The following is a 144,179-nucleotide window of genomic DNA, read 5'->3' on the forward strand; positions in this document are numbered from 1 at the left end:
CATTACACCTTCTTTTAAAAAATGTTTTAACAGTTTAAAACTACAGCGATCACAACTTACATCACATGAGATTCTTACATTATGGCACCAAAGTGAAATTACAGCTTAACTTTTTTAATTCAGTGACTACAATACACAAAAATTAATAAGTAATAATTTGAGTTAATAGCTTAAACCTTCAGAAGGTAAAATAACCAAAGCATGATTTGCAGACTTATAGGAGGCATTATCTTATGATGTGAGTAGCAATTTTACTTATAATTTTTCAGCTTCTTAATAATGCACTAATATCACAATTTTTATGTAAATAAATCATTCGTATTTTTAATTTAAATAATTTTTCCAGTAAAATATTATCTGTTAATGCATTAAAGTAACTGTCTTAAAATGCCTAACAAATGTAAATAGTATACAAAAGGTTATTATCTAGGTAGCTCATCACATAAAAATAATTATAAAATTTTGGGTCTTTTTAAGACTACTTAAATTGTCTTGAAAAGCTGTTCTTACAGCCAAAGAACTTCAAAATATACATAACCATATTTATGTATTATATAAATGTAATTTTACATTATCTACATGTCTAGCAATAGCATTTGGCAGCATCTAGCTCATTAACTTGAAAAATCTGCCAATATTATTGTTATTATTATTTGTACTTGAAAGGTTGCTTCAAGCTCAGCTCTTTTACCAATTAGGCATTGACTAAAAGCTAGCTGTAATTAATTTTTAATACACGTTTATATTCTTGATGTATAAGAAGAAAGAAAGTGACTGAAGAATTTGCTTTGTACATATAAACCTCTCAGTCTTTTTTTATGTAACTATTCGTAAAATCTACAACGAAAGATACCTATCTAAACATGTTTTGTTAGTTGTTAATAGCGTTATTTAAGTTCGGCATTTTCTTGTATACTTGTACACTTCGATGGACGAGAACATTATTGTATAGGGACTATCGATGAGTTGATGCACGAAGTCTGCGTGAATGAGAACCATCTGTAACAATGAACCATCTGTCACATGGAATTCAGTGAGGTCCATAATGACGTCCATAGGTACATATTTTTAGTATTAAGCATATCTTGCTCAAATTTCAAGAATATTTGCCAACCAAGGTGTGTTTTTTTAGGGTTTTATCTTGTAAATTTTAATTTAAAAAAATACTACATTTCAGTGAATTTTACGACTAACGAAGTTGCTCTAAGTTGTTGGTCGTAACTCTCTTCAGCACACACAGCTGTGCATTCACAAAGACTTCGTGCATGGTACAACGTATTATGACGGAACTGCTCACAAACACACGCAATGTTGGCGACACTGCTCATCCGCGTGGCTGTCCCCTCCCTTCGGCAAACCGTCTCTCGCTGGTAACTATTTCATTATGAACTTGTCATAGGTAGAGACCGGAAAAAATTCTCTTAGATGATTTTGCTATTGGCTCACTGTTAACTGGACGACTGTACGTCAAAGAAGTATCACATAACAGGCAAACAGTTGAGAAGACACAACAACTCAGCAGCAAATGAACTGGCGTTATTTGCCCGGGTGTAAGAGGACTGTGTAGTCTACCTTGAAGATAATCGAAACCGTAAAAAAAAATTTTAGTCTCTTAGTCATGTGTGTTTTTCAAAATCCAAAACCTTTGGAATTAAATCAGCTGTTTCGATGAACTTCATGGTAGACTACACAGTCCTCTGTATTCTCGGACAAATTAACGCCAGTTCATTGGCTGCTGACTTGTCTCAACTAGCTTGCCTATCATTCGATACTTCTTTCGTTGAAGGTTTCTCATTGGCCTAGATTCGTCCAGAATAACAGTGAGCCTATAGCAAAAGCAGCTAAAAGGTACACTTATTTGAATTTTAGCCTATCGCGAAATGAATCCGCGATTTTTTCCGGTCTCTAGCAATAATAACCAAAACAGGAAACAGCTTCACAAAAAAATGTAAAATCATCAATTAAAAATTTTAGTACTCAATCCATTTTGATGTAGAACTGTAGTTTGTAAAAAAAAAATTACGACCAAAAAAAAGGTCTTGCATTTGTGTCTACAAGTACTATCAACTGTAGATATGTTTATAGGAGTACCACAACTAGATAATTGTCATAGGCCTACTTGTGCTACGAATAAATTTAGTACCAACAGCTAAATATTTTAGCACCATGGCACGTAAGGAACAATTTTGTTAACAGAGAGTGAAAATTTCCTGAAGCACCAGTCAAAAAAAAAAATTTCAACATATTTTTGACGAAGTATACAAGACTAGACACTCGGCTTAGAGAGAGAGACCGCTGGCGATAGGATACATGATGGTGGGGGGAAACACAGAGCTACCGGGACGAAGTTAGGCATGTCATAAACGATATCTGGTGTAGACCGATTCTTGTCTTATGCGCATTAGCTCATCATTGGCTTGAAATTTGCCAACATAACTTTTGACTTAAGCTGACACACACAAATTCATGTGCGTTTGTTTTGTTCAACGGTACACCAACAAACACATCTTAGTTTAAATATAAAGAAGAAGTGTAAAGTACTAATTTGACACAGAACATATTTAAATGCACTTTTAAAGACATGTCGAACACTTAACAGCATTGAACCTTAGAACGCAGGAAGTGATTCGAGATTTTATAACCCTCTACGACGCTCCAAATGCTGTCCGCAATAGCTAGATCCATGATTATTTCGCGGATTCATCGGGTAGCAAAGTAGACTTTAATAACATATACATCTGCTTGACGTTGATGATTAGTAGGGCCACGTTCTCGCGAAAAGATTCCGAGACTAGCTGAAAGTTGAAACACTGTGGTCATCATCTGTGTTTCGTGATTGGGTGATTTTATTTTAGGTACATGACGATTGTTACAACACCAATCACAGTAACACAGTGCGTCCTGAGCGGCTCGGTCAAACAAGGCAACGACTTCTCTCGCAGACGGCAGCCAATCACAAGGAAGGAAGGAACCACCTTATTACAGGGTAATAAGTAGAGACCCGGAAATTTCGCGGATTCATTTAGTCGCAAGCTAGAATGCAAACCTCCACACTGTCGCACTGTGTTCATGATTGGCCCGCAGTTATTTGGACACGCCCCTCTACGACCGTGAGCCAACGATGTCCAGCTAGGAGAGAAGTAAGCGAATCAGGTAGTGCCAAATAACAAGGATAAAAATGTTCTCGCTAAGAAATCAACCAGTGGGAAAGTAAACATGGGTCGAGCGCACCTTATAACTTTGAATTCTATCCTGAGGTCAGAAGAATGCGCCAAATTTCCGGGTCTCTAGTAATAAGTAGAGACCCGTGAATTTCGCGGATTCATTTCGTGTTATGCTAAAATTCAAATAATTATACCTTAGTGCTGCTTCTGTCATTGTTTCTCTGTTAATCTGGAGGACTGAGGGCCAATTAGAGACCCTCACTCATAGAAGTGTCGAATCACAGGCCACCCAGTCGAGACGACTCACAAGTCAACAGCCAATGAACAGTTGGCATTTGCCCGAGTGTGTAGAGGATATTGGAGTCTATCCTGGGGGGTCATTGAATCCGCGAAATTCACGGGTCTCTAGTAACAAGTGTTCAGATCTTTTCGCGAGACGAGCATGCCCCTACCAATGAGCACTTGTAGTGAGGGAGGGGAATGAACCCGCGAAAGCCGCTCAGTCGTCCTTCTTGCGCCTCAGCTTGCCCTCCGTCTGGATGGTGCGCGACACCTGCTCCACGCAGCTCGCGACCGACGGCGCGCTGCCGTCGCCGCTGTAGTCGGCCCCGGCCACCCGCGACAGGGTCAGGATGTAGGAGCACGCGATGCGCAGCACCGACAGCTTGGACAGCTTCTGGTTGTGCGAGTAGGCGGGCACGGCGCGCCGCAGCGTGTCGAAGGCCGCGCTGATGGTGTGCACGCGCGTGCGCTCGCGCGCGTTCGCCTCGATGCGGCGCTCGCGCGTCATGTTCTTGTAGTTGCGCTGCTGCTGCTGCTGCTGCTGCGAGGAGGAGCAGGAGGAGGTGGACGGCTCCTCCAGCAGCGACTCCACGCTGAACTTGGGCCGCGAGTCGCCGCCCCCCGCCGCCGCCGCCGCCGCCAGCGAGGCGCTGGTGCAGGTCTCCGCCGGGCCGGGCCTCGGCCGCGCGTGCGCGAAGGCCGGCTGCGGCCGCGCCGGGAAGACGGCCGGCGGCGGCGCGGGCTCCAGGCGGATGCGGTCCCCCAGGTCGTCGGGGAACCGCCGCCGCGGCCTCCTCGAAGGGCACTCCCTCGCCGCCGCCGGCCGCAGCACCAGCGACAGCGGCTCGTCTTGCTGCGGGAAGGCGGGGACGCGGTCCGTGTAGGGCGGCGGCGGCGGGGGCGGCGAGGGCGGCGGCACCGGGTTGCTCCACGGCCGGAAGGGGCTGAGGCTGGCGGCGCGCGGGTTGGACGGCGGCGTGTCGGAGGCGGTGGAGTAGTCGGACAGCGGCGGCACGGGCACCCGCGCGTCCAGGTGCCTCCTGCGCTTCTTGTGCGGCGAGGTCTCCCCGGGCAACCGGCGCGGCTCCGCGGACTTGCGCTTGTTCTTGGCCGAGGCGCAGGAGGCGGGCGCCTTGGCCTCGACGCTGTCGTCGCTGGTGTCGGTGTGCGCGTGAGGGTCGTCCTCCGCCTCCAGGTCCTCGTCGTCGCCGCCCGAGCAGAAGCCTGCGTCCCGCTCCAGCGTCGACGTCTTCGAGTCTGCAACAACCAGCCCGGCGCCATCAGCCTCCAGCCTCCAGCCTCCACTGAGACACAGGTCTAGGCTACAGTGCATACATGTTTTCGGAGGCCCGAAGGCCAACGCACCCTCCTTCCGCCCCTCCCAAATGTGCGCCCTTTAAGGGTGGATTGGGAGTGTGCTTGCAGATCTGTATAGTCCAGAGCCCCGCCTTACTGAAACTACCAGATCCAGAAAACATGCCCCCTCCACCACTACAGCACCCGCTGGGCTAGAAGAGTGGCTTCACAGGAACCTGGAGGCTGAGATCCCCAGGTGGAGCTACGTCCGGGTAAGGGTTCAAGTCAGCTGCTTCCACAACCCAGACAGTGCATACAGTTACAAGGTATCGGAAACAAAACTTCAGTTCCAGCAATACAATTAATCATAATTGAGGAGCCTTTACCATTTTAATAATAACCCGCCATAAAAGTTTCACAGTACACACAATATTTGCGAGAATAAAAACTTATTATTGGCGTTAAAATATCAATACAATATTCCATACTCAAATAGAAAACCCCAGGGCGATTAATTAAAAACATTATTGGGAGAAATGGCACATAGCAGAGCAGTCTATTATGTGTTCTATTACCTTAAAACAGCTTAATTTTGTCACTGTATTAACAGATTCTTTGAGTAGAACATATTTTTCACGGGAACAAAGGAGTATTTGAAAGCGTTTGCGCTAAAAACACATTTATACTGATTCGCAACCAAATGTGTTAACATTAATATATATACACGTATTATTTTACGCTAGTGAACAGCATGCAGATAAGAACACATGCATTAATTGACATGGCATATACAGGAATCATCACTATGTCACGGTTGTTCAGACAACAGTATTCTTAAACAACTTCAAGTGATTGTCAGTGTTATTGACAGATGGTAAATGTGTACCTCAGGTTCTATTTTCGAGAACAGTAAAATCTGAGACAAGTTAAACGATACAAACTACAGATATATGAATCTCCCGGCGATATTATATATATATATGTGTGTGTGTGTGTGTGTGTGTGCGCGCGCGTGTGAGTGAGTCCCAGCTACCAAAAAGAACAAAAAAAACAATAAAAAAATTCATCCTCGGTAGCTTGGCCAAGCATCGCAGAATATGTTCTCGCAAATTAGACACACGAAAATTGCTCCAAACATACTTTGTTTATTTTTATTTATTTTTTTATGTTTTTCCACTTCGTCACGATTCTGTGGTGCCGTTTGACGCAACAAAAGAACGAAGCGTAATTCCATCCCACGTAAGCTCAGGAACCGAAAACGGGACTCGGAAGGTACACACAAAAAATAAAGTGAACGAGTCTTTCAGAACTTCGCCAGTGATGTGTAACATATAACCTCAATAACGAGCAAATTCGTGTGTTCTTATGTCGCAAATACTCTTATATACGAAACTCGGACACAATTATAACGTGCGTGATAAATATACGCAAATGGTGTTTTCAAACTTAATTTCTGGACGCGAATTTCCCGTAGTTTCCGCACTCGTCGATAGAATTCGCTGCCAGACTCCGTCGACTATCGAATCATTCTATGTGCAGAGCGAAATTTTTAACAATTTAATGAGACGGCTCCAATAAAAGCTGGAAAAAAAAACTCGAAAAAAATAATACTAAACCTTGGTTTTAGACCTGATTTCGACAAGGAATGTCATTAAAAATCTGCCCGTATTGTTAAAATTCACTAAACAGCTATTGCTATAAAGTTTTCTCTTGGCTTTGTGAACTTTGGTTCGCGTATCCGCAACAGATGGCGTTCCTTGACTCCCGTCGCATTCACGAAATTACTCCCACCAAATGGCATATACCGAGAGCTAAAATGTTACACACCAAAAAATTGCGGAACTGTCCAATTTTTCCGAATTTTCCTCTTCGCGCAGCTCTTCTGGGACTGCGTCTGCCGAATCAGCCAGCGAGGACACCCACGTATGATTTCCTCGCTGGAGCCACAAACATTTCGCGTATTAATTTCACTGCACTGTTTATAGTCATAATCAAACCTGTTCATCAGGATTGTTGATCAATAGAAATACTAAAACCTTTGGCTTTTTTTTAACGTGATTGATAGAGACCTTAAAAATTCGCGGATTCATTTCGTGATATGCTACAATTCAAATAATTATACCTTAGCGCTGCTTCTGCAATTGGTTCACTGTTAATCTGGAGTAATGAGGGACAATTAGAGACCCTCGCTCAAAGAAGTGACGAATTACAGACCACCCAGTCGAGACGACTCACAAGTCAGCAGCCAATGAACAGATGGCATTTGCCCGAGTGTGTAGAGTGTAGTAGAGTCTATCCTGGAGGTCATTGAATCCGCGAATTTTCAGGTCTCTAGTGAATGATTAACAGCGTCTCTCCCTTGTTTGTAACTGGCTCAGGGGGGGGGGTCAAGGGCGTGTCAACACTATTAAACATATTTTTCAGTTTAAATGTATGAAGAACGCCTTCCAGCCTCTCTACAAATGATGATGTCTTGACAGCCTACGGCATGTGATCAGTAGAGACCCGGAAAATTCGCGGGTTCAATGACCTCCAGGATAGACTCCAATATCCTCTACACACTCGAGCAAATGCCAACTGTTCATTGGCTGCTGACTTGTGAGTCGTCTCGACCGAGTGTCTGTGATTCGACACTTCTATGAGTGAGGGTCTCTAATTGGCCCTCAGTCCTCTCCAGATTAACAGTGAACCAATGGCAGAAGCAGCACTAAGGTATAATGATTTGAATTTTAGCATAACACGAAATGAACCAGCGAATTTTCCGGGTCTCTAGTGATCAGGCAGGGGACCCCAGCCGGAGTTGTCGCCGCTGCGAGCTGGGGCGGTGGGAGTGGGGGAGCGAGACAGGTGATTGCCCTCACTCTCGGGGCGGGGTGGGGATGGTCAAGAGAGGGGGGTGGGACGGTGCCATATATGGAGGCGCCGGCGCCACCGCCCGACGACGAGGCAGGGACCCCCGGGTGTCTTACGTAAGGAAAAGCGTATGTAATCGAAGAAGATAGTTCTGTAATTATTATAAATGGTATTAAAGAAACACACAACAGTTTGTTTTAAAATAAATAAATAAATAAATAAAGGATACTGCACAGAATTACTGATGTATCAAACAGAGATAGGACTCCCCAGAATACTAGATTTTTATACGAAGCCAAGAATATATGATTTAATCAAGACTAAACAGGAGGCTAATAACCGTTGGTTATACCCTATATTGGGTTCGGATCTAGGTGGTTGGAAAACACAATCAAAGGCGATAATCAAGGAGGGGGGGGGGGAGGGGGGGGGAGCGGGGCCCGGGTCCCCCTGAAATGGAGAGTCGTTGTGATTCGCTCCCAATCGCCAGCTAGAAGTTGGCTGGCCCACAGTCGTAGATGAATAATGAATAATTATATATTGTACTTTTTTTTTACAAATGTGGTGGGGCTCAAACGCAAATACTATTTTCTTGCAAGTCAATACTTGTCCGTGTTCGTTTGACAACACTACTATAAAAAGAACACTACTATAAAAAGAATTTACTAAACTTTTCCACGATAAATGGTGTTTAGCTACTGCCACAAAAACCACTATATTATTTTCTTATCAAACTTCAATGGCGAAACAAAAGATAATCGTTATATAATTTATATTGTTCTGTAAAGATAATAAAGTAATAATTTAAAAACTTTTTTTAATTTACTTATCAGAAATATCAAGAGCCCTTAACGAATGTGTTATGCAATCTCGATTATACTAAATCTTCCTTAATTTTATGGACTTAAAGATATTATTACACCGTAGGCGAATTTTTTCTAGAATCAGAAATTTCCCTATTTTTTTTCCTAGTGGACATAATTTATTGGTGCTTCAAGTTTACTTTGCTATCCAAAGCTTCCATGAAATAATATTGGTTCTATCTATTATTACCTAAACCGCACCAAAAATAAATAAATAAAACTGAGCCAGATAACCATACCTTGCCCCATTTTGAATATTAGGAAAACAATAATAAACCCAACACCAGTAGATCATGTGGTAAGTACGTTGATGCTGTTTTCTATACTCTTTATGCTTGCAAGATAAAATGTTTAGCAATTAAAAATACAATAATAGGTAAACAAGAAATTGAGTCTTGAAAGTGAATAAGTCCCCGAAAAAAAAGGTTTCCTTTACAGGAAAAGAAAAACCTGGCGTGCCTCATAAAACATTGTTTCAGAATAAGTGAAAGACTTAAAATACTGTAACCAATAAATATGTATCCGACAAATTAGCAGTTTCAGTTATATCTTGGATGGACTGTGCACACCTCTAAATACTTGAGCCAATAAGCCTTTTCTCATTGGCAGCTGACTTGCAAAACGTCGCAACTGGGTAGCTCGTGATTCAATACTTCTTGAACTGAGAGTCTCTCATTATCCCCAGAGTCCTGCAGAAAGACCGTGAGCCAAAGGCAAAATAATCGCATAAATAAGTAACATTTTGAAGTGTAGTCTATCACGAAATGAATACGCGAATTTTTCTGGTCTACCAATAACTATAACGACGATTGCTACGCGATTTATTTCACTCCGAATTTGACTCAAATTTCTCTCTCTCCCTCTCTCTCACATATTTATAGACTAGGAACAATTCGCATGTTCAAGGAAGGTCATTCAGGATAGACTTCACAAGTCATTTGCACATTTTGGCTAATGTCACTTGTTCATTGGATTTTGATTATGAGATGTCTGAACTGGAGTGTCGTGGATTCGTTACTTCTTTGACATTATTTCTCATAGGATCACGGTTCTCCAGATAAACTGTGTCCTAATCGCAGTAGCAACATTAAGGTACAGTCGTTGGACTTCTAACCTATAGCGAAATTAAACCGCACATTTTTCCTGTGTGTGTGTATGTGTAAGAATATTCATAACAATGTAACTTTTTTTGACGTGTTACACGTGACTGGTGATTAGGTAAACACATTACTTCCTTGTTTAAAACTGGCTAACGGTCGTTAAAGAGTATGTCAAGAGGAGAGAACGCAAAATTTCCTTAGGAAAGGGGGGGGGGGGGGGTCAACATTCCCCTCTCGGTTTGCTTTCAAATTCTTTCAGTTTGTCGGTGGGAATGATAGATTTCATATGTGCTTCAAGTCTACTTTGCTAACCAATAAATTCGCGAAATAAATCGTGACATGGAATAGAAACAAACCTCACCTGTTTATTGGCTGTCGTCTTGTAAGGCATCTCAACTGGTTAGTCAGTGATACGAAACTGCATTTGATTAAGAAATTTTCAGTGGCACCAGAGTCCTGCAGTTAGAAACTGTGATCCGATACCTGAACCGTCACGGTAACATACAAGTATTTTAATTCTATCCCATCGGTAGAGACCTGCAAAATTCGCGGATTCATTGACCTCTAGGATAGACTCCACAGTCCTTTAAATACTCGCGGAAATGACACCTGTTCATCGGCTACTGACGCGTGAGACGTCTCAACTAGGTTGTCCGTAATTCGGCACTTTCTTGGTTTAGTGTTTCCCATTGGCTCACAGGTCCCCGGATAAAATGTGGGCCGATCGCAGAAGCGGTACGAAAGTAAAGTTGTTTTGATGCTAGCATATCGCGAAATGAATCCGCGAATTTCGCATGTCTCTACCCATCGGAATTGAAGCAGCGAATTTTTCCGGTCTCTAAGCACGAGGTATCGGACTGCACGAGGTATCGGTCTGTACTTGCTCTGTGGCCTACCATCTTTGAATATATATACTGTATAGAAGTTGCGAGTGGATAGGATTTACTCTACGTTTTTCAGAAGCGTATGATGAGCAGCTTGGGAACTTCACCGCTGCAGTGCGCTGCCGTAACGCCCTGTATCGTCTTAGGTTGTTATTTACACGTTAGAGCGCAGCTCTGTCGCCCGCTGTCATTCCCCGCACCCCCCACCTATCATTCAATGAAGCTCAAGGTCGTTCAACAGGAGGGGGAAGGGGTGTTTGAAGAGTTCGACACTTGTCCGCTAGGGACCACCACAAGTCGATGCTCTAGAGATGGTGGCGATTGCAGCGGTGAATTAACCAACTACCTCAAAACCGTATTAGAAATTTTAACCTGGGCTGGCGACTTCTATACAGTATATATATTCAAAGCTACCATCGACGGGCCCGAATCGTGCGGCTGCTAACCGCCGCACGTGAGGGGGATGAACATGGGAGGGGACGAACAGGGGAGGGGGACAGTTGTGGCACACCGCCTCCTCCCCTTCCTCGAAGCCACGCAGGACCAAACACGACACCTCCCGGCGGCGCGGCACGTCCCGGCGCGGTCACGCCACAGCCGCGCGACCAGTCACGCTCGCTCCGGGGCCGCACGCACGCACTCGCGCCGTCATTAGCGCGCGCGTGTGGCGCCGCCGAGCGGGCGAGCCACGAACCACCGCGGTAGGAGCTTCCCTTAAGGCTCCGTCTCACGCCGTGCTCGTTTTTATTTAATTTTTTATTTATTCACCATTACTAATATTAAAGGACTACTTCTAAGATTTTTTTAACTCGATACCTCCCTTACATTTGTTGTTGTCATAATTTTTTTTTCAGCAGATAATCTCTTAGTGTATATCACGGGTGTAAAATGGCGTGCAAATCTTCGAATTATCATCACTCGCACCACTTTATACAGTACGTGAACATCTGTAAGAAATATTTATGACAACTAAAAATGACAATTAAAAAAAAAATAGCCTTTAAATAATAGTATAGAAGTAGTATAGGAATGTATGTTCTGGCACACGGGTCCGGGGCGTGGATTGAGATTGTCGATCCGCCATCTCTGATTGTGACGTCACGGCGGCCATCTTGTATGAGTGTAACGGGACATAGCGTAACGGGACAAGTTTGACCTTGACCCCGGCGGCCATTTTGGATCCGCCATCTTGGATCCGCCATTTTGGATGACGTAATTGTGTGTTCTCGAAAATTCCGGCGTTGTGTTTTCCGCCATATTGGATGATGACGTCACTGTTGCAATTTCCGTTACGACCGCCATCTTTAACTTTTTTATTTATTATCCGATTTTAATGAAATTTTTTTTAAAAATTATAAAAAAATTAAATAAAAAAATTTTAATACATTATTTATAAAAAATATACATTAACGACACGGAGTTCGGAGTCCTCGGTTCGAACCCGGTGAGGGCAAAAAAATTAAAAATGGCGACCGATCCTTCCTCAATGGTGACTGCAGACAGACTGACTCCCACCACTTTTTTTAAAGCATATATATCGTCACCTAGTATGATGTCATGTACGCCATCTTGAAATTTGGACGCCATCTTGAAAATCTTTATTTATTATCCGATTTTAATGAAAAAAATTCCAAAATTCATCAAAAAATTAATGTATTTGAATTCTGTTTGATTATATCGATGTACGTCCTTGGTTCGATTCCCGGCGAGAGTAAACGGTCGATCCGTCCTCCATGAAGGCTACCTAGACTGATCTACCACCAACAATACCAAGGTATATATCGTCAACTGGTATGACAAAATGTCCGCCATCTTGTCTTCATCCGCTGGAGACAACCATCTTGTTTTCGTCAGCTAGAGTGTGCCGATACCATGTAGTATAATTATCTGGTCACTAAACTTGTGTCCTCAACTGTTGACATTGAACATTGACCTTGAACTTTGACCTTGAACTTTGACCTTGACCTTGAAATTTGATCTTGACCTTGAAATTTGACCTTGACCTTGAAATTTGACCTTGACCTTGAAATTTGACCTTGACCTTGAAATTTGACCTTGACCTTGAAATTTGACCTTGACCTTGAAATTTGACCTTGACCTTGAAATTTGAGTTTGTCCTTGAAATTTTACTTTGTCCTTGTCGACCATCATGGATCCGACATTTTATGTTCAGTACATGCTACCAGGAGCTACCACCTGCTGGAGTACGCCATATTGTGTGTGTGTACTTGTATTATAGAGTACATTTCCATCTGGATAATTTTATTCTAACCCGCTACAGTGCAGTAATCATTTATTACCGAGGTGCCCCCGCCATCATTAAATTCGACCGCCATCTTGAAATCATGTAATAATGAAGCTAGAAAAGCGGGAAAAAATCCAAAATTCATTAAATAAATCACTCATTAACTTACATATCGATTCGATCCGCTCCAGTCCTTGGTTCGATCCTCGATCGATGCAAAACATTTAATTTTATGGAAAAAAATAATAAGTCCAATAAACCATGTTCAACATTCTTAAAGAGACTTTAAATCATCTACTACCATCATCCTATCAGACATCAAGACCACCATATTGGAAATTCGTAATTGTAATGCTAGAGATTCGGGAAAAAGTTCAAAACTCATTAAATAAATTTGTAATCTATATACTGATTGATTAGATCGACTAAGGTCCTTGACACGATCCTGGACGAAGCTAAAATAAATTTAATTAAAATACCAGAAAAGTGTAAGGTTCGAGGAATAAAACACCTAAAAGTCTTTTACAAACATAATATTTATTACACAATTTCTATCCTACTACAGAATCACTTGCGAAAGACAGCAATCTTATAAAAATTTAGCCCTGCATAGACGTACAACGACTACTTCTTAGCTCCAAATGGCTCCAAAAGCTCCAACAGCCTCCAAATGCTTCAAAAGGCTCCAAATGCTCCAAACGGCCTCCAAATGGCTCCAACAGCTCCAACAGCCTCCAAATGCTTGACAGCTCCAAATGTTTCGAGCAACCACCAAATGCTCCAAATGGCTCCAACAGCCTCCAAATGCTTAACACAGCTCTAAATGGCTCCAAATGCTCCAAACGGCCTCCAAATGCTTGACAGCTCCAAATGTCTCCAGCAGCTCCAAATGCTCCAACAGCTCCAAAAAAAGGCTCCAAATGCTCCAACAGCCTCCAAATGCTTAACACAGCTCCAAATGGCTCCAAATGCTTGACAGCTCCAAATGCATAACACAGCTCCAAATGGCTCCAAATGCTCCAAACGGCCTCCAAATGCTTGACAGCTCCAAATGTCTCCAGCAGCTCCAAATGCTCCAACAGCTCCAAAAAAAGGCTCCAAATGCTCCAACAGCCTCCAAATGCTTAACACAGCTCCAAATGGCTCCAAATGCTTGACAGCTCCAAATGCATAACACAGCTCCAAATGGCTCCAAATGCTCCAAACGGCCTCCAAATGCTTGACAGCTCCAAATGTCTCCAGCAGCTCCAAATGCTCCAACAGCTCCAAAAAAAGGCTCCAAAAGCTCCAACAGCCTCCAAATGCTTAACACAGTTCCAAATGGCTTCAAATGCTCCAAACGGCCTCCAAATGCTTGACAGCTCCAAATGTTTCCAGCAGCTCCAAATGCTCCAAATGCTTGACAGCTCCAAATGCTTCAAAAGGCCCAAAATGCTCCAAATGCTCCAAACGGCCTCCAAATGGCTCCAACAGCTCCAACAGCCTCCAAATGCTTGACAGCTCCAAATGTTTCCAGCAGCTCCAAATGCTCCAAATGGCTCCAACAGCCTCCAAATGCTTAACACAGCTCTAAATGGCTCCAACAGCTCCAAAAGACTCCAAATGCTTCAAAAGGCTCCAATTGCTCCAAGAGCTCCATCTTCAATTGGTTCCAACTGATTCCTATTACTTTTATCGAACTTGGCATGATTACTAACATGTCTTTATCAGTATACATTTTGACTGGCAGTGGTAACGTTTTTTACACCTTTAAGTTATAAGTTTTATTTAGAAATCAGATTTCGATAAATGATAGCTTCCATCTGGAAAGAAAATATATTAATTTATCTTCAAGTTTATACACATACATTTAATTTAATCCATTATTGTATGTAGCCAGCTTCCCTCAGTTCTTTGAGTATGAACGATATTTCTTTAATGTTCGAATAGTTTCCTGCACAAAGCGATCCATGTAGTAGTCGTAGCCTGTTAACCAATATGTTAGGATCTTCCCATGAGGTATAATCAATCTCTTCTGCTGCCTTCATCATCCTTGCATGTTTACAATAAATATTATCTCTGGTGTCTATCGTTTTAACACCAACCACAAGGTCACTTTCGTCATCTTGCCAGTGATTATCACAAGCTTGATCAGGATAATTTATTTTATTACGTCGTTTCCATCGTTTTGGTCTCAAACCACCATCACAGTCTTCGCTCTTGCATGCTTTTGGTGCTTCAGTACAGTACTCAATCTTGTCAGCCTCAGATGTGTCACCACAATCTTCAATCATGCCAGCTTCTGATGTGTCACCACAGTCTTCAATCATGTCAGCACCACAAACTTGATCAGGATAATTTATTTTATTACGTCGTTTCCATCGTTTTGGTCTCAGACTGCCATCACAGTCTTCGATCTTGCCTGCTTTAGGTGTTTCAGTACAGTACTCAATCATGTCAGCCTCAGATGTGTCACCACAATCTTCAATCATGCCAGCCTCAGATGATTCATCAAAGTCTTCGACCTTGTAAGCTTTAGGTGGTTCTCCATCTTTCACATTTTCATGGAGACGACTAGATATTGGAGTAAATATATTTTCATTTCTAATGTGGTTACAACTTCCTTCGTTTGTTTTAAATTTTAAATTATTATCTTGATCTAGATCAGTAATTTTAGCATTAGCTTTTTCGCCTTCGTTCCTCTTCCGCGATGTTGTAGCCCAGTCTTCGTTATCTTTATTCATCTTAATTGTACAGGTCTTGTAATGTCTATCCAAGTAATATCTTCTACCAAAGGATTTCTGACACTGACTGCAATGAAATGGTTTTTGTCAAGGACCCAAATTACACTCGCTTCTCTCATGTCGTTTAGCATTCTTTCTCAAGGTAAACACCTTGCTACAGTATCTACAGTGATGACGTTTTGATACAGCATCAAATCCCAAATCAGAATTCATATTAGTTACTGAGACTAATGCCAGATACCAATTGAGTGTTTTAAATTAGATCCAATACTTAAATAGAAATTTTTTCATATTTCATCAGCGAGAATTAATATATCTCATGCAAAAGTACTTTATGCATGTAGTTCTGCTTTTCAACAACAGATGTCGCCACATGTTGCTTGCAGGTAAATAATATTTAGTTCTTTTATGCGGGATGCGGGATGCTCACTAAAGATCGCAAAAGAAGGATGGCTTCGCTAGACTCCAAGGAAAAGGAAGTTCGTCTTGCATGTTGGTGCTCCACAGATGTCTCATGGCATAATATTAATTTGACTGTGTAATGATATTTGTCAATTCCACCTTATAAAAATATTGCAAGTTTTGATTTAGTAGCAGAAATTATCGAATTAAATGTAACTCCAAATAAAATGACATGTCTCATTAGACAAAAAAAAAATCCATGCAGAGAGCGGTTTCTCAGAATAGCCAGAAACACTTGAAGAAACCACAGGAATGATTGCAAGAACACGGGAAAACCCATCAAAATATTGACAAGAATAATCAGGAGCACACGGAGAAAACCATCAAAATATTGACAAGAATAATCGGAAGCACACAGAGAAAACCACCACAAGTTTCTTTGATATCATAAAAATACAGAAAAAAAAAATTTAAAAATAAAAATAAATTAATCAAAAATTTTAAATTACAAAAAAAAAAATTAAAAAAATAAATAAACAGATTCTGCTAGCTTGTGAACTTCTCATTGTTGAGCAAAGATATAGTTCTAGTACAAGCCAGAATTTTATGTATTTTTTTTATTTTATTTTATTTTATTTTTTATTAATTTATTTTTATTTTTAGTATTATTTTTTTCCTGAAATTTTATGATATCAAAGAAAACTTGCGGTGGTTTTCTCCGTGTGCTCCTGATTATTCTTGTCAATATTATGGTGGATTTCTCCGTGTGCTCCCGTTTATTCTTGACAATATTATGGTAGTTTTCTCCGTGTGCTCCTGATTATTCTTGACAATATTTTGATGGTTTTCTCTGGGTGCTTCTGATTATTCCTGACTAGACATCTGATGGTTTTCTCCGAGTGCTTCTGGTTACTGATGAGGAATTGATCTCTGCATGAAGAATTTTTTTTACTTAATGAGTCATGTCATTTTTTATTCAAGGTCGCATTTAATTATTGAAATTCTGCCAATAAATCAGCACTTGTAATATTTTTATCAGGTGGAAATTTAAAAAAAAATATCATTACTCAGTCAAATAATCTCTGAGAAATCTAAGAAGCACTAACAGGATGGACGAACTTCCTTCTCCTTGGAGTCTAGCGAAGCCATCCTTCTTTTGCGATCGTTAGTGAGCATCCCGCATCCCGCATAAAATAACTAAATATTATTTACCTGCAAGCAACATGTGGCGACATCTGTTGTTGAAAAGCAGAACTACATGCATAAAGTACTTTTGCATGAGATATATTAATTCTCGCTGATGAAATATGAAAAAATTTCTATTTAAGTATTGGATCTAATTTAAAACACTCAATTGGTATCTGGCATTAGTCTCAGTAACTAATATGAATTCTGATTTGGGATTTGATGCTGTATCAAAACGTCATCACTGTAGATACTGTAGCAAGGTGTTTACCTTGAGAAAGAATGCTAAACGACATGAGAGAAGCGAGTGTAATTTGGGTCCTTGACAAAAACCATTTCATTGCAGTCAGTGTCAGAAATCCTTTGGTAGAAGATATTACTTGGATAGACATTACAAGACCTGTACAATTAAGATGAATAAAGATAACGAAGACTGGGCTACAACATCGCGGAAGAGGAACGAAGGCGAAAAAGCTAATGCTAAAATTACTGATCTAGATCAAGATAATAATTTAAAATTTAAAACAAACGAAGGAAGTTGTAACCACATTAGAAATGAAAATATATTTACTCCAATATCTAGTCGTCTCCATGAAAATGTGAAAGATGGAGAACCACCTGAAGCTTACAAGGTCGAAGACTTTGATGAATCATCTGAGGCTGGCATGATTGAAGATTGTGGTGACACATCTGAGGCTGACATGATTGAGTACTGTACTGAAACACCTAAAGCAGGCAAGATCGAAGACTGTGATGGCAGTCTGAGACCAAAACGATGGAAACGACGTAATAAAATAAATTATCCTGATCAAGTTTGTGGTGCTGACATGATTGAAGACTGTGGTGACACATCAGAAGCTGGCATGATTGAAGATTGTGGTGACACATCTGAGGCTGACATGATTGAGTACTGTACTGAAGCACCAAAAGCATGCAAGAGCGAAGACTGTGATGGTGGTTTGAGACCAAAACGATGGAAACGGCGTAATAAAATAAATTATCCTGATCAAGCTTGTGATAATCACTGGCAAGATGACGAAAGTGACCTTGTGGTTGGTGTTAAAACGATAAACACCAGAGATAATATTTATTATAAACATGCAAGGATGATGAAGGCAGCAGAAGAGATTGATTATACCTCATGGGAAGATCCTAACATATTGGTTAACAGGCTACGACTACTACATGGATCGCTTTGTGCAGGAAACTATTCGAACATTAAAGAAATATCCTTCATACTCAAAGAACTGAGGGAAGCTGGCTACATACAATAATGGCTTAAATTAAATGTATGTGTATAAACTTGAAGATAAATTAATATATTTTCTTTCCAGATGGAAGCTATCATTTATCGAAATCTGATTTCTAAATAATAAAACTTATAACTTAAAGGTGTAAAAAACGTTACCACTGCCAGTCAAAATGTATACTGATAAAGACATGTTAGTAATCATGCCAAGTTCGATAAAAGTAATAGGAATCAGTTGGAACCAATTGAAGATGGAGCTCTTGGAGCAATTGGAGCCTTTTGAAGCATTTGGAGTCTTTTGGAGCTGTTGGAGCCATTTAGAGCTGTGTTAAGCATTTGGAGGCTGTTGGAGCCATTTGGAGCATTTGGAGCTGCTGGAAACATTTGGAGCTGTCAAGCATTTGGAGGCTGTTGGAGCTGTTGGAGCCATTTGGAGGCCGTTTGGAGCATTTGGAGCATTTGGAGCCTTTTGAAGCATTTGGAGCTGTCAAGCATTTGGAGCATTTGGAGCTGCTGGAAACATTTGGAGCTGTCAAGCATTTGGAGGCCGTTTGGAGCATTTGGAGCCATTTGGAACTGTGTTAAGCATTTGGAGGCTGTTGGAGCTTTTGGAGCCTTTTTTTGGAGCTGTTGGAGCATTTGGAGCTGCTGGAGACATTTGGAGCTGTCAAGCATTTGGAGGCCGTTTGGAGCATTTGGAGCCATTTGGAGCTGTGTTATGCATTTGGAGGCTGTTGGAGCTGTTGGAGCCATTTGGAGGCCGTTTGGAGCATTTGGAGCATTTGGAGCCTTTTGAAGCATTTGGAGCTGTCAAGCATTTGGAGCATTTGGAGCTGCTGGAAACATTTGGAGCTGTCAAGCATTTGGAGGCCTTTTGGAGCATTTGGAGCCATTTCGAACTGTGTTAAGCATTTGGAGGCTGTTGGAGCTTTTGGAGCCATTTGGAGGCCGTTTGGAGCATTTGGAGCTGTCAAGCATTTGGAGGCTGTTGGAGCTGTTAGAGCCATTTGGAGGTCGTTTGGAGCATTTGGAGCATTTGGAGCTGTGTTAAGCATTTGGAGGCTGTCAAGCATTTGGAGCATTTGGAGCTGCTGGAAACATTTGGAGCTGTCAAGCATTTGGAGGCCTTTTGGAGCATTTGGAACCATTTCGAACTGTGTTAAGCATTTGGAGGCTATTGGAGCTTTTGGAGCCATTTGGAGGCCGTTTGGAGCATTTGGAGCCATTTGGAGCTAAGAAGTAGTCGTTGTACGTCTATGCAGGGCTAAATTTTTATAAGATTGCTGTCTTTCGCAAGTGATTCTGTAGTAGGATAGAAATTGTGTAATAAATATTATGTTTGTAAAAGACTTTTAGGTGTTTTATTCCTCGAACCTTACACTTTTCTGGTATTTTAATTAAATTTATTTTAGCTTCGTCCAGGATCGTGTCAAGGACCTTAGTCGATCTAATCAATCAGTATATAGATTACAAATTTATTTAATGAGTTTTGAACTTTTTCCCGAATCTCTAGCATTACAATTACGAATTTCCAATATGGTGGTCTTGATGTCTGATAGGATGATGGTAGTAGATGATTTAAAGTCTCTTTAAGAATGTTGAACATGGTTTATTGGACTTATTATTTTTTTCCATAAAATTAAATGTTTTGCATCGATCGAGGATCGAACCAAGGACTGGAGCGGATCGAATCGATATGTAAGTTAATGAGTGATTTATTTAATGAATTTTGGATTTTTTCCCGCTTTTCTAGCTTCATTATTACATGATTTCAAGATGGCGGTCGAATTTCATGATGGCGGGGGCACCTCGGTAATAAATGATTACTGCACTGTAGCAGGTTAGAATAAAATTATCCAGATGGAAATGTACTCTATAATACAAGTACACACACACAATATGGCGTACTCCAGCAGGTGGTAGCTCCTGGTAGCATGTACTGAACATAAAATGTCGGATCCATGATGGTCGACAAGGACAAAGTAAAATTTCAAGGACAAACTCAAATTTCAAGGTCAAGGTCAAATTTCAAGGTCAAGGTCAAATTTCAAGGTCAAGGTCAAATTTCAAGGTCAAGGTCAAATTTCAAGGTCAAGGTCAAATTTCAAGGTCAAGGTCAAATTTCAAGGTCAAGGTCAAAGTCAAAGTTCAAGGTCAAAGTTCAAGGTCAATGTTCAATGTCAACAGTTGAGGACACAAGTTTAGTGACCAGATAATTATACTACATGGTATCGGCACACTCTAGCTGACGAAAACAAGATGGTTGTCTCCAGCGGATGAAGACAAGATGGCGGACATTTTGTCATACCAGTTGACGATATATACCTTGGTATTGTTGGTGGTAGATCAGTCTAGGTAGCCTTCATGGAGGACGGATCGACCGTTTACTCTCGCCGGGAATCGAACCAAGGACGTACATCGATATAATCAAACAGAATTCAAATACATTAATTTTTTGATGAATTTTGGAATTTTTTTCATTAAAATCGGATAATAAATAAAGATTTTCAAGATGGCGTCCAAATTTCAAGATGGCGTACATGACATCATACTAGGTGACGATATATATGCTTTAAAAAAAGTGGTGGGAGTCAGTCTGTCTGCAGTCACCATTGAGGAAGGATCGGTCGCCATTTTTAATTTTTTTGCCCTCACCGGGTTCGAACCGAGGACTCCGAACTCCGTGTCGTTAATGTATATTTTTTATAAATAATGTATTAAAATTTTATTATTTAATTTTTTTATAATTTTTAAAAAAAATTTCATTAAAATCGGATAATAAATAAAAAAGTTAAAGATGGCGGTCGTAACGGAAATTGCAACAGTGACGTCATCATCCAATATGGCGGAAAACACAACGCCGGAATTTTCGAGAACACACAATTACGTCATCCAAAATGGCGGATCCAAGATGGCGGATCCAAAATGGCCGCCGGGGTCAAGGTCAAACTTGTCCCGTTACGCTATGTCCCGTTACACTCATACAAGATGGCCGCCGTGACGTCACAATCAGAGATGGCGGATGGACAATCTCAATCCACGCCCCGGACCCGTGTGCCAGAACATACATTCCTATACTACTTATAGACAAAAAAATTAAAAAAAAACATGGTGTGTGAGACCGAGCAATAAGCCTCATCCGCCATTTTTTAATTATTCTTTCACTTATATCTTTTCATGGGCAATTCAGTCTAGCTTGGAGAGAAAATAATTCCTCGAAATAATCGTGGCCCATACAATAAGCGAATACCTGCAAAAAGGTTTACGTTATTATTTGGCGTGAGGCTGGAATGCATACCATCGTACACTGGAACTGCGTTCTCATTGGACCATATGTAGTTTTGACGGACGCAAAACCAATAATGAATGACATTACAAAATTCAAATGGCCCAATCACATGCAATCCGGCTGGAAGATAAAAAAAAAGTGGCAGAAGTCAGTTGGACAATACACACGCACTTATTTGTGTAAAAGTGCGTGGAGTTCGTCATCTATCGTGTCGTACACGATAGTAATGTTCTGTGCACGTTCTTTTCTCATTGTAGGAGCTTGGTTTCGCTGTATTTCTCCCGGCGTTTATCCGGCCGAGCTCAAGCTTGGGGGAAATGAATACGGGCTGGTGATGGGCGGAAACTAGTGAGGACTGAGGGGAGGAAGAGAAAGAGAGAAAGAGAGAGAAAGAAAGGAAGCGAGTCTGCAGTGACCGCGCCTACACCTAGTCGTCCTCTGCGCCCGGCTTATCGGCGGGCGAAGGGGTCTAAGGAATAATACGAAGCACGTGCGTGACTATCGCGCCGCGCGGTGTGTTTACACGGACCGCCGCAGCGGAGCGCTAGGACCCTGTTTTCGTGCGGGGGGGGGGGGGGGAGCCGTGGGCGTTAAAAAGAGGGGAGGGGGGGAGCCGTGGGCGTTAAAAAGAGGGGAGGGGTGGAAGCTTGGTGCAGCTATGCGTGAGATCACGGCCGGTGATACGCGCGCATAACGGGACTAGAGAGCGCGCACTGGCGCACTCTTTCCTCACGTATTTAAGGCTCGGGCGCCATTTTGATTTTGGAAGTTATACTTATTTATGGGCGTTGTTGGGAGTGAAATTTTAGCTATCGACTGCTTGCGCGAATGCGCGAACGGAAGTACTTGCGAACGAAAGGTATACTTCTTGATGGACAGAAATCTCGACAAGATGGTGGCTCGGCATGATCCATATCCTTGTATACTGTTTTTGTGACAACTGGATAAAAATAATAAAACTTTATAACCGTAAAGTCTATCCTTTATTACTTTTTGTTATCATTTAGTCATAAAAATAATATTAATTGAAATAAAAAATACGTTAGAATTCTGGTATCCAAATTAAGACAATCCTGTAGTAAAAATAAAAATCAAGCAATATCGCAGCAATCATCATACTGTAGAGACTCGAGAAATTAAAAGTTACATTTATTCGACGCAATGCTGAATGAAATATCTTCGTGATGAAATTTGTACTGTTAAATCTTAAATGTTTGATTCAAAAACAATAAGGTTAAAGTTTAAAGTTTAGGCAGTATTCACACTCTGATTTAAGACGTTTAAGCAAAACCAAATATACAAACATATACCTAGTGTCATACAGACTTGAAAAATTCACGGATTCATTTCGGGAGAGTCTAGAATCCAAATACGTTTGCCTCTTTGCTGCTTCAGTGATTGAGCCACAGTTTTTCTGAAGTATTCTGGGCGAATGAAAAACCTTCAACAAAAGAAGTATCGAATCACGAGCATCCCAGTTAACAGGTGTCACGTGTCAGTAGCCAATGAGCAGATGTGATTCGCCCGAGTACGTTGAGGCTCATGGAGTCTATCCTATAGTTCAATGAAATCGCGAATTTTTCTGTCTCTTGTCTTAATATGTGTTTTAAAAGGTTTCAGGTTAATATTTTAGTAATGCCATAGAAGTATAAGTTGTAACCCATTTTTAATAATTTTTCGTTATTACTTTTATTTAAGGACTATTTCTAAAAAATTAACGCGATACCTCCCTTTCATTGGTAGTTCTGCCACAAATATTTTCAACACATATTCCCTTATGTTCCTGTTTATACGAATAATATTTCAGTATGTTAAAAAAATATCGAATGCAAAGTGGTAATTATATAAAAAAGAACATATTTGAATTCACCTGTAATTAAATGTCAATCACTAACCATATTGAAACATGAGCAAAAAAAAAAAGAGATTTCAAAACCACAACAAAGTACCAGCTGTGTCCGCCATGTCACGCGATGTTGACAGTTCTGTTGACGAATAATCCGTTCAATAAAGGACGCACTGTCTGTACCTATGTACTTGTGTCGAGTTACTAACGTCAAGTTTGACAGTTCTCAAAAAGTGTTGTGTCGTGTTCCCAGCTGTTCGGCTTGCGAAATTACACGTGAAAAAAAAAAAAATTCTGATCGCTCATGAGACTGCAATGATGCATGCCTACGCTAGCGGTTGTTTCCTTGTGATTGGTGATTTCCTTATCTGGCCGGGTCATTCAGGACACTGGATGGCCATGATTGGTGTGTCGGCAGTGGACATGCACCTGGAATAAACCCAGCCAACCACGGAACACAGACGAGACACACGGCTGGTCCGGAAAGTCTGGCCTGGAGTGGGATGACCTCTGACCTGGCAACACTGGTTGTCGAGAGGGTTGTTCGCCAGAGGAGGGGGCGAGGCAGAGAGAGAAAGTGAGCAAGGAAGGGAAGGGAGATTGCAGGACACCGAAACAGCCCCCCCCCCCTCCTCGCTACATCAAGTCTTCACGCGGTGCCCCCGAGTAACCGGCCGTGGTGGGTCGCGCGCTTCCTGGCCGCGCTAATTGGGCCCAGCGTCACGTGACCATTTGCCAACCCGCCACGCGCAAAAACGGCGCAACGCGTAACGCCGCCATCCAGATCATTAGAGGCGATAGAGACGACGAGAATGAAGCATTGACGGACAAATGGGAGGGAAAACGTTAGTTATCCTAGAGTGTCTATAGGTATAAACCCTTGTTATTTTTTTAATTTCTTTTGTATCAAAACTAATACATGCTTGATGTAAGCTTTTGGACATACGCCATTGCTAACAATTGGTTAGCAATGGCTAGAGACCTGTAAAATTCGCGGATTCATTTCGCGATAGGATAGAGTCCAAATACTTTTGACATCATTTTGCTTCAGTGATTGGGCCACAGTTTATCTGAAGGACTCTGGGCCGATGAAAAATCTTTAACAGAAGAATTAGCGAATCACGATCATTCCAGTCAACAGGTGTTACGAGTCGGTAACCAATCAGCAGATGTAATTTGCACGAGTGCATAGATGATCATTGAGTCTATCCTTTAGGTATCCTTTAGGGATTTTAAATCGCGAATTTTACAGGTCTCTAGCCAATGGCGTATGTCCAAAAGCTTACATCAAGTCATGCACTCCCATTGCACAAATCTTTCAAAGATAATAAAACTAATACACTAATAAAAATTTCAATCACGACTTAAATTTTTTTTTATGACAGCAGAGTTTTTAATGAAATCCCACGAGTAACCTGAATCTGGAGATCGGAAAAGATTTTCAGACCTGCTGCGTAGTAAAATCTTGTAGCATTGTCTTGTGTTTCGTGGTTGGCTGAGTATTAATTCAGGTACGTGTCTACTGCCAGCACACCAATCATAGCTATCCAGTAAGGAAGTAAACGCTTCCTGAGTGGCCCGGCCTTGCGCAGACGGCCGCCAATTACAAGGGAATAATCCCTAGCGCAGGCAGACATCACTGCAGTCTAATGAAGTATCGGATGCTCCTACATATATGCATTCGTTGATATAATCCATATTTATATCCACTAACTTGAAACCTCCTATAAACAGATGCACAACACTTAAAAATAATTATCAACGATAATTTACAGGAATAAATCGTTTACAGAATCATTTCTTGTGAAAAACTATCCAAAATGTAATATATAATTCACCAGTACAGCAGGTAATTTTGTTCTTAAAATTATAGACCGTAGGCTAGGAGTTGCGATCTAAGGGGGAAATTATCGATTAGTAAATTTATCACTGAGGCACACAACTAAATAATAACAATTAACAAAAACTCAAAAAAAAATACAGACAATTTATGTTGGCCGAACATAAACATTAGCTAGTAATTTTAATCAGCATTTCTGAGTTTGTAATCAAAATACAGCTACACGGGAGAACCAAACTCAACATTTTACAACATAAGCCACTATAACAATATGTATGAGTAAACCTCCTCTCTGTAGATCCCACTCTTCGTCCAGCGCAAGCAAAGCGGTCCCGGGAGTTGGGATCTACTTAGTGCGCGCGCCGCCATTTTGTTTCCCAATTTATTTATTTTTCCCTACGTACATGCGTCCACTTGACGGGATGACTGGAGCTGTAGACTTTATCTTTATCTGCAGCTCGCGAGTGTCTCCTGGGCGGGATTCACAATCGATACTTCACGTTTATCTGGCGACTATCGCGGGCTGAAGTCGCCAGATGGGAGACCCGAGCGTTCTCTCATTGTTGACATTCCTCGCGCTACACTGGCGCTGCCCCGCGGCTCTCTTGTTCAAACACGCCGGTTCGCGCGCACCCGGAGTCCCAGAGTGCAGCCGCACTCTTCTCCCGGATAAAACCTGCACCCGATTCGAACTCGATGACGTGACAGCACTGCTGTTCATACCAACTGTTATCTACTTATTGGAGTCACGCCACTCTAGGCTGTGTGTGTTTTTTTATCTATGCCGTTTTGGCAGGAAACCTATTGGAAACATAAATAAGAAGAAAAAAGTTTCCTGACTATCCATGAACAAAACGACAAATTTACCTGGAGAATTAAAAAAAAAAGAAGACCTATTCTGCAATTTTCTTAAAGAAATAAAGACAATCCAGCCTCCAACATCACTACAACTATACCAGTTCAAACAGAATCTTGCATACGTCATTTTGTGTATGACTATGCACTAAAACACCGTCTGGGAAATAATGTGTTCGAAGTCTGGGTGATGGCAAACTGGAACATGACATTTCCCATTTCAAAATTCTATGACAGGAATTTCCACAACTTTTCAAGTTTTTAAGTATATTCCCTGGCCAACTTAAACTTCCCTGACTTTCCAGTATGTATACTGTAAATGCAGGGAATGGAAAAATCAGCGGGTTCAATGAACTCCAGGATGGACTCTATGATCCCCAGCATACTTGGACAAACGCCGACTCTTGTTTGGCTGCTGGCTTGTGAGGCGTCTCAGCTGTGTAATTTGTGATTCGATACTTTTTTGACTGAAAGACTCTCATTGGCCTAGAGTCATCCATATTGACAGTGAACCAACAACAGAAGCAGCAAAAATGTATAACTGTTTGAATTTTAGCATATCAAGACAATAAATCCGGTCTTGATATGTGATAGACATTTCATATCTGAAAATAATACAGTCGCGAACAAGCATTATGCGAGCCATAATAGAATTGGACCCAGCCATATTGGGTCAACTAATAATAAACCATAACTTGCTGTTAACTTTTCAAAATTATATTAGAGGCATTACTACCCCCCCCCCCCCCCCCAAGAGAGTGAAAGTCGAACCTCGGACACATTTTCCACCATAAATAACTCGACCTAGCAAACAATCTTAATCAAAAATAATATATATTCAAAATTTAGAGGCATTACCCCCCCCCCCTCTTTTTTTTTTTACCCTGGTGCATTTTCCATCATAACACGACCTTTTGGATCGAAAACACTCCAAATCGAAAAACATTGAATTCTAAAATTTTCGAAATTTAGGCTCTTTAACCCCTCTCTCCCCTTATGGTAACAGTCGACCTCGGGGTAAATTCCCACATACCCAGACCTCATTGATACACAAAAAGCATGGTTATTACACATAGCTCGTAATTAGTGGTTTTTTGACCCTCTGACTCCCCACTACTCTTTTAACACTAAGGTATTATGAAATCAAAATATTTTATTGTCGAGGTTCTTTATATGTATGCAAAATTTCAACACATTCGGACGTCGATAAGTGGTTAAAAATTGAATGAAAATATTTTATTACATAGTCCATACATACATACATGTGAAGCTAATAAAGTCGTGGTGAAAATAATAATTGTAGAACATAACTGAAAACCAGAGAACAATTTATTTCCTAGGGTTGACGGGAAGAGATGGGGTGAAGTGGAAGAGGGAGGAGGGGGGGGGGTATAACGGAAATAGCAGTGCTAAGACATTAACAAGGGAGGGGATTTGGGGGTAAATATACTACCGTTTCCGGGGACGACTGCCGAAAAGTAGGGTGGGGAGGGGGGGGAGAGAAGTCGGCGCCGCGCGCACGCACGCACGCACGCACGCAAGCACGCTAACACAACCGCCTCTCGCCGCTTGGTTGCCAGTGAGGAAGACAAATGACATGGGGGCACCCCTTCAGGAGGGGAAAAAAAAGGGGGGGAGGGAGAAATGGAAGAAACAAAGAGAGATAAAAAACAGTTGAAACGGCCCATTTACTTGCCACGTGTCAGTAGCTACGCTGGTTTGAGGGGGGGGGGGGGCAGGCGTGTGGTTTGTGTAGGGGAAGGGGTTAGGAGGGGGGAGGATGCCAAATGCAGACGAGTCAGACAGACAGTTGGAGAACAGCTGGTGTGTAAAAAGAGTTTTTGGGAGTTGTAGGAGCGGGGAGAAGGATGTGGGGGGGGGGGGGAAATGGGGGACAGACGCGTAAATAGACTTTAATTCCAGAAACAAAACAAATCGCGGCGGCACATCTTTCGTCTGTGTCCCGGCTGGGCTTGTCGGGTAATTGCAGGAGGAGGGGGGGGGGGGTGAGAGAATGGTGGAGAGAGAGAGAGGAGAAAACTCCTACCCCCTTTTACCCCCTCGTTGGTGGTTCGGGGCGGGGTGATGTAGAGATCAGACAACGAGTTGGTCTAATGTGCTCGGTTCAAGGTTGATCACGAGGGGGGTAGGGGGGGGGGGAACGGAAGGGGGTGTGCGTGTCAGCACAGCCGCCGCAACCGTCGACAGATCACAGGAAGTGGGCATCCCGAGACCCTAACACACTGGAACTCGTTTTTTCTCAACGCATCTACACACCTGTCTCGGTTGTAAACGGCGAGAAATTTCTGGGCGTAACGTAAGTTCAGGGCATTTACCTGTCGCTATATATATATATATATATATATATATATATATATATATATATATATATATACACACACACATATACATACATACACACACACAATTAACAGAAAAAATTGGTTCGTATTTTTTAAATGAAATTTCTGTGTTATTGTTGTACTGTTATTTTTTGTAGAATTATATTTATTCGTATAAGGAATGTCTTATCCATCAGATATGTCATTTAAGTGTCGCAGGAGGAAATAAATGCTAAAGATAATTACATATGTTTCAGGCATTACTCTAAATTGTGTGCTGTGCCTTGGCGAGATGAAATTTATAATATTGAAAGATGGGGGAAAAAGTGATACAAAAAAAAAAGTAATTGGATACAATATATCACAGTGGCGTTATATATCGGTTATAGATTTATATACTTATGTATATATGCATCCAAGAGGAGAGTGAGTTTCTACCGAAAAACTTCGGCTGCAGGTGTATCACGTAGAAATAAGTTAAAACCATATATACGGCATATGGTCTAAAGTGCTTCCCAAGACTGTTACACGCCATTGAAATTGCAGCTAAACCGGTAGTGTTTTTAATAATCAACTATTTATGATGAAATACCAAGCGTTTGCGTATTTTCTAACGGAAATAATTTACGATAACAACTTTGTCCCACAAATTTTGGTTACACGGAATAATAAAATGGTTTTTAAAGCCTGAATATTAATCCACGTGTCAAAAGTAACGAAAAAGTCGCCTTATTTTACTATCCTATACACAAACATTTTCGCGAGGAACTAAAATAAAATTTGGAACTAAAACTTTGACACCTGGCAGCTATGCAACACTCACAACAATCAGTTTGAAACAGCTGCCTAAAATCAGGGGCACTGACTGTTACGTGATGTGCACGCAAATGGAGATATTTGGAAGAAAACATTGAACTAATAATTAAACTAAAATGATTGCAAGCGTAACTTAAAATCACATACACGTGAATGCTGAACAAACCATACATGTCATCAAACACCACAAGAGGAAAAAAAAGAAGTTGTCACACCTTTATTTATAAGTAAAGATATTTTCATAAAACAAACCGGGTTAATTAAAGGCTGTTATACTTTAGGTTTATCAAAAGTTCACACAATTTAAGACTTAAAATACTAAGACTGCGTTTTAAAAAGTCACCACGCCTCGTGGCACAGCGGCAAGACATTAACCGTCAGAATAAATAAATAAATAAACGAATTTAAATACATATACATACATAGAATCACAGCATTGACGGGCAATAAGTAATGGTGTTTATGATGAGGCAAGTGGGGGTATTTTATAGGGATCCACTCGGCTTCACTCGGATGCGATCTCCTATGTGGCGCCATTTTGATTTTATAAGTGAATACTTACAAATAACATATGATAGGGTGTAAAGAACAATTTTTATCTAAATAAAATGTAAAAGGTAACTTTCATATTTAATTGGATGAGGATTAATACTAATACTGATAAAAATAGTTTCCGAAATAACTCATTTATTTTCTAACCAATTTTGAAATATAAAAATGATTACTGTGAGTAATCCTTAGAATATAGACACATGCTTTCACGGACTTGTATGTATGCTACAGTTATGTAATACATTGGTTTGATGTATCGGTCATGTGTAAGTCAGTGTAAGACACGTAAGCGCACTAAAATAGCCTTTTTTACGATCTGATTACAAAACACAGAGATGTCGCTTCTAACTCTACATTTCTTCAGGAAGAAATTATCTAAATGATGGTGAAAACCGCATCAAATTCCAATGGGTAGAAGTCCACTGTGTAAAAGAAGTAAGCGAAGAAACAGACAAAGCGACTTTGTTTTACACTACATATTTAAATATGCCTTTTTAGGGTGTTCATTGGTCGATAACAAGGTCACATCATTCGGTTATTCGCACGTGATAAGGTATTCTTCCTCCTTGTTTATAACTGGCTCAGGGACTGCATCAAGAGAACTGTAGTCTAATCATCAACGTGAAGCAAGTATATGTATATGTGTTCTAAGTCTACTTAGCTACCCAATGGATCTGCAAAAAAAAAAAAAAATTATCGTGGATCAATGTGTAGTATTACACGATTTTTGAAAACACACAGAGAAACAAGTTTAACATTAATCGGTTGTCGCTTTTAACCCTCAATTATCATAAATAACGGGTCTCTGCGCTTCTCTTATTTTTCTGTGTGAGCCGGGGTTATTCTTTAAAAATCTCCTGTTGTTGAACTGACCACACAAAATATTCAACTAATTAGCAGTAGTTCATTAACATTCCTGCTACCAATAGTGACGATAGATTACTGAGGCATGAACCTGTCATTCAAATACCGATCAGCGTAACGTAACCTGCGGTTTTGATGCTAACTCAATTACAAAATATCTCCTCCGAGGAAGAATAAAACCGCTTTCATGAAACTATCCGAATACCGCTGGCTTAGCTATATCCAGAGAGAGCTCTTCCGGGTTTCACATGCACTAATTTGCATTCTGGAAATTACCTTTCTGCTATCGTGGTATGTATTTTAAAATTTAATAATCAAAGAATATTCCAGAAGGAAAACTTAAATCAAAAACGTTTTGTTGTGGCATTAAAATGCAAAGGAATCATTTTTTTTTTTTGCTGAAATACAAACAATACCATAGACCTACAGTTCTGATTTCCAGGATAAACTCCACATATTTGTAAATACTTTGTCGGTAGATTTAACACTCAGCCAGTATGAGTAAGCAATTCACCCCCTCTTCAAATTAAAACGCCGATTTTGCAAGTTTGTGGCGACAACAAATGCGTTCAGAATTAAGTAATTCAATTTTTTTTTGTAATGGTGAATTCATTTTTTTTTAATGACAAACGACGTTATAATGACATGGGCACAGTCAAAACTATTGCAACATATAAAGCCAGGTAGTTAAACAGCTACAATTTTATATAGTTTTGAATCTTGCCGACATACGCCTTTATCTACGATCTGTTCTTGTACATTTACAATTACTAGAACCGAGATTATTTCGTCGATTCATTTCACCCGTCTATGTGCAACAAAGCCTTTTAACGCTCATTAGTAGATAACCAAGTAACATAATTACGTGGGCTACAGGTGATTTGGTGAACACTTCTTCAGCTTGTTCATAACTGAATTCAGGTTCGTGAAGAGGCGTGGAAAGAGCACTGTAGACCAATTATAGAAGTGAAGCAAATGCGTATGTGCTTCGAGTCTACTTTGCTACGAGAAGAATCTGCGAAATAATCGTGGCTCTAAAAACGGCTAACTTAACTTCATGACGGAATAAAAGGGTCTCTTCACGCGCGCACAAGATTTTGATAAATTTATGTTCAATAATTTCTTGTACGCAACGCCTACGGCATTAGCACCAGCAGGGGAGGTGTGTGGTGTGAAGAGCATGGAGAGGTGAGGATGACAGGGGTTGCAGCAAGGGCGTGATTAATGGGGATCAGACACCGCCCATCATTCAAGGGTTGAGGGGTTGAGGGGAAGGGTCGTAGTAGAGGGGGGGGGGGTGCAGGGGGATGGAAAACTAGCCCGCTCCATGACAATGGGTCCAGATCACAGACAAAGCTCTGCCTCACCCCTCACCAGACCTAAAACCTGAATTTTGACTCATACTCCAGTCAGGATCGGAGCGAAGGTAGTGTGAGGAGAAAAGAGGATGATGGGAAGGGCGGGAGGGTTGTCTTCTGGGAACAACTAGCAGTCCCTGTCTCTCTTACTCACTCGCGCCTCCAACCGCCCGGAAACAAATCGCGCCTGACAGTTGCCGGCGCCGCCGGCTGAATTCCACCACCTCCCCCTTTCACTCCCCATCTACCACTACCCCCGACAAACACTCCATCCCTCAAGCACACTTCCGTCATCGTCTTGCCACGCACTCTAAGTAACAGATCGCTGGAGAAATGACGGATGAGCGTTACTGCCAACTGTTACCGATTTTTCAGTAACTGTTACTGATTTGGAAGTCTAGTCACGGAACTAACATTAAGATTGATATGGGCCTAAATATTCATAAACGAAAACTTGTAAAAATGACACAATTAACCATGAACTTCAATTAGGCATCAATAATCACTCAATGATAATCGTATTTTCCTTTGAAAAAAAAAATAAACTGAACGTTTATTGCACTGGATCAAGGTGTGGCCACGACAGCAGGTTCTTCCTTGTGATTGGCTGCCGTATGCTGCCTTATTTGGCCATGCCATTCAGAACGAGTTTGCTTCCGCACAGAATTGCTGATTCGTTTTTACCGACCGTAGACATGCACCTGCAAGAAACTCAACCAACCACGAACCACAGACGTTGCTACAGTGTTTTAGCACACGACTAATTTTGAAATCTTATCGTGAATAATATATGCCTCTAATTATAAACATTAAACTTGTTTTTTTAAATGGCAAAGTACTACCTAAATGCTACACTAATTGTGTTAACCAATTACACACTCTTTGGAGCTCTTGTTCAGTTCGCTGCAAAACGAAATAATTGTTTCATTGTTTCGTAAATTTAAATTTTAAAAACTTTTTTTGTATCTGCGCGAGCGCAGCTTGTGTGATGACTACAATCACTGCCCACATCAAATGGCCCGTGAAAAGTTTTCAAGCGACTGCGAAGCTGCAAACGCATTTATTAAAAAATACCATTCACACAATTAAATTTGTGTTTCAGATCACGTCCGAATTTTAAATTAATGCAATCCCTTGAATGGCACACGTCCCTAAAACATTACAACCGCAGCCATCTTGTCATCCGAAAGCTTTAATGTTCCGATTCCTTCAAAGATTTTCGTTTCGTAGGATGTTCCAAATTCTGTTTTGTACTAATTGTTTTCAATGTTTTTTTTAAGGTTTTAGTTGTTTTAGTGACATTTGTATGTGTTCACCAAAAATATATTTGAGGATTTATTTCGAGCAATGTTTGATAGAATATGTAACTGTTATAATTTTGATATATTTGTTAAGTTGAAATAGACTTTAAAAGAAAATAAAAGTTTTATTTTGTAACTGAAACAGTTCAATTATTTTAAGTGCTTCCAATAAACATGTGTGAACAGGTTTAATTCGATAAGTATTTCTTGATCGAGTGGAAAGGGCCTCGGTACGGCAGGAGCGAGTGTGCGACCCGCCGTCTCCGCAGCTCTTGTTTGGGCGTCGTTTATCTGCAGCCAGCGGGCTCCAGATGTGCGGCGACCGCCTGGTGGGGACATGAGGGAGGGTGTGAGGAAGGAATGAGGTGGTGGGGGGAGGTAGGGAGGACAAGGCACGAGCTGCACCCGGGCGGAGTGGGGAGAGGGGGGGAGCACGGAGGGGAGGGAGCGGCGCATGACGGGTGGGAGGGGAAGTCACCAGTCTGGCTGGCGCCGGCGGAACACATGGTCGTGGATAAGCGACCGAAATGCCCCGTCGCTTCCGTCTCTCTCTCTTTCTCTCTCTGCCGCTCCTCCTTCCAACCCTCCCCCACACTCTTGAGGCACAACAGAGAGAGAGATAGATAGAGAGAGTGAGAAAGGCAGGACCGTAGAAAACTTTACGGCGCCCACGGACAAATACGTCGGTGCGGCCCCTACAAAAGATCAGTTTCTATCGGCTCTTTGTCGTCATACCCCTAACACTCCCCTACACGTCAAATTTTCCCACCGGGCAAGTACCCATTTCATGAATATTAACGAAAAATTGTCTTCCTTTCGCTTGAATTTATTTATTTTTTGTTTTTACGCCCCTCCGTTTTTTATTTTCATTCCTTTCCTCTAGTTCTCCCCTCAAACGCGAGTGACTGAGTTACGCCAAAACGCAGGACACCAAGGCGACTTTGTTCGAGAATGTATTGGGAGGGTGAATTAGACGAGAGAGATTAGGTTCACTCGAATGCGGCTAACGGAAATTACAATCTGGAGCCCATTTCGAATTATCAGCGAAGTTTCAGAAACTATCGCAAGAAAACTGTTTGTTTGCTTTCAGAAAAAACAGACGCGCACATTAAAAAAAAGTGTTTGATAACTACTGTGCTTTAAGAAAAAAGTATGGCAAGCAAAGGCTTATATTTATTTTGCAAGTTTGATTTGTAGTTTTTTTTTAAATTTTATTTTTGTTTACGCGTTGCAGTGGAGTAACGCCAAGCTAGTGCTTAATGTATTTGTTCGTCAATGTAATTTTAAATATCACATTATTTTGAGCATAGATACTGAGCGTTATTGAACATAATTATCGTTTCTCTCTCACATGCAATTATTAAGCGTAAAATATTAAATTTTATTCTTAACTTCGTAGATTTAAATCGCACCTTTGATATTAAACTTTGGGAAATTTTTTTAACATTGGTGTGTTTATATATTATTTTAGAATTTTAATCGAGGGTCTGCGTTAATGGGAAACAACTTAATGGACTACTTAAGACATCCAGGACATTGCTATGCCGTTTTCTGTGTGTCGCACAAGGTTTACGCCGGTAAAAGTTGGTATGTCATTTACAGTGCTACCAACTTTCAATCACCCAAATCACTAATCACATTTAACCATACAATTCAACATGTTTTAAACAAACGCTATGGAATTTACTCCTGATACTAGACTCTACAAAATAATAAACGCCACTTCTATACAGCAACCAGCTAATATCACAGGTATGTAAAATACTTCATAATTAAAACACTATTGTAAATATAAGGATTCATATTTACGTGAAGTAACTTCACCAAAGATTTACATTCTTATTACAAGAGTTACATCAGCTGTATTTAGCGCACGAAACGCTGATTGAGACGTCCTTAAGTTTATCTGTTTTCGCAAGAAGTTCATAACACTCTGTGGTTCCGTAACTGGAAGTGTAAATCAGTAACAACTGAAATCCCGTAATACTTCGCAGTACTGCATTTGAGCACGGATGACTATCACTGCGCAAAAATTCAGCGGGGAGGGGAGGAATTCAGTTTTTTTATTGTTTTTTTTTCCTGGACCAAACACCTGACCCAGGGTACGATACAATGAAAACGGCATCTGTAAGGCCACGTCACGGCCACTCGTGATATATGCCAGCGTCGGATCGTTCCCCCAAGCGGCGCCCCAATAATAAAAAGGGAAAGTATTTGGAGTGGAGGGGGGGGGGGGGAGGTTGTAGGGAAGTCGCTTGTTAGTTGCCCCAGGCGCGGAGAACAAGGGACTGCGTCATATTTTCAGGGGGTCCCGGGGAAAAAAGGGACCCTTAACGAGGGTGGAGGAGAACTGACGTGGAAAGATGGTAAGGCGACACCTCAAACCCGCAGGGGGGAAGGGAGGAGGTTGAGAAGGTAGAAAGTGTAAGGGGGGGGGGGGAGACAGCCACAGAGCGCATGTATTGTGGGCTCCAGGACAGAGGCAAGCCTTGTCGGCGGGACCCAGAGGAGGGAAAGCGACAGGAAAGCATGTCTAGACAGAGAAGGTAGGGTAAGTAAAGATGGAAGAGGGGAGAGAGAGAATTCACGCCGAGGTGGAATCCGTGGGCGCCAGATGGTGCGGACTCTTTCCTGTTTCCCCCCAGCCGGCAGGTCCCTAGACGCACCCGGGGTCTGTCTGCAGTACAGTGCATTCCAACTATATTGCGTTACAACTCAACTGTAGGGACCCGAAAAATCCGTGGAAAAAAAATTTTTTTTGCTGCTTCGGTGATTGGGCCACAGTTTATCTGAAGGACTCTGGACTTGATGAAAAACCTCAAACAGAAAAAAAGTATCGAATCACGAGCATCCCAGTTTAACAGGTGTCACGAGTCAGTAGCCAATGACCAGATGATGTAGTTTGCCCAAGTGTACAGAGGATCACGAAGTATGCCCTTCAGGTAATCGAAATCGCAAATTTGTTCTGGTCTCCACGGATTCAGTTACAAATGTCACCTGTTTTGTTTGCTGCTGACTTGTCAGATGTCTCAACTGGGTTATGGGTAGTCTATGATTCGATACTGCTTTGGTTGAGAGTTCCTGCGATCAAAACTGTGAGCGAATAGCAGAACCGGCGCGAAGGGTAGTTCAAGTAATTAAATCTCAGTCTATCGCGAAATGAAACTGCAAATTCTTCCGGATACTACTGAATTTTTTCTAAATTTTTCTTTATCGCGGTGAAGATGTTAAAAAATTTAATTTTTTGTTAGAGGAATGTTTTTTTTTCCAGCGAAAATATTTCGACAGAACCCGTGAGTTTGAACACTAAAACGGCGGTCTGTGTTTTATAATTGGTTGAGTTTTCTTCAGGTGCATGTCTGCAAGCACACGAATCACAGAAATTTTGTGAGGAAGCGAACGCGTCCTGAATGGTCCGGGTAAAAATTAGACAGTTGGCCTCTCTTGCAGATCACCGCTAATCATAAGTAGAGACCCGTGAATTTCGCGGATTCATTTCGTGTTATGCTAAAATTCAAATAATTATACCTTAGTGCTGCTTCTGTTATTGGTTCTCTGTTAATCTGGAGGACTGAGGGCCAATAAGAGACCCTCACTCATAGAAATGTCGAATCACAGGCCACCCAGTCGAGACGACTCACAAGTCAACAGCCATTGAACAGTTGGCATTTGCCCGAGTGTGTAGAGGATATTGGAGTCTATCCTGGAGGTCATTGAATCCGCGATATTCATGGGTCTCTAATCATAAGGAAGAAACCACTTCTGGTGTGGGCATACGTTGTTGCAGTCTACTGAACATTAAGTTTTTTTTTACGCGAAAAATACCTGCCCCTACAAATCTTCCTAGCATACATTTTGAACTAATTTAATAATTATATTTTATTATTGTCTTTAAGGTAGCAAAGTTAAGGCAATACGCCTTTTTTTTTACAATGAACCACATTTTCTGCTATTACATCATACATTGAAATTTTACAGAAATAAGGATAACATTAACACAATAGATAATGAAATAGGTAATAAGAAAGAAAACAGAATTAAAATATATGTTCAAAGATAAGATAACATTTAACCAAAAAGATAATTTATAGGTAATTAAAAATCCGTTGCTAAAAGAAGATGATAATAAGTAGCTGGTACTGCATTAACACCAGTCACACACACATTCATACACAGATTCTAGAAGTAGGTAAGCCGCAAAGTGATCATGGTAAGAAGGTGTTCCAAAGATGTTTTTTCATCCTGTATTTCTGACACTAATTATTAATTTTTTTTAAATAAGTATGATTAAAATTATTTGTAATGCCATGAAATACACAGGTTCAATGAAAAATATGAATTATATAAACAATTTGATATGCAGTTGTTACATACTTGTAATGCTTAACCCGAACTAGTATTTCTTCTTACGGGCAATTCTAGTCCGTTTCTTTGTCCGTTCGTTTCTACTTTTAAAACGTAGTTTTTAGTTTTACTCTTTTCTTGTCCCTTCCCTAATGAATTACACTTCGTGGGCTTGCTTAACTCTTCACCCCTACCCCCACCAAAAAAAATAATTAATTTAATTTTTATGAACCCGGTTAAGCGAATGGCCGGTTAATCGTGTCACGGATAATCGAGGTTCTACTGTATTTCAATTAATGTTCCAACCAAGCATTCATTTTTTAAACCATGGAAAAGAATCGAATATTCAATAGTTGGACTTTATGTTTTATTATGCTTATTTATGTACGCAGTCAATACTGGAAAGCTATTCAGGTAACAGTTTACAAATAATTTTAACTATAGGCGGTACTGGGACAACACAAAGCATAAATACCCAGGTAAGAATCCGAACCCAGTATTACTGCGAACACTATTTTGCAGTTTACAGTTTTTTATGTAAATGTATAAAATTTATAAATATCTGTAAGTTAAAATGAATATTTCTGTACCGTTGACAAAAAAAAACATTTACAGAGTACGCCTGAGCAAATTATTAAGGTGAAGTGTTCTCCCGATCACGTGTAACCCCCAAAGTATTCGACTGTGGGCATTCTTCAAATACTTGATTACATAGTGGCAATACGAATATATCCTGGAGTGAAATATATTCGGGAAAACAGCCCTGGCTCTACTTGCCTCTGAACCAGAAGCAAGCCCCTGTACAGATGTGACTATACAAACATTTAAAAATAAATGCATTCATTTAAAAGAGAAAGAGTTTTTGGAAGAGCAAGTACGGGTGCCAGCAAGTGCTACAATTGATGTTGGGAAGGGAGAGGGAGGGAGATTGTTTACCCTCGACCCCTACCCCAGAAACGCGATATCGTTGCGAGGAAGGTCGAGAAACCTGACGTTTCCTGCCCAGCACCGCCGCAGACGCGATGGAACGTTTTTATTTTCGGGCCCCGCGCGGCCTTTTGTTTGTTGACGCAAGGGCGTAGCGCGGGCGGTTACAAGTGAGAGGTTTTAACATCCCTGAGACTGCTGGCATCCGGATACTCATAACCCTACTCTCCCCTCTTTTTTTTTTCTTCGGTAGCAACGGCTTTTCCTGCACCCCATGTGTCCATGTTTGCTCTACACCCCTCTGTCCCCATACACCGGAAGCTGCGGGTTAGCGATACAAACCACCCCCCCCCCCCCTTCAACCAAACTTCTTCACCGCGATAAACCTCGTTTCTTCTGGCGGGCGAGATCCTTCAAGTAGTTGCCTAATGCACAGGAGAAGAACAGACTAAAATTAGCCGTGTACTGATAATAATTGGTATATTAAGGGGCCCCTACCTGGGCACAGAAATGGTGCGATTTGAAAACGCATTTAAACACCTGAGGGCGGGTGAGTAGTCCTGTTTCCGGATTTATATTTTAAACTGTATTTTAGAAGAGTGTTAATGGCTACAAAATACCAGTTTTCAAAGTAACTTTCAAGGTATTAAACATCCGATACAGATTCTTGTAAACACACAAGGAACCTGCATTACACCTTTAGGTTCATTTCTCCGCCATATTATGTTACGGTTACCACTCAGATCTCATATTTGCCTTATGCACGACGAGAAGACACAACAATTTTTGAGGTAAATTCTAAATAATAAAAACTGTATACCACACGATTTAATCCTCAGTACATGTCAGGACTGATTAAATTAGGACTTGTTTACTTGATAAAACCTTTTATAAACAATTAAATATAATTATATTAAGAATTTATTTAAAATCATGCGCAAAATACACGAAATCATAGAAGCAAAATAATGCCTGTTTAATGCTTGCAATAATAATAATAATAATAATAATAATAATAATAATAATAATAATAATAATAACCCCTCGCGAATGAGCCCAGCTGTTTACGCAGAGTTTTCCTGGACCCAAATTAACTAGTTAAAGCCTAGATTGAACATAGGGGCGTTATCTGTGGCATCAACAGCTGCCATGGGTAAAGTAGCGAACAAGCATTGCCTTGTTGGGATACGACCGTAACCTAACTCGCGGGCCGTATTCCGGAACTTGTCCAAACCGAATCCCAGTTAGTTAACAAATCAGCAAACTTTTTAGTGAATTGTACCCTGCTTGAGGCTATAAACTGATTCCAACGGATGTTGCGCAGCGATCGATACAATTGTTACGGCCAAAACATTAAAGACAGCATCACACAAAAATATAACCGCCTTTCTGATTTTCTCAGGTATTTTTTTAAGTAGCTATTATTTCTTGATATGACCATTAAAGTGTACAAAGTGTATTCCAAGGATAGTTTCGCTACCGTAAAGTTTCATTTGGCACACCAACACGCTTGGTACGTCAACAGGTGATCACAAAAATGACTATATAGGAGTTAATGGCGCCAGACGCGGGTCCGCCATCTGGACGGAAACAACTGTAAAGTGAGCTCTGCGCATGCGCGGAATTTGGGCAACAGATCGGGCAACGGTTAGGACACCAAAATCCGTTCCCAAAAAAAAAAAAAAACCAAGGGACTGGCCGCGTCCTATCGTGCTCTGGGAATACGGCCAGGGTAACAGGTGTAGCATATTCAACGCCACGTGTGTGTTGGAATACCTGCCTCGAAGGAAGTCAGGCTGTGAGCAAACAGCAGCGTGCAAGAGGTGAAGTGGTGTGCTCGGGTGTTCGAGGCGCTCCTTAGGCGGGGTCGGCTCGCCGGCCAGCCCTTAATTGCAATTAACACCCTAGCGGGAGCGACGGGAGGGCGACCAGGTGTAATTGGACAGCGTCCCCCCCCCCCCCCTCACGGTGGCTCTACCGGCCAGTCGCTCGGTAATCACAGTAATTTGGCCGCCCCTCCAGAGGGGCTGGACGAGACCAGATTGGGGGGGGGGGGGGAGAGAGAGAGGCGCAGGTCCCAGCCACCTGGTGAACGCGACGGGCAAAGAGCGCACCGGACACATCCGGACACCGGACACATCCTCACGGCGTCCGCACATGCCTGCGTTACAATTTCCCCAACATCTTCCATTTCCTCGACTGATTTTCACTACAATACTTTCAACAAAATTTTGGAAATCTATGAAAATAAATAAAGAAAACTTCCATCTTCCATCATCTCCACAGCTGGTGTAGTTTAAACAGAACCTTGCACATGCCAGTTTTAAAGTGTGTGTTAATAAGCACTTGTTTTGTTTCCCTGATTCCGTAACTGGGCGTCTAATCAGTAAACAATTACGCAAAACTCCGTAACACTTGGCAGCACAGGCCTCTGTGTCATGTCTGCGGGACACAAAAAAAAATACTGGTTTTTTGCATTGTAGAAACAGTTTGAAAAAAAATTTATGGAAGTGGCTGTGTTTAACGTCGGGAACTCTAGTTCATACTTATAAATCACCATCAAGTGTGGTCAAGCACCGCTTGTGCAAGGTTGTTTTGGGTGTTGCAATGACGTAGAAAATGACTTCAAAAACATCTGACAACTCCTATCTCGATGAAGCAAGGGGGGTAGTCGCCTATAGGGAGCAAGCGTGTGCTAAGTGTAGTGTTGTCTTTCTCGCATGCAGGTAGCTCGGCACTGTTAAGTGTCCCCCCCCCCCCCCGCCTACTCACTGTTCCAAGAACCGGGGGGGCAACTATCCTCTCGAGTGGACGAGAAAGCAGCGTACCCCCCCCCCCCCCCCCATCAAACCACAAGACGACAGAGGCTAATAGGACAGCGATTTGCCCGTGGTGGGCGGCAACCGGAGTTACTCGTCGAATGATTGAGTTGCCGTCTCTAAAAGGGGCGGTCGCCACCAGCGCCGGGCAGCTACATACATGCCCGCTCAGGCGAGCATTACGGTCAGGGCCACCCACAGGGACATTTGAAAGGAAAGAGGGGGAAATAATAAGAATATTAAATATACAAAATTCTAAAAAATGTTCAACAGATGACATTAATTTCTCTTAATTTTAGTTTTACATGTGCATTAAAGTACGATTTTGATAAACAAATATTTAAAAATTTCCTGAGTTAGGAACCTCGAACCAGGTGGTTTAAACTATAAAATTAAGTCTTATCTGTTTTTTTTACGGGGGAGGGAAACAATTGTTTGTTCAGGGAGGAGGGAGGATACACCATTATTTGGTGGTGGGGGGAAGGGACAGATTTTTATGTTTGGCGGCAAACATTTTTTTTTACTTACATTAGGAAATACGTTTTATTTTAACTGCTTTCGCACTGGACATCAGGTAGATTTTACACGTTCCGAAGGACAATGTACAAATTATTATTATTATTATTATTATTATTTCAAAATTCAAACTACCCAATCACATGGGATCCGGCCGGAAGGTAGACTGGGGCAGCAGCCAGTGGACAATAGACACAGACTTGTTCATGTGCGAGTGTGTGGAGTTCATCCTGGTGCTGGGAAAAAAAACCAGAGTTTGAAGGTCTCTGTGCTTTAAATCCAGCTTGTTTGATTGTATTTTTTTTTTTTCCCCAGTTTGCCGTTTCTTCCGCGAGAATGCGTTCACGTTCGGAATCTCCAAGGGTACAGCAGAGTGTGACTGTTGTGCGAAAGAGAAATCACCGAGAGAGACAAAGAGAGACAAAAGAGTCAGACAAAGAGAGAGGCAGAGAGAGAAGGGGGGGAAACGTACAAAGATAGAGAGACAGTCAGAAAGAAACAGACATAGAAACACATAAAAAGAGAGACAAACAGAGAGTTAGACACACAGAGAGACAGAAGAGTCAGACAGAGAGACAGAGACAAAGAGAGACAGTAAGAAAAAACAGAGAACCAGAGACAAAGAGACAGAGAAGCAGAGATAGACTGACACAGAGATAAATAGTGTGTGTATGTGGATAGAGAGAGAGAGAGAGAGAGAGAGAGAGAGAGAGTGGGCAGGAAATTTATTTTTACTTCCCCCCTTTTTTTTAAATGCTACAACGCGAACAGGACCCTCGGCGTGTCTCCAACAATAATCGACTATCACGTCTCGAATCTAACCTTGCCATCAGACCGGGGACTCGATCTGCGTCGCTTCCTGTCTGGCCAGGCTATTTTCGGGGTGAAGGCGCCATGCGGATACGCATCTCTCGCTCTAAAATAGTTTATTCGCGAGAATGCCCTGTCCCTCATCTGGTTACCTAATGCGATGCGGCGCCGGAATAATGACTTGTTTGCCGGCGGGGCTGAAGCGCAGTCATCGCAGCATTCGTAATTACGTCATTCACCACGGCAAGTCCGCTACACCACAGAAAACGAGACGGAGAAAAAGAAAATTAAGCCGTTCGTTGACAGGCGCCTTCGAATGCCACCAGTACAGATCTGCGAAATTCGCGTAATTGTTTTGGAGGTAGGCTGAAATGCATCCAGTGTACCAAACAATGTATTTTTTTAATGAAACATAAATATTCATGTAAAATTACAGATATTTGTAAATTCGTACATTTACATGAAAACTACTGTATCACTATAGGCATGCATATTTAGCGAAAAGATTCCGAGACCTACTGAAAGTTAAAACACTGTACCATCGTCTGTGTTTCGTGATTGGGCGAGTTTCTTTCAGGTACACGTATTTCGTTACAACACCAATCACAGTAATCCAGTGCGGAAGCAAACGCGTCCTGATTGGCTCGGTCAAATACGGAAACGATTTCTCTTACAGACTGACGCCAATCACAAGGCAGAAACCGCTGGTGATGGTATACCTTGTTGCAGTCCAATAGGCGTTCTGATTTTTTCGCGAAAAATGCCTACTCCTATGTCTCACTACAAAATAAAGTGAAATTGTTGAATATTAGATTATCTTTTTCCGTGGGTTTAAAAAAAATGCTTGAATGAAAAATCAATTAAAATATAAAATTATACCAATTTTCGTAAGAAATACTAAGTATTTTCACAAAAAAAACTTATTTCTTAAATGCAAAAAAAACACAGCAATGTGTTGTATAAATTTAACAATATCATTCTTTTAGTATTACCAGGGGCGTGCATATTTAGAAAAAATATACCGAGACTAGCTGAAAGTCAAAACACTGTAGCATCGTCTTTGTTATGTGATTGGGTCAGTTTCTTTCAGGTTATTGTCTACTGTTAGAACACCAATCACAGTGATTCAGTGCGAAAGCAAACGCGTCCTAGGAAGAAACAGCTGCTGCGAGTATTATACCTTGTTGCGGTCTAACAGGCGTTAAGATTTTTTTCACGAAAAATGCCGGCCTTTCAGTATTACGAACTATTACTTGGCAACTGGTTTCCAAAGGAATCTTTTCTAAAAGGACAGAATTTTTTTTTTCTGTGCAGGTAGTTAGTTCTGGCATGCCCATAAAGGACAAGAAGCCATTAAACAGCATTGCAAATTTCAAATGACCCAATCACCTGCAATCCAGCCACAAGGTAAAATGTGCAGTGCCACCAACTTCAGGGCACATCCATCGGTAATCATCATCAACTAACTACTGCTTCCAGCCTGTGGCCGGATCAGCAAAGTATTCAAATATGTACAAATTCAACTCACGTTAAACAAAAGCTATGACGTTTACGCCAGGTACTAGACTTCACAAAATAACACCACTTCTGAACAGCAACGAGAATCCAGTTATCAAGAAATTTAAAATTTCACAGGATGCTTTTCAAACCACTTAATAATAAAAAAAAGTTTGAAAAGTTTCAGAGTTCTTATTCATGTTGAGTACTTTACATAAGATTAACTTTCTTGTTACAAGAGTTTAATGAGCAATATTCATCGTACCAAATGCTGATGTCGAGGCGTCCTTAAGTTTATCTGTTTTCGTAATGAATATATAACACTCCGTAGTTCCGTAAATGGACGTCCACATCAGTAATAACTATTGAAAATCTGTAATTCTTGGCAGTTCTGAATGTAGCAGCAGCCAACGGACGGTAGACACAAACTTGTTTGTGTACAGTCCGTGGACTTCACCCCGTTAAAAAGGAAATTATCCCGAAATTAGCAGGTATCTAGCCATCGGACGCTAGTAGAAAATATAAGTAACCTGTTCCTAACATGGCCCCACCTTAAGTTTAAATTTTTTATTTCACTCACGTGACTAACACACTTATTTTTAAGACTTAAGTGCGCACCCAAGTCTAGTACGCGGAGGTCGCTCGCAAGTGCAAAAGTGTTTCTGGCCAAACGGTGGCCGGTGGATCTTATTGATAATTTTTTTTCTGATTTCCCCGGACACTTAACAATAAGCCACAGCCGATTCATTCTTCGGTTTCCCTGGTCCGCGAGGAAGCCTAACAGTTAGTTCACAGGGATGAGTGAACAGCTCCGAAATTCTCCGAAGATTGTCGATCGTTCGTGTTGCAAGGATTTATGCATTTTTACGGTCACGAGAGTATTTCGAATAACGCTAACTTAATCTTAAAAACACTTATTTTAGTCACGACAAGCTAACCTAAACTATCCTCATAGGAAAAAAAATTAACTGTTATTCATTACAATGAGCGTACCTATCCTAACCCATCCGTTTACTTCGGTTAACATCGGAATTGTTCGGATTGTGAGATTGTGGCTTTTATCCCCGTGAACAGTAGGCTATCCTGGTCCATGTGCGCGCGCCTGTTGTCTCTTTGACGACCTCGTTGTAGAGACGTAGAGACGTAGAGACGTGGAGACGTAGGCCCCTGGACCTGCTGGCTACACCTCGCGTCTGGCGGAGGCGAAGAGAGAGAGAGAGAGAGAGAGAGAGACAGTCACCTCACGCAATTACCGGCCTACGCGCCCGCGTCTGTGCCACACAGACGCCGCCAGTGGCGTAACGCGCCGGCTGATGAAAGTGTCCTGTAATTACAGTCCGTTAACCTCCCCCCCCCCCTTTTTTCAACCTCAAAGTCCTACCGTCCGGTCCAGCAACTGGTGGGTCAGAATAATCCATGATTTAAAATTTACTATTTTGGACATAACGCCATTGCTAGGGACTGGAAAAAAAAATAGCAGGTTCGATGACCTCAAGCTTGAACTTTACGATCCTCTGCATATTTGGGCAAACGTCACTCGTTCATTGGTTGCTTGCTTGCGAGACGTCGCAACTGTGTGGCCTGTGATTGGCTACTGCTCCGGGGTGCGAGAATCTCATCGGGGGTCAGAGTCCTGCGATTAAGCTGTGAGCCAATAGCATAAACAGAATCAAGGTACATATATGTTTGAATTCTAGCGTATCATGAAACGAAACCGAGAATGACAATGACAAATACCTAAAATCTCGTCTGGCCGAAACCAAGTGCGACGCTGGACGTATTAAAAATGCACTCAGTAACAAACAGAGACCGGAAAAATTCGCGGTTTCATTTCACGATAGGCTAAATTTATAATATTTATACTTCCGTGCCGGTTCTGCTATTCGCTCATAGTTTAATCGAGTGACTATGGGCAAATTAGAAACTATTAGCCACAGCAGTGTTAAGGATTACTCAGTAGAGGCGTCTCACAAGCCAGTGAAAGCTTGCTGAAAATGATTGTGGAGTCTATCCTTAGGTCATTTAAAAATCTTTTTCCCCCAGACGTCAGTAATAAAATATCAACCACTTAACTCAGTGAATTGTGACTCTAACACAGAGAGCGATACGAGATTTTACTAAATTCTAACAATTCACCAATCTCGTTTCCCATGACTAGGGGCTTAAATTCACAAATATCTGTAATTTGACATCAATTTTTCTATCCCGTTTATTTAAAAAAAAGTACAGTGTATGGCGCAGATGACGCGCGCGATCTATATTGGGAAGGTTCCGGGTTCGATAATATTATTTTTCACTTCCAAACGAAGGAAAGTGATTAGCAAATAATCCAAAAAAATAGAATTTGAATGTATTCAGTTATACAGTTTGTCCAACAGAATCAACAAATCTGATTCCCTGACATTCCCAGTTCTTTAGTAAGTTTCGCTGACCAAAAACCTGTGATAATTCCACAGAATTTACCGATTTAAATTTGGGCTACTTCCAAACACTGCCCGAGTTACAAAGTACATTTTCAGATTTCTTCAACGTCGCAACACAACTGTTAACGAAGTAACAAAACTACTATAAACTAATCACAGCGTTATGTTCCTGACATCGAAACTCCAAGACACCATCACAGATGGAATTCATTCTGACTTACGTACAAAAAAAAACCCTTGGCACACTAGGACAGAAAAAAAGATTGAATCCAAATGCGTTAGCGATACAAGATGAGCGTCTGTCCAACAGTTTCATTTATTTACATTTTCCTGACTAATCCGATTATTTTTCAGAAATACCGTAATTTTCTGCAACGGCGGACCCTGCTTCGATTTTTGGGAGGAGAAATTTTTGGGGGGCAGAGGAGAGAAGGATGAGTTGATAACCGGAAGGTTTAGGATTGTAGGTACTAATTAAAATTTTGAAAATTACAGTTCTTTAGACTAATTTAACGCATTTCCAACGTCTTGTAGAGTAATTTTATTTTATATTTTCAGTTTTCTTTTTGTTCTGGGGGTTATTGGGGGAAAAAGAGGGGGGGGGGAAGAGGGAAGCCAACACTTACATCGCCTCTCCCATAGGACCGCCACTGATTTCCTGCCAATTCCAGGTTTTATCTTTAGCTGGGCATTTCGTTGAAAGTATATCGATCTGTAAACCCGCCTAGTCAGAGGCGTAGGTATTTATGCGAGATGGGATAAGCCCGCTGGTGCTATAGCGCGGTATCGCCTCTAAGCGCAGGACTGTTAACTAGTGCACAGGGCAACTGTGATTATGTGAGCGGTAAACATAGCGTTATATGGTGTAGGAATGAACACAAAAGCGTAATCGCTTTCCAAAAATCCTTCACCGGGTGTGTCTCATGACTAAAAATGATTCTGAATAACGAAACACGGATATTCTCAAACAGCGCTTTTCTTGAACTTGAAAAGTTTTCAAATCGCGGGAATGTCTACACACCGCATGTGAGCCCCCCCGGAACGTGTTATATATAAATATATTTCACGGGTGTACTGTCATAACAAGCAGTCCGCACCGCGACGAGAAGTGACCAGGCGCCCACCTCGTAGCGCCGTCGCCGGACCGGTTCTTTTTACTCCTACGGTCTGCGGTCTGGCTGGTGACGCGGACAGTCATGTCAAGGTAGAAATGGAGGGGGAGGGGGAGGCGGGAGGCGGTGTCGGGTCGCCGCTGCTGGCGCCAGTTCCCTGGCGGCGGGGTCGCGCAGGTCGCTCTGTCCCCCACTCCTCCTTCCCCCTCCTTTCCACAACCTTCTTTCACCGCCCGTGGCTCCTTCGCGCCCTCTCCCTCCCTCCTCCTCCTCCAGTCCCTTCCCCCCAGGGCCCGGACAGGTGTCCGCGCGAGCAGGTGCGCGCGCACCCTTCTTCTCGTCGAGGAATGCGCGCCCTTTAAAAATAAAAGAAGAAAAAAAATTAACCGCCTGCTTTGAAGCGGCCATCTGACGCGACTTCTTCTCCCCCCCCCCCCCCCCTCAACCATCTGATGCTTCTAGCGAGACACCTGGAGCCAAGAACATGGAAGTAAACAGAGATTTCACTCCCGGGTTAAAAATTTTATGCCTTTATCTTTGATGTTTAATATCTGCGGCATTCGACAGGAGTAAAAATAGTGATTGGAACGGAACCTACCGGGGACATAAAACTCAACTTAAATGTTTGTATCTAAACATAAAAGTTTACCGGGGTCTCCCGATATCTTAAAATTTGAGGCGCTACACATTATTTAATACGTATGCACCCTATCAATAACTGTAAATTCTTCAGACAGGCAAGTGCGAAACACAACTACAGTTCGACGAGTGCGATTTAAATAAACAAGGTCACCAACCTGTCGGTGTAACATTTTTTTTTAAATTCATAACTTCATTTAAAAACATTTTGTAAAATGGTTTCCTCAACACTGAAATGTTTGTACGAGTCTAATTAATTAAATTCAGAAAACTTCGAATGTGAATGACTTTCCGATGTTGGCACAGACGGAATTGTTAAAGTGTACAATGAGCGCAGTTACTGCCTGGAGCATTTCGGGAAAACGGCGCATTCAAAGGGCAGAGTACTGCGCCGGGGGGGGGGGGGGGGGGGAGGCTGTCTGCGCCAACCGTCATGGCGACTGGCTGGTTATCGGGAATTATCAACTCGAGTAGCCCAGATTCCGAACTTCATGCCTGTATACTGACTGTTGCAAAAATATTGACTGTTGATGGCCGCGAAAGTTTTCTGACATGTTTATACCTTAGCATTGGCAAATATGATATCATGGGATGAAGACCAGCAGCGAGTGCTTGAAAAGGCGCAGAACGATTCGCTATAACCAAATTGGTTGGTTATCGGTTAAAACAAACGGAATGCTTCGGTTTGAATAACGAATAGATGACCTAATAGTTAAGAGATTTCACAATACATGTAATGAAGAATTGCCAGAGATATGTAATTCTAACGTCTTGTCAGTGATTTTTTTTTAAATTTAGTAAGTATTTAAAAAGTTCTTTCGAAAAAAGGTAAACAAAAATTGTATTGTAATTACATTAAGAAATTTTAAGAAAAAAAGTTTCCGTTATTTCATATTGTATTTACATTTAAAAACAATATCTATTAATATTGAACATTAACTAAATAAGTGTGTAAAAACCTGTACAGATACGTTTAATCTCATACCTGTTCTTGGAATTCACAAGCACCAGTAACAGGAGGCCAACATTAGCTTACGAATTGCCAACGGACAAACCTTTTACGTTTAAGCATGGATTAGTACATCCTCGGACAAACGAAGTGATAAATAAGATTTTAATCTCAACGATGCATCAATGCATCCGCCATGACAATTTATTTTTACTGGTATGTTCGCAACCAAGATGTTCGATGTTGGGGTCGCATTTTTATTTTATTTAGCAGATTGGGCGCTCGTAACTACACACATACACACACACACACACACACACACACACACACATATATATATATATATATATATATATATATACACACACACACACACACTCTCTCTCTCTCTCCTTCCTTGCAAATGGCGGCCGTGATCAAGAGAAGGAATTTCCTAATTTTGTACGGCCATATCGGGACGCATGCCGATGTTACACGAGCACCTGAAAAAATGCTCACCCAATCACGAATCACAGACGATGCTACAGTGTTCCAAGGAACCTGCCTAGAGTAAGGGATGTGCTTGTGTTTGTGGGGTGGGGTGATAAGTGCGACGCTCGCTGGTGTTTCTAGCGTGGTATCGCCTCTAAGCGCAAGGCTCTGGACTGGCGTGCAGTATTCTCATCGTGCATAGGGCAAACCATGATATTAGAGCGGTAGCCGTAACATCGTATAATAAAGATATAAAGATAAATGTGCAATGCAAGTCTCCTGGGTGCTTTCAAGAATCTGTACCGGGTGTTTCATATCTAAAAAAAATTGTCGCAAAGGCTATCGTATCCACTCTCCTAAAAATACATATTATCTTTGAAAGATTTGTGCAATGGGAGTGCATGACTTGATGTAAGCTTTTGGACATACGTCATTGCTAAGCACATGTATGTCTGTAGAAGAAAACTAAAATTACCCAAAAGACAAAAACACAAATTAAGCAAAAAATTGCTGTTGTCAACAGGATATAAACACCACATATTATTCCATAACAGAAATATGGTCAACGAAAACGGGAACAGAACCAACCACCAAGCCTCAAGGTATCCGTAAGTGCTTTTCGTAAACAGACGCCGCTGTGGTAGCGTGAACAGTTTTCAGATCGCGCGGTATCTTCTGAAGCTCCGTGCACCGTGTGTAGGCGGGGGCCTTAACACGATAAGTAGAGACCTGCAAAATTCGTGGATTCATTCGGCGATAGACTAGAATTCAAACACATATACCTCTTAGATGATTTTGCTATTGGCTTACTGTTCATCGGGACGAATCTATACCAATTATAGACCCTCAAGCAAAGAAGGATCGAATCACAGACAAACCAGCTGAGACGACTTACAAGTCGGCAGCCAATGAACTTGTGTTATTTATCCGAGTGTACAGGGGTATGTGCAGTCTATCCTGAAGGCCATCGTAACCGCGAATTTTGCAGGTCTCTAACGATAAGCTATTCGCGGAAGCGCATAAGCGATAAGCGCCGCGCCGCTGAAGAAGCGTGACGGTGCGGCGCTCCGACACTTATCAGCCAATCGCGAGAGGTCGCGCGCATCAGACCGGCACGACAGCGGTTATTCCGTGTCAAGGACGAGCCACACAGACTCTCGGCACCCTGCGCCCACCGCAGCTTCACGGCCTCCACATCTTGCAATCTCGCGAACACTTCGATACCCGCTTGCAATAAAGCGTCCGTGCTAATGCTGTTGGTTTGACATGGCAAAGGAAGATTCACAAACGCTCTGATCGTGACGTGGGATTGCCCGCGCGTTTGTGACATCTGCCAGTGGGATTACCTCAAGGAAAAATGTTTTTCAAGCATCGTCCTCGCACCTTGGACGAACTGAAGATACGATTTTGGGAGGAAACTGCCGCTATACCCCTCGAAATGTGCCGATAAGCGGTCGAAGTGTTCCGAAATCACTTTCATAAATGCACCACTTTAATGGCCACCATCTACCTGACGTGATCTTGAGAACTTGTTAAAATAAATGGGAATTAATACTGATTCCAATAAAATAAATCTCATTTCTGTAAATTTCTCCTTTTTTTTAATAGCCCTTCAAAACCGATACACACCTTTTGCCCTAGCCTGTATATCGTTGGTGCTTCTAGCGCGGTGTCTCCTCTGACGCGCAGTCTTTTCGTCGTGCGTACTATGGGATTTGAGCAGCAACAAGAATCTGTACCGGTTGTTTAACACGGGATTTTGCCATTTCACTCAGAAAAAATACATCTAAAAAACGAAATACGGAAACAGAGCTAGTACTCTTCCCTCGGCGTATTCTTGAATGCTATTCGCAAAGAGAACCCTCTCAGATTCTTGAGCGGTTTCAAAACGCGTGTTTATTTTTATTTTCATGGGCTATTTTCACCGTGTGTGTGTCCGGGTAGTTGGGGGCCTGAAACACGGTGCCTTCAGCCACGTCTGGAGCAAGGCGTATAGCCTGTTTATTATTTTTAATATACGTATTAGACAGACATATGCAAAACAAAACAATCATTTAACGAGCGCGATTAAAAAAACAGCCCTCCAATCTGACGGTGTAACATTTGTAAATTAGCACCTAAATAAAAAAAATTGTAAAATGTTTATTAAATACTCTAATGTTGTGCGAGTTATAATTACTATATTAATAAAATAAAATTGCAGTTTCTTCTCAAGTCACGTTACTAAAAATTATTTATAATTCTGCTCTGAATGAGAACGACTTTCAAATGTTGGTATAGACTGAATCCTTAGTGTATTGTAGTCCCTATCTAGTGACAGTCCCCCGGTCCGGAGTGTACCTATCTAGTGACAGCTCCTGGTCTGGAGTGTACCTATCTAGTGACAGCCCCTGGTGTGGAGTGTACCTATCTCGTGAAAGCCCCTGGTCTGGAGTGTACCTATCTAGTGACAGCCCCTGGTCTGGAGTGTACCTATCTAGTGACAGCCCCTGGTCTGGAGTGTACCTCTCTAGTGACAGCCCCTGGTCTGGAGTGTACCTCTCTAGTGACAGCCCCTGGTCTGGAGTGTGCCTCTCTAGTGACAGCCCCCGGTCTGGAGAGTACTTCTCTAGTGACCGCCACCTTGTCTGGAGTGTACCTATCTAGTGACAGCCCCTGGTCTGGAGTGTACCTCTCTAGTGACAGCCCCTGGTCTGGAGTAAACCTCTCTAGTGACAGCCCCTGGTATGGAGTGTACCTATCTAGTGACAGCCCCTGGTGTGGAGAGTACCTATCTAGTGACAGCCCCTGGTGTGGAGAGTACCTATCTCGTGAAAGCCCCTGGTCTGGAGTGTACCTATCTAGTGACAGCCCCTGGTCTGGAGTGTGCCTCTCTAGTGACAGCCCCTGGTCTGGAGTGTACCTATCTAGTGACAGCCCCTGGTCTGGAGTGTACCTCACTAGTGACAGCCCCTGGTCTGGAGTGTACCTCTCTAGTGACAGCCCCTGGTCTGGAGTGTACCTATCTAGTGACAGTCCCCTGGTCTGGAGTGTGCCTCTCTAGTGACAGCCCCTGGTCTGGAGTGTACCTATCTAGTGACAGCCCCTGGTCTGGAGTGTGCCTCTCTAGTGACAGCCCCTGGTCTGGAGTGTACCTCTCTAGTGACAGCCCCTGGTCTGGAGTGTACCTCTCTAGTGACAGCCCCTGGTCTGGAGTGTGCCTCTCTAGTGACAGCCCCCGGTCTGGAGAGTACTTCTCTAGTGACCGCCACCTTTCTGGAGTGTACCTATCTAGTGACAGCCCCTGGTCTGGAGTGTACCTCTCTAGTGACAGCCCCTGGTCTGGAGTAAACCTCTCTAGTGACAGCCCCTGGTCTGGAGTGTACCTCACTAGTGACAGCCCCTGGTCTGGAGTGTACCTCTCTAGTGACAGCCCCTGGTCTGGAGTGTACCTATCTAGTGACAGCCCGTGGTCTGGAGTGTGCCTCTCTAGTGACAGCCCCTGGTCCGGAGTGTGCCTCTCTAGTGACAGCCCCTGGTGTGGTGTGTACCTAACCAGTGCAGCCCCTGGTCTGGAGAGTACTTCTCTAGTGACCGCCACCTTGTCTGGAGTGTACCTCTCTAGTGACAGCCCCTGGTCTGGAGTGTGCCTCTCTAGTGACAGCCCCCGGTCTGGAGAGTACTTCTCTAGTGACCGCCACCTTGTCTGGAGTGTACCTATCTAGTGACAGCCCCTGGTCTGGAGTGTGCCTCTCTAGTGACAGCCCCCGGTCTGGAGAGTACTTCTCTAGTGACCGCCACCTTGTCTGGAGTGTACCTATCTAGTGACAGCCCCTGGTCTGGAGTGTACCTATCTAGTGACAGCCCCTGGTCTGGAGTGTACCTCACTAGTGACAGCCCCTGGTCTGGAGTGTACCTCTCTAGTGACAGCCCCTGGTCTGGAGTGTACTTCTCTAGTGACAGCCCCTGGTCTGGAGTGTGCCTCTCTAGTGACAGTCCCCGGTCTGGAGAGTACTTCTCTAGTGACCGCCACCTTGTCTGGAGTGTACCTATCTAGTGACAGCCCCTGGTCTGGAGTGTACCTCACTAGTGACAGCCCCTGGTCTGGAGTGTACCTCTCTAGTGACAGCCCCTGGTCTGGAGTATGCCTCTCTAGTGACAGCCCCTGGTCTGGAGAGTCCTTCTCTAGTGACCGCCACCTTGTCTGGAGTGTACCTCTCTAGTGACAGCCCCTGGTCTGGAGTGTGCCTCTCTAGTGACAGCCCCTGGTGTAGAGTGTACCTATCTAGTGACAGCCCCTGGTGTGGAGTGTACCTATCTCGTGACAGCCCCTGGTCTGGAGTGTACCTCTCTAGTGACAGCCCCTGGTCTGGAGTGTACCTCTCTAGTGACAGCCCCTGGTCTTGAGTGTACCAATATAGTGACAGCCCCTGGTGTGGAGTGTACCTATCTCGTGAAAGCCCCTGGTCTGGAGAGTACCTATCTAGTGACAGCCACTGGTCTGGAGTGTACCTCTCCAGTGACAGCCCCTGGTCCGGAGTGTACCTATCTAGTGACAGTCCCCTGGTGTGGAGTGTACCTATCTAGTGACAGTCCCCTGGTGTGGAGTCTACCTATCTCGTGAAAGCCCCTGGTCTGAAGAGTACCTATCTAGTGATAGCCCCTGGACTGGAGTGTACCTATCTAGTGACAGTCCCCTGGTCTGGAGTGTACCTATATAGTGACAGCCCCCTGGTCTGGAGTGAACCTATCTAGTGACAGCCCCCTGGTCCGGAGTGTGCCTCTCTAGTGACAGCCCCTGGTCCGGAGTGTACCTATATAGTGACAGCCCCTGGTCTGGAGTGTGCCTCTCTAGTGACAGCCCCTGGTGTGGAGTGTACCTATCTAGTGACAGCCCCTGGTCTGGAGTGTGCCTCTCTAGTGACAGCCCCTGGTCTGGAGTGTACCTATCTAGTGACAGTCCCCTGGTCTGGAGTGTACCTATATAGTGACAGCCCCCTGGTCTGGAGTGTACCTATCTAGTGACAGCCCCCTGGTCTGGAGTGTGCCTCTCTAGTGACAGCCCCCTGGTCCGGAGTGTACCTATCTAGTGACAGTCCCCTGGTCCGGAGTGTACCTATATAGTGACAGCCCCCTGGTCTGGAGTGTACCTATCTAGTGACAGCCCCCTGGTCTGTAGTGTGCCTATCTAGTGACAGTCCCTTGGTCTTGAGTGTACCTATATAGTGACAGCCCCCTGGTCTGGAGTGTACCTATCTAGTGTCAGCCCCCTGGTCTGGAGTGTACCTATCTAGTGACAGCCCCTGGTCTGTAGTGTGCCTAACTAGTGACAGTCCCCTGGTCTGGAGTGTACCTATATAGTGACAGCTCCCTGGTCTGGAGTGTACCTATCTAGTGACAGCCCCCTGGTCTGGAGTGTACCTATCTAGTGACAGCCCCTGGTCCGGTGTACCTATCTAGTGACTTTCCCCTGGTCTGGAGTGTACCTATCTAGTGACAGCCCCTGGTCTGGAGTGTACGTCTCTAGTAACGGCCCCTGGTACGGAGTGTACCTATCTAGTGACAGTCCCCTGGTCTGGAGTTTACTTATATAGTGACTGCCCCCTGGTCTGGAGTGTACCTATCTAGTGACACCCCCCTGGTCTGGAGTGTGCCTCTCTTTGACAGCCCCCTTGTCTGGAGTGTGCCTCTCTAGTGACAGCCCCCTGGTCTTGAGTGTACCTATATAGTGACAGGCCCCTGGTCTGGAGTGTACCTATCTAGTGACAGCCCCCTGGTCTGGAGTGTACCTATCTAGTGACAGCCCCCTGGTCTGGAGTGTACCTATCTAGTGACAGCCCCCTGGTCTGGAGTGTACCTATCTAGTGACAGCCCCCTGGTCTGGAGTTTACCTATCTAGTGACAGCCCCCTGGTCTGGAGTGTACCTATCTAGTGACAGCCCCCTGGTCTGGAGTGTACCTATCTTGTGACAGCCCCCTGGTCTGGAGTGTACCTATCTAGTGACAGCCCCCTGGTCTGGAGTGTACCTATATAGTGACAGCCCCCTGGTCTGGAGTGTACCTATATAGTGACAGCCCCCTGGTCTGGAGTGTACCTATATAGTGACAGCCCCCTGGTCTGGAGTGTACCTATATAGAGACAGCCCCCTGGTCTGGAGTGTACCTATCTAGTGACAGCCCCCTGGTCTGGAGTGTACCTATCTAGTGACAGTCCCCTGGTCTGGAGTGTACCTATATAGTGACAGCCCCCTGGTCTGGATTGTACCTATATAGTGACAGCCCCCTGGTCTGGAGTGTACCTATATAGTGACAGCCCCCTGGTCTGGAGTGTACCTATCTAGTGACAGTCCCCTGGTCTGGAGTGTACCTATCTAGTGACAGCCCCCTGGTCTGGAGTGTACCTATATAGTGACAGCCCCCTGGTCACGAGTGTGCCTCTCTAGTGACAGCCCCTGGTCCGGAGTGTGCCTCTCTAGTGACAGCCCCTGGTCCGGAGTGTGCCTCTCTAGTGACAGCCCCTGGTCCGGAGTGTGCCGGACGCATGAGCGGCTTGAACGCGGCCCCCTGGTCCACGAGCAGGCGCCGGGTGTGGCGAGGGTCGAAGGCCGCGCGGCTACACGCTGTAAAGGGGGGGGGAGAGGTCGCGGGGTTATCTGGAACCCGCGTCCAGCCGGCGCGACGGGGTGATAACCCGTGGGGGGGGGGGGGGGGGGAGCTATTTATACCCGCGTAGACGCTATTCCCGTAGGCACCAGAGGTCCGCGTCGTCTGGGGCCGGGGGTTATCGCTCCTCGCGACACGCACCGAGCTATTCATTTGTTTACGTTGCTCCTGCGAGCCGCGACTCTGACACTTACTTCTCTCGGCGGTCGCGTGGACGACGTATGTTCGCGGAGACATTCCCCCATAAGTAGAAACCGGAAAAATTCGAGAATTCATTTCGCGATAGGCTAATATACAAATCGTTATACCTCAGTGCTGCCTCTGATATTGGCTCACAACTCACCTGGATGACTCTGGGCCAATGAGAAACGCCCAACCTAAGCTTTATCGAATCACAGGCTGCTACGTTGGGACGTCTCACAATACAGCAGCCAATGAGTCGGTGACATTTGACCGAGTGTACGTAGAACTATGGAGTTCATCTTGCAGGTCATTGAACCCGCGAATTTTTCCGGTCCCTACCCATAAGATAACATTGAAATACTTAGAACATAAGGCCCCCCGGCTACCCGGGCACACACGCGGTGCGCAGAGCTTCTGGAAAAAACAAAGCGATTTCAAAAACTACTCAAGATATCCGAGCAGAGCCTGTTTACGGAAAGCATTCAAGACTTCGGTGAGGGCTGAAGAGTACCTTTGTTTCCGGATTGGGTTTTTAAAACGGTTTTTTAAGAAGAGTGAAAATAGCTTACAAGGCATGTTTTCAAGAGTGATTTTTAAGCGTAAAACAACCGGTACATTTTCTTGAAAGCTCTTAATGGACATGCATTACACGTTCATCTTCATTTCCCCGCCATACAATTTTTTATGGTCACCGCTCATAATTTCCACAGTTATCCTGTGACGACGAGAAGACTGCGTGCCAGTACAGAGCCTTGCGCTTAGAGGCTATACTGCGCTGGAAATACCAGCTTATCACCAACCAGATGGCGCCCTAATGGCGCACAACATATCATTAAGAGTCTTGACCGTTGAGAAATCTTCAACCAACGAAACAGAAAAAAAATGACAGTACAGGATACATGCCGTGACGTAGTTGGAGTTACTTTATTTTTAACATCACCATCGTCGTTTTATCATTCCTAAAACACTGCGGAAATGAAGCTTGACCACGTCTAATGATGGTCAGTACGAATATAAAATCGCGCGGCGATTTTCGTAAGAAATACTTAGTACTATCACGAAAAACGTATTTCATTTTTGCAAAAATAACTATAGCCATGTATTGTACAAAGGTTACAATATATTTCTTGTAGTATTCCAAACTATTTCTTGACAACTTGTTTCCAAAGGAACCATCTGTAGAAGTACATTTTTTTTTCTGGGTACAAACCCATCTCTAATAACCTCTGTTTCAACACGATGCTTATCCCTAATATTCACGTATCATTCTTTGTGGTTTTGAGGCTTACATTTCTCCTTATTCACTCACACTCTCAAATTTGACCCTTCAAGCCTGGTTTCAAGTATTGAGCCCGGCTCAGAAACCATTTGTCCATACTGGTGTCACTTTTTTTTTTTTACTTGACGGATGGATGGAGTGAACTGGCTCAAATGTAGGACGTTTATAACTGGTTCAGGGTCGTCACGAGCGTGTCAAGAGCACCGTAGTCCAATAAACGTGAAGAAGATGTACGTATTAGTGCTTCAATGCAAATATTTGCTGCCGGATGAACTAGAGAAATTATCGTGACTATAAGTACAGAGTGGCCCTAAGTATAAATCAGGCTAGTAGCGCACACAGGCTTGCTTTTCTGAAGAAATTTGTCTGCACTGTTAGAAATGTTCTCCTTAAATTTACCAAGGACGCTGGTTACAGATTATCCAGTGATCTTCCTTAATCTACGGTTATACTTGTAGGTTTACTCGTAGGTTTACGGGTGTTTGAGTTCTGCTTATTTTTAACGTGAATCAACAATAATAATCTTGTTATATTTTAACAAAGCATCCAAAAACATTTTGAGTCTACAGCGAAAACATTTTCTTTTCTACCGCGCGTGTTTTTTGTTTACCTCGTTCAGTGCGTAACACGGTCTGACTTCGTTTAAGTCCCAGTTATCTGACATTACGACGGACAATTCGTTTATTTCGGATTACTTCTGCGTTGAAATATCCGTAAATTTACTGTAATTTCTATCCGTTTGTTGAAAAACCAGGCAGATTATTACCACGATGTTTTTTTAACACTACTCCTTTTACATGCTTTCACCAATAGCATTATAACAAGATCGCGGCGACCACACATGTCATAGCCGCCACTATTATGAGATAATACTAACAAATATCAAAAGTTGACCCTTACAAATTTAGTAGTACTCGACACAAAACAATCTGTCCAACAGCTTTTCCTGTAAATTAAAGTGTACACGTACTTCTGCAAATATAACATAGGTGTTGAGGATTATCAAAAGAACCATGTTTTCCCCCCCTCCTCCCTATATCCTCTTTGGATGGCCGGTTCCCTGCTGCCGCGGTTGTGAAGGGGGAGGGGGGAAGAAAAAAAAAAGGCGCGACATCTATTTCGCCGAAACGCGTTATGCATGCACGAGGGTCGCTCCACAACAGCGCCGGCGCACCAGATGTCGACGGCCCATTGTCCGACGGGCAGATGCCCTCGCGGCACGCGTCGGGGCGGCGGGCGGCGCGCAGATGTGTGGGGCGAACACCCCGGGGGGGGGGGGTCTCCGAACCACGCGGCGCGCCCGGGCCAGCTGGACAGGAAGGGACCGAGACCGGGCCATCGCAGAGGGCCTCAAGGGTTGTCTACCCCGGAAGTGGCGGCTCTCTACCCCGATCGCCCCACCCCAAAAATATAATAAACATGTTTTCATCTCTCCGCCGCGACCCTGGTTCTGTACAGTCGGGCGGCAGTGCCGAACCCATTGCTGCCAACGTCCACGAACACCCAGCAGTTACGCACGCGCAAAAATCAACAACGCGGTGTAAAGTTTACGCCAAATACTAGACCTCACCAAATAATTAATCCTCACTCAGTTACATAAACGTATAAAAACTCACCCGCTAAACAGTTAAAAAAAACCTATGTTTTTAAAAATCTAAAGGAATTATCAGGAGTTTGAGAACTCGAAAAACATTTTACCTTACTTATTACATTAGCTACGTGAACTGTTTTGAGCGAGATTTGTCGTATGAAACGAACGCTGAAACACACAGCATTTGCATTCGCGTAATTAAGTTTCTCTACTTCCGTAATAAATAAATAATTAAATAACACTCCATGATTTTGTACCAGTAATAATTTACGGAAAATTCGTAATGCTTGGTATTACTGCAAACCAACTATGAATTATATTATATATTTATAACGTTAGAAAAAGGGGGCATGTCGAAAAGTGTGGTTACAGCTTCAAATTTCGCTCAATTCACAGAAATATTAGTAAATGTAGGTCGTGACTCCGTCCAGCCAAGGCGAGATTTTGAGACGTTTCACGCTCAAAAACAACACTGACTTAGGAACTTACACACCTTCGAGATTAGATTACACGGAGATCCCGACTACTTAACTACCAGCTCGGTGCCCGTGAGTATTTGAGTTTCCGAGTAGTACCTAAGGGCCCCGCCTACCCGGGCACACGCATGGTGTGCACAGCTCCAGAAGAAGAAACCAAGCGATTTGAAAACTGCTCACGACATCAAGAGTGGCGTCTGTTTACGAAAAACATTTAATATTGCGCTGAGGTCGGGCGAGTCTTTCTGTGTCCGTATTTAGTTTGAAAGCTTTTTGACGTGACAACGTCTAATAAATCGATGAACGCCGGATGCACGCACGAAAAAGTGTCCCGTAACGCACATTGTCCCGTTTCACTGTGTCCCGTTACGCTCATTGTACGCTTGCGCCGCATCTATCTCTCTTTCACTCGATTGGAACAACCATCGATTTGACTTTTTCGAGGCACATTAAACTTTAAACACTCCCATTCGTTTCCTACTTTTCCTAACATCGTCCTATCCTTAACAGAATAACACAGATTGGAAGAAGTTAAATAGCAAACATGCATAAAAGTTATAGTTAAAATAATCTCTTCGTTAAAGTAATAAACATATTTGAATTAATGAGTGCAAATAAAAGTAAATTTATTAATTAAATTGTAGATTTCATTTCACTCCTTCTTTGTATCCATACAAAATAGTGATAATTCAATAAAAATCATTCAATTTTATTCATAAAAGAATACAATCATTTCATCAATGTTTTGTTATGACGTTGTCACGTTAAACTATCGTCCGTAAACCGACTTTACAGACAACCAATTTTTTTTATAGTTTTTAAACACCCCGTGCGGATTCTTGAAAGCACCCAAGGGCCTCCCTACCAACATCTTTTTCTTCATTTCTTGGCCATCGAATACTATGGTTACCCACTGTGCCATAGTTTCCCTGTGCACGACGTGAAGACTGAGCCCGTGCTTTCAATTTTTTTTTATTATGCAACTGTATGTGGTGATCAACAGCTATTTTTTTAATTAATAGCTTCGCATTAGAAAAAAAAACATTCAAAGATATTTTATTTCCACGTATAATCACGAAATTATACAGGAAATATGATCGTAAGCATTTATAAAACTGACCGAGGATTATTTATCAGGAAATAATTTCAAAATATCGTACAGTAAATTAGCGAAACAATCGTCAAAATTTAAGTTACAGATTGGGTTGATTTGCCCCCCTCCCCCCTTCTCCTCCTCCTCTTATGGAATTAAGAAGCCCCTAAACTGAGGGGCCCCGCTTGCGCTGTGGAACGGTGTTGAAAAACGTAGAAGTCAAAACATTGTTGAAAACTTTCTCTATATTTAAAAGTTTTCTGCTTGGTGCATGCATTCAGGCGAACGTACGGGCAGTATATATATATATATATATATATATATATATATATATATATATATATATATATATAAATTAAAAGCACCCTATCCAGAGGTGACTCGCGAGTCCTGCAGACTTGCGTCCCTCGTGAAGGAGTAAAACATTTCAAATATTTTTTGTCCGCGAAGAGTCTGGGGGGTCGCTGCAGTGCTCAGACTGTTTGCTTAATCAGACAACACTGCGACACAGTGTGCCGCAAACTGTATTGTCATCATAGCTTCTGCGGGCCTCGTGGTCCGGATGCCAGAACCCAGCATCGAACCAAGGGCCCGCGAGGAGTTCCAGGCTGCGGAGCGCCGCCCACTACCTCTTGTTGTGAAATAGAGTTTATGTGTGGATGTCTGTCGAAAGGATGATACTGGGTTACTTATAAGGCTGTGTTAAAATTTGTTTCTCTAGCGGGATCGCGGTAGGGACTCGAACCCATATGCTGCTGTGGGCATTGTGATGAATGCAGGAGGCACTGATTTCGGAAGCAGCGCTCGAGACACGCGGCTATGGGACGGGCCAGCTGTTGTCGCCGCTAACGCACCAGTCTCCGCCGACGAGCAGCCGGTTTGCCCTCCCTCTCCCCCCAGGCCCCCCTCACACGCACCCTCCCTGCCGGCACTCTGGGGGTCACGTGTGAACCCCACACCAGGGGGGGGGGGAGATGGTTTTCAGGGTTAACACTCGAGCCCCCATGGTCCGCGCGGCGAGTCGACAATGCCGTCTGGCGGTCTGATGCAGCCGCGACCGGCCTGTGTGCGCGTCAACCAGGAAGGGAAGGGGGGGGGGGGGGAGATCTAGGGTCACATCGACCCACCCCGCAGCCGAGCGTTACACATCCCCCCCCCCCCCCCAATCCAGCCCAACTCACCCTCGGCACTCAAACAATACAAACCTGAAGGGACTATTACAAAATTTAAAAACAATTTTTATAGAATATTCTAATAAAGTTAAAACTTGCACACAATTTTTATAGAATATTCTAATAAAGTTAAAACTTGCACACAATTTTATACTGCAACTTTTTTTAAAACTTTTTTTTGAGTGATCGTAAAATTTAATCTAAGAGTGACTACACCCGTAGCTCCAAAAAAACTAAACATTTTCTCCTGTATTACATTAAAAAAAGTATTTAAGACATAATAATAAAAGCAAAAGTGTATATCATTCATTGCCTACGAAAATACATACTACCATAAAAATTTGGAATAAAAAAATTTCCAAGCTTTTTTTCCCCCCTAACCTCAAGCGAACCAAAGTTATGGCATCAGTACCTCTTGTTTCTTTACATTATTCAATGGATATTGATCTATCCTTGGAACAAAAAACAACTTTATATTACAAAATAGCCATACTTTTGTATTAAACAAATTACTTAGCACTATAACTGATATGTGATTGTTGGGGGCTGTTAAAAAATTTTTTTTAAAAGAGAGTTTTTGTGCTGTTACGCTTTGAATTATAGAACATACGGGGAGTGACGCGTGTTGGGATTGACAGTGCAGTAATCCGAATCCTTTGCTGCTTACGTAAGTTTTTCCAATACATGGGTTCTAATGTCAAACAAAACACGGGAGAATTTTTGTTTTCAAATAAATCCTGTCTCTCTCTCCTTTTTCGGTGAAAACTCCTGTATCCACCAGAAACATTTCGTACGTAATTATCAATAATTTTTGTCCATGGCTCGTGTGAAAATAGCACGTTATCAAAGACGCGATCTCTCCGTGGACGAAACCAGTCCAGCCCCACCCCCCCCCCCCCTAAAAAAAAAAAACCACGAGTATTGTCAACGTGCCTTACGCTCGCCTGGGATAGTTCCCTATCATCACCGAGCAAGCAGTCTTGAGAAACGCCGCTCCTAAACGGCGGGGGACAACCAAGTTAATGCGTTTTCTCCGAGCTTACGCAACGCTCGTTCATTATGCATTCGTGGCTGGAACGGGCCCGCCTGAATAAACTATGCGTGTATTAAAAAAAAAAGCATAAAGGTACTGTTCCGCCGGCACCTGGAGGTTTAGTTTTGGACGCACAAAGGCACCGCGTTGGCAACCATTATCGCTAATTAGTGCTCGCGGGCTGTAATTTGTGACGATGCGGACTGAAGGGTCCCAATCACGTGTCGTGTCGCCGCGGCGGCCCGTCGAAGCATTCGTGACGTCGAGGTCATGTTGGTTACCAAGCGCCAGGCGGGGTCGGCATGGACGAGACGAGACAGATGGCGTAGAGACCTGCAATATTCGCGGATTCATTTCGTGATATGCTACAGTTCAAATAATTATACCTTAGTGCTGCTTCTGCAATTGGTTCACTGTTAATCTGGAGGACTGAGGGCCAATTAGAGACCCTCACTCATAGAAGTGTCGAATCACAGACACTCGGTCGAGACGACTCACAAGTCAGCAGCCAATGAACAGATGGCATTTGCCCGAGTGTGTAGAGTGTAGTAGAGTCTATCCTGGTTGGCACTGAATCCGCGAATTTTGCAGGTTTCTACGATATGGGATATATATATATATATATATATATATATATATATATATATATATATATATATTTGTTTTACCTCCCATTGGAGACGTGCGGAAACGTACAGTAGGACTGGACTCTAAGGCCGGGTTTATAAATTACGCAAGGAACGTAACGGATGCAAACGCAACGGCAAGTGAATCAGTGACTTTTTTTTTTTGTAATTTATGGAAGCACAATTATTTCGCATACAACATTCATATTAACATTATTCAGTTATTTAACTTTTATAACCACCTTAGTGGCCCATGTTTTCTTAGCCATTTTACATTTTTTTTAAGATTCGTCGTGACGGAAACGGACGTTTTCCGTTTTCGCTAGGCACGATTGTATCCATATTTTAGAACCCGTCCTACATGCTAAATATTTGATGGAAACTCAAGTCATCCAACATGGCTGCGCCAGTGACGTCAAAGCCGTCTTCATTTGACACGACGTACTGAGAGGTGTCGGAAGAGAAAGTACGACAGTGTGACAGTGCGTTTAACAACGCAGCCATGGTTCGCGAGTGGTTGCGCATACGGGCGCGGGTTAGCCTCCACCTGCTACAAGGGGACCCGGAGGCGGAAGTGAGTGAAGTGTCTGGCGGTCGACGAGATAAAAACTAGCGAGAGAGAGAGAGAGGGAAAAGGTAAGGAGGGTGCCTGGAGGGGGGACAGATGAAGAGTGCAACACACAGCGACGAGACGAGACAAGACCCTGTTCCCTCCAGATGGCGCGGCCGTCTGTAGTGGCGACAATTCACGCGGTCGAGACTGGGGAAATTTTGTACTAACGCAACATGCGTTCGCTCATCTGTGGCTACCAGCCGGAGATTGTCTATTCGCGGGGAGAAACCTCCCGGAGGCATTTTGTTTGAGACGTTATACTATTCGAGGGACATGGATATGAACCGAAAGACGCCATATTAGTTCCAAGACTCACACCAAGCAATAAAGTTGTAGCCTTGCAGAATCCTGCCCTACCCAACTTTTCAGAGTGTTTGTAACACAAGTAGTTTCAGCTGGTTATACGGTACAAGTTCACAGTGACCTAGTTTCCTATACTTAAATTTTATCATTCTTAATATTCTTATAATAAATTAATTTTGGTACTTGGTGGTTTTAATCATAAAAAGCCGTGGCTCTCACTTTTGTTTGCTGGGTTATTATTTGTGCTAATGCATTTTTCAGTATTTTCTTAATTTTAGTATGGTTTTTATGCCTGTATTTTACGTTTGGGGTAAATTGAAAGCTATAAGTATGTTTCTAACCAATTTTTTAGACTTTTTTTTTTTTAGTAAGGAGAATTTCTGGTTCGTTCTGTATGTAATTCTAACGATGGGGAAACATGCAGATGTTATATATTTTTAAAGTTAAATATTGAAAATTGGCCTTCGAAAAAGCAGAGATGACAAGTTAAAAAAAATGATTTGAAGACACTATCTATTGGCCGTATTATTACATACTTATGATTTCCAAAAAAAAAAAATTCAATACATAACGCAAATAAATTCACAGGGAGATCAATTTGAAACAACCGGTCACTATTAACTACAAATATTTATTAAATTATATGCATGATGAAACTAAGACAAATTTGTAAAATTATACTATAGAAAATGGTTGGTCTGAAGACTGTTGAACCCAATATGGCGACTTACGATTCCTACCTTTCCCCCTTAATGTACGTTCAGCTATGTTCAAATTATATTATTTATCTGTTAATTTGGTAGGATTTTGGTGGCTGAGTGTGTGGCCATATGGTCCGATGTTTTGCTTATTTATTCGTGGATTGTGATGATAAGCGTCGCATTGTGAGCTGACTTTTGCTAATGAGTGTGTGGATGTGCATCAAATTGTGCTTAGATTTGTGAAGTGTGATACGATATATGCGTATACGTTGTTCGTACTCTCTTGTTTTATCAAAAATTAAGGAAATTTTTAGGACTTTACTTCGTCGTTTTCGCCACTATCAAGAGATAAACAACTGTTTGTAATATCGCAAAATCCCAAGAAAATTACAATGTTTAATAGTTAATGTACAAAAAAAATATTTTGTTTGTTAGTTAAATTCTTATGGATAAGGCCCTTTCGTTCAGCATTAATTGTGGAACACATATCTAATTTTAATCTGATCACTAATTTGATTTACTTAATAAGTTCAAATTAAGACACACCTTATTATTAAAAGGTGAGATAAAATGAAGAAAAACAAATTCCAAATCTAGTCACGCAGCCTGAAAGTTGTCAATTTGTAATGCGTATGCGCAAACCGTCATTTGCTGCGAATTCAGAAACAAAAGAACACTAAAATACTTGCATTCATCCATTACGGAGTTTTTATGATTATTGATGAAATTTAATGTCTTTTAAGGTTCCTTATTCAATTAAAGACGTTTTAAGTATATTAAGGAAGCGAAAGAACTCTGGTATAGGAGTGTAGATTTGTACTTATAAGTTTGCATGTTGACGTGTGTTAATGTTTGTAGATGCTTGGTGTTAACGGATCGATGCCAGTAAATAAAGACCAATAATGCGATAGTAAAGTGCAGTACTTACGACATAAAAAATTCTCGTGATCACTTCAGAGATGTGAGTAAATGCATGACAGTGGTCAGTAAAGTATTTTTTTCTGGTTTCTTTCGACAACACCGCGAGAACTATTATTGCTAGCTCATGCCTTGGCCTTGTAACAAGGACGTGATTTCGTAAGGACACGTCGCTCTACCGAACAGCAACCTACTTATGTCTTGGCAACAATTATATAGTCTTCAAGGTGCAGCCTTCAGATACAATCTGCAAAAGTCGGACATTGCACCATCGTTCATAAATCACTACTCAAAGAGAGACGCCAATCTGACGTAGAATAATGTTGTTCAGCGAACCTGATCACACACGGCAACCAAGAAGACAATTACCTTTGTAATCATAATTCTGAAATTACATAACTTTGAATTTCTTTACAGTAACATCATGCATTTCAAAATACCGTACGAGAAAAACACTACATTAATTGGTTAACAGGAGAACAAAACTTTTTTTTCTTTTAGCTCCAGAATAAAATATAGATATCAAAGGTTTTAATGACTTCTTTGAAGTTAGGCAACGTTCATTCTATATTTACAAAAATGTTCCGGTACAGTTCAATGTGATGAAGTACATGTATAAAAAACTATCAGTTTTTATTTGCGCCAACTTTGAAAATAATATGATAACTATTGCATTGCGACTTCAACACAATATGCATCATTATCGGGTACCGTTTACGTGACTTGCCCTGAATAAAAATCCAGGAATACTGATATACCACTAGCGTGGGAACTCGCCATGTTTACGATGGTTAATTAATTACTATTGGGCCTTCAGAATTACTGAAACGAAAGTAAAAATAAAATAGTTTGACTATTAAAATAAAATAACCTGGCTATTAAAAAAAATCCTACAGTAGTAATATGAAGGGGATAAAACCCAGGGTGAGAAAACCCACAATGTTTTATACTGTTCCTATCCTAACTTCAAGGGAGAGGGGTCGACATTAGGGAGACACCTAAGTGCGTCACAGACCTAATCACGCTGGTTATGCCTTGTTTGGGGATTGGTTATCCACGCACCCCTCTCTCGACGGCGTAAGCACCGCGATAGGGTAGACGTTTTCACGACAGCCAGTAGCGCGGGCTCGCACGGGTTGATTACGACGGGTAGTACAAGTTGCAGGGCTGCCAACCCTTCGGAACAGGGGGGAAGGGGGAACAAAGGATCACGTTACCATGGCAGGCACATATGCGCGCGCACGCGGGTGCAGATGTTACGAGGTCGCCACGTGTGTTACATCCCTCCCCCCTTCCCCTAACCGCGTCTAACCCCCCCCCCATCCTCCCAGCGCGGCAGGTGTCTGGTGTGACCATCATCTGCTCATTTACCCCTCCTATACCACTCCCCCCTCCCGGGCTCAGACACAGCTGGGGCGAACACATGCGTGCCCGGGGAGAGATATCGCGGGGTGAGGGGCGTTGATAATCATATGGCACGAAATGTCATCAACTGAGGAGGCGCAACCAGAAGAGAGGAGGGGAGAAACAGGGCGCCGAGTGTAGATTAGGGACGAACGGTAGGTCTTGGTGGCTCGCGATAAAGCAGGCCGGCGAACGCAAGTCAGCGGAGGGTGGGGTGAAAAGAAGGGATAAGGGATGAAGATAAAGGACTGCACTCACCCTTCCTGACTGCGAATCGTGCCCACAGATGTGTCTATCATACTATTATATCTCATCTGCAGTTATGTACAGTCTCGAAAAAAAAACCGCTCACGTCGAAGGTCACCGGTTACTACCCCTCATTATTTTAATGAAATAATTTTTCGGCGCGACAGGATTTGTGGAGGTTGTAGTACTGCATTTAGTTTTTGGGTTTTTGTCAGTGTCCATAAACAAACCAAATGGTTTGCTTTTAAAGTGAAATTTGAGAAACGGTTACCACTCAAACTACTTTGGAGAACTGTGAGAAAAGTTACACGAGAGACTAAAACGACTCTGAGAACGAACAACTGTGCAATCTAGGAACAATTATTCACGTGTCACTGTATAACATCATATTAAAAAAAATCATGGAGTTAAGAAGTAAGGTATTTGGTATGTGCAATCTTTTCTATGTTAATACTTGAATTCAAAATGAGATCGACCATCCCTCCACTAGGGATCCCAGGAGGCTGCAAAGTTTAACTCTAATTTCTTGCAGATATGTTGCAACTATGTTTGCTGAGCAATATTATTTACTTTGACGATTCTTCCTAGCGAGTTCCTTTGCATTATTAAAAAAAACTTACAGCATATTAGCCTTCATACGCTACGATTTGTTTTGCTATATAATTGCTAACCAGCTGTTTTCTACTCCATAGACTAATACCTTTGTAATAAAAATACCAGCTCGACAAAGGTAGATTTTCAACCACACAAAATAAAATAAAAATTACAGATCAAATGGTAGAGACATCACAGTGACTTTGCCGACAACTCTGAAGCGCAGTGCGCTGTGCGCAATGACGGCACATCACTTCATCATTTTTTTTTTCTCTCCCGCTCTCTTTCTCTCCGTTCCTCTGTCCTTGACTGCCGCGCGAACGGAAGCAACACCTGTCCCCAGCTGCTCGTGCGGCAAATAACTGCAGTGCGCGCCGACAGCTGTCCCCGATGTGTCCGCGAGCATCCAGGAGGTGGTGGAACACATGACAGATGGATGAGGGACAGCGGGGGTTTCTTGGGAGCTGGTGTCGCGGGAGGTGATGGGGAATTTATTTACTCAAAATCTCCAGGAGACGGCATTCTGCGACATAACTAAGTCACTTTTTAACCACACCATCGCCGTATCGAAAGAATAAAAACATTGCGGAAATGATGCTTGAATTAGAATGTCCGTCGTCAAACCAGTCGTGGGCGGAGTTAAGGCGATCCGCCTTTTCTTACACTTAACTTCACTTTGTGCTATAACAACAAGCATTGAAATTTTATAAATATAAGTATAACACAAACCTGATATATAGGGGCATGCAAATTTCGCGAAAAGATTTCGAGACTAGATGAAAGTTAAAACACTAACGCATCGCCTGTGTTTCGTGATTGGGCAAGTTTCTCCCAACTACGTATCGACTGTAATAACATCAATCACAATGATTAAGTGTGGAAGTAAATGCGTCCTGAGTGGCTCGGTCAGATAAGGCAACGACTTCTCTCGCAGACGACCGCCAAACACGAAGAAGAAACCACAGGTGCGGGTATACTTTGTTGCAGTCTAATAAGTGCTCAGATTTTTTCGCTAAAAATGCCTGACCCTAGTTATACTTATTTAGACGCGTTATGAAAAATTATGAGAGTGTATTTGTACGATGCACGCGCATCATGCAACGAAATTTTCACAGGAAGATGGAGGACCGGGGCGTATGAACATAAACCAATATATCGTCACTTCCATAAAAAAAATAGAGGACATAACAAACGCGCAGAAGTGCCAAATGAAACTTTATTATATCGAAACAACCTTGGAGAAAACAACAAAGCTGTACTCGCGCATGCGCTTTATGGAAATCGGTTTGAGCAACTCTTTGATTGTGACTTTGAACCTACACTACTACGCTCACAGTTGGTACTATCTTTGAATATATATACTGTATAGAAGTCGCGAGTGGATAGGATTCACTCTACGTTTTTCAGGAGCGTATGATAAGCAGCTTGGGAATTTCACCGCTGCAGGGCGCTGCCGTTAACGCCCTGTATCGTCTTAGGTTGTTATTTACACGTCAGAGCGCAGCACTGTCGCCCGCTGTCATTCCCCGCACCCCCCACCCAACATTCACTGCAGCTCAAGGTCGTTGAACGGGAGGGGGAAGGGGTGTTTGAAGAGTTCGACACTTGTCCGCTAGGGACCACCACAAGTCGATGCCCTAGAGATGGTGGCGATTGCGGCGGTGAATTAACCAACTACCTCAAAACCGTATTAGAAATTTTAACCTGGGCTGGCGACTTCTATACAGTATATATAATATCAAAGGTACTATTGAAACTTGCAGCTGGGACACGCGACAAGGAACCCGCGAGTGTGGCCGACGGCGCCCCCCCCGGGCCGGTGACGTCACGGCGACGGCGAGGTACACTCTCCCGCCAACGCGCCGCGCCACTTCGGCAGCCGTGCGACTCCCCTCCCCTCTCTGAGTGCTCGCCGCCTCGCCATGTACGGCGGAGAGGCGTCCGCGACATGCAGTTTCACTCAAGTCTCTTTTCCTGCGCACTGCGTCACGCAAAAAACATCTCAGTTTCGAAAGTATTCCAAGACAGAAAAAGAAAACTGTGTTATGTGCTGTTACCTAGCCGTATCCCTAGTGCGTGATAGGACACGGCCAGCCCCTTGCTTTTTTGGGAACGGATTTTGGTTTCCAGGCGTTGCCGATCTGTTGCCCAAATTCCGCGCATGCGCAGAGCTCACTATTTCGTTGTTTCCGTCCAGATGGCGGACCCGCGTCTGGCGCCATTAACTCGTGTACAGTCACTTCTTTTGTGATCACCGGTTGACGTACCAAGCGTGTTGGTGTGCCAAATGAAACTTTACGGTAGCGAAACTATCCTTGGAATACACTTTGTACACTTTAATGGTCATATCAAAAAATAATAGCTACTTAAAAAAGTACTTGAGAAAATTAGAAAGGCGGTTCAATTTTTGTGCGCTGCTATCTCTAATAGTTTGGCCGTAACAATTGTATCGGTGGCTGCGAAACATCCGGTAGAATGCGCTGGAACCAGTTTCTAGCCTCGCGCAGGGCACCGTTTGTTGAAACAGTTGCCGATTTGTTTCCTCACCGGGATTCAGTTCTGACACGTCCTGGAACATGGTTCGCAAATCAAGTTACACTTGTATCCAAACAGGGATGTGCTTATTCGCTACCTTACCCGAACGTCTTGGAATACCGTCCTAAGACGTGATTCGTTATCTGCTTCCGGCTACCGACGCTCTTTTTGAAGAATAATTATGTAATGCCCTTGATTATTGTGATCGCTGTTCATCAGATACATTAGCTAGCCGCTCATGAATCAAATTTAAACGATGAGCACGTTCTTCCTCTGATTCGTTCAAAAAAATCGCTCGGGAAAATGATTAAGCCGATGAGCACATACGTCCTCTGTTTCACTGGCCAGTCGCCTGCGAATTAAACTAACTCGATGATTACGATGTTCAACATCTGCATTTGTTAAACTATACACGTATCATGGTAAAGCGATGGTCTCGATCTTCTTGACATTCGTTTCTTAATTTATTTAACACATAAATTCTCACACCTCACAATCTATTAGCTCCCGTGTACTTTCATTCGTAACTTTTATTATTTGTTTCTATCTTTTTTAAAATGTTTCTGTCTTTAATCTTCGATTTCTACTAGCCGTCGATTCCCCATTCGATAAAACAATTATAAAAACAATAAAACAATTAATAATTACATAATAAACAATAAGTTCCTAATTACAATAAACGAAAAAATAAGAATTAATTTAGTGTATAAAATACTTTTTTTAGTGAACTTTGTATATTTAGAAGTCAGTTTTTTTAAAAGTTATTAATTTTACTGGTTTACTATTAAAACATATTTTATTAAATGTTAATGGGCGTTACTATTTTAAAATTTTAAAATAACCAAGCCCCACATATTAATTTTTATAGAATTTTTGCTAAATGGTACGGCATTAATGTATGTCCAAGATATTTATTAAGTCTGAAACAACCGAGAAAAATAAATTTGGTTATTATGCAGGGGATTTCAACTATCATACGAATGCGGTCATAAATACGTTCCCAACAATTTACAAATAATTTTATCGGAACCCAATATTTCTGCGAGTACTATTTCATAGTAATACAGGTTTTTTTTTTCACGTAAATGTACAGATTCACAACTATCTGCAAATTTACATGAATATTTTTGTTACATCTACAAAAAAAAATTAGTGTAATCCTTCTACCTGTGAAGTTTCGATTCCAACGCAGATATTTATTAGTATTTAAATCCTCTGACAGCCGCTGTTCGCGACACCACGCGCACAGATGTCGCCGGCGCCATTGTTCCGGAACTGCAAATGAGATCGGACACTGTCCACATCTCAGGCAGGTGTGGCGATAAGACAGGTCTCGTTATCTGCGACTGACGGCCGTCCATTGGAAAAAGAGTTGGTGGGGAGGGGAAGTGTGTCGCTGACCAATCAGCCGGCTGTACCAGCTCGCTGAAGAGGCAAGATTGCGATTACGCGAATATAAAATAAATAAAATAAAAAAATTCCGTTTGCGAAACATGCGCCATGATGGCGAATGCAAACTAAACTGAAACACCACAGCTTTGCAGTACAGCGAGATTTACTTGAGACCTGCAAACTAGTAGTTATTATATGGCGAGAGCACTATGAATAGGGGCATGCAGATTTCACGAAAATATTTCGAGACTAGATTAAAGTTAAAACACTATAGCATCGTCCGTGTGTCGTGATTGGGTTACTTTCTCCCAGGTACATATCGATTGCAACAACACTAATAACTAGAGACCTGCAAAATTCGCGGATTCATTTCGTGATATGCTACAATTCAAATAATTATACCTTAGCGCTGCTTCTGCAATTGGTTCACTATTAATCTGGAGTAATGAGGGCCAATTAGAGACCCTCACTCATAGAAGTGTCGAATCACAGACACTCGGTCGAGACGACTCACAAGTCAGCAGCCAATGAACAGATGGCATTTGCCCGAGTGTGTAGAGTGTAGTAGAGTCTATCCTGGAAGTCAATGAATCCGCGAATATTGCAGGTCTCTACCAATAACATTAATTCAATGCGTAAGCAAACGCGTCCTGAGTGTCTCGGTCAAATAAGGCAATGACTTCTCTCGCAGACGACCGCCAATCACAAGGAAGAAATCACAGGTGCGAGTATACATTGTTGCATTATAATAAGTGTTCAGATCTTTTCGCGAAAAATGCCTTCCCCTAACTATGAACCATAAAATGCCATCTCATTGGACCAAGTGTAGTTTCGACATGCCCCGGGGAATAAAAGAAACGAATAACAACATTAAATGATTGCAACGACTCAATCCTACGCAATCCGGTAGGAAGGTAAAACTGTGGCGGCAGCCAGTGAACAACAAACAGACTTATTTGTGTAAAAGATTGTGAAGTTCATCCCGGTACCAGAAAATAACTAAAAATTTGAGGGGTTTCTAATAATGATTTCTAATAAAATAACTAACTTCGCTAAGTAAAATAGGCGAGTCATCTTCCAGAGCAGAAGACGATATTCCTCTGACAGAATTTTCTTTAACAGCAATACGCAAGGCGACAGTGAACCGTTTTGAGAAAATGTCTTTCAAAAAGGCGTTCAATGTTACTATTACCCAATGACGGCTATCAGCCTCACCAATCCCTGAAGTATGATACTAGCGAAATGCTGTTCACGCAACCAAGATGAACGTAATGCGGATTTCATGTGCTTCAAAGGAATATACGCAGCACTCCTAACCTCTAATCATCCACCATGTTATTGAATTTATAAAAATGTGTGGCGATGGTTGAAATGGTGTAAAAAAGTTGGTTGTCTGTTAAGTCGGTTTACGGACGATAGTTTAACGTGACGTTATAACAAAACATTTATGAAATGATTGCATTCTTTTATGAATAAAATTCAATTAATTTTATTTTAATAATAAAATAATAAATACTTGAAATTATACCAGTAATCAGCTTTTTAAAATGCAAGATTAATTAACCTTTATTGCCGACATTGTTGTTGTAATAAGCAACGAAAACCACATTAACCTTTCACTTCACTTTATAAACAGTCGACGAAGAATCAGTTCACGTGTAGACGTAAGTTGCGTGCTGCCGCTGTCTTTCTTCTCCTCGGACGCATAGGCCAATCGACTGGAAGAGAGATAGATGCGGCGCAAGCGTACAATGAGCGTAACGTGACACAGCGTAACGGAACAATGTTTGTAACGGGACACAGAGTAACTGAACAATGTGCGTAACGGGACACTTTTTCGTGCGTGCAGCCGGCGTTCATCGATGTATTAGTAGAGACCGGAAAAATTCGCGGGTTCATTTCGTGATATGCTAAAATTCAAATAATTATACCATTGTGCTGCTTCTGCTATTGGTTCACTGTTACTATGTAGGACTCTTGGCCAATTAGAGACAATCAATCAAAGAAGTATCCAATCACAAGTTACCCACTTGTGACGCCTCAAAATTCAGCACCCAATGAACGGGCGCCGTTTGCCCAAGTAGGCAGAGGATTGTGTAATCTATCCTGGAGGTCATTGAACTCGCGAATTTTTCCAGTCTCTATGTATTAGACGTCACGTCAAAAAGTAATTGAAAATATATTGCCGTACGTTTTGAGGACAGGGAATTCGGCAACTGTGGTAAACTATGGACGGGTGCTCCATTGCGCAGGGGAAGGTGAGAGTACCGGCGGGCCCGGGCGCCCGCCCACGCACCGCGCTGACACGCACGCACACACGCGCGTCGGGGTGCGTCACCACTCGCCGCGAGGTGTCGGCGACAGGTCGCTCCGTGTGCGCGTGTCCGTGAGTCACCGCCCACGGGGAGGGACGCAGCTCACACACCCAGAGTCAGACGCCTCTTCGGGTGTATTCTTTTATTTATTCTTCCCCGGTGAGCAACGCGAAGCCCTCGGTGGGAGCAACTTCATGAACGGAAATGTGTAAAACACGGTGCTGACATCTGTGGCGGACGGCGCGAACAAAAGTTCATAAAACCGAAGGGAAACTTTATAGTACTAACTGTTTAATGAATTTTAACAGGATGAGCAGTAGTTTGATTAAATTCTTTGTCGAATTTCAGGTTCTAATATGGTGTGTTAGTATTTTTCGGTTTTACCGATAGGCCTTTTTCATTATATGGTTTAAAATTTCGCTCTGCGAATCGAATGTTTCGATAGTCGACGTAGCTGCTCCGGCAGCGAATTCTAGCGGCTGGTGCGGACACTACGAGTGATTCGCGTCATTAAAGGTATTTTAAATCTGAATTTGCCTATTATTTTTATTTGAAGAGTTCTACGTTAAATTTCGTGTCCAATTTTTGTATTATAACTGTATTTTTGACATGAGACATGGATCTGCTCATTATCGAAGTTAGATGTTACATATCGCTGGCGAGTACTGGAAAACTGGCTCACGTGTGTTTTTTTAGACCCGTTTTACGATGACGCGGAATAGTAATGCTCTGTCTCAAAACGCCATGTTAATTTTTTTTCAAGTTATTGCTATTATAATAGCTATTTCTTTAATTATTAACTCGATACCCTGCCTTATAATGGTCACACGGAGTTATGAAGACGGAAATGTTGGGAGTTGTCTAACTAAACCGTACGCTTCCGTGACCACATGAGAGCCATCGTACACTTTTTTTTTCCCTTCCCGTGATATAAGTAAGTATCCGTTTACGTGGTGCGTGCTCGCTTCCTTCTCATAGTATAGCGAGCTTTACTGCTGTAAAAGAAAATGGCAAGTAAGGTTAGGTGTTTTGCATGAATACAATTATCGCCAAAAAAATTCGTAATTCATTTTCGAAGGCGCGTTAAGTATGTTATAGTATGCAGCGAAATGCGCGCGCACAATGTAACGGAAAATTTAAAGGTTGAAGTCCAGTGCGCATGCGTTATTCTGGTATAATCACAAGCCGAAGTCGTCAAGATGGCGGACCCGCGTGTTAAACATGCACACGGATATAATATTCGCATTCGTATGGGTGTGCCAAAAATACTTATAATTAATTACCAAGCAAAACAGTGTTAAAACAAACATGTTGGTTTTGTCAAAAATTAGGAGCGCTGCGCTTTCTTTTGATTTATTTTCAGTTCAAAAGTTACATTGATTGTTATTGTCTTGATATGTTAGTGCATTAACAAAACATTTTCTAACGCGTGGGCATAACGCATTTTCCCCCTGGAGAAAGGTTTTTGCACGTCTAAGGGATCGTTCACGTTTTATCGGCGACATTAAAAATACTATGGAACCCGACCGCGAAGTTGAAAGGGCGGATCGGCGAACTTCGGCTGTGTTCGGGACTGATCGGGGGTCTGTGGAACGCAGTCTTCCCCACCGCTCACCGCAAGAAAGCGAGGATAAAGACGAAAAAGAAGAGGAAAAACGCAATCCTCCAAAGCTCTTGCGTCGCGGCAGAGGTAATTCCTACCGTGGGCCGCGCGCATGTGAGTGTGTGTATAAGTCAGAGAGCCTCGTTACTTGCGGAGAAAAAAAATTCAACTGTGTACTTAACATATGGCCAAGGTAAGTTGTTTTTAAAAAAGTGGGGGTTGCACTTTTTAATTAGGGCTACCTAAAGAACTGACATAACTTTGAAATAAACGAAGTCACTTCTTGGCGCATGAATCACGTGGAAATAAAATCAATCCTATATATTTTAACGTGAATACGGACTACGTACACTTAGTGCCACAAATCTATATGTGTAGATTCGTAAAGTCAGAACGCACATGAATTTTACTTGATTAGTTATAGGTTTAAAATGTAATAAATTTGTATCTGCGAAAATCGCTTTACCACTTTAAAACTGGAATACATATCATATCGCACTTAAACTGCGGTATTACCGTGATAACGACATTGCGAAAATCAAATAACACAATAACATTAAATTTAAAAAAAAGAAAAATATATGCCAGCAGCCAATGAGCAATAAACACTGACTTATTTGTGTGAAAGTGAGTCTTATCAACGCAGAAACGCTATACTAAATCTAAAATGCACTACAAAAAAAATGAAATAATGAAATCGGGCTTACCTCCATCAGTGGCCACAAAAAAAAGTATTCAGTTGAATAACAGTACAATAATATGCAGATTCAGACATTTTAAATTTTCAATCAACAAGTATATTTAGAAATGAGCATAAGTAAATAGACGAACTTGATAACGTATGAATATTTTTTGTTAACTTCTAGAAAAAAAATTGGAAACGGCAATCGTTACCACGGTGCTTCTTCCAGAAAAATTCTCCATACCTTCCCCACAAAAAAAACTCACTGTAAATTCTAAAGGGTGGTCATGTGTATGTATGCTGGATGCTAGGGCGAAAAACCTATAGGATTCGCTAGGGAGGATAGGGGGAAGGCAGTCCAAGGACACTAGTCTCATATGCATGCAATAAGCGGGCATTTGTATACAAATATTAAATCAGTTTTCCTTACAAAATAGTTTTGGTGATATTACCGTTTCTTAAATTCCAAGGGAGGGAGCGGGGGCCTGGATTTATTTTCGAGAATGTTAATAGAATTCATAGGAAACCTTACAAGTAATTCGATACACGCAGATCACGTTTTTGCAGTTATGGCTACGATAAAGTTTACGTTTCAATAATGGATACTGAAAAGGTTGTACATTCAATAAAAGGGAGGGGTTCCAAAAAGTATATACATATATCAACACTCCCCAGGGCATCCCTCCGGGAACTACGCCCTTGCTTGCATATACAGGGTCGTTACCACAACGTCGAACGTACAATAACGCCGAGCACCATAACGCCGAGTGCCAAATTGACCGCACCGCCGACAGCTAGAAAACTGCTGTGTACCACAACGCCGAAATACAGTAACGCCGAAAAATGTTGCTGCGGGGAAGGGGGGGGGGGGGCACAGGAGCAAAATGAAAAACAACTGAATGAATTTGTGTGCTAACCTTACCTAACCTAACCTTTGTGGCAGTCCTGCAATGGCATTTTTCGGCGTTAATGTATTTCGGCCGTTGTGGTACACAGCAGTTTTCTAGCTGTCGGCGTTGTGGTCTATTTGGCATTTGGGCGTTATGGTTTTTCGGCGTTATTGTACGTTCGGCGTTGCGGTATTTGGGCGTTGTGGTGCGTCCCCGCATGTCCACGCCGACGCGACACGTGTCCAGCGGGTCGCCCGCGCTGGCCAGTGTGCTCTACCCGGCCGGCCCGGGGCGGCACGCGCCGCTTCTGGCGGCAGGCCGAGCCCTCGACCGCCGGGAGGCCACGAGCCCGGCCCGTCTGCCCGGCGCCGGAGCTACTGGGGCTCGCTTCCTCGCTGCTCTCGCTTTCCTGCGAGTTCATTTCCATCTGCCAAGTTATGAACAGGGGCGTAGCCAGGGGGGGGGGATTAGGGGTTCAACCCCCCCCCCCTTTTGTACTAAATATTTAATTAATTTCTTATTCATCACTCAAACAAATTTCATATTAAAATTAATAAAATTTTACCATTACAATATTTAAATTTAAGTACCGAAAACTGCTAAAATAGCACTATTTTACACCTTAAAATCCAAATTTTTCCCGGGGGAGGAGACCCCCGAACCCCCGCTTTAATACGGGGGAGGGGGGGGCATGCTTCTTAACACCCCCCATACACAAATCCTGGCTACGCCACTGATTATGATGAACACTTGCGTGACCGATACGGGGTGTGTCAAATATCGTATAACAGGACAATACGGGAAACCTCTGGTCAATTTAGCTAGCGGCAAAAACGCGAGACGCTTTTACTGCATTGCTTAAAAGCAATTTTACACTCCACCCCGCATGGATGCCGCTAACTGTAACTAGTTTCACGCACTTGAAAAAAAACGTAGGTACACTCCACACCGCCAGGTTCGCTGACATCACTCGTCTCGCGTATTTCTTACCAGTTTATCATTGCGATATTTGGTAAAATGTATCAATTGCCCTTTATAAAAAAATTCGGGAGAGACATCGGGAAAAATTCACGGAAAAGCCCTCGACTTTGATACGTAGCCCACGTCGCAATCCCACGTGATAAATATTCTGCAATTGAGACAAGAGCAAACACAGTGGCCGGCTCTCTCTCTCTCTCTCTCTCTCTCTCTGTTAAGCTGCGGAATTGTGTGCTTGTGTTCCTGTTACTACACCTTTTGTTGTATTTACACAGCATAGTGTGCTGCTATAGTGGTAGTAGCAGTACACAGAAATAACCTGTGTGTTGCGACAGACAGAATTATCAGCGCGCGCTATCGTTGATTGCACTGCATTCATATACACATATACTCTCATCAGGTAGGTAGATATACGCAATAATAAAAATAGATTTGAAAGAATTAGGTAACATCATTTATACGCTGTTAAATAAAAAGGGTAAATTAAGGTTTTGTTACGTATTGAACTTGTTAATGTACAGGATGTACGTTGGGCACAGTTATTTACGAATAGTCTGCATCAAAATCTTAGTTTCAAATGTAAAAAAAGTTATAGCATCTCACTTAAGTTAATTCATTGATTTATTATGTGGTTCGCTTCGACCAGAAGAGATCAAAGGTGAGCTAAGAAACGTTCTCACAAGACCACTGAGCATGAGTGTCCTTACAGTTCGGTATTTAATTTTACAAGAAAATACTACACTTGTGATATAACAGATTATTTCCCTATAATGGCCTTCACGTCTTCTTTATAATGAAATTTGATTCAGTTCAAACAGTTAAATAGTTTTTTTTAATAGCGTCCTTAGCGTATATAAACGGTCATATGTTAGGCTGGCAAAGTCATTGGACGTTGAGACTATGCCAATTACAACACGATTAGGTGTTTCTCTATCCCACTGTGTAATTTTACTTCATACGTAAAATTAGGCACCAGACAAATACTGGATGCTCCTAAAACCAGATAACAAAAACTGATTTGAAGCAGTGCTTCTCGATTGCATCTGCACCGACGCCAAAAGTAGATGAATGTTTTTAACAGTTTGAATGTCACTGTAGGTTTGAATGGAGGCGCATATTGGTCCGCTACTGCGCTGACGTCACGTCGCCAGACGCAGCACACACACTAATCCGATGCCAACAAAACCATACAAATCATAGGGTGCTTGTATGTTAGCTAGATACCTGCAAAATTCGCGGATTCATTGACCTCTGGAATATAGACTCCACAGTCCTTTAAATACTCGCGGAAATGACACCCGTCCATTGGCTACTGACGCGCGATACGTCTCAACTAGGCTGTCCGTAATTCGGCACTTTCTTGGTTTAGTGTTTTCCCATTGGCTCACAGTTCCCCGGGAAAAAATAAATGTTGGCCAATCGCAGAAGCGGTACGAAGGTATAGTTGTTTTGACGCTAGCCTATCGAGGAAATGAATCCGCGAATTTTGCATGTCTCTATGCATAAGCAATAAGTAGAGACCGGAAAAATTCGCGGATTCATTTCACGATATGCTATAATCCAAACAACTGTACCATTACATTGCTTCTCTGATTGGCTCACATTTTATCTGAAGGACTTCGAGCCAATGAAAAACCTTCAACCAAAAAAAAGTATCGAATCGTAAGCGTCCCAGTTGACAGGTGTCACACGAGTCAATATAGCCAATGAGCAGGTGGCATTTGCCCGAGTGTGTAGGGGATTTTGGAGTCTATCCTAGAGGTAACCCAAAGCGCGAATTTTTCCAGTCTCTAGCAATTAAGCAGTCACGACTTTGCAAGCGCAAGTGCGCCCTTCATTGAAGAAGGGTGGTTGGGGGGGGGGGGTCTGGCCCCTCCGGGATGCACGCCCGCGGTGACAAGAAACCTGACCTTCCTTGCTGCGCCACCGGGCACCACCCGTCGACCGCAATTCTCGGTGCGCTGCTGCTGGTGGCGCCTCGGAGGAGAGAGAGCGGTGTAGGCTGCCTCGCTGGTCTGTGGTCAAGTAGCGGGGGTCCGGTCCGCCGAGGAGACGGTGGGCGGTTGGATGATGTGAGGGGGGGGAGGGGGTTCCTCTTCCCCGCCCCTGGGTCGCGTCGTGCGACGCCACAGCGCCGGCCCGGCGCGGCCGCTGTTGTCCGGGACAATTACCGTGTTTTTTCGCGCCCCCCTGCGCGGGTGGCGTCAATGTTTGCGCCTAGGCGCCACCACGCACCCTGGAAGGGGGGTGGGGGGGATGAGGGGACGTCTCTCGCTCCGCCCCTTCCTACTTAACGGGAAGACGCTTCCGCGGGTCGCACTCGGCACGCAATCCTCGCTGGCCGCTCGTCCGGCAAAAACCCCTCCGACACGATACCCTGACTCTCTTCCTCCACTCCTGCAGGCTCCTTCCTAACAACTTCACTTTCGCTGACGGAATCTATCATCGAGAGCAGCCAGTGCAATTATTTTTTTTATGCGCTTCTTAAACTAACACTGCCATAGTCACAACACACACAATGACGTGACGAAACAGTTTTGAAATCTAACATCGCACTCCAAGGCAACTTCCCAGACCAAATTCAACCTCGGGTGCCAAGACAAAAAAAAATCCTGCACACAAATACTTACTACATCAGTACTGGAACACACAAAAACTGAATCCAAATAGAATGGATATCAGTCAACCATATCATTTTAATTCTCTGACTAAATTAATATTTCCTTGACTATTCTTTTTTTTTAATTTTTATAAAATTCAATACTACGCGATAGTTCAAGTGTGGCTCCCTAGCCCGAATTTTATTATGGAAGGTATAGGGTAATTATGTTCGCTTGAATGAGTTAAAAATTTAGATCATAAAGATTCAGTATTCAAGCCCACAACACTGTACAAAAGCCTGTCCCGAGAAGTCTTTCTGGAGACGACCGTGTGGTAGTTCCACATCTTTCATATTTCCGCTGGAGCTGGATGGACACCATGCAATGAGCACCAAGTCGTTTCTCAAGTTTTGTGAAGTCTCACTTCTTTTTAGAAATGTCTTTCTTCATAAAGAATTTATATGTATAAATTATATATATATATATCTTGGATACATACGCATGCATTTGTTACGGGTAGAGCTAGAAGAAGAAGCAAACCTACGTTTTCCCGGGTTAACTCAGCATTATCCAAGTTTGTTGGTTAAAGTTCGAACGATAACGGAAACAAATCTGAATTCGGCGTTCACCCGTGTACACTTAGGTCCACCCAACGTCGACTGGCTAATGTTAGAGAAACCAAATTTTAGTTAAGGGCGTATGACCCGTTCCAGGTCATGATTTTAGATTTATATTAATCACTGATCAACTTTTAGACATTTTCAATCGTTTAACTTTCACGAAATGAAAAATATATATAGTTGCATACTTTTTGCATAATTAGCTGCCAAAGTTACATTTTTAACCTTTTTGGGTTGTACAAATAACGAGAATTTAATTTATTGCAGAACTGAAACTTTTTAGGATTAACTGCAATGCCACTGGCTACTTCAAGAAATGGTTTGCATTTCTATCACAAAAACTCATTTCATGTTTCTTGGCTGTCAAGATCATACAAATTTTGAGAATTTTGAAATGTCAGGTAAAATTAATAAATATTTTCTGAAAGAAATGCAAACCATTTCTTGAAGTAGCCAGTGGCATTGCAGTTAATCCTAAAAAGTTTCAGTTCTGCAATAAATTAAATTCTCGTTATTTGTACAACCCAAAAAGGTTAAAAATGTAACTTTAGCAGCTAATTATGCAAAAAGTATGCAACTATATATATTTTTCATTTCGTGAAAGTTAAACGATTGAAAATGCCTAAAAGTTGATCAGTGATTAATATAAATCTAAAATCATGACCTGGAACGGGACATACGCCCTTAATATAACACCTAACATTACCCAGTGAGCGTTGGGTAGACCTAGGTGTACACGGGTAATCGCTAGATTCTAATTTAATTTTGCAGATTATTCGGACTTTACCCTATAATATTGGGTAATACAAAGTGAACACGGGTAAACCTAGGTTTACTTCTTCTTCTTCTTCTTGCATTACCCCTAGAATATTCAATGGTATTAGTGATAGAGAGAGAGGGATAAAGAGGGAGAGTAAAAATATCCCACATGGCGGATTCTCCTTGCGCGCAGAAAGCACACGGGGTGTCCCCGTTCTATAGGTCCGGGTTTCGCATTCCTGAGGTCGCGCGCCCCTGGCGCCTGCGGTGAAAGCCTCGTGGGCCCTGCGGTGTTAGGGGGGGGGGGGGGAGGTGTCACCAGAGACTCGGGAAAGGTCCTTGGATCGTCCGGAGAGAATCACCCGGGAAGATGGTGGACCACAGCCCTGGGCCGTTCACTTCTGCAGGGAGGGCTCTTGTATTCTGACGAAGTGCCTTATCGTAGGGGGGCTCAGAGACAATATGAGTCGGTGTGATGGGGGGGGGGGGGGGGGTGTGTGTTTATGTGAAAAAGTTTTTTTTTTAATCCAAACTGGAACTTAAATTTTGAAGGAATGTTTTGTTGATTTGTCTTAAAAATATATATATCGATATTTCCTTGAAAAATCATAATGAAGCTAGTTTTTTACGAATGCTAAAGATAAAATAGCCTCATTTCAAGAGGCGCTAAAATCTTTGAATGTTTCTTCACACAAAATCGAAAGGTATTGACCAGCACCTAAAAATATAGGTATGCTAATCAAAATTAAATTACGCATTTAATTTTACTGATGACCATAGTGGTGTTCAACCTATGGTGCGCGGGCCACTAACGTTCCAGCAAGCGTTACTTTTCTCACAACCAGGTAATCCGCTTACTGTATGCATGTAGGCCAAAACTTGTGGCGTCGATGGGACTTTTGTGACTGCCCATTCTGTCTATTGGATGCATTTTATAAATGATGCGAGAAATATCGCCTAAGATAGTCTCATTCATCTAAAGAGCAGAAATGAAAGAAAAAAAAATATAAAGAAAACCACTACTTCAATGATTTTTCTTGTAAAATGGTTTCGCTTCCTTAACATAAGATTGTAATGTCTAAGAAAAATTAACTATTGTTCTATTACATTTGAGTACATTTTTTTTGTTATCACAGCATCTTGTTTCAGAAAAGTAGTTTATGGACTTTAAAAAAATTGCATGGTATTCCTACAATTTATGTTCGTGTAAAACATGTTTTATTTAAATGGAAGTAATTGGATTTAAGTTGGTATGGTCATCCTTGGTAAATAACGAAAATTACAACGTCGTGGGAAAATGATCAGCCATTGTGATTGTGGTAATAGCTATAGCATGTGAATGATACCGTGCGTCCCGCCACACTTAAGCTGAGGAAACAATTGGCTTTTGATTGAAAAAAAAACCTGAAGACCACTGGTTATGCCAGATATGACACCACCGTATAATAAAACTGACAATATTTAATTTGTTTTGGTAGGGCTATAGTAAATGATACAATGTTAATCAAATGGCTTATTGATGTAGATAACAAACGTATTAATAATTTCGAAAGTAAAATAACAAACCATAAGTTTGAGACAAAAGGCTAAAATTCTTGATCTCAGAAATCACTATATAGGTTAAGACTGAATTTAAAAAAAATAAGTTGAATAAATATATATACGACTTATGGCATCTCTAAAGTGCTTATAAAGTCTGGTTTACGGCTATGATGTTGGGGCTAAACGAATTTATTATTGCAAATAATAGATCAATTATAAATGTGGAGCGCTGAGCGTATGGATTAAGTTAATTGATAGGGACAATATTTTATGGTTTTATTTTAGGGCCTTTTTCATTTTTCAATCGGGATATTTCGTTGTATTATTATGTTTATTTCTATACGTTGTCTGTACACATAAAAATGGTGTATTATTCAACAAATATGAAACTAAAATAGTTCTTAATACTTAATTCACAAAAAAAGTATTATTTTGATTGACACACGACGCCCTTATACAATAAAATCATTAGTAATAAGCATGCATATAAAAGAACTACTCAGGAAAATAAAGATAAATAGGCAAATCTTTATGTGTTTGAAAACTGAGGTGTAAGATAACACAACGTAATATTATTTTTTTAATAATTCATTTAGGTACAACATTTATGCTAACTAAATTACATTCAATGAATTTACCAGAATAAATGATAACTTTTTTTTTTGTAATTTGAGATAAGTTTTTGGAAATTGTTGATTGATTTTTATGTCTTTAATAACATGGTGCAAAATGGTGTATTAAGATTCATTTTGGTGTTTTACGTTGTATGGAAATGCTTTGCGCTGTTATTTCGGTTTCATCGCAATTCGCCATCTAATAATAAATTATTTCTTTAAATTTTTTTAGGGAAACAACACGTTAGAAAAATGTATGGAAAATGAACAACAAAAAATAAATTTAAATAAATTATTTTATGACATCGACAAGTTTAATGAGGGTTGTAGAAATTACTTTTTGAACAACATACAGACACTCGATGTTTTATTTGAAATAATTTATTATTTGCTATAAGAAAGTTGTTCAGCCCCAACTTCAAAGGCGCCACCCCAGCATTTGGAAGCACGTTATATCATACGGCGTGTATATATTTCCAACTTGTTTGTTCGTAACGAACCTGAAGCCGTAAGTTTGTCGGTTGACTTCGGGCATCCTGCATATAAACCTTGCAGGTCCTTCACCTGTAGCGGCCTGTGCACGATCATGCGACGCGAAAACCTACCTTTTTCCTTTAAAGTGAATGTTATACGTAACGAGAGGAGCAGGCTTGAAAACGAACAGGACGGCGAAGTGACTTGATAAATTGCAATGATTAGATAGAAATAAAGTGCGCGATTATGGCCCCAAACGGTGAACGGCATGTCAACCAATGGTAAGCCTTATAATCACCCATCCCCAGATAAGTCTCGCACACATCCGAAGTTCGCTACGCTGTTAAAAATTATCACCTAAACAATTATGAAAACTCTGGTTACAAACTAACCAGAGATCATCGTAAATTTACGTATACTAAGTCTATTGACTTTGAACATGAACCTAAGAAAATAATCTTGTTGTAGAAGCTGAACATTCAAAACCTTGTTAAGATCCTGCAAAAACTACTCTTAGTTCTCCTACGTATGTGCTTACCCTAAAAACACAACTCGAAAGTCGAAATACGGCGCAGTTGAGGAATATTATTAGCTGAAAGATCCGTCAAATGTACTGTTATCTCTAATAGTGCACTCACATCTGCATCTTCGCTGTCAGAATTGAAAAAAAAAAACCTTCAGCGAGAATTCATACATTTTTTGTGATACTAGCGTGTTTAAATGTATCTTACATAACCTCCCTAAAAAGTTTCATTTCCGTTATGAATACCTACACGTTCGAAAACCCACCCCCGAGGAACGCAAACAGGCATGTGGATTGTTCGGGCGTCTGACTGGGAGTCGATGTCATGGTTGATGCAGATGGCGCACTGCTGACGTTATAAAAACTTGAGTCACTTCGCACGTCTTGGTTTTAATGCAGTCAAGCTATCGGTATTCCTCGAACAGTGCACTTCCGCGCTGGAATACAAATTTTAATTAATAATGCTAACATGTAGCATGTCGGAGTACCAGTTGTCGTGTACAACCGCTGCTTTTGGACACCTACCGGAAGAACGATTACCAGCGACGAAAACAGAGTGTAAATGGCAAGACAATTTTTAGGGAATTTAAGATCAATGCGCGAGATTAATAATTTACTAGAGGCACGAAACGGTTTAGTGAAAAGATGTCGAATCTAGAAGCATGTTAAAACTCTTGTAGCGTTTGCGTTTGTGATTGGTTGCGTTACGAATCATAGCAATTCTGTGCGGAAGCACAACTCGGCGTGATTCTCTCAAAGACGGCCTCCAATTAAGGGGCCCACCTACCTGGGCACACATACAGTATGCAGAGCTTCAGGAAAAACAACGCGATTTCAAAACTAACACACATACACCCCTGACGATGCGGGCCCCTTAACAAGGAAGAAAAGGCTAGCGCATTTCATATAATTTACACGGAAATGTGTTTTTTAGCGTAATCAAAGGTCGTGTAAATTACGAATATTGAATATATTTCCCATGAATCCTAAGGGAAAAAGTTATAAATTCATAGAAAATGAATCTACCGCACAGGTATCGAAAAAAAAACATGTAATATAGCTACTAAGTGTTTACAAACACAATCAAAAATATATTTAATGTGTAACAACATCTTAGCTCTCGGTATAGGCCCTACCACATTTAGTAGGAGTAATTTCGTGAATGAAACGAAAGACGCGTGGAGCGGAAAAATGTAACCTCTGTGCTGCCACCTGTGGCGGATAGGGGGAAACCACAAGCCACAAAGCCATTATTGAATTTTAACAACATGGGCAGTATTTTAAAAAAATTACTTGTCGAAATTCTGGGCCAAAGCCGGGAATTAGTATTTTTTTGAAGTCTTTTCCGCTTTTATCAGAGCTATTTCATTACATAGTTTACACTTTCGCTCTGAAAATCGAATGATTCGATAGTCGACGTAACTATTCCGACAGCGAATTCTAGCGGCGGGTGGGGAAACTACGCGTGATTCGCGTTCAAGAAACGTAGTTGTAAAAAACACAATTTGCGAATGTATTTATCACGGTCGGTAGTATTTTAAATAATAAATTCTACGTTAAACTTCGTGTCCGAGTTTCGTACTGTAAGTGTGTTTGCAACACGAGAACACCTCGTTACCAGCGAGTGGAGTGACGTCATCACGCCCGCTACGTGGAATGTATTTCCGGCGCGAATGGCGACTGGCAGGTCTTCACGGGCCGCGGGCGAAGTGTCGATAATTGCAGAACTGCCTTCATATTCGCGCGGGGTTTAGAGAAAAGGGAAAAGGGAGGGTGAGAAGGGGAAATAACGAGAAGGGGTGGTTAAGGGCGCTTTTGGAAAGAGAAGGGGGGAGGGGGAGGGGTAGGGGGCGTGAAGGGTCGGCGAGGTCTGCAAAACATAACGAGGCGGCGGAGGGTGTGGTCGCCCCAATGGGTGCGCTAAGGGGATGTGAGGGGGGGGTGGGGGGCGAACAGGTGCGGCGTAATTAGCGCGGCGTCGCCGCCGCTTGGGTCAAGGGAGGGGGGAGAGAAAGAGAGAGAATAAATAGAAATGAGGAGGGGAGACGCCTGTCTCTGTCCCACACACCATGGCGCCGAGACGCGCTTCAAGCTCGCTTTTCCAATACCCCCCCCCCCCCTTCCGACCTTTCACAAAACCGACATCTGCACACCACCTGGACCAACGACAGACCGGTGGAGCGAGCGATGCACAAGCGCAAACAGCTTCGACGTTATCTCGAGTGGAAAAAAAAATAAAGCTCGCAACTTCAGAGTTCGTTCTTGTCAACCTGCACCACATATGCGTCGTTCCTCGCCGTTTGGCGAAGACCGAACGATCAGTACACGATGTCAAGAAGGAATACATTTTGGTGCCCATCCTACCGGCAGCAGCATGAGACTAGACGTATGGAGCATTTCGCCGTCTGTTATTCCCTCAACACAAGAGGACGTGAGAATGTTGGTAAAGGATTGAAGACCGGATCACAGGGGAAATGATTCACCGCGCTGGACGGCTGTTTAGCAACGGCTGGCAGATATTGCGTACAAAAGCACGCATGGTAGGTACTGGGCGACCTACGTTCAGGAATGAAATTATTTATTTGTTTCGTAAGCGATGATGTGCAAAGTCGCTCACTCATGAGCGTACCCATGCACCAGTACGGCTATCTTTAAAAAAACTTCCGTTGGTTTAATTTTGTCCTCAACCCCCCCCCCCCCCCTTATTTTCTTCTTCTACGGCTGAAAAATTTCGGGCGAATAAGAAATGAGACGATAAGATGGAACAAGGACAGAATGCAATGGTGGCAAAATTCATGTCGTTTCCTCGTGCCAGGACGAACTCCTAAAACGTCGGTGTCTCTTGTCCATTGGTTCCTGCCAAAAATTTTCTACCGGGTGGATCGCATGTGATTCGTACATTTGGCTTTCGTGATATTGTTATTGGATTTCCTGGCCTTCGGGGCGTTGTGGAGAAATTATTCTTATATCCGTTGAGCACGCAGTTCAAATGTTTTCTCTCTTCAATGCATAATTTCTGTCGTTAGGGCTGTCCTTGTCTCTGTGTACTTTGTTGCCAGATATGCGCCAATGTGTACGAAGGTTTTAAACACAGTTTTATAACGCAAGGAATTATTTTTTTTGATGTATCTGAAACATGGTATTTTGTAAAGGAAAATTTTGAATTATAATTTTGGAAATACGTTTTATTGTTTTATTTCATCAGGAATATAATACGATGATATTAAATATTGACTTCTAAGGGACGTAACTGAAATACACCATTTTGGTTTAAACAGTTTTCGTCATAAATGTTATATATATATTAATACAAATAAATTGACTCTTAAGCACAGTCTTGTTGGGATACAACCGTAACCTATTTAACGGGCCACATTCCAGAAAGTGTTCGAACCGAATCCGAGAAAGGTAAAAAATCGGCAACTGCTTTAATAAACACTGACTTGCGCGAGGCTATAAACTGGTTTCAACGCATTCTAGCGGACGTTTCGTAACCATCGATAAATTGTAAGGGGAAAAAATACCAGAGATAGCTGTACCATCGCACAAAAAAAAAGAGAACCTTCTCTCTAATTTTCTCAAGTACTTTTTAAGTTGCGATTATTTCTTGCCATGACAATTTAAGTGTACAAAATGTATTCCAGCATAGTTTCGCTTTCACTAAGTTTCATTTGGCACACAAACACTGATTGGTACCCCAACCGGTGATCACAAAAATGACTATATATAGGAGTTAATGGCGCCAGACGCGGGTGCGCCCTCTGGTGGAAATAAAAGAGAGCTCTGCGCATGCGCGGAATTCGGGCAACAGATCGGGCAACAGTTAGGACACCAATCCGGTCCTTAAAAAGCAAAGGACTGGCCGTGTCCTATCGTGCTCTGGGAATACGGTCAGGGTACAGTTGTAGCATTTCAACACCTCAACCCTTATTATTTTTTTGTGTGTCTTGGAATCCCGGGCTCAAGTCTGCAGGACGACACAAGGAAACTCGAGCGTCGCGAATACGGACGTAAAAGGCCGCGGGGTTTCGCCATTATTATCTTCCGTCTCTGTCACACACACGGGAGCGCTAAACGGAGAGAGCTGGGTCGGCGCCGTCGTCCGCGCCGCTGCTTCGTCACCGCCGCCGCGCGCAGAACAGACGACCTCCCAGAGGCGGAGCGGCCCGGCGGTTGGCAGTCGTCACGCTCTCACCAGTGTTTGTAAATGGAACACAGATATTCATGTATAGAGACCCGGAAATTTCGCGGATTCCTCTGGCCTCAGGATAGAATTCAAAGTTATAAGGTGTGCTCGGCCCATGTTTACTTTCCCATTGGTTGATTTCTTGGCGAGAACATTTTTATCCTTGTTATTTGGCACTACCTGATTCGCTTACTTCTCTCCTAGCTGGGCGTCATTGGCTCACGGTCGTAGAGGGGCGTGTCCATATAACTGCGGTCCAATCATGAACACAGTGCGACAGTGTGGAGGTTTGCATTCTAGCTTGCGACTAAACGAATGCGCGAAAATTCCGTGGCTCTATTCATGTATGATTACTAGGGGCATGCGTTTTTCGCGAAATAATCTGACTGCTTATTAGACTGCAAAAAGGTATACCCTCTCTAGCGATTGTTCCCTTGTGATTGGCGGCCGTCTGCGAGAGAAGCCATCGCCATGTTTGGCCGGGCCATTCAGGAAGTATTTGCTTCCACACTGGAGGGCTGTGATAGGTGCGCCGACACTAGACATGCACCTGGAATAAACCCAGCCAACCAAGAGACACAGTCAGTGATTACAGAGTTTTGACACACAGCTGGTCTGGAAATCTTTTCGCGAAAATTACATGGCCCTAATGATAACTAGGGGCAAGCATTTTTCGCGGAAATAAAATCTGAACGCACAGTAGACCGCAACACGGTGTACCTGCACCAGCGGGTTCTTCCTTGTGATTGGCGGCCGTTCTGTGAGAGAAGTCGTTGCCTTAACTTGACCGGGCCAATTCAGGACGCGTTTGCTTCCGCTGTGAATTACTGTGATCGGTGTCGCAACAACCGACATGTACCGGAAAGAAACACACCCAATCACGAAACACCGACGATGCTACAGCGTTTTAAATTTCAGCTAAGTCTCGGATTCTTTTCGCGAAATATGCATGCCCCTAATGATTGCAGATAACATGCTTAAACATGAAAACTACTGTCACTACAAAATAGTGTTCTTAAATTACTGGGTTCGGATTATCACCCGGGGATTATACGTTTAATGTTGTCCCAGTTTCCAATATGTTAAAATTATTTGTAAACCATTCCCTGGATATATTCTCAGTTATTAATGGTCACAATAAAACACAACTAAGTCAAATTGTTGAATATTCGATATATTTTCTATTTTTTAATATCTTTTTTAATGAAATATTAATTAAAATATAAAATGTTGTGCCAATTATCTAGGAAAACGTATTTCATATATGTAAACAATCCATAGCCAAGAGTTGGACAAAATTACATCATTCTTGTAGTTCTACAAACTATTTCTTGGCAACTGGTTTCCCCAAGAATCTATTGTAAAAGTATAGAACGTGTTTTTTTCCCCCCTTCTGTGTAGCAGACAGCATGCTGTGACGTAGCTGAAGTCACATTTTTAACCTCGCCTTCGCCACATTGTTTCGTTCAAAACATGGTGCTTGATAACGTCTGATGACAGTTGGTAAGAATGAATAAGAACCTCTGTCGTAAAACAGTCACTTCCATAAAATTAGGTCATTTAAAAATATTTCCATAGTGCAAACAGTATATACTTCATCCGATGTTTTTGGCATCCAACCAATACGGCACAATTAGCTGAAGGAAAAGACCGGGTTCATCCAGTTACCATATAAGCATGTAGACGTGGCCACTCCCTGGTCTTGGAAGGGCATAAGAAGGGAAAAACTGAGGGTGCGGGCTCCCCATTGTGTTAACACTGGGAGCAGGCGTGACAAAAAGACAAAATTTAAAAAAAAAAATATTCTCAGAACAAATTTTACAACTGATATTATTTTAAAATATTCCAATAAATAACTTTGATAATTAACACGAAAATGGTCTTCACGAAGTTTTCCAGAATTTCTGACTCTGTACCAAATCTGACTCCATCCTTAAGATTCTCGTTAACGTTATGTGTTTCAGTTACATCATTTCAGATAATTTTTTTTTTCAAAATAAAATTAATCAAGAGTTATCCTAGGCACGCTATGAGTCAAGCTCGGCTCTGACTTCGTAGTATTTTAATTTAGAAACAAGAAGTGATAGGAATTTATTTTGATCATGTGATATCCCAAATTGCAGAGAACAAGGTTGTTATTTTTTTTTTTGGGGGGGGGGGGGGGGGTTAAGTATTAATATGCTTACAATGTTAAGTAAACAAAATCAGAAAATAACACTTTTAACTAGGATACGTGTTTTATTTTTACTGGCTATAATAACTTAATTCCGGAAAAGTTATTCGGGTTATTGACCACAAATCAACGATGCCCAGCTAGGAAAGAAGTAAGCAAATAAAGCAGTGCCAACTAACAAGCACAAAAAGATTTTCATTTACAATTCAGTAAATAAAATGAAAACATTGGCTGAGCAAACATAAGGCTTTGAATTTAGGCCTGACACCAAACTAATTCGCACATTTTCCGCGTCTCAACCGTTTATAAACTACGCAAGACGCAAAAACGCATCGCAAGTGTCGACCGACTCCTAACTTCTCGAGTTTCCGCTCTCCATGTTGGAAGTGAAGTGTTCGGAAAAATTACGTTATGTGCACAGAAGGCCACGATGCTTTTTTGTGTACATTATATGTTTGCAGTTTTTAAGCTTTCGCGCGGCGAAATTAAATAATACGTTTAGATAATTTCATAAACAATGTCATATGTTTTCACGATAAAAATTAACTATCTAAAGAAGCCCTTGAAAAAAATTTGTTTTCAACTGTTTTATGATTTCAAGTAGACGACTTGAGACTTTAGTTGTCTCTGTTTCGTTGTTGCTTCGTTGCGTTCCTTGCCTAAATTATAAACCTGGTCATAGGACTTGGTCTTGCCAGGGTGCAAGGCCGGATTTTATAAACTATGAAAGAAACTCAAGAGCACAAGAAACGCAAAATGTTCAGCAACCACATTTTAGAGCCCCGGTTTATAAATTGCGCAACAGCGCAATGCAAGTATTGTTTGAACCGCCCAAAATTCTTGCTTTCTCGACGGCCAAGTTTGAAGAGAGGTGTTCCGAAAACTTTGATTAAAGACGCATGCGTTACGTTCATGGAAGTCCACTATGATATTTTAATTATAAACACCACGTTTACACTTGTTAAGATTCACAGTGTGATAGAAAATAACTACTGTATGTAAAATCAAATTATTGGCAATTTACTTTCTTTTTCGTGACAAACATGAATTATTAAACAAAGCCCGTGGAAAAAAATATCAGTTACTGTTGTACAATTTTTAAGTTATAGGGTTGGTGAAGTCTTGGGTGCGACTTGGCTGCTTTATAAACGACTAGACTTTCTTGCGTTGCTTGCGTGTGGCGCTGTCGCGTCATTGAATTCCTTGTGTAGTTTATGAACCCAGCCTAAGGCAAGTAAACAGATAGGCAGCTAGCCGCGGTCGAATTGCATGTAATTAGATTGTTTTAATTTTTTAAATGTTGTTATTGAAATGCGCGGGAAACACTACAAAAGAAATCTGATCGCTAACAACTTCCTGGTAGCAAGTCTCTATAATATTTTTTTCTTATGGTTTATTGGACGGAAACTCTATCATCAAATTTCCACACCGCCCGGTGGAAGTTATTATCAAAATATGTTTCAGGGAAATTTCAAATATTAGGGTGAAGTTTATATATACCTCTATTAATTTATGAGTTTCATTGCAAAAAAAAAAAACCTTCGTGTACTTCAAGTGTTTGCAACAGAGTAAATATAAATGTTTGTGTGTTTCCGTGGAATTTCTATTTTTTTTTTTTAATTGTCACGGACGATTTTTTTTAAAAAAAATCTGGAAGAATTTTTCTTAGTTTGCGTTTCGTAAAATTCTATGAAAAGGTAGATAAAAAAAGGGGATGTGTAAACATTTACTTAGGTAACGAGCAAATTCATGTATTCTCATGTTGCAAATAAACTTATAATACGAAACTGGGACACCAGATTTAACGCAACTTTAAAACCTAACTAAAAATCTGTTTAACATGATGGTACTATGATTTCTCAGGGATGGACGAACAACAGGAGTACCGAACGCGTCGCATGTAAGAACTTAGCGTATTGGTGTGCCGAAGTAAAATTCATAGTAGTGAAAACTATCCTGGAATACATTTTGTAAACTTGGATAGCCATAAGAAAATATAATAACAATTTTAAAAATTCCTATAATCCATTAGCCTGGAAAATTGTGTTGAAACAAACATGGCGTAAAAATTTAAACATTTGGTTGGTTCTCTAAAGCATTACAAACAGGGCGCTATCTTTTAAGTATCTTTTAAGTATTTTTCCAACTAAAAGTTGCAGTCTAGTACATACATTAAAAAAATAACCTGAAATATTTTAAAACACATATTATAACACTAAGTATATGTATGTAATATTTGTTTTTGTTTAAACGACATAAATCAGTCTGTTAATACTTCATATAAACAAATCACAACCTTACTGAGCGGATTCAACATTTAAGATTTAATAGAGATCACGAAATCATTTTATTAACATGGCGTCGAATATATTTAGGCTAACAAGTTTTTGTATATCTGAAATATCATGAAAGTTGGGCTATCTATAAATTTCCTTATTAACTAAGGATTGTTAAAATTGTAATGCATATTTTTAAGTAATCATTATTACTTCATATGAACTATAAAGTATAACATAAAGTATTAAAGGATAGTTGAACTCTTATATATATACAGTTTAGTTTGGCACAATAATACGCTTGGGACATCCCCCGTTGTTCGCGAAAATTAAACGGATGAATCACACGGGTCTACCATATTTTCTAGAATTCGAAAACTTCCACCGATGGTTGCGCCGTATTTTGGGACACATTCCCGTGTCAATCGACTTCCGTTCCATTCACGAGACTGTCACGAAATTACTCCTACCAAATGCTATATACGGAGATCTAAGACGTTTACACCTACTTTAGGCCTACTTTGCTAAAAAGCAGCTTTGTAAGTTTACTTTCGTTAGAGTGTTAAATACATAAATTAAATCAGTCAACAGCGTGAATTTTCGAGTTCAAATCCCAACATCTTCAAATAGATAATATATTTTATTGTATTTGCATTTATACTGTGCGCTAGTCTTGAATAAGGGGAAAATTTTTTTTTTTAAATTTATTTCACTAGACAAAATAACTTATGGAATGTTTAGCAATGTAATGGAAAAAAAATATGTAAATTTACAGAGATTTTCGGCGGATGCTTACCAGCATTTCCCCGCAATTTTACGGTAAAAATGTTCCCAAATTGTATGTGGACAGTTACGGAAGCACAAGGAACTGTTATAAACAATGTATCAGGAATTTCTGAATCAAGATCATTTTGCTGCCGTGGAGGAAGTGTGGTAACTGCTACCTTGCTAACATGTACATAATTGTTCCGTTGTCATAATCAGCTCTTTCCCCGCAGTATGGCGCGACGGAAACCATGGATGCGACAGACCGGCGGTGTCCATTTTAATGCCATTCTCATTTTTTTATGTGTTTGATGCTTGAATAAATTAAAACTAATTAATTAAATTTATAATTTCGACGTGAAGTGGCTCGCAGCTATGACTTTTAGGCTGACCGACATGTTTCAGTCCCTTACTTAATTTTAGTTCACCTTAGTTTAAATTGTTTTAATCTAGGTGTTGCATTGATATCAAAATAGACGCACAAATTATATCCTCTTGACTACTTTCTAAGTCGCAAGCCTGGGTTTACTAAGTACGCAAGAAACGCAAAAACGCAAAGCAACAAATAATGGAAAACGTTTTTAAGGTGCCCGCCTAGTCAGGGATTGTATTTGTGTTAGTGAGGCGGGATGATAAGTGCGACGCTCGCTGGTGCTTTTAGCGCGGTATCGCCTCTAAGAGCAAGGATCTGAACTGGTGGGTAGTCTTCTCGTCGTGCATAGAGCAACTATGGTATCTGAGTGGTAGCCATAGCATTTGACGGCGAAGAAATTGCAGATAAAGTAAAGATGTAATGCAAGCCCCTTGGGTGCTATCAAGAATCTTGACCAAGCGTTTAACATGTAAAAATTATTCTGAAAAAAAAAGGCGTTTTAGCCATTTTTTCTCTCCTAAATATACCTACAGTTTAAAATCAAAAAACAAAAAAATAATAATTACTTATCCGCCCTCAGAGTATACTTAATTGCTTCTCGTGAACAGACACCACTCCGATATCTTGAACAGTTTTCAAATCACGTGGTTTCTCTGAAGCTCTACACATCGATTGTGCGCCTGGGTAGGCGGGGCCATTAAGGAAACTGTTTAATAATTACGGGCAATAAGCATAAACGCAACTTGGCAAATTTGCAACTCGTCATACATTTCGACTGGAAATTTCTGTATTTTAAAACTTGAATTGATAGTTCCGTAAACTCGTTAATATGCAGACGTTAATTTGAATACAAGGCTACGATTCAATTTATATTACATTCCAAAGGATGAAAATCGCTTGGGGCGGAAATCGCATGACTCTCCATGATGATGTTTTATTTTCTTCAAATTGGCTTAGTTATAATTATGTGAAACATTAAAGGTGGTTAAATTAACTAGAGCGCTACTTTGGAGAGTATCCGTGAGTTAGCGCTGTAAGGTCGCGTAACTTACTCTGTACTTAGTGCAATAAACCCATAAACCATATGTGATTTCTCTGTTTCATTTTTTTTCAGAGTGCAAATTTAAAAAAAATAATTTAAACGTGGTATTTAGCATACACACACACGCACAGCCCATACAATTTGACAAGACCATTAGTTCCTGAATAGTGTTGCGTTACTCAGGTAATACTTACTTGATCACGGCTGTCCAAAGAAATTTAATCGAAATGTAGCCATTCTTGCAGAACCTACTCCGTGCAAAACTTTCGACTGGATATCTAATTTAATGTAGGGCTTCGGAGAAATTAAGATATATTTACACGAAACTAAACTTCAGCCATACAGAAACATGCGAAACACAAGGACATCTATACTATAAAGTTCCTTGCAAGAAATTAGTATGTCTTACTCTATAAAAAGATTGAAAATATCGTCTGATATTGGCCTACAACATAAATTAATTCTGTTTAAATCAACAGGCTGTACTAGTAGAAGTAAAGGCCGTGCAACAATTCTTTTAGTTTATCGCTGGTTAAATTTTAGTTATTTATTATTGCCGGTTAATTAAATACTGCTTTGGTTACATAGTCAGAGTACAATGTAAATAACTTGTTTGTCTCTCGCTAGCCTACCTACATAAATGCCAGATAGATATAGAAAAATGTATAACGTAAGTTTTAATTTTAGATTTAATAATCAAACAACCATAAGAACTAAAAATAGGCGAATGTGTGGACAATTTGTAATTTTTGAAGTAATTTTTTTTAGGCGCGTTATGAAAAAAAAAGAGATAAGTGAAATTTTACGATGTGCACGCACCATGCGAACGAAATTTTCACAGGATGGAAAAAAAAGGTTAGATACACATAAAACTTATTATTTATTGTATTTGAGAGATTGTGTTCCCGTACATATAATTTATTTTCATTTTAAATTATTACATTATAATTTAATAAATAGGGACACCTGTATTTCGCGAATACATTTCGTGTCAAGGTATTTCACAAAATACTGTAGCTTTCTCCTGCGGTTATTGGCTGAGGTCGGTGAGAGGTGTCGTCCCGCTCTGGACGGGGCCAATGAGAATGTGGTCACCATACTGCTGCACCCTCACAATTTGCCATGACTCTTAGAAAAAGCTACAATGTTTTGTGAAATACATTCACATGAAATGAAATCGCGAAATACAGGTGTCCCTATTAATAAATAAACAAAATTTATCACGATTATTTTACCTAATTAAAGAGATACGCGTTTATATTAATTTTAAATAATGTGTATTTATTTAAAAAATTTAATTGAATGAATTTATACTTTAATCCCGTAGTTATATCACTCCAGTCCTTTAATTATTTTATTTCTACTAATTATTTGCATGCAAAATTAAAGTTAGCTTTTTAATACGCCAAGCAAGTATAACTTCAAACGAGCGTATATAAACACCTAGTTTTTCTACGATTTTTTTTTATTGATCACTTAATGCTATTTATTGAAGTTGTAGTCCATCAAGTTTTGAGGTTTAATGGTTATTTCTTTACGGGAACGCTACATTTACGTACAACGGTTTGAGGCTACAAGCCATAGCTCAATTTGTTAAATATAGCTGCAGGCCTTCATTTTATGATGCAGCTTTAATATGTATATACACCACTGCACTATTCAGTAATAATTCACCAAAACAACGGCAGGATAGTTCATTATAAACGTTAAATTATTACGTATATAATCCATGAATTAAAAAACGAAATTTAGTTTTAATGTAAACACAAATGTACTAAATATAAATAATCGTGTATTAATTTTGTTTACATGTAACAACATTTTTTAGATAACAAAACACTACCAACTGATATACAATTAGAAAGCCTTATTTTAAAAAAGAATATGGAACCAAAATGTGGAAGATATATTTGCACGAAGTTGTGTGTTTTTCGTTGTGAACTTGATTTTACTGTGAACTGAAGTCCAAAACTTATTTTCTAACTGCGTCCAGGATGTCATTGATAAAAGTTCACTTGGTACCAAGTCGTGTTTTAGCGTTTCGTTAGTGCCCAACGGGTTTCAATTCACCGTCCGATGCGTTTGTTATTATTCATTTCACTGCGCATTTTAAAAGAAATGTGCAAGGGGGGGAGGGAGGGGGAATACTCCGGCTCGAATCAGGAAAATGTGTCAATACAAAGTGGGCTTGTTTTTTTTTTTAAATTTTCTAACAAAAGCATAACGAAGCTAAAAAAAAAATGATAAAACAGTGGGGTTGTCGTAGGCGTCATTCGAGCGAGTAAACTGGTGAAAATACCAGAGGCGAGCTGGGCGACCCGTTCTTTTTTTTTTTTTTTCAAATAGAGGAACGAATGTTTTTTTTTTGCCCCCCCCCCCTCCCCCCTCCCCCCCCCACGAACGCCGCCGGGTTGCGCTTTCGGATGTAGCCGGCGTAGGGGCCGCGCCAATTGACTTGCAAATGCCTGTCAGCGCAGGCACCGCGGCTACAATATAGCCCCACTCCGCTGTGCTCGCAGCGAACCCGCGAGCGGAGGAGGCGGCAGCTACTTCGGGCAGGGCCACCACTTTTTGAAAGAAAAAAAAAAATAATTCTAACAAAAAAAAAATCTCGATTACCAGCACTCTCACAGATGGCTGGACAAGCGAATGTCCCCCCGGCTTCATTTGCAAATGCGGTTCCATAAAGCTGAACCGAAAAAAAAATATAGCTGCTGGCTTGTTTGGATTTTATTGCCCGAACCAGACACACACAAAAACACGCAAACCCCTTCTACCTCTTAAAAAAAAAAAAAAAAAAATCGGAAATGTTTTCGAACGTCCTGTCAGAGTGAAACTGTCATACACCCACAGACACGCTTGTTAGTATACACGCGTTCTTTAGCTTTTTTTTTTTTTGTAAACGAGAAATCGGATTGTGTTAGGTTTCAATACGCTCTGTTTTTTTTTGTACAAAATTTACCACAATCCTGTCCCGACCGGCGAAATAAGCTTGGGTGACTCCGGAACGGGCCAACTGCATTATAGAACGTTCGTTATTAGTCTGTAAAGTTTTACGTCATGCCAAAAAAAAAAAACTAGTTTAAACAAAAAATAACGAAGAAAGAAAAAAAACTATTCTGAACATTAATTTTATAATTTTCTTCAATACACGCGATGATTTACACGTTAACCTACGAAATCACTTATTTTTAAGTAAAATATATTAATAGAGAAATGTATACTTAAAAATTAGGTAAGCAATGCAATATATATATTTTTTCAGCGAAATGTATCTGTTCGCCTTTCCGGGCGCGTGAATGAATTGCAGATACTAATATTTGAGAGTTATCAGCAAAACAGGAAATCCCCTTGGTTCGAACCCTGATACATAGCTATAATAAATATATAGTAAAATTTCTTCACCAAGACTCTATTTTCATGACAAATCATCGCTTGCGTTCATAAACACCCAGCTAAACACGTGCCCTGCCGGGTGAAAACCGTATTCCAACTGCAGATGCAGGGCAGTCGGCGGTCTTACCTTTGGACAGGGGCGAAGGCTCCCGCACAGGCAGCATGTCGTGCTGCGTCACCTCGAGTGCCGCGGCCATGGCTTGAAGGGGGGAGGGGGAGGGGCCCCGAACCAGTCGGCGAACCTCCTTCAAGAAGTCACCGGGGCGCACCCCATCCACACAGTTAGTTCCCCCGAGAGGCACAACACACTGGCGTTCCAACGTATATTACAAATATATATATTTTTTCTTTGTTTTTTTTTTATATCACACGAGGTTTGATTGTTTGTTCAGGTCGTCTGGCGGCGGTCGTGGGACTACGACGAGCAGCGTCGCGGGTGCGTGCCGGGGGTCGTCACTTCGCACGCACGCGCGTGTGTGCGGGCCTCGCCGTGCATCGCAGCAGCGCTCCGCTCACGACCTGCGCGTTCCGCCGACGGGCAGCGACTGGCGGTCGCCCTGGCGCCTGTCGACTGCGCGCCGGCCCGGCGGGGGGGAGGGGGGACCGAGGAGGGGTGGTTCCGCCGCGCCGCGCCGGAGGAGGGGAGGGGCGGCCCGCTGACTTGTGCGCGAGATGAGAAAGAAGTGTCGGGTGGGTTTTTGTGAAAGTGGGGAGGGGGAGAAAGTGGTGGGGGGGCTGATGGGCCTGGAGAGGGGGGAGAAGGGGAGTCGGGACTGGCTGGCAGCCCGAGATGCACATGTAGGTGCGCGCGTGTGTTGGTGCGGCTGGCGGCAGGCAGGCGGCGTGCCATCACAGAGACCCTTCCACCCGTCCGCCCCTCCTTCTTTCTTTACCCTCCCCCTACCGCGGCGATCTATGATTCCCCCCCTCTCTCTCTCTCCCGCGCTCAACAGGGACCGCCGCGTCGCGTCGGAACAGATGTGCAAAGCGGCGCGCACACGCGCGATAAAAAGAGAGAGATAACAATAAAAAGGAGGAAATAGCTCCCTGAAAGTCGTCAACAGAACCCAAAAAAAAAAGGGGGGGATAGTTACGAGACCCCTGATTATGACTTCGGGATGCGTGGGGCGGAAAAAAATGGAGGGGGTAGGTGAGCGATCATGAAGACGTGGGGGAGTTGGAAGGAAATAGCAATTACAAATATGGGGTTATCGGTGCGCAGACTAGGAACATCTGCAATTTATTCCCTTTTTGTTCTCTTAAAATGTCTACTTCCGTAGTGACACTTGTCGTACGAGCCGAAAACAAACAACGGTAGGGGAGAAACAATATTGCATGAGTGGCATCAAGAATTTAAATTTGATTCAAAACAAGGCTATGCCTGCTTTCTACCACCTAGATTTTTATAATATTTTTTTTTTTGTCACAGGGAAATTGGTTTCTAGATAATGAGCTAAAAAAAATCTGCAATATTTTTAAAAGTTAGCTTAGCTTTAAAACTAAATTATCAAAACAAAAGAAGTTAATGTCGGAAGTTTAGTATGAACTCAAGATAATAGGTAGGTACATAGCAGGCAGGTACCTACATAGTAGGTAGGTAGATAGTGGGCTCTCTGACCACATGAAACCCGTCTCGGCGCTCATTAATAATATATGAGAGTCATGCCCGAAGTAGGGTGTGAACCCTTTTCTTTACTCGAGCAAAAAAAAATTAATAAACTTGTACATTAATTTTATTTAGTCAAAAACTCTCAAATTCTGTTGTTGAAATAATAATCAAATTGATGTTCTTTATTCATTTGTATTTTTCGTTGCAGATTCACATCCAGTCATTAAGCTTAGAGTGAACTCAGTGTGGATTATAAAAAAGTCTGGCTACAAATTTTTTAAACATAAAGTTGGACTGTGTTTTTCATTCATTTAATTTAATGTTTCTTCTTGACGTGTAAATATCTTGGGTTTTGGTATACGACATTTGGTAGGAGTAATTTTGTGAAAATGGAACGTACGTCGATAAACGGAAATGAGTCATAAAGATGGCGGACCCACGTGTAGCTACATAAACCCGTAGATAGTCACTTTCATAAACATTTAGGGTATATCCGAAACGTAACGGTGTGCCAAATGAAACTTTATGATAGTGAAACTACTCTATAATATATTTGGAAAATCAAAATAGTCATACTAAAAATTAATTTCAAGTTTTAAAAATACCTAAGAGATCTGACATTACAATGATTTTAATAAATATTCTCCTTCTAAACTCTAAAGAGGATTAGAAGTTAAACGGTAGACTGTGCGTTTGGTAACTTCAAGGGGTGTGGTTCAAATCTAGTCACTTGATATATACATGTATAGGTATTAACCTGTTTAATAACATTAAAATAGATTAATTTTCATCCGCTCAATAAGGTTAAAGTTAGTTTGTACGAAGTATTTACAGACTGATTTCTGTCGTTTAACCAAAAAAACAAGTTTAAAACATTTGTTTAGTTTTATGTGTGTTTTAAAATGTTTCAGATTGATATTTTAGTAATATCATAGAAGTTAAATTCCGCCATTTTATTGGCTGCTGACTTGTGAGTCGTCTCAGCTGGTTTGCCTGTGATTCGATACTACTCCCTTAGTTGACGAATTGCCATTGGCCCAGAGTCGACCCGCTGGACAGTGAGCCAATAGCGAAAGCAGCTTAAAGATATAAATATGTGAATTCTTGGCTTATCACGAAATGAATCCGCGAAATTTTTTCCAGTCTCTACTCATTGAAAGCGAGTGCGCCTGTTCAATTTGCTAGCTAAAGGCTCTCGTGGTTGTCTGCGTATAAAATTGGAGTCGTGTTAATCCGTCCGTCTGTCCGTCTGTCCGTCCGTCTGTCCGTCTGTCCGTCACCCGCATCACGGACAGCCAGCCACACAAACCGATCTATAATTACATCCACCCGTCAGTCAAAATCCTGTACGAGCTTCAGCTATATACAGAGGTGGTCGTATAGACGGAAGCCATTGAAACACGGATTTTGGCGCTGTTGACAAGCCGTAGGAAGCACGGATGGTTTGTTTCGAATTAAATTCTTTCTTTTAAGTTTAAGACTAGTACTGCTAATATATATATATATCTTCTTAATATATATAAATCCAGTGTCCTGATGTTTGTTTCCAGTCTTGCTTCACCAAGTCAACAGATTTCGATGAAAATTTGCATTTATGTGTATTTTTTTCCAACTTGAGAGATAGGATAGTTTTTATTTCGATTAATGGTCTTAATAATTTATAATTAATAATAAACTGATTATCAATGTTGATTGGTGTTTAAGCCCGGGAAACAGTGGGTACTTCGTCTCCATGACAACGTTGCGTGCTCGAGAGTCGGGAAACCATCGGTGCTATTCGTTTTTTCTTCGGTACATTACAAAGCATTCTATTAAGTTTTTGTCAAAATTAATTAATTTTCATTTTATTTCATTTATTATAACTGTAGAACAAACAATTATGTAATTTGTAGCGAACTTTAAAAACTCGTGTTATTTTCTTATACCAGAATGAACTCCACTCACACATGTTCACAAATAAGCCGATTATTCCACATTTTACCATCCTTTCGGATTGCATGTGATTGGGTTCGTTTGAATTTCGTAATGCTCTTTGGGGTTTCTTGTCGCTAGGGGCGATTCAAAATTATCTATGGTCCGATGAGGGCAGTTAAAGTGTACAGAGTCTGCATTCCAGCCTCACTCCGAATAATAAATAGCATGTATTTTGCAGGTATCTACATAATGATGAAAGGTTGCAACATCAGTTTGCTTGCAGCAACGAAGAAAGAAGAAGCCTCTGTGAGACAGCAAAATAATTAGAAAGTGACATTATTGACAGCAAAATTTGACAAATAGGTCTTAATTAAATGGTTTGTTGAGACTACAAAAATATTTTGTTGTCCCAACTTAATACCTTGTGGGGTCTACGTAGTGTAGTTATATTACATGGTATTTATTTACTTTTGAATTTTTTTTTTTAAATTAGCTCAAGCTTAGATTCTCTTTTTTCTTCTAATGTTGAATAGTTTCGATGAGTTCTTTTTTACTGGCATGTTCCCCTAAATGATACCAGTAATGATCGCCAATATGTCAAATAAAAATTGCTAGTATGTACACAGAATCGGTAGTACTATTTACTTGCTCAAGAAGTTTGACCTAAACAAAGTTATTAGAAGCTATAACCGCGGAAAAACTTGAGCAGGGCCCCATCAGAGTCCCAACTCCTACTTCAAGCACAAACTCCTGTTACTTTCCACAAGGTAAATACTTGCCCAGATGGGGCCTAACCTGCATATTAAATTCAAAATCAAACAAAATCAAAGTGAAAAATGTAAGGTGGCAGAACATTGACCGAACACAACAAATTATTTTCCAAAGTTTTTTGTTAATCTTTATATCTCATAAATAGTACAAACATAGTTAGATCTGTTATGACTAGATAAATAACAAATATTTTATAATTTACACACAATAAATATATCTGACTTTAATGCTTTCTTTGGTTTTTCAAACTCTAGGCTGGAAGAGCCAACATTTATTATAACGTACATTTTAATGCTTCATGTCTTTAGACCAAACATAAACAAACTATTACAACTCATAAGTAAAAGTTCTTTGGAGAGCTAAAATAAATTATTGAAAGCAATATGGCCGCCAACAACAAGAAAATGCACAGAAGGTGCAGCAAATTTGACCAAGTGCCAAACCACATTATGAGCACCTAACCAACACTTTAAGTTTTAATAGGTGCATCATATTCACACAAAACACAAGTCCAACAGTTAGGTACTACACACAAATCTCAAAGTTATTTTCATCATTATCAAACATTTAAACTCTACTGGCCATTTCATAACAAATAATTACAACACTCATACTTAGCTCTCCAAAACACCTTGCCTGCTGTCAATCTCTCTCTCTCTCTAATGCCTCATGATGATGTTTATGATGGTCCTGCTGCTCCATGCCTAAACTGGTCAAAATCCCGAGATTATATACCCATTTCTCACCCCCCTTCCCTCCTATTGCCCCTCCAAATCTCGGGATTAATAGATATGATTTTCGAATGTTCTAGAAGGATCTTCATACCAGTTCACATAATCGATAAACAACCAATTTCCGGGATTTATTCTTCTTAAAAATCCGGAGTTGGTAACACTGAATTCGAAGTTGTGTAGGAATGAAGTCTCCACTTTGTCTATGGTATTTCGTTTGAAAGTGCACTGTCTTCCGCCGCAAACAGCCGTAGCCTATCTATGAGTCGTGACGTCACAAGATGTCAGTTTATTCCTACACGTCAACATGAAAGGTAAGCTACTTCATGTCCTTAAATGTTTGTGTGCAGGGTCGCAAATTAACGTCTCGTGACCACACACGGTCACAAACTGATGGAATCAAAACACGTATTAAATACTACAAACAAGGATGTTTTTGTTAAGTCGTAGTAAGAATAAATAGTTAAATTTTAGAAAAAAAATAGTAACCACTTTTTTTTTTATTAATGAATTTACGGTTGAACTCCATGTAAGCTCACTTTTCAATAGTTTCAGGATTAGTATCATTTATAGCTTTAGTGGGTTAAATATGCATTTTTCCCAAGATCACGTCGATGTAAATGTTTGCAACGAACCGTTTAGTCTCGTGTCGAAGTTGAACACTTGTCCTTACGACTCGCAAACACTACCCTTTATAAATCTGCCGGCAGATTTGTCTCTGAAAGGGGAAAGTTTTCCGTCATCTTGGAACTTCATCGTGCTTTGGCACACGTGGTTCACTCCATTGTTATCTCAAATGCATCATGTGTTTTTTCGGTGACGAACCATCTTTGATGCTTGAACAGCCACGGTTACTTCGCGGATTCGTTGAGTAGCAGCAAAGTAGACTTGGAGCACTTACACGACTGCTTCACGTCGTCAACTGGACTGCGGTGTTTTTGACACGGCCCTCGACGACCCTAAGCAAGTTTTAAACAATAAGTAATAGTTAGGGGCAGGTATTTTTCGCAAAATAATCTAACCTCCTATAAGACTGCAACAAGCTATACCCGTACCAGCGGTTTCTTCCCTGTGATTGGCGGCCGTCTGCGAAAGAAGTAATTGCCTTGTTTGATCGAGCCACTCAGGACGCGTTTGCTTCCACACGCAATCACTGTGATTGATGTACATGTACCTGAAAGAAACTCACCCAGTCACGAAACACAGAAAATGCTGCAGTGCTCTAACTTTCATCTCGTCTCGGAATCTTTTCACGAAATATGCATGTCCCTAGTAATAGTTTAAACGCAGTCGCGTATAATCAGCTATAAAGAGTGTGACATTATCGACGAATGAGCATTAAAAAAAAGGCTTTGAGCACATGTATGCAGGGAAGTTGAGTGTAGCCTGCAGCGGTATGAATCCGCGGAAAGGTTATTGGCTATAGTGATGTTGAGTCATTCCGACACTAACCATCGACCTCTCGCCTACGCGGATTTGCGCGGGAACACTAATTAAAGTCGGATCTGATGCTAAAGCAGAGAGCCGCTGCTCATTACACATACAAAATTTTACTGTACTTTTACAAAATATTTCTTTTGGAAAGCAGTTGCCAACAAACAGTTTGTAATAATACATTAAATATATTGTATCTTTGTACAACACATGGTTATGGCTATTTTTGCATTTATGAAATACGTTTTTCGCGATAATACTGAGTATTTATTACGAAAATTTGCGCATAATTGTATATCTTAATTGATTTTTCATTCAAGCATAATTTTTTTTAAACTATGGAAAAAATACTCAAATATTTCACAATTTTACTTTAATTTGTTGTAATGTGCTTATTAAGTGGAAAGCTAGTCAGTGAACGGTTTACAATTTACTAGGAACTGGGAAAATTCGTGGGTTCAATGACCTCCAGTAGAAACTCTACGATATTCTGCATATGTCGGCAAACGTCACCCGCTCATTAACTGCTGAATTGTGAAGCGTTTCAGCTGGGCAATTTGTGATTCGATACTTCTTTGATTGAAGGTCTCTATCTGGCCAAGAGTCCTTCATATTGACAGTGAACCAATAGTAGAAGCTTAGCTTAGGTATAATTATTTGAAGTGTAGCCTATCCGGTCTCTACATATAACTTAAACTACTGGAAGTACTGGGACAGCACAATATATACATGCCCGGGTAAGAATCCTAACCCATTACTAGAGACCTGCAAAATTCGCGGATTCATTGACCTCTAGGATAGACTTCACTGTCCTTTAAATACTCGCGGAAATGACACCTGTTCATTGGCTACTGACACGTGAGACGTCTCAACTAGGCTGTCCGTAATTCGGCACTTTCTTGGTTTAGTGTTTCCCATTGGCTCATAGTTCCCCGGATAAAATGTGTGCCAATCGCAGAAGCGGTACGAAGGTATAGTTGTTTTGATGCTAGCCTATCGCGAAATGAATCCGCGAATTTTGCATGTCTCTACCCATTACATATTACAGCAAACACTATTTTGTAGTGATAGAGTTGCTTTAATGTATTTGTACAAATTTACAAATATCTGTAATTTAGAAAAAAAAAATACACTGTTAGAATGTTAAAAGACATTTAGATAGGTAGTATGTACATATATTAAAACTAATATATTATAATATATTTTTTTCTTATTTAAGTTAACCATCCCTTAGCACTTTCATTTTCAACTTTTATAACGTAACCCATAGGTATTTTTTTTTTTAGGCTAGGTTCTTTAAGAATCGCCCTGTTCTAGGCGAGTGACTTCGCTTCTGGTGAGCCCTGTGTTCTGTGACATTGGCGTGACGTCACGAGAGTCCCTCCCCCCTTTCACGGTCGCTTGGCGAGTTGTTGAGCGGGGTCTGCCCCCTCCCCCTCCCCCGCTGTAGTGAGAGGGGTGCAGCGAGGGGACGAGTGCCAGAGCGTCACACGTCCACGACAGCTCGAGCACAAGTGCGTATTTCTTCCACCCCACCACTGCAGCTTCATCATCGCATTCAGGGTTTCATAATCATAGAAGCTGAAACTAACAGAGTTGGTGCAAGGTAGGGATGTGTAACTGGGCCTGAATTTGGGAGAATGCGGCTTTCGAATCACACACTGTAATTTATTTATTTATTTTTGTTAATGGAACATATTATATTAACGTCAAATTACAGATATGCCTGTTTCGCGAAAAGATTTCGAGACTAGATGAAAGTTAAAACACTATAGCATCGTCTGTTTGTCGTGTGATTGGGTGACTTTCTCCCGGGTACGTATCGATTTGCAAACAACACCAATCACAGTAATTCAGTTGCGGAAGCAAACGCGTCCTGAGTGGCTCGGTCGGAACTAAGGCGACGACTTCTCTCGCAGACGACCACCAATCACAAGGAGGACACCACAGGTGCGGGTATACCTTGTTGCAGCCTAGTAAGTGTTCAGATCTTTTTGCGAAAAATGTCTTGCCCTTGCATGCCCCTACCTGTCATTCATAGCTAGAGACCTGCAAAATTCGCGTATTCATTCGGCGATAGGCTAAAATTCAAACACATATACCTCTTAGACAGTGGCGTAGCCAGGATTTGTGTATGGGGGGTGTTAAGAAGCATCCCCCCCCCCCCGTATTAAAGCGGGGTGGTCCGGGGGTACTCCCCCGGGAAAATATGGATTTTAAGGTGTAAAATAGTGCTATTTTAGCAGTTTTCGTTACTTAAATTTAAATATTGTAATGGTAAAAATTTTATTAATTTTTAATATGAAATTTGTTTGAGTGATGAATAAGAAATTTAATTAAAGATTTGGTGCTAAGAGGGGGGGGGGGTTGAACCCCTAAACCCCCCCCCCCTGGCTACGCCCCTGCTCTTAGATAATTTTGCTATTGGCTTACTGTTCATCTGGACGAATCTCAACCAGTTATAAACCCTAAACCAAAGAAGGATCGAATCACAGACAAACCAGCTGAGACGTCTTGCAAGTCGGCAGCCAATGAACTTGCGTTATTTTCCCGAGTGTACAGGGGTATATGTGCAGTCTATCCTGAAGGCCATCGAAACCGCGAATTTTGCAGGTCTCCATCCATAGCACTGGGGTAGAATAATACTTTAGTAAGTTTGTAAAACTATGATTAGGAGTTAGGAGAAAATATGAAAAGTATTCGCTGTTCAGGAGGGTTCAGCATGCCGCTGTTCCCCCCCCCCCCCCTCCCCCTGCTGGCTCTGATCGCTGGCTGCGTGACCCGAGGCCCTTGTTCCGGCGGCGCGCCAGCCGTCAGCTGGTGCTGCCCTCTGCCGCAGCTGTAATTGAAACAGCTCATGGGAGCGCCGGGGACGCGCGGGCAATAAGTCACCCGCACGCATATTAATTCCCGCAGGTTTAATAAAAGGCTATTGGTCCGTCGAGGGAGCAGGAAAAGGAGAAGGGGAGGGGAGGGGAGAGAGTCGAGGCAAGTTGGATGGTGTCCTGGGACAGCGCGGTACAAATGAAGTGATACATACCAGATGACGCTCTGGGAAGGGCTTTGCTGTGATCAGCGCGGGGAGGGGGCGGTAGTGTGGACTGATTGGTTTTTCTTTCCTTTCATTTCGACAGCAACTGTGTGTGTGTGGAGCAGTGTAGGAGTTGCAGGAGGAGAGAGAGAGAGAGAGAGAGAGAGAGAGAGAGAGAGACTTGCTGTGAGAGCCAACCCGTTTGGCGTTTCGCGAATACAGGCTGAGTCTGATTTCTACCGACAAAAACGTCGACAAAATAAGTTGAAAACATCTTTTACGACTTGTGTTGCTAAATTTTCTTCCTAAAGGCTGGTGTACGTAAGTGGCGGCATGCATACTTCGCGAAAAGATTCCGAGACTAGCTGAAAGTCAAAACACTGTAGCATCGTCTGTGTTGTGTGATTAGTAGAGACCTGCAAAATTCGCGGATTCAATGACCTCCAGGATAGACTCTACTACACTCTACACACTCGGGCAAATACCACCTGTTCATTGGCTGCTGACTTGTGAGTCGTCTCGACCGAGTGTCTGTGATTCGACACTTGTATGAGTGAGGGTCTCTAATTGTCCCTCATTAATCCAGATTAACAGTGAACCAATTGCAGAAGCAGCGCTTAGGTATAATAATTTGAATTGTAGCATATCACGAAATGAATCCGCGAATTTTGCAGGTCTCTAGTGATTGGCTGAGTTTCTTCCAGGTACATGTCTGTTGTTGCAACACCAATCACTGTGATTCAGTGCGGAAGCAAACTCGTCCTGAGTGGCTCGGTCAAACAAGGCAACGAATTCTCTCGCAGACGGCCGCCAATCACAAGGAATAAACCGCTGGTGCGGGTATACCGTGTTGCAGACTAATAGGTGTTCAGATTTATTCGCGAAAATGCCTGTCCCTAGCAATAGCTTCTCTTGCAGACGCGCTTCGATTACAAAGCAACCGCGCTGGCACAGGCATACCATATTGCAGTCTATTTAGTGTTAAGATTTTCTTTCATACGTGAAAAACGCTTGCGCCTACGTAGTTGTGATCTTATGTAGTATTTCTAGGGTCTGAAAAAAGTTAGCTTGTTCCATGACCTCTATGATAGACTATACAGTCCTCTGCATACTCGGAAAAAGTAAACATGTTCATTGGCTGTCGACAAATGAGACGTCTGGGCTAGGTAGTCTGTGATACTGCTTTAGTTGCGAGATTTTCATTGGCTTAGAGCCGTATTCCAAGACACAAAAATAAGGGTTTAGGTGTTGAATATGCAATACCTGTACCATAACCATATTCCAAGTGCACGATAGGACACGGCCAGTCCCTTATTTTTAGGGCACTGATTTTTGGTGTCCTATCTTTTTCCGATTTGATCCATAACTGTATATATAATTTTACCTTTTTAATGAACTTTAACGGAACTTTTACGATTACAATTTCACCCCCTAATATCTTAAAAAACAGCAAACAATAATACGGCCAAAAATTCATCGTTTATTCTTGTACAACCAAAATTAAATATTTTATTTCACATTATAATTCCATAGTTTTAAAAAATAAGCTAAAATTACGATGAATCACATGAAGTACAACTGTTTATAGCCTCGTACAAGTCCTCTTTTATTAAAACGGCTGCCGATCTGATACCTTATAGGGGTTCAGTTAGGACACGTTTTGGAATATGACCCGAGAGTAAGGGTACAGCAGTTGCCCAACAAGGCAGTGCATATTCGCTACCTTACTCAAACGTCTTGGAATACCGCCCTTAGAGTCCTCCGGTTAAACTGTGAGCGAATAGCATAACTGGCAGGAAGGTACAAGAACTTAAATTTTGGACTATCGTGAAATATAAAGCTAATATTATCGGTCTATTTGGTATTTAATCTTACAAACTCACTTCAAGCCATAAAGCCTATATCATGTACCTTTTTCTCAACGTGACAGTTCTCAAAAGTATTTCCAGTGGTGCGCATTTACCCAATTGTCGCTTGCAAAGCAACGCATGAAGGTCTTATCACGAACACAGACAACTACATGAAGTTGTATTCAAACACTGTTGATTGAACAAAAGCTGCAGAACAGTCCAATATGAGACAAGACTACACCAAAGAAGAGTAAGGACTGGAAGAATTCACGCCCTCAGCGACCTCCAAGATAGACTCCACAGTCCTCTGCATGCCCGGGGAAAGATTACTTCGTTCGCTGGTTGCTGAGTTGCCGTGACGAATAAAATTCCCATGATTCGATACTTCTCTGGTCGAGGGTTTCCCATTAACTCGCAGACCACCAAATAAACGTGTCAGTGAAAAAGCAGCATCAGGTAAAAAAAAAAAAAAAAAAAAAAAAAAAAAAAAAAAAATTGTTATATTTCACGATGGGCTAAAATTCAAAACTTGTACCGTACTTGTGATGCTGGTTATGCTATTGGTTCACAATTTAACCGCATGACTCTGGCCCAATGAGCATCTCGCACCCCGTAGCAGTACCGAATCACAGGCCACACAGTTGGGACGTCGCACAAGTCAGCAGCCAATGAACCGTGTGACATTTCCCCGAAATTGCAGAGGATTTTGGTGTCTGTCCTAGAGGTCACTGAACCTACAATAAATAAATATATATAATGACAAAAAAATATACCGTGGTCATAACAGCAAATGTGATCGGTAGAGACAGGAAAAAAATAATTCGCGGGTTCATTTAGCTTTATGCTAGACTCCATATTGCTTCTGTGCTCAGAACTTATCGGAAGGACCCAGAGTGAATGTTAAATCTTCAACCAAAGAAGTATAGAATCGCAAGCAACCCAGTTCACAGGTCTCACAAGTCAGTAGCCAATGAGCAGGAAGAATGAGGAATGTGGAGTCTTTCCCAGAGGTCATTGAAAACCGCGAATTTTCCAGCCCCTATAGATCTAGAATAACTACATAACTTGTAATGTTTCCAATGAATTTCTATTTTCAATGTAATTGTAAATTTTTGTCCTACTATCAGAGTAAACACACGCATTGTCGGAACTCAACCGGAAGATAATTGGGGGAAGTAAACACGCCACAAAAATATGTGGAAAATAAAGGTGTTGCCCCTAATTATTTCAATGAAATAATTTTGCCACAGCGACCAAATTCGTGGTGGTTGTAGAACTTCTTTCAACTAAACGTAATCAAGACGCTGGGTGTTCTACCTCAAATACTTTCGATATTATTTGTAATAAAATTGTTGATCAGCCCCCAACCTTCAAAGGTTACCAGCCTTGGTAAGCACTTTAGACCATAAATCGTATAGATCAGTGGTTCCCAAACTTTTTCAGCTGGCGACCCACCTTCTCCTTATAGGAATACCTCCGCGGTCTATCGGTCCATGGTGGCGTAAAAAACCTTATTTGTAGGGACACCTGTATTTCGCGAATACATTTCGTGTCAAGGTATTTCACAAAATACTGTAGCTTTTCTCCTGTGGTTATTGGCTGAGGTCGGTGAGAGGTGTCGTCCCGCTCTTGACGGGGCCAATGAGAATGTGGTCACCGTACTGCTGCACCCTCACAATTTGCCATGACTCTTAGAAAAAGCTACAGTATTTTGGGAGATACCTTGACACGAAATGTATTCGCGAAATACAGGTGTCCCTATTTATTTGTATTGTATCCCTTCCTTATGTATCTATAATTTACCATCAAATATATATATATATATATATATATGTGTGTGTGTGTGTGTGTATGTGTGTGTGTGTGTTTAAGATACCGATAGATTATTGATAAACAATTTGTGTTCTGATTTGAAAATGGTTGACAAAATATGTAAGCTCTTTGTAGCAAAACATGTTATTCATTTAACAATAGATATGTGTTTGCGCACAATTCCATTTGTTTCATTTTTTCCTTATCTTTTCTGATGGTTCGATTCGATGGGTTTCCGATAGGTTTAGGATCGAGTCGCACCCCACCTGTAACCCTTCCGAGACGACCCCACTACATAGTGGGTCGCGACCCACCGTTTGGGAACCGTCTGGTATAGATGGTTTTAATTATTTTTTTATTTTATTCCGCGAAGTTGGTCGGCCGCGTGTCCAGTTGGATCGTCTCCGGGCTGTACCGGCCTGCGACTGAAGGGCGGTGCTGGCGAGGACCTGGGTAATTGGGCGAGGGAGGAGGGTAGGGGAGGCCGCGACCACTTCACCGCCGCGCGCAGGGATGCCTACCCCCTCCCAGCCCCCTCTCCAGCTACTGGCCGTGGCGGGTAGGGCGTCAAGGGCGACTTGAGCCCCTCTGCCCGGGACACGTGACTGACGAGGCCGCGTCAGCCTCCTGACGTCACTTCGAGGGGGCTTCCCGCAACTTATAAAACTTACGATGAAAAAAAAATTAAGTAAAATGGGTGCGTGGTCGCCACGCACGTCAGAAAGTGAAACTTCGCAGATACGAGGGATCGAAAAAAAAATTAGGGTACTCTAATGTATGAAACACGCGTACCTAATCATTAGAGACCTGCAAAATTCGCGGATTCATTCGGTGATAGGCTAGAATTCAAACACATATACCTCTTAGATAATTTTGCTATTGGCTTACTGTTCATCTGGACGAATCTCAACCAGTTATAAACCCTCAACCAAAGAAGGATCGAATCACAGACAAACCAGCTGAGACGACTTACAAGTCGGCAGCCAATGAACTTGCGTTATTTGCCCGAGTGTACAGGGGTATGTGCAGTCTTTCCTGAAGGCTATCGAAACCGCGAATTTTGCAGGTCTCTAGTAATCATGCATTGAAAACAGACCTTTATTTTACCATGTCTAAAATGGAATATAAGAATGATTTAATGAGTTTATGACAGCTAAAAATGTGATACATAACCTTACTGGGAAAGTCTGTACACATTGACACAGTTCTAATGTATAACAACGGAGTTAAGAGCTTAAAGTTGCAAATTAAGAGTTGCGAAAGCATGCGAAAGAGTGCAAAGGTGTGCCAAAATATGAAAAGTTTTGCAAAATTATGCGAAAGTATGATGAGGAAGTAAGTAAACTTTTGCAAAAGTATTGGGAAGTATACGAAATCATGCGCTGTAGAGATGTTTTAATGGAAAACATTCTTTTTTTAAACCTACGTCATCGAGAAATATTCTTTACATACATCACATACGTTAACTCAGTTACCTACTCTCTTCCGTTACTCTGTGATTCTTATATTACTCCACCGGGTACACCCGCACCGGCGGTTTCTTCCTTGTGATTGGCGGTCGTCTGCGAGAGAAGTCGTTGCCTTGTTTTACCGAGCCACTCAGGACGCGTTGGCTTCCGCACTGGATTACTGTGACTGGTGTTGCCACATTCGACATGTGTCTGAAAGAAAATCACCCAATCACGAAGCACAGACGATGCTACAGTGTTTTAACTCTCAGCTAGTCTCGGATTATTTTCGCGAAATATACATGGCCCTATTGATTGATGATTGGACTAGAGTGCCCTGACGACCCTAAATACAGTCATAAACAAGGAGGAGAAGTGGTTGGCCAATCACTAGGGAGTAGAAAAGTCGCGGTTTCAATGACAATGGGTAGAGTTCCGGAAATTTCGCGGATTCCTCTGGCCTCAGGATAGAATTCAAAGTTATAGGTGTGCTCAACCCATGTTTACGTTCCCATTGGTTGATTTCTTAGCGAGAACATTTTTATCCTTGTTATTTGGCACTACCTGATTCGCTTACTTCTCTCCTAGCTGGACATCGTTGGCTCACGGATGTAGAGGGGCGTGTCCAGATAACTGCGGTCCAATCATGAACACAGTGCGACAGTGTGAAGGTTTGCATTCGACTAAATGAATGCGCGAAAATTCCGTGGCTCTAACAATAGGTTGGACACCAATGTCCTCTTCACATCCTGGCCAACGTCACATGTTGATTGGTTTGCTGATTTATGCGACGTATCAGCCGATTAGCCTATGATTTGAAACTTCTTCTGTTGCGCGTTTCTCATTGGTCCAAACTACTCCCCGCGAATTGTGAGCCAATAGCGGAAGCAGCACAAAGGTATACGTATTTTAATCTTAGCCTATCACGAAATGAATTCGTGAAATTTTCCTGTCCCTGCCAATTACGCGTAACCCACAACAGGAATTGTCGTTCCTATCGACCAATGAGCACTCTAAAAAGGCCTGATTATACACAGGCATCCGTGAAATAATGGTGGCTCTAACAATGGCACACGTTTGTCGTGCGTATGTGAGCTTTCTCCGGAATCCACCTCCACAATTATTCATTACACTATCTGCCAGGCTCACCTCATCACTAGGTCCATGTAGTTTTCGCGAAGTAATCTGGTATCTTATTATACTGCAATAAGGTATGCCCGTGGAAGCGATTGATTCCATGTGATTGGCGGCCGTCATCAATAGAAGTCACTGCCGTATTTGGCCGGGCCACTCAGGATGCATTTACTCCCGCACTGGATGGCTGTGATTGGTGTTTGTAACAATCGACATGTACCTGTAGGAAACCCATACAATCACGAAGCACATACGATGCTACTTTTTTTTTTTTTTTTTTTTTTAACTTTTAGCTAGGTTCGGAATCTTTTCGGGAAATATGAATGGTTCTAACGATGGCGAATAAAGATAATGCGACCGTGCGAAATGTTGGACTCGCATTCGCAGAGGAACTGGGTTTGAATCCCGGCACATCCGTTCCAATCACGGTTTCGCTATATGTGAATGCCGTCATAGGCATGAGAGTATACGCAGAATTTCATTTTGGTAAGGGGAGTGGGGGACAGAACTACTTTGCTCGCTGTTTTGGCTTCAATATTCTTTCCTTTTGTTAGTAGGAATGATAGCTATTTTAGAATTCAGAAAAGGGGGGGGGGGAGATATCTCTCAAAACAACCCCCTCCCCCATTGCGTACATCCTTGGAGATAGTGACTTACTCCTTCCATGATTTCCTTGGCTTGTGTTGTTTACTTCAGGCTTTCAAAGACCTAGTTGGTCTACGGGACGGTAAAAACAATAACTAAATATAAATAAATAAAAATAATTCCTTAAAATTAGTGTTAAGTTCTTGTAGATGAACTCCGTACACTTTCACAAAAATAGGTCGGTGTTTATAGTCCACTGACTGCTGCCACATTTTACCTTCCAGCTGGACTGCATGTGATTAGGTCGTTTTAGAATTTTGTAATGTTGTTATTGGTTTATTTCCTTCGGAACGTGTACCCTCGGTCCAACGAGAACGTAATTAAAGTAATTAAAGTGAATATTGTGTATTACTCCCACATTGTTTTTTCTATGCTTGCGACGAAAAAAAAAGGCTAAATTTGCACCGTCATCACACTGATTGACAGCTGGTTTCTTCTCTGTTCTCGCGTATAACTGTAAAGTTATACAGAAATAAAAAAAAATTGTAATTGGTGCCTACCTTTGATTGGAAATCTCATATCACACACGCATTCATCTGGTTTATCGCATTCGATGTTAGATAGCGAGTTCAAGAGCAAATTAAACAGACAATAGCAACCGAGCAGCTGTGACAATATCTGTGCGCTGCTTGTGGGAGCAGCACTACTTACTGATTGCAGTCACAAGTACCGACAGGTGCCTAAATTGATTTACTCACTCTTATCCCTTCACCTGCCTGTCGTCTACAATTCGTGCACCGTAGCTTCACGATTCATACACGCCCAAGGCATAATATAACGCTTCGTAACGCACACCATGTTAATCATTTCAATTTTTATGTCACACTGTAATTTTTGACGTGATAACGTCTAATAAATCGATGAACGCCGGCTGCACGCACGAAAAAGTGTCCCGTAACGCATATTGTCCCGTTACGCTGTGTCCCGTTACGCTCAATGTACGCTTGCGCCGCATCTATCTCTCTTCCACTCGATTGGAACAACCATCGATTTGACTTTTTCGAGGCATATTAAACTTGAGACATTCCCATTCGTTTCCTACTTTTCCTATCATCGTCCTATCCTTAACAGAATAACACAGATTGGAAGAAGTTAAATAGCAAACATGTATAAACGTTATAGTTAAAATAATCTGTTCGTTAAAGTAATAAACATATTTGAGTTAATGAGTGCAAATAAAAGTCAATTTATCAATTAAATTGTAGATTTCATTTCACTCCTTCTTTGTATAAAAGTTATAGTTAAAATAATCTGTTCGTTAAAGTAATAAACATATTTGAATTAATGAGTGCAAATAAAAGTAAATTTATCAATTAAATTGTTGATTTCATTTCACTCCTTCTTTGTATCCAACAAAATAGTGATAATTGAATAAAATGATTTAATTTTATTCATAAAAGTATGCAATCATTTCATCAATGATTTGTTATGACGTTGTCACGTAAACTATCGTCCGTAAACCGACTTTACAGACAACCAATTTTTTTTTACAACTTTAGGCCTCGCCATCTTGCAATTTCAAATATTTTGATACCGCTTCTAATAAAGCTTCCGTTCTTTTTTTGTTTTGTAAATGGAATAGAAACGTTCAGGTAAAATTGCAGGTATTTGTAAATGATGTACTTATACATGAAAAACAACTGTATCACTACAAAATAGTGTTCGCAGCAATACTGGGTTCGGACATTTATGCATTGTGTTGTCCCAGTACCAGCAGTAGTTATAGTTATTTGTAAACCGTTTCCAGAATAGCTTTCCAGTATTGACTGCGCGCATTAATAAGCATTATGAAACAAAATAAAGTCAAAGTATTGATTATTCGATTATCTTTTCCATGATTTAATCAATTATGTGTTATGGAAAAAAATCAATTAAAATATAAAATAATGCGCCAATTTTCGCAGGTCTGAAAAACATATTTCATACGTGCAAAGAAATAACCTAGCCATGTGTTGTATAAGTTACAAAATCTTTGTTGTAGTATTACAAACTGTTTCTTGGAAAATGGATTTCAAAGGAATATTTTGTTAAAGTACAGAAATTTTATTCTATGTATTAGTATTATATGAATATTTTCCATTTATGTTTAGTCTCAAAATTTATCTCTTCTTTATTACTGTTTTCAATATGTAGTGGTAAATGTTCGCGGAGTTATTAATCATTATTATTAAGGACTGGAAAAATCCGTGGGCTCACTGACCTTTAGGATATATTCACTGGCTGCTGACTTGTAAGACGTCTAACCTGGCTAGTCTGTGATTCGAAACTTCTTTGGTTAAGAGTTTCGCATTAGCCCACAGTCCTACATTTAAACTATGAGCCAATATAAGAACCAACGAAAAAGGTACATACGTTTGTATTTTATTACCTATGGCTAAATGAAACCTCGAATTTTTCCGGTCTCCAAATGTCATTACTTATGTGACATTTTACAGGTTACAAGAAGTTTTTATAGTAATCTTGTAGTGGTGAAATTTTTGACGAGATACAAACGAAAGGGAGCTGTCGTGTTTAATTTACAGAATTAGACCTCAAAATATAGCAATGACAAGGGAAGTTAAACAATTTTCATGACGAGTGAGGCAGTGTAAGTCCAAAGTGACCTTGTACCAGTGAGGATGTCCATAAGGTCGAACTATATACTCCCTCGCTGGGTATATAATGGAGCGCATGCACCTTCCGTTCTGACGCAATAACTCTTAAAAACGAACTGTGAAGAAAAAAGTGCCTTCAAGAGAGCTTGTTCATTGCAAACAAAGCACATAATGTATGTGTTGTTTCAGACCTACTTTTACTACACGATGCTTACGAAACATTTGTAACATACTGCAGAAATAATTATAAAACCGTTTAAACTTTATTATTAATTTAAAAAAAATATATATCGCATACAACTATTTTCCTTAAAACATCAGCAGCAGGTTAAAAAAAAAAATTATATTTTAAAACATTTTCAGGCCTGTGGCAAGAGGCGTACACCAAGGGGGGGGGGGGGGGGGTTGGGGAGTATATTCCCCCCACCCCCTGAAAGAAATTCTTAGAAATACTAAAAAAATCTATCATTCACACCAACAAATTGAATGAATTTGAATGCGAACAGCAAGCAAAGAAGTTCTCTCTCTCTCTCTCCCCCCCCCCCCCGTAGCCAACGAAATTAAATTCTGCGTACGCTGTTGCATGTGAAAAATATATTGGTGCACACCATAGTGATCAATATTTTTTTAGTACTGTCAGATGTAATTAACTAACACACAACGAAGAATAGGCATAAAGAAGAAAATTCTCTCTTGTGTGTTTCTGAGCGACAGCAGCACCCCTGTGTCAGAAACACTCTGCAGCGCAGATGCGTGCCAGTTAAGCTTACCCTCTGCATACTCAGGTTCACCGCACTATGTTGAATTTATAAAGAAGGTTTTTGCAGAACAAAATTTTTTTTATATTGAAGGATGATTATGAAAATTGGTTTAAGGAGTATATTTAAGATTTTTAAACATTGTAGACAATGGACTTCAAGCTAGTGACCACATCCCAATTAGCCGAGCAAACATTCCTGTGTTTGCATGACTGTCTTACACACATCAGACACCTGTAACGAAACAAATTGCATTACTCACTAAGGAGGAACGGCCTCCAGGCTGATTTTTTTTTTTCGGTTTTTACATTATTTCACGGAGTAGAAGCTTTGAATATATATATATATACTGTATAGAAGTCGTGAGTGGATAGGATTTACTCTACGTTTTTCAGGAGCGTATGATGAGCAGCTTGGGAACTTCGCCGTTGCAGGGCGCTGCCGTAACGCCCTGTATCGTCTCGGGTTGTTATTTACACGTTAGAGCGCAGCACTGTCACCCGCTCAAGGTCGTTCAACGGGAGGGGGAAGGGGTGTTTGAAGAGTTCGACACTTGTCCGCTAGGGACCACCACAAGTCGATGCCCTAGAGATGGTGGCGATTGCGGCGGTGAATTAACCAACTACCTCAAAACCGTATTAGAAATTTTAACCTGGGCTGGCGACTTCTATACAGTATATATAATTCAAAGGTAGAAGTGGAGGCTGGCCCGTGGTGTTTGAAGGTAGCGTCCAGAGGAAAAAAATATATTTTATGTGGGTAGAGGGGGATCGGGGTTCCTCTCGTCACAGGTGCACCCGAGGGGTTGTTTGAAGCGATGTCGCCGTGACGACCGTGAAACTGCCATTGTTGTCTCCCTCCCTCACTCCTTCCCCTTTCTTTCCCGCAACGACCCCTCCCACCCTAATTCGCCATCTCCCCCACCTACCTACCCCCCCCCCCCCCCCAGCGCTCATCATGTGAGCTGCCGGCGCGCGATCGATGTCGGACGGATTGCGATGTATAATCCCTGTGCGGACCGCGGCGTTGTTGGTGAAGGGAGGGAGGGGGGTTAAGAGGGGAGGGCAGGGCTCCAGCAGCTGGGCGGCGGGGGAAGGGGAGGTGTCGTGGGAGGCTCTCCAAAGGAGGAGGATTTAGGTTGAGGAGGGGAGGAGGTGCGGGGCAAGCGTGCAGCAAGGCCTCTAATCAAAGTCATCACAAAGCCACAGCTGGTCACACTGAGTCATGGGGGAGGCTGGGGAGGGTACGTACTCCTGGCGCGCGCAACAACGGCGCAAGTTCCCCGCTTCTGCGGGAATATTAGTCGTTGTGAATCGCCACCCCTTTATACTATATATATATATATATATATATATATATATATATATATATATATATATATAAACTTCCGTGAAAATAAGATCATTTCATTTTCTGGTTTCAACATTACCCCCCCCCCCCTCCACCTTTCATGCCGTGAAATCCTTTGCATGATAAAAAACCTATATTCCACAAAAAAAAATCTTTGCTCCACACACAGCAGCGAAATAAAGTTATTCAAATTTTTTTGCCACAGTCATTGACTGCTGCCATTCGTTTACCAGTACGTATGGATTTATTTCCTTCAAGAGGGCGATTTACACATGTTTTATTTGGATTCACTGACGAGCCGAGGGAATTAGGCCTCGCCATCTTGCGATTTCAAATAATTTGATACCGCTCGCAATAAAGCTTCCGTGACAAACATTTTTGACATGGCACAGGACTTAGCTTTGGCTACTTGTTGAAGTCAACACTTGTGAACTGGTGAGATTATCTTGGTAGCTGTAGTGGCCCGTGTTATTTCCTCGCGGCGATTACAGACTAGAGCCTGTCAGTAATATGTGGTTACGACAAGGTATAGAATGTCTGGGAGACATGATTTATTCCTTGGCATGACAAAAATTGTGATAAAGAGTTCAAAATTATAATTTCACCAAAAAATAAAAATGGGATCTAATCCCCCTTAATGGATCTTAGTAACGCTTATTCCTAAGGAACTCTACTATAATGAAGCTAGTGACAACTGAAAAATAGTAAATACGTTGCTAAGGTCATATAAAAACATCTGATTACTACCTTGTGCTATATTGCAGGAACGAGTAGCGTTAAAATTCGACATATTAGAGGTAACACTTTAATATGATTATGGACAGGTGCTTTCTTCACGAAAAAATAATTCTGAACGTTCATAGCATTGTAACAAGGCCGTGCCAGCGGTTTCTTCCTTGTCATTGGCGGTCGTCTGCAAGACAAGCTGTTGCCTTATTTATCAGGGCCATTCAGGAAGCGTTCTTCCTCACAGACTCGCTATAATTCGTGCTTCGGCAGTGGCCGTGTACCTGAGTCGAAATATTTTCGCAAAAACTACATGCGCCTACTTGTAATAGTAGGTATTATGTCCGTTTTCCATTCACGTCTTAGTAAGTTATTTTTTTTAACTAGAATGTGTACACAATAGGTAGATCTAGTAAAATATAATATGTTTCAAATGCTCTAAAGTTGGCAACGGCAATGCTGACCGAGATATAGGAAATTTTTATTTCCCGCCTTTACGCATATAAACCACACAGGCCTCGCCAGTTCAATTTATCTAAGCCTGAGTTAAGCCTGCCTGTTTTTTCTGCCATCAGGGGTAGGTAGGGATGGAGACATCCCTGAAAACTGCTTGCTGTTATTTTGTGTGTCTGTTTTTCATAGGCGAAATTACGCAGTTGTATTTACCTTTTATTATTTGCGAACCCAATTTCCTGTCATTTGGCTGATTCGGTGTACGGCTTACAGGCTAAACTTACAATCTATAGTCCTTCCTATGCTTAGATTGCAGTATAGAGTAAATTGTGACTACTGTTACCAGATTGTACCCACCCGGCTTTTTAAATTTAAAAATCTTATTTTATATACCATCTTTAATCTTTAATTATAAGTAAGTTGTTGATTTGTGTAAGACCATAGATGGGTGTATACTGAAAATATTCTCACAGTTGTCCATCTGGCAAAAAAATCTAATGCTACATGCTGAAACACCAGTTGTTATTTCACAGGATTAACTATCTGTAGCAGTCAGTTACATACATAGGCCATAAAGTTATGTGCTATTATAAAAAGAGCAAAAAAATTATAACATTAATTTATATAAAACATTGTTGACAAAACACATTGAAACCAAGATTGAGAATTTCAATTACATCTCCCTAGGAATAAAAAATAATATATTATCTTTGTACATATACAATTGAAATAAAACCGAACAAATTAATTTCAATAATCTAATTCAATTTTTACTTTAAAAAATACGTTTCAGATAAGTTATAATATATTTTATTAACACAGCACACAGAAACAAGGACAGAGCTTACAGCAGAAATCGTGCATTAGAAAGAGAGAGTAAATAAATGCTCATTTAAAATCACACTGAAAACCACCATTAGTTATTTTTTTTGTAAATTATATTGATATAAAATATTTTTTGTGATAATTAAACTCACTGATTTTTTTTTAAAATTTTTGTACGTACAAGGGATTTTTTTATCAGTTAAGTCCCGGAGAGTTATTTCGTGGTGACATAAAAAACATTTTGCAGTCTCAATAAAAAATATATAATTATATATAGTGATAGCAAAATTTTTCTGTCGGTAACAAAGTCAATTTGTGGACATAACAAAGTTATCTGGCTTTCCCTACAACATGTATGGCAGAATGTGTATTAAGCGTGGCCACAAATTAAGTTTTTGTATTCCGCTCGCAGCTTTTCTGGAAGCATGCATAGAAACAAAATTATGTACTTTTACAAAATATTCATTCGAAAACCAGTTGCCAAGAAATAGTTTTGTAACACTACAATTGTAACTTTGTACAACACATATCTATGGTTATTTTTTGCATATGAAATACTTTTTTTGGGTGATAATACTGAATAACAATTACGAAAATTGGCGCATAAATTTATATTTTAATTGATTTTTCATTAAAGCATTTTTTTATGCCATGGAAAGTATTATCGAATATTCAAACCATTTGACTTAATTTTGTTTTATTATGCTTATAATTTGCGCAGTTAATACTGGAAAGCTAGTCAGGGAACGGCTTACAAATTAACTAGTGCCCTGCGAACACTTTTTTTTTCTTTTTTAGTGATACAGTTGTTTTCACGTAAATGTAAAAAAAATTACAGATATCTGTAATTTTACATTAATAATTTATGTTCCATTTTCTATATATATATATATATATACACACATATACACACACAACACACACACATATATATATTCCAGTTTGGAGAGAGACGGGAAACAGCCTGCCAGCGACGAGCCATGGGCGTCGCAACCGGGTGGGACGGGGGGGACACGTCCCCCCCAATAATAAAAGTCTTCAATTTCGTCCCCTCCAATAACATATTTAGTTTCGTAGTTATATTAAAAATATGATTTCTCTGATACAACCCATATGTTGCGCATGGTGCATTTAGTCCAATCGTGGTAATGTGAGTACTGTGTTTTTACAAATTTGTTCTCTGAAAATATTTTTTATAAAAAATAAATTGCATATTGCAACCAACTATAATTAGAATATTTAGGAAAGAAAAATGCCTAAAAACCACCTTTTTGCACCTTCAAACCCCAAATTTTCCCGGGGGAGGACTAAATCAATTGCAGTCCCCCCAAAAAAATATATATCTTTGCGACGCCCATGGACGAGCTCTGGGGTGGGAGGACAGACACCAACCAGCTCAGAGCACCTGCTTCGTGAAGCAGTCCCGTGGCAGCGAAGCTACACCCGCGCTGTCATTGCAGCTGTCACGAACCCCGTGGCAGCGGACCTCGGAGCCCGCAGGGAGTGACAGGCGCGTCCGTAACCTCCGGAGTTGAAGCCTCGAAAAGTAAGGTTACGATCCGTTCAAAAAAAAAAAAAAAAGCTTAGATGCTCGATTTAACTTGAGTATTTAGAAAGAAAAAAATAAGTTCTCGGCCGATCACAAAGCTAAAGGCTCCCACACACGATCAGTCCGAACTGACAGTTCGGACTTTTCAGTCTGAACTGAACAGTTCGGAACTGCCGTGTGTGGGCAAGGACGGTGGACTGATCAGTCGGAGCTGATGGCTTCCCATCCAAACACCGGACTGTTGGGCTCGAGAGCCCTCAGTCCGAACTGCCGCGTGTGGGAACAGCGCCTCACCAGTCCAAACAATCAGGCCATCAGCCGAGTGCCGTGTCAGACATGTTTGTTCAAACTACTTGGTCGCTTTGCCATTTTTTTTCCATAGCTAAAAGTTAAAACTGCAACATCAAATTTGCTTCCATATTCTACGAGGAAACGATACGTCCAACAGCAACAGCAAACCACAAGACTGGCCGTGTGTGGGGAAGGCTTCAGTTCAGTCCAAACTGTCTGTTTGGGCTGAGCAGACCAAACTGAACACTTAGACTGATCGTGTATGCAGAGGGTCTCAGTTCAATCCAAACTGTCAGTTTGGGCTGAGCAGTCCGAACTGAACACTTAGACTGATCGAGTGTGCAGAGGGTCTCAGTTCAGTACAAACTGTCAGTTTGGGCTGAGCAGTCCGAACTGAACACTTAGACTGATCATGTGTGCAGAGGGTCTCAGTTCAATCCAAACTGTCAGATTGGGCTGAGCAGTCCGAACTGAACACTTAGACTGATCGTGTATGCAGAGGGTCTCAGTTCAGTGCAAACTGTCAGTTTGGGCTGAGCAGTCCGAACTGAACACTTAGACTGATCGTGTGTGCAGAGGGTCTCAGTTCAATCCAAACTGTCAGTTTGGGCTGAGCAGTCCGAACTGAACACTTAGACTGATCGTGTGTGCAGAGGGTCTCAGTTCAATCCAAACTGTCAGTTTGGGCTGAGCAGTCCGAACTGAACACTTAGACTGATCGTGTATGCAGAGGGTCTCAGTTCAGTGCAAACTGTCAGTTTGGGCTGAGCAGTCCGAACTGAACACTTAGACTGATCGTGTGTGCAGAGGGTCTTAGTTCAATCCAAACTGTCAGTTTGGGCTGAGCAGTCCGAACTGAACACTTAGACTGATCATGTGTGCAGAGGGTCTCAGTTCAATCCAAACTGTCAGATTGGGCTGAGCAGTCCGAACTGAACACTTAGACTGATCGTGTATGCAGAGGGTCTCAGTTCAGTGCAAACTGTCAGTTTGGGCTGAGCAGTCCGAACTGAACACTTAGACTGATCGTGTGTGCAGAGGGTCTCAGTTCAATCCAAACTGTCAGTTTGGGCTGAGCAGTCCGAACTGAACACTTAGACTGATCGTGTGTGCAGAGGGTCTCAGTTCAATCCAAACTGTCAGTTTGGGCTGAGCAGTCCGAACTGAACACTTAGACTGATCGTGTGTGCAGAGGGTCTCAGTTCAATCCAAACTGTCAGTTTGGGCTGAGCAGTCCGAACTGAACACTTAGACTGATCGTGTGTGCAGAGGGTCTCAGTTCAATCCAAACTGTCAGTTTGGGCTGAGCAGTCCGAACTGAACACTTAGACTGATCGTGTATGCAGAGGGTCTCAGTTCAATCCAAACTGTCAGTTTGGGCTGAGCAGTCCGAACTGAACACTTAGACTGATCGTGTGTGCAGAGGGTCTCAGTTCAATCCAAACTGTCAGTTTGGGCTGAGCAGTCCGAACTGAACACTTAGACTGATCGAGTGTGCAGAGGGTCTCAGTTCAGTACAAACTGTCAGTTCGGGCTGAGCAGTCCGAACTGAACACTTAGACTGATCGTGTGTGCAGAGGGTCTCAGTTCAATCCAAACTGTCAGTTTGGGCTGAGCAGTCCGAACTGAACACTTAGACTGATCGAGTGTGCAGAGGGTCTCAGTTCAGTACAAACTGTCAGTTTGGGCTGAGCAGTCCGAACTGAACACTTAGACTGATCGAGTGTGCAGAGGGTCTCAGTTCAGTACAAACTGTCAGTTTGGGCTGAGCAGTCCGAACTGAACACTTAGACTGATCGAGTGTGCAGAGGGTCTCAGTTCAGTACAAACTGTCAGTTTGGGCTGAGCAGTCCGAACTGAACACTTAGACTGATCGTGTGTGCAGAGGGTCTCAGTTCAATCCAAACTGTCAGTTTGGGCTGAGCAGTCCGAACTGAACACTTAGACTGATCGTGTGTGCAGAGGGTCTCAGTTCAATCCAAACTGTCAGTTTGGGCTGAGCAGTCCGAACTGAACACTTAGACTGATCGAGTGTGCAGAGGGTCTCAGTTCAGTACAAACTGTCAGTTCGGGCTGAGCAGTCCGAACTGAACACTTAGACTGATCGTGTGTGCAGAGGGTCTCAGTTCAGTACAAACTGTCAGTTTGGGCTGAGCAGTCCGAACTGAACACTTAGACTGATCGTGTGTGCAGAGGGTCTCAGTTCAGTACAAACTGTCAGTTCGGGCTGAGCAGTCCGAACTGAACACTTAGACTGATCGTGTGTGCAGAGGGTCTCAGTTCAATCCAAACTGTCAGTTTGGGCTGAGCAGTCCGAACTGAACACTTAGACTGATCGTGTATGCAGAGGGTCTCAGTTCAATCCAAACTGTCAGTTTGGGCTGAGCAGTCCGAACTGAACACTTAGACTGATCGTGTATGCAGAGGGTCTCAGTTCAATCCAAACTGTCAGTTTGGGCTGAGCAGTCCGAACTGAACACTTAGACTGATCGTGTGTGCAGAGGGTCTCAGTTCAATCCAAACTGTCAGTTTGGGCTGAGCAGTCCGAACTGAACACTTAGACTGATCGAGTGTGCAGAGGGTCTCAGTTCAGTACAAACTGTCAGTTCGGGCTGAGCAGTCCGAACTGAACACTTAGACTGATCGTGTGTGCAGAGGGTCTCAGTTCAATCCAAACTGTCAGTTTGGGCTGAGCAGTCCGAACTGAACACTTAGACTGATCGAGTGTGCAGAGGGTCTCAGTTCAGTACAAACTGTCAGTTTGGGCTGAGCAGTCCGAACTGAACACTTAGACTGATCGAGTGTGCAGAGGGTCTCAGTTCAGTACAAACTGTCAGTTTGGGCTGAGCAGTCCGAACTGAACACTTAGACTGATCGAGTGTGCAGAGGGTCTCAGTTCAGTACAAACTGTCAGTTTGGGCTGAGCAGTCCGAACTGAACACTTAGACTGATCGTGTGTGCAGAGGGTCTCAGTTCAATCCAAACTGTCAGTTTGGGCTGAGCAGTCCGAACTGAACACTTAGACTGATCGTGTGTGCAGAGGGTCTCAGTTCAATCCAAACTGTCAGTTTGGGCTGAGCAGTCCGAACTGAACACTTAGACTGATCGAGTGTGCAGAGGGTCTCAGTTCAGTACAAACTGTCAGTTCGGGCTGAGCAGTCCGAACTGAACACTTAGACTGATCGTGTGTGCAGAGGGTCTCAGTTCAGTACAAACTGTCAGTTTGGGCTGAGCAGTCCGAACTGAACACTTAGACTGATCGTGTGTGCAGAGGGTCTCAGTTCAGTACAAACTGTCAGTTCGGGCTGAGCAGTCCGAACTGAACACTTAGACTGATCGTGTGTGCAGAGGGTCTCAGTTCAATCCAAACTGTCAGTTTGGGCTGAGCAGTCCGAACTGAACACTTAGACTGATCGTGTATGCAGAGGGTCTCAGTTCAATCCAAACTGTCAGTTTGGGCTGAGCAGTCCGAACTGAACACTTAGACTGATCGTGTGTGCAGAGGGTCTCAGTTCAATCCAAACTGTCAGTTTGGGCTGAGCAGTCCGAACTGAACACTTAGACTGATCGAGTGTGCAGAGGGTCTCAGTTCAGTACAAACTGTCAGTTCGGGCTGAGCAGTCTGAACTGAGCACCTGGACTAATTGTGTGTGGGGGACTTGACACCACGGATACCGCACCAAAGCTACAGACGGTCACCACCTGTGACACTCCACCCAGACATTATACCCGGTCTGGCAGAATGCTATTCCTAGGGGCAGGCATCATTTTTCGCGAAATAAAATCTGAACGACCTTTGGACTTCAATATGGTATGCTCGAGCCAGAGGTACCCCCCCCCCCCCTTGTAATTGGCTGTCGTCTGCAAGAGAAGCCGTCGCTTTAATTTTCCGGGCCGTTCAGGACACGTTTGTTTCCGCATTGAATTTTTTGTCATTGGCGTGCTGCCAGTATAAATACATAAACTCGACCAATCACGAAACACAAAATGATGCTTCATTGTTTTAACTCTCAGCTGGTCTCGAAAAATATATTTCCTCTTCACATTCCTGCTGCTTTGCCCAGAATCAGCACCGGGCACACCGTTAAAAATTACAGTAAATTTACTCATTTTTCAACGAAGGTTTTATTTAAAATAAATGAAGAGTTCTTCGTAATAAAAAAAAAACACAAAGAATCTTCGCAGAAACTACGCCGTATTTCGACTTCCGAGGTTTATTTATCTTTGGAACAAAGGTAAAAAAAAATACGTGTGTTCTTACTGTGGACTTAACCAGAGTTTTGTTTAATACACCAATAATATTCTTTTGGAATCATTTTGAAAGTGAACTCGGTGTATGTAAATTTACGAAGGAAGACTTAAAATTACGAAGAACACTGGATTATTTTTTTTTAACATCGTTCTTCGTAAATTGAAGGTAAAAATTTTTTTAACAGTGTAGTGTTATCTGCCACGGCAGAGGGTCGAACCCCGGGTCGTGGGGGTTGGAGGGACTTGCGCCGCTGTCGCACCCCCGCGGACCAAGTCACGCCGACGTCTCGTCTCAGACCTCCAGCATCCCTCCGGACTCGCAGCATCTGGTCCGGCTCGATATCCACCTCCCTTCCTCTTATCATCCTCCCCTGCCCCCTACCTTCCCCACTCCCCGGGCCGTGCGCTTCATTACTTCATTAAAACGTCAGCGGCACGCGCCGACCACTCGCGAGAGCAGGGGGCTTACGTCATCAGCCAGCCAGACGTGTGTCTGTCTGTGTGTGTGTGTGTGTGTGTGTGTGTGTGTGTGTGTGTGGGAGAGAGTCGTGACGGTCGGCGAAGGGTCGTTACCACAATGCCGAAATACCACAACGCCGAACGTACAATAACACCGAGTACCATAACGCCGAATGCCAAATTGACCGCAACGCCGACAGCCAGAAAACTGCTGTGTACCAAAACGCCGAAATACAGTAACGTCGAAAATTGTACCACAACCTAACCCAACCTAGGCTAGCCTAACCTAGCCTAACCTAACCTAACCTTACCTTACCTAACCTTACCTAACCTTTGCGGCAGTCCTGCAATGACATTTTTCGGCGTTAATGTATTTCGGCAGGCGTTGTGGTAATTCGGCGTTGTGGTACACAGCAGTTTTCTAGCTGTCGGTGTTGTAGTCAATTTGGCATTCAGCGTTATGGTTTTCGGCGTTATCGTACGTTCGGCGTTGTGGTATTTCGGCGTTGTGGTGCGACCCCGTCGGCGAACACAGCTGGACCCTCTTGCTGGAGTCGTGGGTTTCGTCTCAAGCGTCGACCTCGCACAGCCATCTTGAAAAGTTTGGTTCTTTGTTGTTTCATAATCTTGACGAAGAAATGATTCGAAAATGAAACTGTACAAGTATAACTGTGTATTCATTGCAAGCTCTGCAATGTATTTTTTTTTTGTAAATGTAACATTTTAATTTTTAATTTTCATGTAAAATTAAAGCTATTTGTAAATTTGTACATTTACGTGAAAACAACTGTATCACTACAAGATAGTGTTCGCAGTAATACTGGGTTCGGTTTGTGAAAGTTATTTGTAAACCTTTTTCTGAATACCTTTCCAGTACTAACTGCGTACCTACATTTATAAGCATGATAAAACATTATAAAGTCCAATGATTGAATATTGATTTAACTTTTCCATGGTTTTACAAAAAATATGCTTGAATGAAACATCAATTAATTTATTGAATTATGCGCTAATTTTCGTAAGAAATACTCAGAATTATCTCGAAAAAGGTATTTCACAGGTAAAAAAAAAAAAAAAAAAAAAAAAAAACCACAGCCTTGTGTTGTACAAAGTTTCCAAATTGGTTTCCAAAGAAATATTTCGTAAAAGTACAGAAATGCTTTCATTTCTGTGTGGCAACGCAGAAAATGAAATCTTAGTTGAATGGCCACAACTAATTAATAGTCACATGCAAAGTTGGCATTGTTTTCAGATAACAGGATGAAATACACTCATTCGTACACAACTAAGTTGATGACTATTGTCCTTTGGCCGCTACCACGTTTTATCTTCTGGCTGAATTTCGTGTGAATAGGACATCTGAATTAGATTTTTAGTGTTGTTATTGATTTATGGTTCTTCGGGGCGTGTCATGACCATTTTTGGTCCAATGAGAGCGCAGGACTCCAGATTCGCCAGAATTAATAACTAGAGACCGGATAGAATTCCCGGAATCATTTCACGATACACTAGAATCCAAACCCGTTCACCTTAATGCTGCTTCAGTGATTGGTCAAAAGGTTGACTTGAAGGCCTCTGACCCAATGAACAACAAACCTTCAACAAAAGAAATATCAAATCATGATAGATGTCAAGAGTTAGTAGCCAACGAGCAGGGGTTATTTGCCCGAGCACATTCTATTCTAGATGTCAGTGGAACAGCGAATTTTTCAGTACCTAATAATTAAGGGCAGGCATTTTTCGCGAAAAAGTCTGAACCCCTATTGGACTGCAACAAGGTATACCCGTACCATTGGCGGCCGTCTGCGAGAGAACTTGTTTGACCGAGCCACTCAGGACGCGAGACATTGAAAGTGAGCTGTTTATTTAACTGTAAGCTACAGTGAACAAGTTTTGTATGATGAAAACATTGAAAAATACAGAGACCGAGATTTGAGAATGTGCTGCGTCTAAGAGAATTTCTGATATGCCCAAAATTCCAGGATTTGGACCGACAGAAGTTATTTCAAAATTCAGAAATTTGAGTAGTTCATATTTTAAGGATTTGAAGAAAATAGCCAGGAGCAGACTCTGATGACGATTGCTGGTCAGAAGTCTTCAGGTGCGAGGAGATCAGTTCTTTCATTCGTCCATTCGTGCAGCAACGAGACAATCAGATCTGGCTTTGATATAAAATTAGGTAATTTCGTTAAAAATAATGCACATATTTAGGCATTTGTTTCTTAAAAATAAATACCTTTTATATTATATAGGACTTTATATAAAAATATATTATACTATATATAATACGACGAAGTTTCACACGATATACATAACTGCCATGCTATCACTTAATATATTTTGCAAAAGTCTCCTGAGGCTAGATAGCGGAAAGACACTTCAAGTTTTTTACGCGGCTTTGCGGGTCGAGATGTGTGTCGATGATGGTGAATGTGTTAATGGCGAATGTTCGTTGAATGTGTGTCGACGAGTGATAATGTGGGTCGAATTGTTTTTCGATGATGGTGAATGCTCATAAAAATTGCAGTAGGCCTTAAAAAAGGAGTATCTAAGGAGCAAGTCTCATCAGCTCTGTAGCTCATATAGCGCCGAAACGGCAGCTTATGACGTTTTCCGATGTCAAAAAACATGCCGCTTCAAAAACGCTAGCTCCTCTGGGAGGGCGTGATATCGGGTAGAGTAAGGGTTGTAGACGTCGTTAACTTCACTTCGGTTCAGCCATTTTGTTTTACAGCTTCTGAATTACTTTAATGTCCAAAACTTCTATCCTTGATTAATTAATAAAAGTAGGAAGAACGATTCTGTAAGTAATCCTACGATGGACATACGCCATGGTTGGTTTCCACTGGTTATCACATCAGAGAAACCTCAAGTAGGTACACAGTAGGCTTTCTATGACATTTCAGGAACTGACATCTGCTCCCATCAGACCTGAGTTTGCTCTAAGACAACCAGTGGATAACAGCAATAGCGTGTGTCCATAAAAGTGTTTTAAATCATCCTTATCTATAGTTCTGGTTGGCGATACCAAGGACAGAGACATTTTATTAGTTTGTTTATTAGGTACTGCTAAAAACTGTAGTCCAATCATATAAGTAAATCAAATTTATATGTGCTTCTAGTCTAAGTACTTTGCTACCAAAAGGTTCCGTGAAATCCTCGCGCCAGTACTAAAAAGTCATAGCGTGGACGCTAACGAAATTATTTTGTAATCACCACAAAAAAAATGGCGGGACACATTTTGAAAACCTTGTTTTTTTAGTGTACTAAAAACCAAAAATAAATCAAATTAGCATTTTTTTATTGTTTTAAGTTTTATGGTTGTATATACTTTGTGTTATAAACCACGTGTAAAATTTAAAACATACGTGTAGGCCTATATCAAAGTGATTTGTGATTTAAATTAGTTATACCAACTTAACGTATATATGACTGAACGTGGTTAGCCTTTGTTATGAATGTAGCTCTAACTATTATTTTGGTTTAAATGTTTATCTCAGTTACGTGTAATTTTTTAAATGATTTAATGTAAAACTGTCTTGCTCCATAGTCATAATGGTTTCTACCAAAATTGCGGGCTTTATTGGATAAATGAATACGGAGACTGGATTTCCGAACCTTAGGCCACACGATGCGGAGAAAGTGCGGATCTAGTTGGACATTTTTTTTTCCCCTTGTGGCGACGCAGCCATGTCCGGGTCGCCGACAAACCGACGCGCCACCAATCCCCGGCAGAGAGCCGGCGCCACGCCGCAAATGGACGTACGAGGCGCGACATCACTCCTGCACCCTCATCCTCCTCCTCCTCCTCCTCCTCCTCCTCCTCCTCCAATCGCCCATCGCTTTTCATCTCCTCTTCGCCCCTCCCCCCGCGCGCGCAAACCCCGGGATCACACGCCGGGAGGCGGCGGCACAGACGGCGCCGGTATTGGAAGGCAATGCAATTAGCCGCCTGCGGTCCGTGGCCGGGGCGACTGGGGCTACTGGGGCTAGTGGGGCTACTGGGGCGGTCGCTGAATGATCGCCCCAGCGCCCTCGGGCGTCGCAGCGCGGAACTTCGCGCAGCCTGCGATCCTGCTTGGGCGCAGCCGGCGCTATTAGTCTCTCTCCCCCCACCCCCCTTTTCATTACTGCCGGTTCAGTGTTTCCTATTGTCAGATATCGTTATACGATATTACGATATTAGCATTGGCGAAGAAAGAGACATCTTACTGCACTGCTGTCTAGCTGTTTTCCCCTCCACGCCGCTAGATGCCACTACATACTGTAATTATTCTCACGTACTTAAAAACAAATTGTAAAAAAAACGTAGGTACACTCCACGCCACCAGGTTCGCTGACATCACTTGTCTCGCGTGTTTCTTACGTGTTTCCTCATATTGTCCATATTTCAATATTTGCTGTTGTTTTACGTACCTACACTCCACGTTAGGGTAACGTCTACCGTACGTAACAGACTGTAAACGGCTGGTCACGCGCGGATCTCAAAGCCGTAGGGTAGTGGCCTGTGTGTCTTGGCAGTGGATCTCCTACACTGTTAAAAAATTTCCACCTTCAATTAACGAAGAACGCTGGTGAAAAATTTTCCAGAGATCTTCGTAAATTTACGGACAATGTGTTCACTTATTTGGACATGAATCTAAAAGAATGTTCTTGGTATATTAAGAAAACAAAAAAAAAACTGATAAAGACTCCAGTAAACAAACAAAATCTTCGTTTGTCCTCGTGCGTGTTTACCTTTGCTATGTTTACTAAACATACAACTTGGAAATAGATACCTATGCAACGTGATTTTTTTTTACGAAGATTCAGTTATTTGAAATTATGAAGAACTATTCGTTTATTTGAGGTGAATTATTCTTTGGAAAAATTCCGTAAATTTACTGTGATGTCTAACAGCGTAGTCCGTTGATTGGGGGTCTGGGAAACGGAGCGTTGTTCCTGCCAAGTGTTACCGGGCGAAGTGGCAGACTGGCTGTTCTGCGAAGCCCTGTTCTGGAGCTCGTGGTGGCCTAGCTGAACAGGGTGAAGGGGACGTGTTTTACAAGCCTGCTTGGTCCAGTGATACGTCAGATCTGTAAGCTGACTTCCAATCTACCCTTCAAGGGTGCATATTTTGGAGGGGAGGTGAATGGTGAGCCGGCCTTAGGGCCAGAAAAATGTTTCTAACGGGCCTATTGTCTAAAGCGCATTTGTGATAATCTTGGCTTGTGTTTTCCCTTGAGTAGACCACAGGTTGGCCAAACTTGGTTAATGGGGGAGTTGCTTTATTTTCATGTACTAAGACATAATTTTTTTACTTTACTGAGTCACGGTTTTTTTCTCTCTTCCAAATTTAAGAGTATATTCGTAGCAAAATAAACGGCCGTGAATTGTCCACAGTACCGGCTGTAAAGAATGTTACTTTGGAAAAAAAAAAATTGGTTGTCTGTAAAGTCGGTTTACGGACGATAGTTTAACGTGACAGCGTCATAACAAAACATTGATGAAATGATTGCATACTTTTATGAATAAAATTGAATCGTTTTTATTTTAATATTAAAAGAATAAATACTTGAAACTATACTAGTAATCAGATTTTTAAAATGCGAAATTGTTGTTGTTGTAATAAGCAATGAAAACCACATTAACTTTTCACTTCACTTTATAAACAGTCGAGTGGAAGAGAGATAGATGCGGCGCAAGCGTACAATGAGCGTAACGGGACACGGCGTAACGGATGTTCGTAACGGGACACTTTTTCGTGCGTGGAGCCGGCGTTCATCGATTAATTAGACGTTGTCACGTCAAAAAAATTGCCACCCGGGGAAGAGTCTAGAAGGTGTTCTGGTGTTCTCGCCTGACAGGTGTCTCACACGTGGCTCGTTCGGAGCTGCGATCCGTGGTGGAGATGGGCAGGAAACACATGTCGCGAGCGTCTTCCACGAGCGCGTGCGCGTGTTTGTGCGTGTGTGTGCGTGTGTGTGCGTGTGTGGGGGTTGTCGAAGGGCGAAGCAGGCACGAGGATCACCCGGCAGCTGGCGGGGACGCTGATCGAGGCAAGTCGTCGGCGGCTGGCAACCGCCACCTGCTGTGTTGTCGCCAGCCGTCACAGGTGTCGCGCGCACACACACACACACACACACATACACGTGCACAACCAGACAAGCTGCGCGCGTCCGCGGCAACTGTATCAACCAGGGGCAAGGAGCATGGAAGTTGACAGATGTTTCACTCCCAGTCAGTGGCGTAGCCAGGATTTGTGTATGGGGGGTGTTAAGAAGCATGCGCCCCTCCCCCCCCCCCCCCGTATTAAAGCGGTGGGTCCGGGGGTCCTCCCACGGGAAAATTTGGATTTTAAGGTGTAAAATAGTGCTATTTTAGCAGTTTTCGGTAGTTAAATTTAAATATTGCAATGGTAAAAATTTTATTAATTTTAATATGAAATTTGTTTGAGTGATGAATAAGAAATTAATTAAAGATTTGCTGCTAAGGGAAAGGGTTTGGACCCCTAACCCCCCCCCCCCCCCTGACTGCGCCACTGCTCCCAGGCAACCACGACGCGTCGAACATCTCAGTTCTCGTGCAAACGGCGGCGTTCCTGGAAAATGGAACGGAAGTCGACGAACGGAAATCTGACACAAAGGATGGTGGACCCCACGAGTAGCAGCTTAAAAAACCCCGTTATGTAGTAACTGTCGTGTGTTGGTGAGCCGAATTAAACTTTATGATAGCGAAACAACCTCGGAATATTTTTGGTAAACTGGAATAGTCCTAGTAACAACTAATATCAAGTTTTAAAATGCCTAAGAAAGCTGGCATTACAATGGTTATAATTATAATACATATTCCCCTTGAAATTTTGTAAACGGGCTCGGTAGCACAAGTGATAAATTGCGCGCTATGTTAACCCTAAGGAACGATTCAAACCTTGTCAATTTTTTTTTTCCTTTTTTTGAAAACATAATTTTATATAATAATGTTGCATCAGCTCAATAATGTTAAGGTTTTTTTGTAGGAAGTATTTACAGGCCGATTTCTGTCGTTTAAGCAAAATCATATAAGTATACATACAAACTTATACTTAGTGTTATAATACGTGTTTTAAAATATTTCATGTTAATTTGTCAGTTATGCCATATAAGTATAACTTCTAACGTGTGCGGAAACTTTAAAGTATTAACTGTTATAATGAATATTAACAAGATGGACAGTATTTTAATAAATGTCCTTGTCCAAAAGTTTATTTGCAACATGAATGACATGAGAGCACATGAATTAGCTCGTTACCGAGGTTAGATGTTACACATGTCTGGTGAGCACTGAACTGGGACTTGCAGGAGGTAGTTGCACCTCTCACATCAGTCGGAACAGGACAGTGACCGGCCAGCTCCTTCAATTCCGCTGAGACGCAGACAGTAGCCGCCATTGTTCCCCTCCTCCTCACCCGCCTTCGCTAACCGTTAAAATTCCGTCGGTGCGACCACAGCGCCCCACTTTACCCTCGGTCGCTCCAGACGCACGGCTCGTGGGAAAACCACTCGCCATTCATCGACCCCGAGTCAGGTGCGCGGATGATCCTCCTCCGTTCACATGTTTCCAAGCCGGTAGAGTTGAGTCGAGCCGATGACGTCATCAAAGCGAAACGAAAGAAGGGGAAAAAAAAACCCTAACGCTCAGAGGGAAGCGAACTTTTGAAACGTGAATTTAAGTACTATCATATTGACGTGACAACGTCTAATAAATCGATGAACGCTGGCTGCACACACGAAAAAGTGTCCCATAACGCACATTGTCCCGTTACGCTGTGTCCCGTTACACTCATTGTACGCTTGCGCCGCATTTATCTCTCTTCCACTCGATTGGAACAACCATCGATTTGACTTTTTCGAGGCACATTAAACTTCAAACACTCCCATTCGTTTCCTACTTTTCCTATCACCGTCCTATCCTTAACAGAATAACACAGATTGGAAGAAGTTAAATAGCGAACATGTATAAAAGTTATAGTTAAAATAATCTCTTCGTTAAAGTAATAAACATATTTGAATTAATGAGTGCAAATAAAAATAAATTTATCAATTAAATTGTAGATTTCATTTCACTCCTTCTTTGTATCCATTCAAAATAGTGATAATTCAATAAAAATGATTCAATTTTATTCATAAAAGTATGCAATCATTTCATCAATGTTTTGTTATGACGTCACGTTAAAGTATCGCCCGTAAACCGACTTTACAGACAACCAATTTTTTTTAGCTATTAAATTACTTGCCGATTATAAATATGGCATGTTCGCTGCCAAGCATAGATACTGCTTACTTGCGCACCCGCATACTCGCTCACCGGCTTTATTGCTCGTCTGCGTATTTCCGCGCTTGCAAACTTGCACACACTATACAGTCACACATCTGTGCACTCGCCTGTACGATTTTTTTATATTTTCACACTCGTACGCGTGTTTCAGATATTTGTCCACCTTTCAAATTCCTTATCTCTACATCTGTGAAATTTTCACTTCTAATAACACGTGATTGACCTGAACCCATTTCATTTTTCGTTTTTGCTAAAGTAAAAGGTGGGTTAGATGTTTTACGTCAGTAAAATTCTCACAAAAATTCGTTCTTATTTGTAATTTTTGTTTTCCAGTAGTGTAGGTATTCGCAGGTTAGGCCAGGTAAGGGACATTTAAGAAACCTTAAAATCGTGAAATATATGTATTATTTAGCAAATTTAATGTGCGCTTTATTTTTCTTTCTATTCCGGCCGCGAATTTGCTCGAGCGATAGGTGAAATTCGGATGTGTTCTTAAATGATCGGATCTCAGTGAAACGTAGGGCCTCCCTTACTTCCGTAAGCTGGAATGCGGTCGCTGTCATCGTTTTCAACTCGAAATGTAAAAAAGGCGACGCGCAGTGAGTTCGGCACGAGTTTCTTGAGTTTTTTTTTTAAAAAATCGGTTGCCTGTAAAGTCGGTTTACGGACGATAGTTTAACGTAACAACGTCATAACAAATCATTGATGAATTGATTGCATACTTTTATGAATAAAATTGAATCATTTTTGACGTGACAACGTCTAATAAATCGATGAACGCCGGCTGCACGCACGACTAAGTGTCCCGTTACGCACATTGCCCCGTTACGCTGTGTCCCATTACGTTCATTGTACGCTTGCGCCGCATCTATCTCTCTTCCACTCGATTGGAATATCAATAGGCCTAATGATAATTCAATAAAAATGATTCAATTTGATTCATAAAAGTATGCAATCATTTCATCAATGTTTTGTTATGACGTTGTCACGTTAAACTATCGCCCGTAAACAGACTTTACAGACAACTATTTTTTTTATTGAATTATCACTATTTTGTATGGATACAAAGAAGGAGTGAAATGAAATCTACAATTTAATTGATAAATATACTTTTATTTGCACTCATTAATTCAAATATGTTTATTACTTTAACGAAGAGATTATTTTAACTATAACTTTTATACGTGTTTACTATTTAACTTCTTCCAATCTGTGTTATTCTGTTAAGGATAGGATGATGATAGGAAAAGTAGGAAACGAATGGGAGTGTTTAAAGTTTAATGTGCCTCGAAAAAGTCAAATCGATGGTTGTTCCAATCGAGTGGAAGAGAGATAGATGCTGCGCAAGTGTACAATGAGCGTAACGGGACATTTTTTCGTGCGTGCAGCTGGCGTTCATCGATTTATTAGACGTTGTCAGGTCAAAAAAAAATTTATGAAACTCCGCACACGCACCTGCGACCGAGTCACTCACTCCTGCGATGACGGCGCAGTGTGCTACAGGCTGCGTTTCTTCTTCCTTGTCTTCACTACTGGCCACGGCATATCATTCCCGGGCCTGGTCGAACCGGGATTCTCCTGCAAAGTTGGAAGTGTTGTCATAACCCGATGGTGGATTTCTTGGGTCTCTCCCTCAGTGGAGGATACAGGAATGCTATCTGCCTTCGGGTTGGGGAGGTAGGGTGATGAAGGGAGAAAACTGAATATATAAATATGTATAAACATGGACGTAGATTCTGGGGGGAAGGGGTCAGGGGTACCTACCGCTATCAAAATCGTGGCTGTGGAACGGGGTTGATAAACTTTCTGAATAGTTAAACAAAAAATTTTGCTTTTTGTATGTACGTAAGGCATGCCACGCGCGCCTGGCCGGATTACAAGAGTCGTTACCCTTCCCCTCCACTCCGCTCCCCAAGCGTCACCCAGCCTCGGTGCTGTTACCTATCGCTGAGCGGCCTTGGGAATTCCGCGGGCCGCCGCTTGAAGTGGCGTGAGCAAGCGACCGCTATTCTCGACGCTTCGGGCGTCGGGTCGGCCCGGGATGACGCAACTCTTCACAGCTGCTCTCGTCGGTTCGAGAAGGGCGCCACAGACTACTCAAGCAGCGACGCCGTACTCCACGACGGAGTCTCGCGTAGGTGAGGACCGGCGAATGCCGCGGGTGCGGCGAGGTTTTCGGCGACAGTTCCGAGCAGGGCCCTCACATGGCCGGTGCTACCGTTGCTATGGCAACGGGGCCCATGGGTCTAGGGGGCCAGCGAAGAAAAAAAAACTTAAAACAAAAAAAGTAGGCAATTTTAAATAAATCATAAGAAAAAATTAAACAGTAAGGCCTGAATTTAGTTACTGATGAAATATTACACCAGAGTAATATTATTCGGAATATGCTGTGCGTACAGAACGTGTCTGAATCTACAACTGTGAGTAACAAAACCACCACCAATTGACGTGACACCATGTTGACAGTGCAGAACACTTACACTCATTTATTTGCCATTATTCAAAATCAATTTACGTTGACAATCGAAACACTGACTTAAACCTAGTTTTAATGTGGTTTAAAAATATTTGCGAAAAGGTTAAAAAAAAAAAAATTAAGTAAAACAATATACATAAAGGAAAAAAAAAAAAAATTTTTTAATCTCTGTTAGAAAAAAAAAAGGGGGGGCGGCATCATGACTTCTAGAAACGGGGCCCACAGAATGATGTGGGGGGCTTGGTTCCGAGCGGACTCCGAGTGAAGGGAAGTGCGACGTCGGAAGAGGGTGAGAGACCCCCCTCGAGAGTGGCGCTAGGAGGAGCGACGGGACCGTGAGAGTGCGACTGAGTGGCGCGAGGCTGTGTGCGTGTGGACAGGCGCGTGGTCAGGGGCGAACCACTGTTGAGCCTAGCTCCAGTGAGCTAGGACGACTATGGAACTGGACAGACATCGAGTGACCTGAGAATAAACCTTTTTTAAGCGCGAGTAACTGGTTATTAGCCATTTTTTAAGTAAGATTATTTATTATTGATGTAAATACTAGTAATCAATAACACTGAAAAATCCTAATTGTGCTATCTGTTACGAACCCAGTTTTCCCCACATTGTAAATAGTAACAATATAATGATCATAATGATATTAAAGAAGTATATAATTAACCTGTGTATGTAGCAAATATTTTGTATGTTACTGAGTGTAGGTGGTTTATAGGTTTATATTCCAAGAAGATTTTTTTTTTTTTTTTTTTTTTTTTTTTTTTTTTTAGAAATCCAAGTGCGAAAGCGCTACAATTTCGAATTTATCTACGTCGGAGTACTATATTTGAGACTGTTGTGTGAGAAAATACATAAAAAACTAAATAAAAATTATATTTTTTCGAGTGATTTTCTTACAGTTTCTCAAAATGATTTAGCGAAAAAAAAAAAAAAAAAAATTCTTTTCATCATAGCAAAAGTTATTTTATAACGGTTTTTAAGTAAAGTAAAAACCTAATATGTTTCCGCCCGGGATCGAACCGGGGACCTTCCGCGTGTTAGGCGGATGTGATAACCACTACACCACGGAAACACTTGATAAATAGCTGTTAGAAATAATTATATTAGAGCATTTTCCCATTTCGTACTTTATCGCCTGAAAACAGGCCGTGTCTGAATTCAAGTACGCAGTTTTGTACATGCGGCCTTGCATGTTTCGCTTGCCCTTGTAGCGTACTTGAATCCTGATGTGGATTCAATGTTTGGTCTCATTAGAAGTTTATAATATTAGCCAGCCGAACAGGTTGTCTAAATTATTTTCTTAACACGTAAAAATTTTATTGAGAAAATAAAATGTTTAAATTGAATGAGTAGGTAAATTTAAAAACTTCATTTGTGCCACACGAGTTTATCACAATTTAATTTATTATTATACCTATGATTCATAGTTATGATTAGTGTGTTTCCGTATATTTTTTATATATATTATTTTGGTTAATTATTGCTACCAGTCATATTTAAAGTGAAAACTGTTTTACAAGTCGAAAGATCTCCAAAATTAAAATACAACCGCCAAAAGTTTTTTTTTTGTGACGGCCACGTATGTTCAGCTCGAAGTAGGAACGCAAGAAGCGGTGATGTACCTGGAATTACCTGCTTTCAACCGCGTGACGTCATCAAGAGTAGTCTCTCGCTCCGCGCAGCAGCGCTGCATAAACCTTTTTGTTTTTGTTTTACAATTAGCTTATTATCGTTCTGTCGCGCTAGACAGGCAGCACGTATCACACTGCAGCAGTTTGTCAGTTAACAGTTCAGCTAGTTCAGTGAAGTGATTTAAAACCTGGATGGTAAATCCGGATATTCGAAGAGGAAATCGACACACGTCGTCTTATCTTGACTGGAACAATTTCAGATCCAAATCATAACAGCGGAGAGAAGGAAAAAAAAAAAAACATATGGTAGCTTTTACTACGGTGAAAGTAAATATGTCTTTATGACCATATGGCCAAGTTCATGCTTAGTTTCTTAACTCCTGCTGTAGTAGATCTGTATATATGATTTTTCACTTCATTTAACTAAAACTACCCAGCTCACATCCTTTTAGGGGTGGAATTTCTAAAAAATCTTAAAATGAAGTAGGCAATTATCGTACATTTAATATTTGTAACCAATAACCGAACTTAGCTTCGGAGCTATAATAAATCACTGTAACAACATATTTCCCGTTTTCAGTAATTTTAGAGGTAGAATTTCGAAATGACATATTTTCTAGTATGTATTTAAGATAGGGAAAGATCTTAATGACAAATAACAGTTTCTTAGAAATCCGTTCAGTGGTATTTGTAGTCATGCCGAAAAAAAAAAATTTAAAAAAAAAGACGAACCTACAAAATTTCTCAGACAAGTTGATGAAAATAAGAACCGGAATGTTTTCAGGATGAACGAGACGAGTGTCGTTGAGGTGACAAGGATGGAGGGAGGGGGGAGGTAGGTAGCAGAATGCTAGCAGAGGCGCGTCGCAGAGGCAGCACGTGTCTTCTGTCGGTCCTCCGACGCTACGTCTTGCAGCTGTCTGCTACAAACACAGGCTGTGTGCCGCCCTGGTTCAGTGGGGGCCGCCTCGTTTTTCCTGGTAGGGAGGGGGGGGGGGGAGAGTCAAGGTTGTGATCGCAGCGCGTGGCGTGGGCGGACATCCAGGGTGACGCCGGGCGTGGACAGGGGGAAGCCTACAACTCACGTAGTTTCGGTTCCCTACCACGTTCGTGCAACTTCGGATTTCTCTCAAAAATTGAAAATTAAAAAAAATCGAAGGGTTAGGTTAGGTCATGTCAGTCACAACATGCTTGTTTTCATTGGAAACTTCTGATTTAGCGGCTGAAGTGGCGTTAGTACCAAAACGCAAAACTTCGGAAATCTTCGGAAATTCTCGCAGGCAACCGAAACTACATGAGTTGTAGGCTTCCCGTGGACAGGTTCTTGTCACATGTCACCTGCCGCGAAGTATACGGTCTTTTTTTTTTTCTTTTTTTTTTTTTTACCTGACCATCACCATATTGAAAAACGCCCGAAACATTTCAGGAATAGTGCTCGAGACAAAGTTCCGACCATGTTCAAGTTCAACAAGTATGGATCAGAGTTCCCGTCGCCACGCAGGGAACTTAGTACACAGGTGTTACAATTTAGGACAATCTGCATGGGATTAGGGAATCTTTACGGGACTAGAAAAACATATTTTATACTCTTTTGTCCATTTTAAAAACTTTTTAAAAACTATTTTTTTAATGTTTTTTTGTTAGTTCAGTGGCTTTAAAATTTGTATTCTTTCATAACAGTGTGCCAATACCGCAAAAATTGTATAGTAGTTTA

The 144,179-nt window shown here is 41.8% G+C and overlaps 1 protein-coding gene and 1 non-coding gene across 2 annotated transcripts; both read right to left on the bottom strand.

The window, feature by feature from the left end:
• Positions 1–356: 356 nt before the first annotated feature.
• On the bottom strand, positions 357–100,953 carry LOC134542899 (transcription factor ATOH8). The gene is made up of 2 exons (XM_063387484.1): positions 100,556–100,953; positions 357–4,703 (listed from the first exon to the last, which is right to left on the bottom strand). The coding sequence occupies exons 1-2, from the start codon at positions 100,623–100,625 to the stop codon at positions 3,664–3,666; spliced, it is 1,110 nt and encodes a 369-aa protein (XP_063243554.1). The 5' UTR covers positions 100,626–100,953; the 3' UTR covers positions 357–3,663.
• A 40,880-nt stretch (positions 100,954–141,833) lies between these two features.
• Positions 141,834–141,906, bottom strand: Trnav-aac (transfer RNA valine (anticodon AAC)). Its single transcript has one exon. It is a non-coding gene; the product is annotated as a tRNA-Val (tRNA).
• Positions 141,907–144,179: the final 2,273 nt, after the last annotated feature.

Source organism: Bacillus rossius (genome assembly GCF_032445375.1).
Source record: "Bacillus rossius redtenbacheri isolate Brsri chromosome 9 unlocalized genomic scaffold, Brsri_v3 Brsri_v3_scf9_2, whole genome shotgun sequence".
NCBI lineage: Eukaryota > Metazoa > Arthropoda > Insecta > Phasmatodea > Bacillidae > Bacillus > Bacillus rossius.

Bases quoted from the DNA above. Each gene is read 5' to 3' on its own strand.
- LOC134542899 (XM_063387484.1), bottom strand. From the start codon at position 100,625: ATGGCCGCGGCACTCGAGGTGACGCAGCACGACATGCTGCCTGTGCGG. The intron at 4,704-100,555 runs GTAAGACCGCCG...TGGTTGTTGCAG, and splicing joins GCCTTCGCCCCTGTCCAAAG to ACTCGAAGACGTCGACGCTG.